Source organism: Corvus cornix, chromosome 2, assembly GCF_000738735.6.
Source record: "Corvus cornix cornix isolate S_Up_H32 chromosome 2, ASM73873v5, whole genome shotgun sequence".
NCBI lineage: Eukaryota > Metazoa > Chordata > Aves > Passeriformes > Corvidae > Corvus > Corvus cornix.
This window is the reverse complement of record NC_046333.1, coordinates 24,782,897-24,904,792: the sequence shown is the minus strand read 5'-3', so window position 1 is coordinate 24,904,792 and position 121,896 is coordinate 24,782,897. Positions and strand designations below refer to the sequence as shown.

At 38.5% G+C, this 121,896-nt stretch overlaps 1 protein-coding gene across 3 annotated transcripts; it reads left to right on the top strand.

The window, feature by feature from the left end:
• Positions 1-433: 433 nt before the first annotated feature.
• On the top strand, positions 434-113,993 carry VPS41 (VPS41 subunit of HOPS complex). 3 transcript variants are annotated; one of them, XM_019285711.2, is made up of 29 exons: positions 434-498; positions 4,245-4,283; positions 21,560-21,667; positions 24,721-24,798; positions 46,912-46,986; positions 52,556-52,618; positions 53,778-53,843; positions 64,337-64,456; positions 68,215-68,361; positions 69,555-69,621; positions 76,004-76,146; positions 78,493-78,622; positions 80,323-80,438; positions 81,859-81,915; positions 84,105-84,166; positions 85,017-85,098; positions 89,993-90,085; positions 90,587-90,714; positions 91,627-91,771; positions 93,029-93,070; positions 93,178-93,228; positions 94,473-94,610; positions 97,471-97,525; positions 98,597-98,737; positions 100,234-100,370; positions 107,394-107,493; positions 108,286-108,330; positions 109,782-109,861; positions 111,437-111,696. In XM_019285711.2, exons 1-29 carry the CDS (start codon positions 478-480, stop codon positions 111,515-111,517), a joined length of 2,610 nt encoding a protein of 869 aa, XP_019141256.1. In that variant the 5' UTR covers positions 434-477; the 3' UTR covers positions 111,518-111,696. The 3 variants fall into 3 exon arrangements, with proteins under 3 accessions (XP_019141256.1, XP_019141255.1, XP_010396921.1); XM_019285710.3 differs by having other exon boundaries at positions 466-507; positions 111,437-113,993; XM_010398619.3 differs by having other exon boundaries at positions 466-507; positions 76,004-76,101; positions 111,437-111,793.
• The last annotated feature ends 7,903 nt before the right edge of the window (positions 113,994-121,896 follow it).

Here is a 121,896-nt window from a genome sequence, read left to right as displayed (position 1 = left end):
TCTAATGGAAACTGGAGCTGTGCTCGACCAGGTGCTGCTCGGATGGATGACAGTAAAAAGGCCTGATCCGGGAGCACTGGCAGTGCTGTGCACAACAGGGGCAGCAGGCAGGCTGCCAGTGGCTCTGGGCTTCAGCTACACCCGAACCCTCGCTAATTAGGGGGAGCTCACCAAGCACTGCAGTGGCTACCTTCAGCCTTATCACAGCTGGGCGTACCATGGAGCTGGGAGATCATGCTGATCTCCCTGAAAGAATCATGGATTTCAGCTTTAAAAAGCATCTCGCAGCTAAGGAGGGTGGAGAGGCAACTTGCGTCTGCCCTCCGTTTTGTACGGCATCGTCACCATACCTCAGCCGGGCTGAGAACGGGAAAAAAAAAAAGGGGGGGGCGGCGAAATCCTTTCCCTCCGAAACTACATTTCCCAGAGTGCCTCGCCGGCTTCCTGCCTCTCACATGACAGCTGCCTGTCCGCGCCATGGCGGAAGCCGAGGAGAAGGTAGAGAGTGTCAGTGCACTGTGGCCGCAGCGCCGAGCAGCGGGGCTTAGAGCGGGACGGCCGAAGCGTGGGGCCGGGCTGGGGGCACATGGGAGTGGAGGGGCGGAGGGACAGTGCCTATGCCAGGGGGACGAGACCGGCAGCCAGCCCTGCGGGGTGCGGGGCCGGCGGCGACAGCCTCGGGACAGCCTTCGGGACAGTCTCGCTGCGCCGGGGCGGAGGAGGGAAGATGGAGGCAGGGGAACCTGGGTCTGGCCGGGAGGGTGGGTTTAGAAGTGCATATGGCACTTCTGTGAAGCCAGGATTAAAGAGCTGGAGGTTCTCTCTACGGAGGGACATAGGAGACATGACCAAGTTCACCTCAACAAGGGGATTTTTTTCTGAGACAAAACTTGAGGAGTTTCTTGCTGTTGTTCCCTAAATCGGATGTTCTCCTATAGCTCCCCGTCCCTAGGTTGCTCCTTCCCAAGAAAAAAAAAATAAAGCAAAAATGCACTTCCTGGCCCTTTCAGGTACTTTCTAAGTGTTTCTTTGCTGAGCCAGCATTTGGACAGACAGCTGAGCTATGCGATCTTTCTCTGTCTTGCATGCCTAGAAGTGGGAGAGTCTTAGAATTACTTCAAGGTAACTGGCAAAAGTTAGAGATTGGCATCTGGTTTCCGCCTTCCCTGCTGACAGAGGTTTGTTGGGAGGGCTTGGCTTCCTTGGGGGAGGCTTTTTTTCCCAGGATTGGTGAGTTTGTAACTGTGGCAGCCTTTGGAAGGATAAAACAAACTCTGACAGCCTGTGTTTTGCTCTCTTTGGACTATGATAGGAGAGTTACCTTACTCATTTCAGTCTGTTTCCTGTGGGCAGCATGCACACCTCTACTGAAAGAGATCTGTGTGTTGTGCATGTGTTTCTTTAAAACTCAAGTTTTGTGGCTTTCACCTTCTGTCAGGTTTAAGTTATGGGCCTAAACATGTACTATATTACATTTGATGTTTGTAAAAGCAAAGGAAGGGAAAACCCCATACCCACCAAACTGGAAAGCCTGCTTAAGAATTTTTTGAGAAGTTATGTTGGATCTGTTAAGTGAAAGATTATAATGGTGAGAGATTACTTCACATTTCTATGGTTTCCTCATCTGTGTTCCCTTCCTGCATTCTTTGGCTACTTAAGCAACAGCATTTGTCAGCTGGCTGAAGTATACTGCTGATTTTCCCCTAAAGTCTGAGACCCAGCAGTGACTGCTATTCCTACACGATTTTGGATTCTGCTTGTCTACAAATCCCTCTTTAGGGATTTCCTTTCCACAGTTACAAGGCTCCTAAAAAGTGGATGTGGAGGATAATCCTCTCAGTTCATGCATTTGGAGGGAAGTGAAAGGAACCTAACAAAACCCAGGGCAATCATAACTACAGTTTACTGTTCCAGTTTGCCTAAGCAAGTGGGAAAACTCAGGCAAAAAGCTTTTCATAGTAAGCTGCTAGCAAAGTGAGTTATTAGGTAACTATCAATTCTGAGCACCTTCAGCTAAGTTCTTGTCAGGGAACAAATACAGTTTCTGTATTGGTTTCCTAAGCCAAGGCTCCCTCTGAATTTTTGCATGTTATTTTCTGCAGTAAAACATAAAGGCCATGAAGCATTTGTGTTTGTATACCATTTGTGAAATTTAGTATCTGGGGTTGCGGTGCCTTGTGAATACAGGGCCAGGGTAGATGTCGTAAATAAAAATAGATTGATATTTTCTTAGTTCACATGGCCTGATTATTGGAATCAACTTCTGGCATGCCTTAATTTTGTATGTCAGTAGGGATGCCTTTGCACATGGAGCTCAGTTAAGTGGCTCAGGTGGGTGTGAGGACTGGCTGCTGTCTCAGTAAGTGAGCTGTTAACTCCACCCTGCACGTGTGTCTGTCTGTCTGCATAGTGTTAGATAGTGAGCTCATCCTGAAAGTAACTTCCTGTTCTAGACAGCCAAAGATATTGGACCATGAGGGGCAGATGTAGGTGGTGTAGCTGCACTAGAAAGTCTCATGTATACCAGTGGAAATGTCACTTGCTTTAATTCCTTTGTTTGGGAGAGCTTTTTTTCCAAACTATGTGAATTATATCAAAATATCATAACGGTAGTGCTATTAATTTTGATTTAGTAAGGAGTTGAGTAGGTAGCTTTTGGTATTCAGGAGAGAAAATAAGGTTTTTATTAGGAATTTGATGATACTTTGCATTGGACTTTGTGTGTTGTTCTAGCTCATCCAATCAACTGGCAATATTACACCACAATGTTTTAGTTCTGTTCTTACTTGGTTGTTGTTAAGTAGAGTTTAAGATGCACAAAGATTCTATGTAACAAACTGTAATTTCCTGAAAAGTTACAGCAGCTTGTGATTAGAGACTGGGAGACTGACAGACAAACAGTTGTGCTTGCAAAGTCAAACCTAAACTTCAAAGGATGCCAGGATTTTACTCCATCTTCCCTTGATTCCCATGTACTTTCTACTTGCAGTTTCCCAACTCATGTCACAAGTACAGACTACAATGATAACCCTTCTATGGGATGTGTGTTTTAGAGGTGGGCCTATCTGTAGTGAGTAAAATGGAAGAAACACATGACAGTAATTGTGGTAACACCTTGCACTAAGCTTCCAGTAGCAGGTAGAAGTGCTGCTTTGCTTCTCTCCCATCTGCTGTGATGGTCATTATGGGCATCAATGTGAGCCTCCACTAATGAAAAGGAAGCCTTTGCTTTTGGTGAACAGGTCACAATAAGTGCATTTTATAAAAGCATGGAAAATAAATAAATGTGAGAAAAAATTACACTGGTTGTCAGTGCATTAATTTTTTTTCCTTTTCCATTTTTCTCTAAGCTGTTGGTAAGGGTGTAATTTTTTTTTTTTTTGTCTTCTCTGGTGGAATTCTGTACCTATTTATCTTACTCTTCAAATACTCCATAAGATTTGAAATTCTGGCTTCTCTCTTGCTTGTTCTTTGTTTATATCATATTTTATTGTTAAAATGCTTACATTCACTGCCAGTGTATTAGTTGTAATCCTTTATTGCTATTGATAAAGATAAATACGTTAAGTAAATCTTCGTTTTGCTGACTTCTTTGAGGAGGCATTGCATCAGCAGATTTTCTCAGTGGACAGACGAGAGATGAGCAGGAGTTGACTTACAAAATTTTTTTTGTAGGGTAGAAAGAATCATTATCTTGCCAGAGAGAGATGTTTTAAAGGTACAGTTGTTTGAAAGGCAGGAGAAAGCCACATCTTGTGTTAACATGGGATGAGGAGGAGAAAGTCATTGAATGCTGGATTTCTATGGAAAATGGTTTGAAATTATATAAGTTTAAAATAAGCCTATTAACAGCTAAATAGTTGAATAGTAAAGCTGGTTTGTGGATAACTGGAGAATGCTGTTCTGCCATGGAAGTCAAGATCTGGGCAGTTTCTTTGGAAAATTTGCTACTCCTTCTGGAAGAGGGGAAGCTATCACAGGGACAGATTCTCAGATGATCCAGTCACTCTCTTTTAGGGTAACTGACAACAGTGTCCCTGCTGCTCCTGAGTATCAGTGTGGCACTCAAATGCAAGTGCAAGCACAAATCGGGTATGAATGGCGAAGATTGTCATGAGTCTGAGGTGCTTCTGCTTTGTCTTTCATTTCTTAATAAGGGTTTAAAAGTACTTTTTAAAGGGAAATACTGCTCAGTTGTGTATGTACTTAGTTATTTACTCCTTTGTTTGTTGTGTCCTTTTCAGGAAACCAGGTCTAATGAGGAATCAACAGATGAATCTGAGGTAACCCTTCTTAAAATGTTTCACACTCGAATCTGTGTCAGTGCGGTCAGTGCTAGTTTTTTGTCAATATGGAGTGAAAAATACTACTTCACTGGTTGTTTTTAGAAGTTTGGCCAGTATTATGTAGCAAGGATTGTTAATCTGCGTTTAAATTATTAAAAAGAAGCTGTGAATTGCTATTAGAAGCTTCTTTATATTTAAAAAAGCCCCACAATCACCCCATTATAGTAAAAGGAATTATGTTGAGAGACAAATTCAAGTATATGTGCTTCTGTTTCAATAAAATGAAAATGTGAGTCTAATTATATAAGCAGTAATACTACATTCAAGTAATTACTTTGGTATTTTAATAGCTTCACAGTCTAGACTTAATCATGTCCCATAGACTCTCTGTTCTTGAGATGATGTTTTGTCACTAATCGTCTCCTGTTCTGGAGAGGTCTGCCTACACTGCTGTAGGTGATGGGAAAAGGGGGCTGGGGGTGAAGAGAGGAAGGGAGCTAGAGAGAGTTCAAGAGTTTGTCCCTGAACAGTAATGTACTAACTCCAAACCTGTCATCACTGGAGGAACCATAAAAGATCTGAAAGACCCAATTGACATCAGAGCGGTCTAGGATAGCTACAGGAAGGAAGAAATAGAGGTGTCTGAGCAACTTCAGTTGTGGCCCACCAGCAAGAACAGAGGACACAGAGAAGGTTATTACCTTGAGTGTTTTCACCCATTATGTATCTAAGTCAGAATAGCTCATAGACTTATAAAACTTTAATAGACTTGCTATTAGGAAGATTTTCTGGTTTTTACCTAGGGACAAATCTCCATGCTTGAGATCTGGGTTTAAGGATTAAGCAGACAGAAATCCCAATTTCTGTGACAGTAGATACTGCAGAGACTGTAGTGGTGGATTCTGAAAAAATCTTTTTGCAGTGGAAGGTGGCTTTGCTTCTTGTGAGATAATTGTTTTCTTTCTTCCATTGAGTGATTGTCTTCAGTGGCACTGAACGACAATACTGGTGAGAAGCAGGGGTTTTTTTGGCCCTTTAACATTGCTCTGTGGAACAGCTACCGGGACCAGACTTTTTTTGCCCAGTGTGAAATGCTTTCATTCTGAATAGTGCTTTGTGGTGTGAAGTGCAGATAAACAATCACTGGGCAACGACTCAGTACTTAGTAGAATAGTAATCCTCTCAAGGCTTGACATTCACAGGATAGTGAACACAGATACTTACCTACTGAGGTGATTTTTTTTTTTCTTCAAGCCTATTGCAATGAAAAACTGGCACTTTTAATGGCCTTTCAAGATTTCAGCTGGTAGTAAATCAGTATTTACAGCAGAATTAATCAGGTTGCCAGGTTGGTGGGGGTTTACTGTTTTTTACCTTAAGGAAAAATAGGCATCACGTATCTTTCACAGAATTCAAAGTCCTAAAATTTCAACTAGACTTACGTTAAAGTTGATGTCTGTTTTTAATGTTAATTTCACATGCAGAGAGAAGTGAAAAGGAAATTTATGTATTAAGAATGAAGACGTTTGGTCTAAAGAACAACTGTCATTCTAATGTCTGTGAAAATGCTTTGCATTAGTCGTCTTTGAGTATTAAGTCTAGTCTGTAGTATCTGGATCAGTAAATAGTTAATAGAATTAAACTCATTAGACTATTTCTAATGATTGTTTAGATAAAACCAAAATGGTAAAAGCACAAAGTGTAAATGTTCTGAGTGCTTGCTTATATTAAGTATGGTCAGAACTAAGATCAAACTGATGGCTTCACTCCTAGCTCTTGTGATCATAAAACTGTAATTATTTCTTTTGGGTGGCCTATAGTTTGAATAATCAGGGATGGATTTTATGGTGGTGGTTCTAGAATCAGACTCTTAATTCTTTCAGCCTGTGTTTAGTCATTAAAAAATACTGTATTTATGGCATGGTCTTCATAGACATCTTACCATAGTACTAAAATTTTTTACACATACAATTACTCTTGCAATTAATTAAATTTAAATTCTTCATATGAAATTGAATATTGTTGCCGCGATGCTGGCCAGCTCGTGGGCCGAGAACCAGGCAATAGCCTTGCCTGCCACAGCAGCAGAGGACGGGTGCCGAGCGAGAGTGGGAGTTTAAGCGAGGTCCAAGCAAGGCTCGCTTTAGCCACCGATGAAAAAGGTGCAAGGAGAGACGAAGCAATGAGGGACTCTTCTCAGGGGGACAGGAACTGGGTTTATTGGAGCCCGGAAAAGAAGGGTCGAGAAGCGCAAAGAAAAATCTCTGGCAGGGGGTTTTCTACCCCACTGCTCAGGGTGGAGCAATCATAAAACATCCAATAACAGAACAGACAAGGGGAGTTACATAGGCGGGGATACATACCAATGGGGAGAGAGGTAGGCGGAGAGGGTGAGCACGGGCCAATGACAGAGTGATGTGGAAACCAAGGAAGGGGAGAGCGTGGTCATTGCAAACGTGCAGGGTGTCACATCTTTCCCGCCTTGGCCAATGAACTTTCTTGCCAGACAGCCTGAGGGTGTCTATGTTGTGGCGGGCAGCTATCTTAGGATACCTGGACCTCATGAGAATTAAACCACTGGACCTTTTGTCCAGCGGGGCCTGGGACACCCTGGCAAGAGCCACGGCTCACCACAACATATTGTTACTAATGATTCCAGAGGGCACATGACACATATCCAACTTCGATCACAGATATGTTTTGTATTATGGAGGTATGCAATAATAAAATTTCTGATTTTGTGTAAACTATGCCCCTGTCCGAACTGGATGTCTAAACAAAATATGGATTTTTTTTTTCCCCCTGATGTTTTTACACTTCTGTGCTATTATCTTAGCAAAGAATCAAATATACATTAATTCTGTCTCATGCAGCAACTCTCTTAACTATCATTCCTTTAGCATCTTCTAGCAAATAAAATTCTAATGCTATTTTGCTACCTGCTTGGTTTGTTTTGAACAACAGACTCTTTAACAATTGCCAGGATGCTTATTTGCACAGACTTGGTGGTAGTGCTTAATAGTAGGCCTCAAATGTGGGAGTCTGCAAAAATTGACTGTCTTGAATGTACGTCATCTAAAACCTCATAAGTGTAAGTTTGGTTCCAGTGATGGCTACACAGGAAATTGAGTTCCTAAAGCTGCCCCAGTGTAAAATACTTCTCAGCTGTTGAAGTCAGAATGTGTAAAATGCAAAGGTATCAACTAGCAAAGATGGTGAATTTGTTCAGATGTTAAGCAGACCTTTCTTTCAATACAGAGATAGCTGTAGTTACTTGTAAAATTCGTAGACCTTGTAGCACTTGTAGAAATGTAATAGATCTTTCCTGGTAACTACAGTACAGTTGACATTTTAGTATCATGTTCTTATATATGATTTGGGATATTACAAGCTTTTTCTTTTCCTGTAGACAGGCTGCTATATATTATGCCATGGTATAATGAGGAAGCTGTATATCTAATACTCCTCTAATTCTTTGGAGAAAACCTAATTGTTTCGTGAAGTAATTTTACTGCAGTCTTGAAGCACAAGTATTTTCTTTTTGTATCTTTGGCTTTAGACATTTGGTTTTAGTGTTTGTTGAAGGGTTTTTGTTAGGGTTTTTTAATTGTTTTTCTGGAGTGTATTTGCATGACTTATCCCAAACTTGTCCAATCATCAAATATGCAGCCAGATTTGAGGCTGGATCTGAGCAGGTTGGTTTGGCTGAAAAGTCATAGTACAATGTGGTTTCATTGGCTTATTTAATTTTATTTTATAGCACCTGAAGCTAAATGTTTGGACTGTCACATTTGATGAGATCTAAAAAGTAGATAACAAAATAATCTGACTTTTGGCTGTTTGTCAACTGTGGAGGGAAAAAAAACCTCCATAAATTATGTACAGCCTGAATCTGAATTTATTTTCAAATGATTCTTCCTCCTTGCAATGTGTCTGTTTCTGTAAAATCTTGCTTTTCTCAATTGAGCTGTTTTCTGTCAGACAGGTAGTTATGTTTTGCCAGTTAATTAGCAAGGAATAAAAGGCTTAAATTTTTCTCCTCCTTTCTAATTTACTGCAGGGGTTATGAGCAGATTGTGCTGATCCAGCATGTGACTTTTTTACAGGAAGCACCCTTTCAAGAACAAATGTCCCTGGAATTATAAATGAATGCTATGTCCTAAGAAATAATCCTTGATTATGTAAGGCATGTCACTGATGGTTTGTTGGTTTTTTTTTTTGATGCTGCACTACAGCAGAAATTTTTTGGTTTGCAATTGTTTGCTTGTTAAACTACAAAAGAAAGCCATGTTGGTGCAGATATTAAAGTTCTGCAAAGAGGTATTAGAATAGTATTTTTTTAAAAAAGGTGCATTGATATCTGTATTCCTGCTTTTTTGTTAGAGACATCAATGTGTTAGTCATCATTATTGCACATATTTTCATTCTAGCACTTCTATTTTTATATGTGCCCTTCTTAACTTTTTTTTTCTGTTTTGATCACTGTTACCCTGTGAAAGGGTTTGTTCATTTAGTTTCTTGTTTAGTTATTTAAACACTATATTAATAAATTCTATGAGTTTGTAGACAGAATGGTGTTGTAGAAATTCTGGTTAATCCAGTGCTCAAACTATTTCTGGTGGTTTAGAAATATCCCTCTCTGATGCACTTCCACCACTGAAATTAGTAGTGCTTTGGTTCTTTAAGGTTTTGAAAACTGAGCAGGAACACAGGAAAAATGTAAGCCTTAAAAAGAGGCAACTAAAAAGCCTTGATATTTCCTTTCTCTTTTCAGTGCACTCCAAATTTTAGTCTTGTAGGTTGGGTCTGGATTAGGTCAAAGCAATTAAATCATTTCAAGTAAATAAAGCATCTGGTGAAAAAGGCTCCTTGTCATACTGTGTTTCCATCAAAATGTTCTCTTAACATGGAGTGTGGAGCATAGGGCTGGAAGAGATAAGCTCTTCTGTGGATAGTAACATTTGAAGGGGCATCACCATTGTAAGAAAAATGGATGATTGAAAAGTAGATTTGGCTACTGTACCTTAGTCCGAGTTGCTTTTTTTTTGTCTCCTACCTGACCTTTTCCAAAGTACTTCTTTTAATCATGCCTCTTTTCCTTATTATTGAATAGCTGTACATTAGGTTATTTTTTTTTTTAATGTAAAATGGGAGAAAAATGCTCAAAAAGTGTATTCTGTTTCATGTATCTGGGCAGTCTGAGGAGAGATTGCTTCCCTCTGCAGGGCTTTAAATTAAATTGGCCTTTTGGGGAGAATGGAAGGAAAAGTTACATAAATTCCAAGTACAAAGTTCTCCTTATTGATGAAGAAATGTATCATGCAAATAATTTATCAATTTGAGTCAGTAGGATGAGCATAGTAAATTATTTATTGAAGTTTAAATGGAATCTTTTCATACATTAATTTGAAAAACAAGTTTGCAGTGACTAGTAACTATCATTATAATAAACATCATTAGAGGATTGACTTGCAGGAAAAAATGGATTATTACTATATTCTTTTAGGATGTTCTGATTTTGAGTGAAAATTAGATACTTCATTTAATGAGCTATTAATATTAACCAGAAGTGCCTGTTCTATCTGTATGTTGTGGAATACAGAGAAAGTAAAAATGCTGCTCTGCTTCCTATGTGAATTAAATGCAATTGCAAAGCTACTGTGTTAGCAGAGTATGCAGATGTGGCTTTTGCAAAACACTAAATGTATTTTTCTGCATGGAATAACACTCTTGGCTGCAAAAAGGAAGTAACAGTGAAATTCAGCTCTTCCCCAGTGGTGGGTAGGTGAGCTTCAAAAACTGCTATTCCCAAAACTGCCCTGTCAGCTTTTCATATGCAGTAGATCACAAGGTGGCAACTGGGTTGCTTGAGTAGTGTTCACAGGGGAAACAAATGTTTGCCCAAGTTCCTTACTCAGCAAAAGGACAATAAAAGTAGGAATGTGTAGCTTCATTGAGATTTGAACTGTGTTTGGATTTTTCTGTGCTGGAATTGGATTTGGACGTAGAAGATAAAATAGCCTATCCTGTGCTGCCTCTGTATGGCGCACTTGGTGTGGATGGACTGATCCTATGGTTTTGAACAATGAAGTGGATTTGGAAGTTTCTGGTGCTCTTTGTTATGCACAAAACTACCAGTAAAATAAATTGATGGAAATTGAAATGAAACCAAATTGTATTATATGGACTTTTTACTGCTCTTTTTTAAACACGCCATTTATGAGAATTGCTCATGTGCAGTATGTCATCTCTGTGTTACTTACGCTTCAAAACTTGGCTGGTGCCCAGCTCCTTCAAACCCGTAGGAGTAAATCTTCAATTGGTGTTGTGCAAATATAGTTTAATATTCTGTATGCCACAACAGTTTTGCGAAGAAATAAAATGCTCTGTATTTTGTCTTTCGTCTGTGTGTCATTTCATACTGTAAATGCAGCCCATTTTGAGACATATTCACAGGCAGCCATATAATCTTAATTCCGTGCTTCTGGTGTGTATCTGCATTTTCCCAGGGTATTAAATAAATCCCTGTGGAAAATGCATGGGGAGAACAGAAATTTCTGTTGTGTGAAATTTTACCATCCTAATCCATATTTACCAATTTTACAGCTAGGTACTGGAAAAGCATTGGTGATTTGCCTTATGAACAGTTGTAAAGGAGCAAGATCAGAGGTTATTCACATTTTTCACTGAACTAACATTACAGTATTTTCACCATAGAATTATGGGAAAATATTTTTAGCAGCATAAGTCACAAGCATGCTGTTATAGTTTAGAAATTTCAGTCTTTGTGCTTTTTGTTTTCTTGTGTATCAGTAGTTGCAGAATTGAAATGAATTCTTGTGCAAGTTGGAAACTTTAATGGGTTTCTAGCTTTTATTCACTATTGCTCTACCTGCTTTTGAACCAGTGACTTCAAGATGAAATGCTCTTTGCTATTCTCATTCTTAAACCAGGTTTTTTTTCTGCTTTGTTAAAATTTTTCTGTAGGAACAACTTTTTTATGAAAGTAATGGAGGAAAAGAAGTTTATGCTCTCTCAGTGAGCTTCCAAAGGGTCTGGTAAAGTGCTCAGGATTTAAATTCAACACAGTACATAAAACAACAACGTGCAGTAAAATTGTATTCCAGTTTTGGTATTATCAAGCAGCCTGGTTAAAGGCCTTAGTCTGAGTTTTTCTTGGCATTCTGTTAGTGTTAGAGATTTGATTGCATTGAGAGGAATTGAGTCAGGATCATCACTGAGGTAAGAGCAGAAGTCTGGAAACCATATTTTAGGGATGGAGAAATGGTAATGGTGAAGCTGCACTTTGTAATAATTACACATCCTACTACAGTAATTCTTGTTTGCTCTGTGGCACTTGATTCTTCAGCACAAGTGGGTATATAATCCAGAACAGTGGGGGATGGAGTGCTTTCTTCTGCTTGCTTCTGGATTTTTTTTCTTTTGAAGGAAGGCTGGGTAAGACCTAGAAATGGCCATCAGGGAAGGTGTGTTTGCATCACTTTGGAACACAGAAGTATTTTTAAATAACAAATATGGGGACATCTACTTGAAGAGCTTTAGAAAATGAGTTTGAGGTGCTATATTTTTAAGGACCGAATTAGCTTCTAAATTAGACTTTATATGTTTCTTGATTGTACAGAGTAACAATCTTCTAGAGGTTTTGCAACAATGAAAATGTAAATTTTAAATTTTTATTGTGAATTTCCAGGTATTTTTTCAGAAATGATGATTATTTAAATTATTTCTAAACTATAACCTGGGTTCCAGTTGGTGTGAGAAGAAGCAAGACTTGGGCTAGGTGTTTTTTCTGACTTCCATGTCAGAATGGCAGGCAATGGGTTGTCTTGTGTGCAGTTTCTTTCAAAAGTGGCAGCACCAGAGGCAAACACCAAAGAAGCTTGATGTTACAGTGGAAGAACTTTGAGTAAATAGCTGCCTCCTTTACAATGATAGCATTATGTCCTCACTGCCCACCTCAGTAATTTGCATCTTTTTACAATTCTGACTTCTAAAACTTTCCAAAGACAAACCTTCCTCCTACCCCCATTCTGACCAGGTTTGGTCATTGTCTCAGTGTGAAAGACAGGTGTTTGAAAGGCAGGAGCCTCCCTTGGAATGGAAAATATCATCCCCTCCCCTCTGAATTGTTATAATTTTGAAAGTAAGGGGCTTTTAGGCAAAGATATGAGAAAAAGAATAACAGTTCTTTACTAGTATGTGTATGCATAACAAGGCAAACAAATAGCAACAATGGTAAGTAACAACATCAAACAAGAACAGAAAACCCAATAAACAGTCTCTTCCCACTCTTTAAGCTCTTTCCCCTTTGCTGCAGTCACGGCCACAGCCGGCAGGGGCGCTGGTGGCTCCCGGCCGGGCAGGGCAGGTGCGATGATTCCCCCGCGGCTGCAGGGGGCGCAGGGCACGGGTCTGGCCATCTCTCTCCACGTGGACAAGGGGGGACGGGCTCGGCAAAAGGGGTGGAAACGGGGCTTCCTTTACAAGCCCCAGGGGCACCCGATCCCGGTGCCCTCTCTGGATAGCAAAAGAAGCTGTAGCAGGGATGAGCAAACTCCCGGAGTGGTATATGAGATGTATCAGACACTCGGCAGCTGTAGCTGAAACCGCCGATCTTCCATGCAGGCCAGGGGCTGTGAGTTACAGTGTAGCAAAAACTCAGAGCAGTGGTAAAAAAAATGGCAGGGGCGGGGCAGCGACAGCCCAGCTCCCAGAGAGACGCTCCCTGGGAGGGTGAGAGGGCTGGCGATCCCAGGGTTTTCCCCTGGGACACTCCAACAGAGTCCCTCTTTAAGTGAGGTAGGGTGTTAACAAGGTTCCAGTGCAATGGCTGCTCCCATGAGCAGAACTCCTCTCACCACAGAAGGCAGCAGAAGACAGAACCCTGCACTGGTGGTGAATTCTTGCCACAGCAACTGCAGCCTCCTTCCCGTCTGAATGCCGAGAGAGCAAGGGAGAGCTCAGAGCTGCACCCCGCCCCTTCCCCCAGCCCAATTCTTATGGTATCTCTGCCCTCCACGGGAAACCTCCAGGTAAAAAGCAAGAGTAGCCTGCTGGACCTCCCCTGAGATGTGACCACTTGTCTCTTAAGTATCTGGTCGTTATTGTCTCCTAGCAACACATATGGAGGAAAATTCCGTAAGAGAAAGAAACTAAAGGAGAATTCCTAAACCCCAACAGTCATCATCTTTAAATAAATTTTTCCTAGTGGTGCTGAGGAAGAATAAGACTCTGCTGGTATGCACACTTAATGCAATTAATAGTGGGTCCAATTACTTGAAGTTGCTGTGAAGAACATATTTGCTTTTAGGGTAGAAGGAAACAAACAAATGTCCAGAAATATTCCTGGGTTCCTTCTTATATCAAATAGATAATACACCAATTTAATTTGTAGGGTTCAAAACTTATACCCCTCATCCTTAAAGTACAAGTGATATTCTGATGCCTGCAGTCATAAGGCAATAGTAGGATTTATAAAGACTGACTATTTTGTGACTGTGAAATGGTAATATAACAAGGAAGAGGGGGAGAAGGCAAATTTATCTCATCACAGGTATAACCCAGTTGTTATTGTACTTAAAGTTGTGAGCAGGGTAAGCCATTTAGTAGGTAAAGATTGGGAGTTTTTCTTCATTTTCATGTTCTCAAAAAACAAACAAAAAAACCTATTCATTGTTTTTACCAAATAGTACAGGGCCTTTGACTTGATCTGGGGTGGAAGTCAAAGGGATCTCCCAACTGTGTTGTGACATGATGATGTTACTTCCTTAAATTCATCAACAGATGTTAGCAATTTGTTACAGTTTGCTGCTTAATATTTTCTACTTTAACATTATTAACCCTCCTGCATGTGCTAAGTCCTGTGTTGCTCCCATGTGATATTTTCACTTGCAGTAGGTTTTTTTGCTAGATTTTTTTATTTATTTGCCATATTCCCAAGTATTGCAAATGGGAAGTGTGTTCATTTGCATATGTCAACCCTAAATTAGTAAATAAAATTCCTTTTTCCTTCCATGTATTATAAGAACATCTGTGCTTTTAAGACACGGAAAGAGGTCATGGAAATACAGGATGGTAATTGTCTGCATTGCCAAATCCATTTGCTTAGTCTGTCTAGATCTTTGTCCTCTGAATGTCTCTGAGCTGGTGTGGGTGTGCAGCTGAGGTGGGAGCTGTGGTCTGCCTTTTCCAAGAACCACCTGTAGTGTACTTGGTGAGCTGTTCATGGTGGATTCTGGTGTCTGTGAACGGCTGTTTCATGTCAGGCTATAAGCAGTCATTAAAAACTGTGTCTAGGAAAGGTATGCCATGAGGGTTGCCTGGCTGAAGTGAGCTTCCAACTGAGGACATGGTAGTTTTGAAGAGGAAGAAGATGGGGTTCCTGGCAGGCGCACTGAAAAGTGTTGAAATTGGACTTGGAGTCTAGGCTGAGAGGGCTTGATAAAGTGTTTGAGGGGAGTTGGGGTGAGAGCAAAGGTCCATCTGAGGGTTACAAGGGGATGGAGCAGAGGAGATCTGTAAGAGGGAGGCTAGGAGAAGACTTCTGAGCCTTCAGGACTCTGCAGTCTTAGAAGTGGAGGTTAAGTGTTAAGTGGGAGCCAGGCCCTTTATGTGTTTTGGATAATTGGATTACAGGTGGGATTGACTGGTACTTGGAAGGCAGTCCTTCAATCCTTTAACCTTCATAATATTGTGGCGGGCAGAGTCACTGTTTTCCTTTTCCATTCATGTCCCAAAACTGAGAGTAACCCTGCCAGCAGACCTAGTCCTGCAGAGCTGCAGTAGAGAGTTGCTCTGCCTTCATCTTGCCTTGCTGTCGGAATCAGCAAGGTTGAAGAATTTGCTTGCTCCTAGCTGAGCAAGGGTGTCTAAACTGAAGTCTTATTTCTGGGGTGAACAAACTGTACGGTTTGTCAAGCTTAATTTCTGCCATTAAGTACAAGAAAAGTATGCTAAGTCTCAATGTTTTAGCATACAGCTATTAGAAAATTATTTGGTGTGAAATACAGTAAAGAAGGAAGTGAGAAACAATGCACATAGATATTCCTGGGGTGATACTGAGAATATAGAGGCTTCTGTCTGATTATCTGGATTACCAGATTATCTGAGCCACATTTAGCCTAAATATGACGTGGGTAGAGAAAACTAGAGATGACAGATAAGTGAACCTGCTTATCTGAGGCACTTGGTGTTAGATATTTGCCCTGTAGATTTTGGGGAATGGGATTCAGTAAATGTAAAATCAGGTTCATTTATAAATCAGTATCTCTTTACCTTGAATGAATGGAGATAGTTGGGTGCTACCAAAGGTCTGAGAGCTGAACTGGAAAGATAAAGACCAAAAATAGTCATAATTTCTTTATTGGGCCAAAGGAGGCATTATGACCCATGTGGTACAATTCCCAGGTGTAGAAATGATGTGAGGGTTTAAATAAAAAGTTTTATCTGTATCTTTTGTGGGGTAGTACTTGTCTCCTCTTGGAAATCTTGTGGCAGTTAGCCTTAAGTTTGAAAGGTGCTTGTTGGGATCCCTTGTCCAAAGTAAGGTTTGCACAGCCGTCCTAGGTGCAATCCTGCCCTTCCAAGCAATGCTGGTGATATGAAGGGCTTGCAGAGAGCTGGGGGGTCAGATGATGATGTAAAACCCCACTGATGATGTGCCTTTCATAGCAGTCTGTTTAGAAGTCATCCATTTAGCTTCTCAGCAGGGCACCAGCCACTTGGATAAGTACTCTTTGCTCCCCTGTCAGATAGGGGCTTTATAGATGAAAGATCCTTTCCAGCCAGTCTCACAGGCCCTCAAAACTAAAGCTGAGACAGTCAGTCAACACCCTGATTAAGACATTATTTCCATTAAAAAAATCAAGAGTTGGAGATGGCTATACCTTGGATCAAGTGGAGATGTCAAAACCAAGAAAGGTAATAAATTATGTTGGCAACTCAGTTCTGCTGGGTATTTTGCTGCACTTTGTGCTTCTGCACATATATAAGAGAAATAAGTAACTATCCCTGGAGACTTCATTTTGGGGCTTGAGGTCTTTTTATGTTGGTTTCTTTTTATATTTGTCATTGAATTTCTATAAGAAGTGAAGCTGCCCCCAGCAGAGCACTAAGGAAGGATGTGTTTATTCATTTTTGCATAACTGAAAACATTCTGTGGACCTTTATTTAAACTCAAAAATAATTTGAGTTGGTTTCTTTGGTTCTACTGGAGATCTTCATCTGGTGTGCAAACTAGTAATTCTGGAGCTCTAACTAGTTGGTTTAATTTTTTTGTTCTGTGTGATAGTGATGACTATTTAAATAAATAAAAATTCTGATTTCTTACTAGGGTTTCTAAAGGCCTGACCTGTATTAAATGTCAGGAAGAGTTACTCTCATAAATTGCCAAGTAGTCTCTCCTCACTTTTTTGAAGTAATGTTGTGTTTGCACTTTTTGCAGCAGAATGGGGTTCTTTGGTTTGGTTTTGGTTTGGGTTTTTTTAAATGGGATTTTATAATGTGTCTTAAACATTAAGTACTCAGATAAACAGAGGCAGAGCACTTTGAATGACCCAGTAAGCTAGGGGGTATTGTGATTTAGGAATGGTACTCCCCACTTTAGTGCTCCCACTGAGACTCTACAAACTACCTGCTGCTTGTTTGCTCCCCTCCTCCCCTTCCCCTGCAGTGGGCTGGAGAGGAGAGTAGGAGGTACAAAAGGGAAAGCTCACCGGTTGAGGTAAGAACAATTTACTGAAAACAGCAGTGAGATAAGAAAATTAACAGGAGCTGCCACAGTACTAATAACAAAAGTGTACAAAAGAGAGAGAGTGATTCACATGCAAAAATACTCACAGCACTCTAGCTTGGAACCAGCATTATGAAACCTGTCCTTTGCTCAACCAGAACGAACCCCTTCTCTTCAGGGAAGGGTCCCCTTCCCTCCCCACACCTGGCAATGACATAAGGTAGTGTAGAACAGCCTCTGTGCCCTAGCCATGCCTCTCCTGGCTACTGCAAAAATTAACCCTGTCCTGGCCAGGAGGAAATGAGGTCATTTAACATTTTGCTTATAATGTCTGAAATCAAGGTAAACTTGAAAGAAAGCATGGAAAAAAAGAAAATTAAGTGTAGGGGGTTTATTTGTCTTTTTTTTTTTTCAGATATAGCCCTTTAAGAAGGCCTATGATACTGAGGCCTTGTTGGAGTAGGGTGTGAGTGTGTCTTCTTTGAAATTGCTTCAGTGATGGACCTCAGCTGTCTTTGTATTGGAGTTTAAATGCTTTGCAGGATCAAAACTTGCAGGCATAAACAAGGCTGGAATGGAGTAATTGGAATTCTAGCTGGGACTGGACAGAAGATGTGCAGCAAAGGGGAAGGACACTTGCCTTATAATGTATACAATGTTTATTTCCATAAAGGCTTTGAAAAACTTTGAGGGCAAGCCATGTGTGGGAGGGATGACACTTTGCTGTCAGTGCCTGTAACATAATTAGAGTATCTGCAATCAATAGAGCATGTAGTTCATGTGACAGACAGTCCTGTTGGCAGATCCTCTGCTGCAGGAGCAAATGTGGGCTAATGGAATAACTGGGAACTGCCCACAGGTTCCTTCTGGAAATTTTCTTCAAGAGGACTGATTTCAGATTTATTTTTTTTTCCTACTCATGATTCCTACACAATAGTTCCTGTAGGCAAAGCTAGTAAAGATGGGGCAGAATATCTGAAGAAGGTTGTGAACCTGTGTTCAGAAAGGCCGGTGAGCATCCCTCAAAGTGACACTTGCCTGTTGAGAGTATATTGCACAATTTGTGGCTCTTGTTAGTTTTGTAAATCCATTCCAGAAGAAGAGTTGGTAAGCGAGTAGGTGCTGGGTGTATGAAAAGGAATTTGTTTTCAGTTCAGGTGTGTTCAGCAATGACAACTGGAAGAGCTCTTAGTAGGAACGGGTTTGTGTTAGTCTTAGGGGCTAATTAGAGTATTTCATTCAGTTGGAAATGTGCTTTCAATGGGAAATGTTTATGGATACCTGTTCTTTACAGCATATTTTTAGCGATGTAACTGCCAGCTTTAGCATTAAAAGGCAAGTAGAAAATCAAATGGATTATGAGTTTCAAGTTAGCATTCTTGTTGTGGAAAAATGGTCATTATTTGTTTTACAACATCACAAAGGTATCTTCCTCCTGTCAGCTCTGTGGGTCTACTTCCCTTTCAGAATTTAAGGCTGCTATGTGTAGAGTGCTTTACACATTTTGTGCAGTATTTATTTCTTTTTCTCTCAAAACATTTGTCAAGAATCTCAAAATTCAGTATTGTTGTTTCAGATAGTTTTAGGCATTAAATATTGAAGTAGTATTAAGTGGTGGTACAAAAAGCAGTGTTAACAAAATTTATTTTCAAATTTTTAGAATCCTCTAGGATGGTTTAATTAAAAGTATCATACACTTAGTAAAAATCCATGTAAGTTCAGCAATTGATTTTTTTATTATTATTTCCCTTTAAAAAGGACAGCTGTGAGTTCTCTTGTATAGGGTAAATGTCACTCTGTTTATATCTTAGCTCTGCTGCGAGTCAGGACTTGTACTATTCCTTTAGGTTGTCATAGAAACGCAGCTAACTGACATCTCAACTCAGACTGCTCATGGTTTAATTTGTGGGTTTGCAAGATTATTAAAATTTAACAAAAATTATTGATTTACTTTTATTAACATGGGTTTGTGTTTACTTTAGAAGATCAAACTGCATAAAAGCTTTTCTTGATACAAAAATACCTTTAAAATTTTTAAATTCTGATACTCTAAATAAGAGATCATCAAATGCATTTAATATATCAGAGTCTGAAGCAGTAGAGAAATCTTGAATTTTTGCAAATCACCTTTTTAATTTCGTTTTGTTTACAGTAAAGTGCCCCAACCTCATTTCAATTTACCTTTTAGCTTGACTTTTATTTAACATAGAAGATACCTGTCAAGAAAGCGTGAAATAGGTACATCATCATGCCTAATATTTGGGAGTTTTCATTTTATTTACTTACTTTGAAGCCTGGCAGAACGCTTTGGTGCACTGACTTTTGAAAGTATATATTTTTTATATATTCATGTGCAGAAAAAATTACTTAGTTTTCACTCATAAATAAGACAGGCGAAACTTATTTACAGTAACTTTATCTAATGGTCCACGGATGAATGATTTTATGCAAACTACTCAAGAGATTAGAATTAACTTTTCATGTTGGTTGCACATTGGATGTCCAGACCCCAGCAACATGTGGGATCTTATAAAAACTAGATGACTGGAGTTCAATTTTTACTTTTATGAATTTATTCAATGACTGCCCATGCATTTCAAGTGTAATCTTTGTAAGCAATGTATAAAATGGAGTAATGTATTAATTGGTATAAAATGGACACATACTTTCTTACGCCCTCCTTCCATCACATGTATGCTTTTTACTTTGACTTTACCTCCTCCCTCCACCTCATAGCCATTTATTAAGGATCTGTAGGCATGAGGAATTTGACTGATTTATATACCAACCTGTAATTTGACATTGTCATTCTGTCTAGTAACAACTTTGTTCAGTGTTAGATTTACTGAATAAAATTGTTTCTTGGTGGACATTTTGACACCTCACTTCATACTCCTACGTCATGCGCTGCTGACATCCCTGTATTAATCTAATTTGTATTCTGTCATAAAACTCTCACATAACATTTTAAAACAGACTCTCTTTGCAGCATGTTTCTATAAACATGGGGCTAAATATTGGGTGTTTCCATAGGTATGTATGGCTTTTTTGTGTTTTTTATGAGGTTATATACATGTTACCATATATGATGGTAGCACACATAGTAAATGGCTGTACTATTTAACTTGGGAAAGACTGGCTTTAGTATTCCAAAGGCAATTTAAACAAAATATGTTTTATTAACCGGTTAACATGTCTCTTCCAAATTTATTTTTTGCATCGTTGACTACAAGAAAGTGTTGCACAAATACAGTTCTGCCATAGGCTGACACTGCATTTTTAGAAATTGGAAGGCAGTGGTTGGTGGGAAGTCAAGGCACTCCTTTAAGTAGAGCACTGCACTGGTATATTCTGGTTGCTTCGGAATGAAAGATGTGTTTTATGTGGGAAACATACACAGTGTTGATATATTCATTACAGTCAATAGCGATTGTAGGAGAATATTATTGCAGGTATACTGTTTCCCAGTGAAGACCAAGGGAGATATAAGGGTTTGTGTATGTCTGTGCATATATAAGATTAACTGAGTCTTACTGAAGCCTGTGGAATCTTTCTGGCATTGTACTTCCATAGACCATCTGTTACAGATAGATGCCTGTGACCAAAGAGCTATTTTGCAACTTGGATTTTCTTTTCCTAAGAGATAAACATGTTGGGTCTTCTTTGATCAATAAATTTGCTGCTTGGGGTTTTTTTTAGCTTGGTTTCCTTTTTCTTCACTCTTTGCCCCATGATCTTTCCTTGCATTTAAGTAGTGATTGGGTGATAATACCTAACATACTTGAAAAGAAAGAGAGGAAAGCTTCAGTATTTACCAGAAAAAATCCTAACATGCGAATGGTAAAGGTGATTCATAGGAATATACAGTGTCCAGATCCTTCTCCCAGAAAACATATTTATACTATTTTTTTTTTTTAACCATAAGCCCATTGGTGGGTTTTAGACAATTAACTTATTCCTAGTGGATTCTTCTTATTTCTGTTCACAGCATTTTGCCTCTATCCTTCCTACAGAGGTGCAGCATCTTGTAAAGGTCATGAAGTTTCTTGCAACATGCATGCTTCAGCTTTCAGTTCATTGTGGCTACAGTGGCACACTTTATTTTATCATCATTCATTATCATATCCATCCTTTTTGTATTTTACTTCTAAATTGCAAGTAACTAACTTTATGTAACAAAGTACACATGGACATTTTTTCCTGCTTTTTAGATATCAAATAAGTGCCTCTTACAGCTGAATTGACATGCTGCTGTACAGTCTTTGCACCCAGAACTTTGGAGTAAAAAGAAAAACCAGTAACAAAAAAGCACAGCCCAAACCCCTTCAGATGATTAAACTGTGAAAGTTTGGCTTTTGATTGTAATGGCCGTTGTGAAGAGATCGCAGTGATCCATCTTCGCCTGTTGCTGTGTGATAGTTTTGGGATATCTTTTAACTTGTTTTTATCTTAAATAAACTTCTAAATATTTTTGTTGTTTTTCCTCTCTTGCTCCCTTTTTCTTACACTCCTGAAAATTTAGGAAGATGAGAGTGAAGAAGAGCCTAAGCTCAAGTATGAACGGCTTTCTAATGGAATGACAGAAATTCTCCAGAAGGATGCAGCCAGCTGCATGACAGTGCATGAAAAGGTATTATGTGACTTTGTGGCTGAGATAGCACTTCTGCTTGGTTTTATATATTTATCTGTGCTTATAATGCATCAGCGTATTTCTGTGTAGAAGTGATGCCAAATCTAGAGTTGTAGTGCAAGACAACAGTAACATAAACAAAATTCACCATTAACCTGTATTGAACAATCCACATTTTCTCAGTGATAAAATGAGTAGTTCACATGGTTCAATTAACAGCAGATCTCTCAGAATCAATTCCCTTCTTGTTTGTATCAAACATTTTTTCAGTGAGAAACACATTTTCTCAATGAGGAAATGAGGTGAGAATTCAAGATGCAGTGATTTGTTAGATAAGATGTACTAGAAAGCTACTAGAAAAATGTTCACTCCATTTTAATTATGAACAATATTATGAACTGCAATCAGAATACAGTCCTAACTTTTCTTTATTCAGAAAGAAAGATGGTATATACTGTGCTTATGTGCGCAGCCTGTATCAGTGAAGACCAACTTTATCATGCCAGGAGCTTAGCATATATTCCGCTGTGTTATATATATGTTATATATATGTTAATACAGTGTAGAAGAAAGAAATTACAGGGTTTTTTTGTTTGCTTAGGTTTTTCTTTTGGGTGGTGGTGTACTAAGACTTCCCTGTTCCCTTTCCCTGATTCAGTATGCTAAAAACAAGGAGAGGAAATGCACATGCTAAGGTTTTTGAAGTACCAGAAAATGATAGGGATAGAGTAATAGATATTGCAAACTAAAGAAATTTTAAGAAAAATTATTGTTTTTTTCTTAAAAGGAATAAACTTCATATGTTTCTTTAGTGATTTAAAGAATTGCTTTTGTATTTTATGAGTTTTCTTCTCTTTTATAAGTATTGAAAATCATTTTAAAATACTGAGTCATGCTGAAGAGCACCTGAAAGTATGAGTTAATGATTTGTCAACTATTAGTATGTAAAACATAGTAGCTATTTTCTGAATGTATAATTTTTAGCCAGTAATATCTCCTTAACAGTTACTGTTGAGGGATCTATCTTTATTATTTGTCTATATTTTTAGATTGACTTGTGCTGTGTTTCTTTTCCTCAGAGAACTGTTGCTATGGCTCAAGAGGCTTTTAAGATGAAGCTTGTATTTTAACTGTGTGAATGAAAACAATAAGTCTTTTTAAAATGTTTTTGACAACTTAGAATTACACAGATATTTGGAAAATTGGCAAGCATTTCCTCCTTGTCTATGGCCTGTTTCTGTTACCTTTTAGTCCTGAGTCTCAGGTAAATTTTGAAAGCCAAGAATTTAACACGATTTTTCTATAAGGATGTGCACAGATACAGCTTTTACTATAGTGTCACAAAGCGTGACAATACAGGAAAATTGTTGAAGTATCCCAGCACTTTCAGTTTTCCAGCAAACTAGATACACTATTTATGAGAAAGATCAATATTGTTAGAAGCCAGGTACTGCAGTCTTTTAGGAATAGGTCTCCTACAACAGAGAGCTTAAAAATGAAGCTGGGTTATAGGTTTAGCAAGGGTGTTTCTGTTTCATTCTAGTTGGGCTTTGGGGATTTTTCCCCCTAAATGAACAGGAAAAGCCCTGCTAAATGCTATCTTTAGAAAAATTATACAGTAATATGTAAAATATGACTCTGACTAAAGCAGTTTAACTTTGCTGGGAATCCTGAGATCTGGCTTCTGCGTTCAGACTAATTCCCCCCCAGAATTTTTTTTTTTTTCTTTTTTGCTGCTAAAGCATCATATTTTCACCAGGCTTGCTGTCTGCACTGGATGACTAATCGTCATGGCACCTGGTGCATTCAAGCAGGCCTGTGCAGTGGAATAGTCATACCTAGTTATGTCTGCACACCTGATGTTTTATTAACCAGTATTGATTTTTTTACCCAGGGGACTTTTTTCTTCCTGAAAAAAGGCAACCTTGCAGGAGTGAAAGGCATTGCAGGGAATGAATTTCTAATGAGCCCCTTCTTTCCCTTTCTTGACTCCTTTTAATGTAGCTTCATATTTTAAGTGCCTGAACTGAAATTTCATTTTAAGCAATTCCATTTTGATAAATCCTTTTAAACCTTGACTTTCTGTAAGGTTATTTTTTAAAGATTGTGCTGCCTGACTGACACGCTTAGCAGTGCCTGTAAATTTGAGCATTTCATTATAGGTTGCAATGAAGCATGCTCACATGCAGTGAAATACAGAGAATTGAGTAGCCTAGACTATTTCAGTAATGCTGAAAGTGGGGGGATGGGGGAGGGGGCAAATAAAAGAAATCTCTGTCATAAATCAAGTAGTACTGAAATTCTGCCTTTTCTGTTTAGGTGTAGTTCACATGGTTTGATTAGCAGCAGATCTCTCAGAATCAATTTCCTTCTTGTTTGTATCAAAATAAGTCTGTGATAGTATGGATTTATGTGGAGATTTCTTTATTTTGCTACTATATTTTAGAAAGAAACTCCTGAGATTTCCAAGTAAGTGTATTTGTCTTGGGAGTATTCTATTTAGGAATGTTACTACGTGAAGGAAAGCAAACCCAGGTGTGTGCTTAAATGCACTGTCTGAGACCTTCCTTAATTCAGCTGTATTTTACCAGTGGCTTACAGCTGGCCTTTTGCTGTGTTTGAACACTTTGTTTTTATTTTAATAATGAAGGAGAATTAAAAATAAAACTCAGAGGAAACATTAGGATTGAAACAAAGCTGCAGAAAGGATCTAGGAACTACTTCAGATCTCCGTTGGTTCTTGCTCTCACGCTGCATTTTTAATTTGCTGCCACAGTCCATCAGCTGGTGTGTACAGACTGCAGACGCACCATTAGTTGTCAGTGGATGAGGGTCCTCATGACTCATTCTGACAGCTAACTCACACTATCACAGTAATATGGGCTTGAAGCCCTGTTTTATGCTTTGGGTACAGTTAAAATAGCCTTTCTCTATAGAAAATGGTGGGCTTTTTTCTTTTCCCCAGTGTTACTAATCCTTGAGTTCATTTAGCATTGCTGTACTATTTCTTGTGGTGTCTTTGTGTTTATGTAATCAATCTCTTTCTTTCACAGTTTTTGGCACTGGGAACACATTATGGCAAAGTTTATTTACTTGATGTCCAGGGGAACATCACACAGAAGTTTGATGTTGTAAGTATGACATTATTCAGAACCCATTTACAGTGATGTAAAAATGCTGCGATGTACCAGTAAGTCAGTTAACACTGCAATTACACTAATGCATTCCATAACATAAAAAGCAGTGTATGGTCCTTACAAAAAGAAGTTATGCTGGATGGTTTTGTGGTGAGCACTTCTCAATTTATATATAATAAACGTTTTCATGAAGCAGAAGAGGAAATACATATTTATGATTTCAAGTGGCTATTAAAAATGGAACCCAGAAGCTCGTTACTTCCATAAGGCATGAGCCTGTTCATTAGGTGACTGTTGTCAGTTATTAGTTTGTGCACTATCATCGTATCTAGTTGCCACAAGTAATTGAAAATTGATTGATTACCTTGCTGGCTCAGTTTATCAATTACAAATATATAATGCTAATATTTTATGTAAATGTTTTGAGTTTGAATTATTAAGGGATTGTATTGATTGAAGGAAAAGAAGAAGCCTTTTTCCTTATTGCGCTTCATGGTATCAGAGGAATAAAATGCTAAATTTAAAGCTCTGTTCTAGAGTATTAAATGTTCCTTTTTATTGTGGATATGAGTTCATTCGTTTCAAATTTCCTGTCTTTCTTGGGGAGTGGCAGGAAGAGAATTAGCAATTTTTTTTCTCCTCAGGTTGTCAAAAATTCTTGTAGCCAAGCATTGGTTTTTCATAGCAGTGTAAGCACTAGCTGTAGAAACCATCACAAGATGTGGACATGTTTGCAAAGAGAATATATGTTCTAAAGCTGACACAGCTGCATGGAAGGGATGGAAAGCTTTGTTTATATTTTTTAAAAACGTAGTTACGCATTGTGCGAGGGAGTAGGGGAGTATAAACTTCTAGGCACAGCTTTTGAAGAAATTTTTAGATTTAATTTCAGTCAGACTGGCAATGACTTTACTAAGGATTGATTAAAGTCAAGCTAATTATGTACTTCTATTTCTTTTAATTTTGTACGTGCATCAGCCCTGCAGATGAGAATGCTGACTGCATTTCAAAAGAGGAAAAGCTTTTGGTATCTCCCTTGCAGTTCTGATTACTTTACATGCATGCTGCTCTGTTTGGGGCAGGTCAGATTAAAGTGTACCTGAATTATTCTCTTCCATTGCTGCAGTAGAAAAGAGAGTCAGAGACTCACTCCAGTGAAGTGGAGATTTTGTATTGAGTCTGGCATTAACTGTCGTAAACTTGTATTTGTTCCATTCAGTGTAAGGGGCTTGGAAAATTTTATTTGTAGAACAATCTTCTTCTGTCCACCACCAATGCCTTGTTCTCTCACACTGGTTCCAAGAGATGAAATCCTCCTCTGTAAAGACTTAGGGGACTGCCTAGGTGTAGAGCAAAGAACAATAGGACCTGCTATATGCTAAACTCTATAAAACAAAATCCCTGAATTCTCTTTATACCCACCCTCCCAAATCTGCTGTTATTTCCTTTGCTTTTCTTTACTAAAAAGTCCTACCAGTGCCTGCTGGGAGGTAGTTTCTTATGATGAATTTAGTGTTGGACTATATAATTATTTTCTGCTCAAAGATGTTTACTTTTCCAAACTTAGCATGCTTTGTGCTGTGTCTCCTTATAAAGATGGCAATGATTTTTTTCAAAACTATTGTTTGAGTACAACCTGCTTTTTGAGCTGGAGAATAGGAAAAAGAAATGTTTCTTGGATTCTATTCTTAATGTTTATGTCTCTTTTTGTAATGTACATGTCTCCAGTGCAACAGATTATATCATGGATTAGGTAGAAATGGTGCTTCTTTTTTCTTTTTTTTCCTCTTTTTTTCTAGTTTGAAGAAGAATGATTTTTGTCTAGCACCACTTGTCTTTAAAAGAAAAGTTTTTCAAGGAATGACTAACTGTTGTAGAACAGAACAGGCTGCCTATGTGAGAAGAAAGCAGCTCCATGATGTATATGGCTGCTTAAACTGATAAGTTTTCTAAATTAATATTGTCAGCTGCTGAACCCATAGACAGTTTATTCTGAAATGGGGGCTGTATGTCAAAATATTTTCCTTCTAACCTGAACTTCTCAAGATGTTGGATTTCAGACTAGAGGCATCACTATCCAAACATGCGGTGAGATCTTCCTTCAGTTCTCTCCTACCAGTGCCTCTTTATTGTCTTTCCTGGGAAATTTGCATTAAAGTATTGTCATGTTGTAAATCCCAAATAAAACCTAGCCCTTTCTTGACAAGAAAGGCAATTACTTCCTGAAGTCATACAGGGACAAAGCATTTCGTTTAAATGTGCTGGCACAGACTGTTTTCACGAGTGGTATTTTTTCTGGTTCTTTTTCTCTAATCCAAAAAGAACAAATTCCTTCTCAGAACCTTCTTCATTGGAGGAATGGCATATACAGTTCTATCTTGAAGTTGTTAATAGGGGAAGTATCTGTTGTTACTGAATATTGGAAGTTAGCTTTGTATAGAATTTTTTCTGAGTAAAATAGCAGTATTACCACTGAAATATTTTAATTGTTTGCAGTAAACAGTGTGCCTGGGGAGTGTCTTTTATGTATTTTTTTTTTAAAGGATCTTTTCAGCAGATGTTTTGTGTCTTGTGACATTGCAGAAATTAATGGTAAGAATAGCAATATGATACCCTTTGTACAAATGAAATCAGTTACGTAATTCAAGGAACTGTTTTTCATTTGAGTCTTTATCTCTACTTTTCAGGGGATTGTTTTGGTTTTGGGTATTTTTTAAAGAAAAGTTGGGAAATGAAAAAATTAATTAGTCTTCTATACATCTGTTAAATGTGTAATTATCAAAACCAAACCATACATGGGGAACTTTAAAAGCTAATAGATCTGAAATATTGTTAGTCTGTAAAATAAACCAGAATGAAGCAAGAGCGGGTTTTTTTAACCATTTTTAAAATTCATTTTTATGGTAAGTTCATATTAAATACACTTCAAAAATTCCATTACTGCACTCATAGTCCTCTTGATTTCTGTCTTTCTTTCCTAATTTCAGGAAGCCATGTTCAAAAATATAAATGGGCTTGGAAATTGAAGAAATAAGAGTTTTACTTTTATAATAAATTCTTTATTTTCTATATTGACTCACGTCTGCATTTGAGCCAAATTGTATAAAAAAGATATTGGAGGATTTGCAGCAAAATGAGGAAGAAAATTCACCCAAATTTCAGTATGTGAAAATTCACCAGCATTATTTCCAGAATGGCCAAGTTTTGAATGACAGCATTCCTGTTGAAGACTGAATGCATTTATCATTTTAATTTGAGCTAAAAACAGCTGTAAGAAACACTAAAATATAAAGCTTGGCATCCCTAGAAGTTCTGCTGTTGTAACACACTTTTTTGTTTATTGTTTAAAAAACCTTTTAGGACTGCACTTCATAATGTCCGTAGCAGCAAATCAATGTGGTTATCCTGGATTACAAATACTGTAGTGTCTGCTCTACTTTGACCCATAAATATTCACAGACGCTTCTGTGAAACTCCTGTAAAAAACTAAATTATTTTCAGAATAAAGTCTTGCTCTCATCCAGCTCTTCAAGTATCTGATGCTGAATCCTATGCCAAGTGGACGACTAGTCTTTTTCAGGTTTGCAGCTCCTCTTGTCAGCAGCAGTGGAGATGTGTGCTTTGAAACTGTTGCATACTTTGAAACTGTTGTGAGAGATTTTCTGGTTTGGGGAGAACTGGGACAGGAGGTGGGAAGCTTTGGCCTTTTGTGTTGCTTGGTATCTCAGCAGTCATGCTTGTGCTCTTGTGATCCCTCTCTCCTCTTTGCCTAGCATTTCTGTAGCTCTTGCTAGTGTGGCTTGTCTTTGACAATGTCAGCTGCCTAAGATTAACTGGTATGCATCCTCAATAACATATGTTTGACAAACTGGTGTTCCCTTGTATTAGGGTTCAGTGCATTGAGTGAGATGAAATGTGTCAAATGCACTGAAAATTATTACTAAAATGCAACAAGAAGAGGGAAGAAAAGCCTGCTAATTCCACTGACAAAGGATGATGCAGGACTGATTCACAGCACGTTAATTCCAAATGTCTCTCCATCTTTCTTTCCTTCTTAGACTGTCTACAATTTATTAATATAATTATTGCCTGAACTGACATCCTGTGGATTAAGGATTTGTAGATACGAAGAAAGCTGTACAAACATGTTTAGTTACATAACAAATCAAAAAGCTTTCAAAGGGCAAGAAAACCTGTCCCCATTCTGGTCTCCTAGTAAACATCAAACTTAAAGGAAAAGTGGTAAGAAGTCTTGGATGGTGCCAGTCTGTTAGAAGGGGAAAGACTGCCTATTTTGTAAGTAATGGGGATTTAAAAGTTTAATGCTTTGAAGGTGTTTCAGAGGTGATACATGAGTCTAGAAAATGATGTAAATAGTGTTTTAAGGCTTGTCTTTGTACAAAGAAATTGAAGTCCTTTTAGCATGCAACATTTGTGAGCTATTCGAGACTGCTAGACTTTCAGAAAGAAACCTCCTCACAGCATCTCTTTTTACAATGTATTTCTTTCCTTGCGTCGTGGGATTTTTTTGTGATTGTCTCACATTGTGTAGCACTAACTAATTGTGGGTTTTTTAGTTGGAATGATAGTAATCCAAAATCACTAGGTCATCTCTGCTACCTTGAAAACTTGAAAGGGAGTTCCTTCTGTGGTGGTATTATTGCCCTTGGGTATACTGAAGTTACAGCACTTGCCAAACTCCGGAGCTTGAAGGTCAGTCTGTGGCCTGTTAGTTTTGCTGATAACTCAGCAGGTTGCAAAGAAAATGTCAGAGATTTCAGTTGACTTGACATCTCTTGGCAAGAGTTTAATTGTCAAATAGACAAAACCATTTCTAACAAAGAAACACCTGTTCTTAAGCACTGAGTGCTGTTGCTAGTGATAATGCAAAACTTACTAACTGCTGTGGGAGATTATGCAACACCTTTCAATGGGGAAGGTAACTTTCAGCTTTTCATGATGAAGTTGCTTTGGGTGGAACTTTGCATGAGAATTTGAGACTAAGATGATATAAATGTCACTTACTTTGACAGGCTATTTAAAATTCCCTGTTTATTACTTTTAACTACGTCATTTTAGGTTGTCAGTATCAGACTATGTAAGAAAACTTAGGAAGTGAAGTGAAGCAACAGAATTTAAATATGTGGTAGCTCTGTGTTAGTATTTGCACGGTGTCACTGTGCCTGTTAAATTTGAAGCTGAAATCTTGTGTTTTTTACAAAACCAAGCATGCTACTTTAAGTGATAGTTCCAAAAACTAAAATAAAAATGAAGGTTTTGATAGAAGCAAGTGTCTATGCAAGGGACAGGTTTCCTTCTCCACCCTGGGACCTCCCACCCAAATGGGTGTTGCATTTTTATGTCTTAAATGCTTTATGCTAGCCCCTAGCTCTTTCAAATGAAAAAAAATGGATAAAAGTGTCATTTTTGGGGATTTTTGTTTTAAGACTTCAGTGTCTACGTCCAATTTAATATCATTTCTGCTTCTGTCTTTCCATTTTAATTGCAGATGATTTGGAAATCCAAAGGATTTTACAGTAGTTGTGGGAATAACTCAGATGGCCTTTTGAGTCTGGCTTTTTGATATAAAGGCTTGGAAAGTATGTTTTATATGTTTATTGTGGTACTGTGCTTATTAGGTTGCTTGTGACCTGGAGTGTTTCCAGTGGGAACTATGGAACTGTTGAAGATTAGGAACCATCTTTGGCAGGAATCATGGTGTACCTGTGGTGGCTTGCCTAGACTGGCAGAAATTGTGGTGCCATGACCATTATTCCATAGATATAGAAACATTTCTTGTCTGACAAAACTGAAACAAGAAAAACCCAAACTTTTGTACATATTTTGCACATCATCTTTGTACCATTGTATCTGACTTTCCTTTGAAAGGAGTATTGTTTAAATTTTTAGTTAACCAAAAAGATCAAAGGGATATGGAAGGCATTTGTTATTACTAGAAGTGTTGCTTGGATGAAATGTGGGAGTTCTAAACAATTTTAGAATCACTTATGTTTAATTTTTATAGATCAAAACTGAGGCAAGCGTGACCATTTCATTCAATTATTCTTTCAAGCTTGTAGTTTCAGTAACTGTTGCTTGGTGCAGAATAATGTTAGAAGTGCAGCTGGAAGTATGAGTTCAGCTACAGAAGGTCTTGTATGGTCCAGTCATTTATTTCTTGATTGTTGTTAGCTCATACAAGTCTAATGTGTGCTTGTACTGCAGCAAACAGTACCATGTATGCTGTAGATCTAATTTGTTTCAATTAAAGTATGAAGCTTAAGTACTTTATCAGCTGTTTCTGGGATAGCAATTGTTTCTGCCATCTCTTTTGAACTATTGACTAGCAACTATGTTGCCCATGTACCTTTTTTTAGAAGGATTACAGCCCCATCTTTAGACCAACTGGTCCTTCTACAACTTTATTACCCTTCAAATGCATATTGTTTTCCTCCTTTTTTTTTTTAACATAGAAGCTGTCCTGGGGTGATGTTATAAGGTTTTTGGGGTTTTTTATTCCTTAACCATCTGCTTAAAGATGCCGTGCCTTTAAGATGGACCCGGGGGGTGGGGCCGTGGGACGCGGGGCGCGGGTCGGTTCAATGGCTCGGCCCAACGGCTCGGGGGCTGTGGGGCTTGGCAGGGCTCGGGAGGGAGTGCGCCGGGAGCGCTGTGCTGCTTTTTGGGTTTCTTTTTTTGTTGCCGCTAGCTGGAAAAAGGTTGTGTTGGGTAATTTTTCCCTTCCCTCCCCCTTGCCTCACTGCCTTCCTTCCCTTATCTCTAGTCTGGGGAGCCTGCGGGGTGGCCCCAGCTGGCCCGGGCCCTGAGGAACACCAAACCATTTTGCCTCCTGTGGGGAGGAGGACCGGCACCCGAGAGTCAACAGGGGTTTTTTTTTCATCTGCCCTACTCTGGGCTGCTGCGTGGACCTCTCCTTCCCCTTCCCTTCCCAGAGATTGGGGGAGCCCAGTTGCCAGCCCGTGTGTTTGTTCCTTCTCCAGGCATTTGTTGTATTTTGAGGTTTTTTTCCTGTTCTACTCTGTTTTGTTCTGTGTTAATAAACAGTTCATTTTTCCACGTTCACCTGCTGTTATCAATTTGCCTCATTGGAGGAGGAAAGGGGAGGTCCTTTCCCTTCGGAGGAGACACTCATTCCGGAGCGTTTCCTCCTGAAGTTTTGTCTCCAAAACCGAGACAGAAGCATAGGAAGAAGTCTCCTTTTTTGTTCTGCATCATCAATCACTTTTCTTCAGAGTGGGTATCGTATTGTTTTTCAGTTGCATTTCATGATCAACTCTAAATGTATTACATTTAAGGTACCTTAGCAGCCCTCTTTAATGTCACTGATTTCAGTAGAAATCTGTTACATTACCATTTAATGAGGTAAAGGACTGTGATTGAATACTGTTCCATCACAAGCATCTAGACACAGAAAATAGTTCACTTTCTCTTTACTTGGTAGGGTGCTATCATATTCTGCATGTTTTTTCAAAAAGAATTGAAGCATTGAATATTCTAGGGGGAAGATATTTCAAAAGGCAAGAATGCTAAACATGAAGGACATTAAGGACATTATTACTTGAGTATTTAATACAGCGTTGTTGATCAATGAAAGGGCAAAGTTTAATTTTTTTTCTTTATTCACCAGATCTTGTTGCCTCTTATTTTTGTGGAGGATCAAATAGAGGACCTTACTGTAATCCTGCTAAGTGAATTTACATGTGTCACTTTCAAACAGTTTTGAACAAAATTATTTTTAATACTATTGAGATACATCAAAATCATCAAAACAATTTTTTTTTGTTCTAACTCTTTCACCATCCTGGTCTAGTAACATTTCCTGTTTGAATGTGTATCACATCTCATGACTATTTAGAAAGTGGACCACTGTGCCAAATTGCTCTAGAGTTTTATTGGCACCAATGAAACAGCTAGTTTCAGGTAGCACTGAGTAAGTATTTTCATAGAAGATTGCTAACTCAGATGTGCGTTTTCTAAAACCTAGTAACACTTAAAAGCATAGGGAGGATTTGGAGAGGTTTGATTTGTAAGAAGCTACTATATTGCTGATTTCTAGGGCTGTTTTTCTTTCAAACGGGGTATTATATACCTGGATGGCATTTTTGTCCACAGGGAACGCAGGCACTTATGTGCATATATAGAATAATAGTAGTTTGCCTGTCAGAATTATTAAGAGTTCAGGCATTAATAAAATATTATTTACATCAGAAAATGTTTTCCTAGTTAGAAAGACTGAGTTCTGGAGGACAATGTTTTTTATACTAGTTGACATTAATGATAGAGCTACAGACCTTTGTTTCCATTAACAATAAAAATACAGTACTATTAAAAATACATAATGACATAACAGGGCATATATGATGAACAAAACATGAAGGCAAAACCAAGTAGTTTTTCCCATGGGGGAGGATATTATTGATCAATTTAAAAATTCTAACAAATATTCCTGTCTGAAGGATGAGACTTATTTGTTTTAAAAGACGTGTCAATGTGTACAGCACTTTGTTTATTACACTCATGATGGAATACTAAACATGTACAGTCCAAATTTGACCAGTATCTGGTGTTAATACCCTCAGAGTGGCTGCTGAGAAAACTATCTACTGTCAAGCTGGCCATCTCCACTGGGGTGCTGCTGAAGAAGTTAGTTTCACTCAGTGTCCTCTGACACAGAGGTGGAAGGTTCACCACTGTAATCCTAAACTGGCTGCTAAATGAAGTCTAGTTGTGGCAGGTCTTGGCAGTTTTATGAAAAGGAGCTTTTGAAATGTGAGCAGTGTAAAGATGGAGTGAATGAATCTGTTTGCTTTTTTGATCCACTTTAAATAAAGTTTATTATATGCAATCGAGTCTACACTTCACTGGTACTGAAATAGAGCCTCTTTGTATGTAAATGCATTGAGGAACTTGCACAGGATCAATTCATCTTCATATTTAGCTTTCCCTATCTTACTGTCACAATGAGGGTATGGCATACAATATACTGCTTACAGTAAGTTACCGTGCACTTCATAATACACAGTTTCTACTTGTGTGAGTACTCTCTATCTCCATCTTTTTGGTTTGCATATGTTTTTAGGATCCTGTCAAGAATCAGATACCCACCACTGACTGTTGCTGAGTATCTCTGGTGGACTTGTGAGACTTTCCCAGATGTTTATAATTGCAAATAAAGAAGGTTCCAGAGTTGGTGTCCAAAGAGAATACAGTGCTTTCAGTAATCAGAAAATGTGTTTATTATTGCATATAGCTTTGACTTATGCCAGTCTGTATCAGTGTTGATAACTCAAAGTTTACAAGGGAAAATGACACTCTAGGTAGGTGTTGGCTGAACTTGAACATTGATCACCCAGTGTAATATTTAACTATGCCAGGAATATGATTACTTATGTTGTTCTCAGCCAGGAAATGGAGTTCATTCCCTTATAATACTTCTGCATCTGTCTGATTCCATCAGTGGAGATCTTTTCACTGATTTCAGTAGCCACTGAGTTTGGATCATTGTCTGTAGTGGAGTGGTTGACAAGCTAAAATAACTGGGGAAAGTACTTACTGCAGTTTTTCGTTTATAGAAAAAAGAGAACTATGAAGAAAATAATGGCCATATGTGGAATGTGTGGAGAAACAGGGTTTCTAGGCTCCATGTGGTGATGTCCTCTATCTTTTGTTAGGTCAGAGAGTGGGATGAGCATCATGGCTGATTAGAAAACCTTTCTGGAAATTATATTGGCACAACAGTGCATGAGCCCTGAGCAGAATAGTTAACAGCCCCTTTGCTTCTTTAAAAGTTGTTTGATGGAAGCACCAATAAAATAATCTCTAAAAAGAAAACCTCTCATGACAAGAACTTACACTGTATGACCTGCTTGGCCTTTTTCATTATTAATGTCTCTATGGCTTATGTGGAAAGGTGGCTTATCAAGAAATGGAGTAAAATTTCATACTTTCCACTTCAAGGATGGAATTCTACAAAATTCTATTAAATACATTAATGACAGTGGTGGTGGTATTCTGTTAGAAACAAGCAGTGAAAGTGCCCCTTAAGTTACATCCTCAGAGTTTTAGATGTGCTTTGGGGATTGTTCTTTAAATCCCATTTTAATAATTCAGTAGCCTCTCTTGAATGTTTGTATTTAAAGATGAATTCTCACAAGTTCATTGTGTTTGGCAAACTATTCTGAAAAGAAAGCAGTTAGAGAAATTGGTGAGGTGAACCTCCACATTGCCTGGAATAGTTTTTCTCCCCAAGGGGTGTTGGGTTTTCCAAGGAAGGTATATTTATCACCAGCAGACCTTCCTCAGCCCTTCCCCTATGTACTTCAGCCTTCCCCATGGGTGTGTGATGGGGAATATTGCTTCATATTCTCAGATGGCTTTAATACACAGATACCAACAAAGAAGTAGGGGAAGGCTTAGGAACTTGAGGAACACCTTACAATGAAAACATGAAGAAAAGGAACAAGGCAATCCTGTTACTTCCTTAAGGTGCAGCCTGCAAGCAAAAGGCCAGAAAAACATGTTCTGGCCTAAACCCGAAGTAAATAAAACCCCCTTTCTTCTCCCTATTTTGTCTTATTTTTTTACTGAAGAGGAAAAATACTAAATAAGAAAACTTATATTTCTTTGTTATATAATGATGCCTGTGAAAAACAAAGGCGTAGAATGCAGAGAATAGAAAATAAAATATGAATGTAAGTTTTATAGGACTGAAGGAGGAAAACCCTACAGGCATTTTCAAAGAGAGATTCTTCTTTGGATCCACCAGGAATTAGCTAACAGTTCAATTCTGCTAGGAAGCAGTCTAGGTTTTCAAATATAGATTTGGTTTTGGTAATAGTTCCATCATTCCTAAACAAGCATTCTGATTATCTAGTAACTACTAGAGATTTAGGGAAATCCCGTGTTAATATTTTTTTTTCCTTGGATATTTTTTTTCGTCTTAGTCCCTGCAGTTGACAAACAAGGTTAAGGGATTCACTGATGTGGAAAATACTGAAATCACTGTAGGCTTTTTGTTCTTTCTCACTGTCTTAGACTATATATATGAGAGATTTCTTGTCCTCATATTCCCTTAGTTTTTGACAAGCTTTTGAGATCTTTGTTTTTTGTAGGCAAGGTCTGCCTTCCTGCAGACAAAATAAAAGTTAATGTTGTTATTGTTCTGTGTCCCAGACCTTGTCACTCTCCCGAGTCCTCCCCCCACCCTTTTCTTCTAACCAACATAATCTCCCATTTTTCATTTGGAGAATGACAGATTCGAGAGTGTTATAGGAAATGCAATGGAGCAAGAATTCTCACTTACCAGAATTACTAGTATTGTTCAACTAAACCTCTTTGGCGTGGATATTAGTAAACTTTCAGCAAATGAAACTTTTAAGTGTTGTGAATTCAGCGTATACTATTCGTTGCAGGCAGTGATGAACATCTTTTTCTGTAACTTCTACAGCTGCCTTTTCGATTTAAACCTTTGTGTAATTGTGCTTTGTTTCTCAGCTATGAGTAAACACATAGGTATGTGTATACTTCTGTCTTTTTATAGGTAAATATGATACAGCATCAGAATTCGCGTTTTGAGTTGCTTTTGCTTCTGCTGTATCAATAAAATTCTACAAATATGCAAAATACATGTAAGTCAGTGTGACACTACAGTAATTGGTGCAAGAAAAATGCATGGGTTCAGTTTCTTTTTAAAGATAATTCCTCAATACAAGAGATCTTCGGGTATGAGTGTTTTGAAGTCAAAACAGATGGGACACACAACATGTAATACACTTGTGCTTAGCTATTGCTGAGGATTTGGGGAGCTTTTCAAAGCAAGTTCCTCATCCTACCTAGAGCAAGGCTTGTATTTTGTGAGGATCTTAGCTTAATTATGGCAGTAACTGATGTGGTTTCTGTTTGAAAGTCAGTACTTTACACTTGGATACCTCCACCATGGTGGAAATAATACAAATATAAAAATGGTGGTCCATACTCCAGTAGACTAACATATAAAACCGTGGGTTGATTAATCATTGGAGCTTTACATGCTTGTTTATGTGAATGGCATGCAGATGAAACATGAATAAATGAAAAATAGGCACTTGTAGGAGACAGTTTTTTAATTACAATTCAACTGTGTACATACAATCTGCCTTAGTATGGGGAACAGCTACTTAATCATTATGCAGATCCAGATTGATACTCATGTAGCAGAAAAGATCTTTAGATGTTTGTCTGCTCTGAGTATGGATGTGTGTGTGTATGCACAGTGTTGCATTCCACTGAGGGAAACTGCGAGGAGTTGTTTTAGAAATGGGTGGTCAGGAACGAAATTAAGCCGAACGAGGCAAATGTTGTATCTGAGAACCGTTTATTGGTAACGAAAAAACAAAAAGAAAAAGGAGTTGCGACGGGCGCCCGGACACGCTGTGAGTAGGCTCTCGGATCGGAGGTCCAGGACCCTGGACAGGGTCACGGTCAGGCGGCGGGGTGGGCAGGATCAGCGCGGCAGGGTTGGATGCAGGCAGCCCAGGCAAGGACGCGGGGGGGAAGCGGCAGGGCGGCGGTCAGGGACACAGGGAGGCAGGACAGGCGCGAGGGCGAGCAAGAGCCAGCGAGGGCAGGACAGCCAAAAGGCAGGCTGGGGCCAGGGCAAAGGAGCGAGCAAGCGAACCAGCCAGTGACGGCACAGCGACAAGCAGCAGCAAGTTCCAGGGAACAGTGGCAAGTCCCTCAGCAGGCTGAAGCCAAAGCAAAAAAACAAGTCCCGGCCAAAAGACAAGTCTCCAAAAAGCCGCAAAAAGCCCCCAAAAGCAAAAACCACCATCTCCAAATCCCCCCAGAGCATGTAGTGGAGTTACCTTTTATGCCTTCTGGCTCCTCCCAGAGTCTGGCTGCTGGCAGGAGACCATTGGCGCAGTCCAATGTCCCACTGCATCCATTGGTAGAGACCTTTCGCCATCCGATTGGAGAAGGCCCTCTGGGGAGTTCAGTGTCTGCTGCTGACTGCCTGGCCCATGTGAGGTGTTGCTTGGTGAAGTCCTCTCAGAGACAAGGCTTCTTCTAGCTGCCTCCTGCACGTGGCACATGTGCAACCCCTCCCCCATGTGCTTCTGACAATCAGTGTTGAGACAAATCAAAACTAAATTGGCTCCTCACACACAGATAAATAATAATGCTTAAATTCATTTAGGAAAAGTTTCTGAAAATTCTTGAAAAAGAGTGGATGAAAGCACTGATTAAGGGGGTTTTAGAGTGATGGGAACCTCTTGAAGTAAAATGAGCTTTGCTGTAAGTATGATTGAACACTGCTTTGCTTTTCACACTCCTAATGTGCATGTGGCTTGCCTCGTAACCATGGCTAAAAGGCATGAAGTCACAGACAACTATTAAAACGTTTAGATTCCTAGCTTGTAAATACTGCATTTCTCACAGAATTGGAGTGAAATCCAGTCTTATGTTTCATGTTCATCCACTTCATATCCATTGGGATGCAGCATTTGTGAAAGAATCAATTATCCATTTGTTAGTCTGTGGAGCTTTACAAATTATACATTAGCAGATTGATTTCTCAGGTTCACCATTGGGGGACTGATTGTATAAGGTGGGTTGATGATAAGTGTCAGGAGAGGAGGAGTTGCCACAAAGAACACAATTAAAAGAAGCTTTCTGAGTGGCCGTGAATTTACTCCTAATTGAAGAGCTGACTTAATCCATAGTAAGAGCATTTATTTCAAGCATTTTACATTAGGTGATTGATTATCACATGAAGTACATTTGCTGCTAGATATTTGATTTTTCTTTCCTTTAAATTCAGGATTTTGCAAAACCATGTATTTAGATCTCTATGTGCAAGGTGTCTGCTAGCTTTCTCTCCTGCTCCCTAACCTTCTTTTTCATCCATTAAGGTAACATTTTTTTTGTTCTATAGTGTCAGCTTGACATTATTGATTTTGAACAGTCAAACTTACTTACGTTGTCCAGAATTCCAAACATGTCTCCATCAGAAAGAAAACTGCAGATAATGGAAATTCACTGGAAGGTATTTCTTCCTTCTTTGCTGGTACTTCTACAGTGTGTTAAATTCTGAAGCTGTTCTCAAGTAAATCATTTAAGTGTATTTCCATTCCTAACTAACAGGATCCTCCTTATTGCCCGATTTGAATTATGTTGCTTGAGAAATACAATGTGTATTATTATCATTTATACAGTACTGGAAGTATCATTCTGATCACAAAGTAGCTGTGCGTTTTTACTTGATTGGCCTAATGCTAGGGGTCCTGATTAGGTAAAAAAAAGATTACCCGATATAGTGCTAGTAAAATAAAAAATAGCCTTTTCAACGTTTTATATACAGCTTCCTCTGGTTTTATGACATGAGGTTTAAGATTAGATAATCTCTTAACTGAGTGATATTAACATGGATTATATGTTCTAAATTTTAGATTCTTGTACATTTTAAAGGTTTTTTCAACACCCATTTGAAATACCTTTAAAACAGTCAACTGACCAAACTCCAGTGCATATCATCGTTCCAACTGTATTAAATAATCAGTCCTTCAAATTATGATGAGTTAGTGACTACCTGTGTCTTCTCTAATCTTGAGTGATTCTTTGTCTTCTGTAGACATGTAAAGGTAGATCTTGCAGGAGGGGCATTTATTCCTTTACTGCAAAATCCAAAGCCTGTTTCCTTTTGTCAGGCAAATAAACTTTTCAGTGGGTTAGCTGGAAAAAGCTTTAAAAAAACTACAAGGGAAAAGCAGTTGAAACTCTGTGCCCGATTTTTTAACATTTAATAAAAAAATGAAAAACAAAAGCAGGGTGAGGGGGGTGACCCACAATATTATTCGTGTTCCTCCTTTCTGAAATATCAGAATTATCCACGGGGTATTGATAAGGTATAAATGCAAATTAATTCTGAAATGGTAAGTAGCTTTGCTGACTGGCACAGAAGTGTATTTAAACAGATGATGATTATGAAAAGAATTGGAGCTGATTCTAGAAGAAACACTTTGGTTTAGATAATATATGTACCAATTTTATCTCTGGTCTTTTCTTTCTCATTTCCGGGATAGTTTGAGATCTTAAAGAGTTCTCAAACAGCTTTCCAGTGGAACATACCTCTGGAGTCATAGGCTTGACTGTTATTTAACTCTGAACAAGAAGATTCTGGCATTAGCAGTTCTTCCTGAAACTTCATTTTTAAATGCATGTAATATTCAGCCTGGACTGTTCATGGTCTATCATCACTTTCTGAGCTCCACAGAAAGTTCTGAATTGTAAAGTCAATGAGCAGGCTAATAGTCTAGTTTGTGCTAGTTTGACTTGAGTGCTGAAAAAAATTTACTCTGTGTTTGCTTTGCCTTGTGTATGTTATTTCCTATTGAAACTTAGCAGGAGATTTGTGTAAATGAGCAGGTCTCTTTTAGTTGAATTTAGTTGTTTTCCCTGATTGTCATCTGTGTATGGTGTAGACAAAAAGGAAAAAAGTCATAGGAGAAAGAAAAAGTTAATAGCAACTGATAGAGGTGTTGGGCATGCAGAAAGCTTGTAACAAAGTGCTAGTTATATATGCTGTTATGAAATACTGTATCATCAAATTTCTGTTTAACAATAGAACAAGTTTGGAAGTATTGTGCACAATTTTGAATGTGGGAAAAATGCAAATACACTGACATCATTCTAGAATCTTAGAATCATAGAATGTTAAGTGGTTAGAGTGTAAAGATTACGTAGTCCTAATCCCCCCTGCCATGGGCAGGGGCACCTCCCCCTAGACCAAGTTGCTCAAGGCCTTACTCAGCCTGGCTTTGAACACTGTCAGGGCAAGGACATCCACAACTTCTCTGGACAAACTGTTTAGTGTCTCACCACACTGACAGTATATAATTTCTTCTTAATGTCTAAGCTAAACTTCCCCTTTTTCAATTTGTACTTACTACTCCTTGTCCTATCTTTGCAGTTCCTGATGAAGAAGTCCCTCTCCAGCTCCCCTGTAGGTCCCTTTCACATACTGGAAGTTTGCCATGAGGTCTCCATGCAACCTTCTCTTCTCCAGGCTGAACAGCCTTGGCTTTCTCAGCCTGTGTTCATAGGGAAGGTGCTCCAATTCTCTTACAAACTTCATGGCCCTCCTCTGGACTTGCTCCAACAGTTCCAGGTCTTTCTTATGTTGGGGACACCAGAACTGTGCACAGTACTCCAGGTGGGATCTCATGTGAGCAGAGTAGAGGGGCAGAATCACCTTCTTTGACCTGATGGCCACACTCCTTGTGATGCAGCCCAGGATTTGATTGGCTTTCTGGGCTCTGAGCACACACAGCTGGCTCATGTCGAGTTTTTCATCACTTGTCAACTCCAAGTCTTTCTCCTCAGGGCTGCTCTCAATCACTTCTCTGCCCAACCCATTGGTGTGTCTGGGATTGCCGTGACCCGGATGTAGGACCTTGCGCTTTGCTTTGTTGAACTTCACGAGGTTTGCTTCAGTCCACATCTCAAGCCTGTCAAGGTCCCTCTGGATGCCATTATCTCTTCCCTCCATCTTGCCAATTGCACCACACAGTCTGGTGTCATCAATGAACTTGCTGAGGGTGCAGTTGGTCCCACTGTCCATGTCACCAACAAAGATGTTGAACAGTATCGGCCCCAGTATGGACCCCTGAAGTGTTGCTATGACCCAGCCCACTGTGGGGCTGGGGCAGTGAGATGCCAATCAATCTCAGCCCCTCCCCTGGATCGAGTTTCCCAAAGAGGCAGACTCAGAGGGTGGGTTGAGGGGCGGCTCAGAAGCCTAAGATGCACCCTCCCTGGGCGGCACCTGCGTACAAGCTGCCTCCCCTGGGTCGGGAAAATTCTCGGTTACTCGGTTGTTCATTGGTTCTCTATTATAACCCCGCCTCTCGGTTTCCCTCAGTGGTTCTTGTTAAATTGTATCCTCCCCCTGGCTTATAACTCATTGGTTGTTTTCCCCTTTCACCACGCTTTTCAAATTCCCTATAAAACTGAGGACAAGCCTCGGGGAAGGATCCCATCGCATTCCATCCCTTCAGAGCTTGTTCGGGTTGCGAAACTTCTAACAATAAACCTGTTCCAAGGCAGACCTGAACAGCCTCTCTCTTCCTTTGTCTCTGAGCTAACGTGAGCCGATACCATCAGCTCCTGCCGTATTCCCTCTGCAAAGAAGCCAGCTAGCTAGCTCAGCCAGCAGCCCTTTTCCTGATGCCGAAGTCACTTCTACGATGGGCAGAAGTAGCGCAGCTGGACTCTCTCTGACCTGGGGCACGCCAGAGCTCGTGCAGCGAGCACAGAACTGCATTACTGCAGGACACCGCTCATCACTGGTCTCCACATGGACAATGAGCAGTTGACCAAAACTCTGTGTGTGTGGCTATCCAGTGAGTTCTGTATCCACTGAGTGAGTGGTCCACCCATCAAATCTCTGTCTCTCCAATCTGGAGACAAGGATGTCGTGCAGGAGTGTGAAACACTTTGCATTATGTCCAGGTAGACAATGTCAGTTGCTCTGCCCCTGTCCACCAACACTGTAGCTGTGTCACAGAAGGACACCAGATTTGTCAGGCATGATTGTCCGCTTGTAAAACCATTTTGGCTGTTACCAGCCACCTCTTTGTTAGCCAGGTGCCTTAGCATGCTTTCCAGTAGAATCTGCTCAGTGACCTTGCCTGGCACAGAGGTGAGACTGACTGGTCCGTAGTTCCCTGGGACTTCCACTTTCTCCTTTATAAAACTGGGGTTACATTTCCCTTTTTCTGGTCATCAGAGACTTCACCTGACTGCCATGATTTTTCAAAATGATGGATCGTGGCTCAGCAACTTTGTCTGCCAGCTCCCTCAGGACCCACAGATGAACCTCATTGGGTCCCATGGACTTGTGCACATTCAGGTTCCTTAGATGGTCTCAAATCTGATCCTCTCCTACAGGAGGCTCAGGATCTTTATCCTCACAGTTCCTGGATCTGCCTTTCTCGACTTGGGTGGCATGGCTGAAGCGCTTGCCATTGAAGACAGAGGCACCGAAGTCATTGAGAACCTCAGCCTTCTCTTTGTCCAGGGTAGCCAGGTCTCCCATTTTTTTCAAGATATTATCCTGTTATTCCACATTATCCCTGGTCTTTCTTCTGTGTGCTACATACCTACAGAAGCCCTTCCTGTTATCCTTAGTATCCTGCAGGAGAGGTTTTGCCTTGTGGGCACTGTTAATTATCTGAGTACAATCACACATTTAATCTCCAAAGTATTGCTCTATGGCTTTCAAACCACAGCACAGCAGATAAATTCCATCATCCTGATCCTCGTTTTCAATTTTTATGGGAAGATAGCTTATATAGTCCACTTTGCCTGGTTTCTACACTTCATTTTTTCAGAGTCAAACTTTATCAAAGTCATTTGACAGGAAAATAGGAACAGTGTAGACTGTAGTATTGAGCTGTCAGCTCTTTTGGTGGGTCCTGTTTTGTGTCTTTTTGTCTTGGGTTTTGTTGCAGTAGTGTCTCCAACAAGGCCCATCACACTGGAGTGCTGCCAGATCTGCTGTTGCTGTAATGTCAGCCTGATGGTGGATGTAGGTGCTCAACTAACGAGAGGAACATGACCAGTTGAATGCTGTACCTTAGTGCACGACCTTGTGCCAACACTGGACTATTGAAGACAGATGTTTTGTCTTTGCAATTGAAAAGTAACAAAAGAAGAGAAGAAACTTAGAGAGAAAGTTGTGGCAATGGCAACTTAGATGCAGCCCAGAACAAAAAACCCATGCCACTTCCATGATAAACTCAGTTAAGCTTTCTATACTTGTTCTTTCAGAGGGCCGGAGGTGTTCCTGGTTGTAGAGGGAATGGTGCAGATGTGCTGGCTTTTTCCCCATGCCCACCCCTAGATGGAGGCAAAGTCTTCTCTTGCACCTTGATGAGCAAAACAGAAATTTAGAAAGGCATTTTTCAAGGCAAGGCAGGAATAAAAGGACATGCTGGTTATGAAGCTTCTAGAAAGTCAGACTGCCAACTGATGTATCTTGCCTTACTCAGCATCCTCCAGTCTTAGAATTAGCCAATCTGTGTGTAACATCTGAGAACAGAGCTTTTACAAGGATGTTGGCCACACCATCAGGTTGATGGGCTTGAGTACTCCTCTGCTGATACCCCCCTAAATGTGACAGGCGGAGCACAGCTGTGGAATGTGCACCAGCTGCCTGCATTGCTAGTCATGCACTTGCCTCTGATCTTGAAATGTAGCAACTCAGCATAACCATTCTGTGGCCAACAAAAATACTTCTGGAGCACATAAGTCGAGGAAAACTGGTTTAAATTCCTCCTTGCCAGTGAACTTCTTTGCAAACAACACACAGTTGAAAGACCACTTTGTGATAGGCAGTAATTGCAATATTTCCAGGTGCCATTTTGTGGTGAGACCAAGAATTATGTATTCTGCACACAAGAAAGCAGGAAAGCAAAAGGGCAGTGTAATTTTCCCAGCTCATCAAGCAACTATGGCAGTGCAGTGTTCAGTTGTTCAATCTTTATTATAAAGAAGCTTCTAGAAAATATGATTTGGGCATATATTATTTTCAAGGTGGACGAGAGGAAAGCTTCCTTTCTCTAAGTTAGAATTTGTTGTGTGTGTGAAAGATTATGGGGGGGAAAACTTTCCAAAGAGTGTGAGAACACCTCTGTTTATCTCCTGTAGATAGCCCATGTGGACAGTGTGTTTTAATATGCTTATTATGTACTTTTAATGCAATTCCAACTGCCATAGCATATATAAGGACCTGCGATACTTCAGACACAGTTGTGTAGTATCTAATGTGATCCCACAACTCCAGTGCTCTTCCGGTGACACCTTATTTTTACACAAACATATGATGGATTTCTTTCATCATGCTCAGAAGCACAGGAGTGATCTAATTTGTGGTTTAATCCATTCAATGTTTTATGAGCATAAGAAAAGTTGTTCTTAAAAGTGTGAGAGACTTATCTGTGTGAAGATCCTTCAGTGATTCTTGAAATGAGCTATTTGTTACAGAGGAAATCAGCATCATGATGCATAAGAAGTTTCTTGGTACTTGAATATAATTGGATTGAGTTTTTGTAGTGGGTTGAGTTCGTTCCTGGACGGAAACACCAATTAAGGGTAGTGGTTTTGGTTCAAAATATTCATTACTTACTTATTTTCCTTCTGTGAGATAAGAATTAGGAGAAAGTAAAGCAGGCAAAAACCTTAAACAGTTGCAGTACAATGAAAGAGTTTTATTACTAATAGAATTAAAAGTAAAGAGAAATAACAAGAAATTAAAGCAAACCTCCCCCCCCCCCCCTCCCCCCCCAGCACTTCTCTCCTTTTACGCAACTCGCACAAAGGATAACAGAACATGGGATGTTAGTCAGTGTTGCAGTTCTTGGAAAGTCTCTCTCTTATGCTTAAGGAAAAAAGGGTTTTCTTCAGTTGCACGTGGTTCTCAAACTGCCACCAACAGCAGACCCGCCTGGAAACAATCAACCTGCTGTGGTGTAAAACATCTCTCCCATGAAAAATCTCACAGTTCCTTCACACTGCAAGACATGGGCCATCACATGGGGTTATTAATCTTTTTAAGGATGAGTTATTTTGGCCTGCACACAAAGGCTTTCTTCGCCACAAGTCTCTAAAAGCCTCTCACTGCTTCTATATAGCCTGGCATAGGCACTCTTCACAATCTTCACAGGCCACACGTGAATTCTCCATCCCCCCACGTACTTCAAATGGATTAAAGAGACAAACAGTTTGTGGTATTACAGTTTCTTACCACAGCATGCAAGAAGGTTTTTAAGCTACGTGGGAGAAACACGGCACCGCCCTCTTTTCTCCCGTCGCCATTTTCAGCTTCGTCTCATGTGACTCACTTTCTCTTTCTCTCTGACTCTAAAGCTGCCATGTTGAAGAGTGTTCTTGTTCAGGCTTTATGGTAGAGAAAGCCTCACTCCCTTTACTGGCTTTGTGGTGTCTTCTTCAGTTCAGCACGAAGTGTGCTGGCTGCAGACAGGAGGCTCTGCCGGCTCCCGTTGACTCCGCCGGCTCCGCATGGAGAGGAGAGGGACCCGCCTGTCCCCAGAAGCCGCGCTGGATGGGTTTAGCTGTGAGCAGTCCATGGCTGGTTTTAGCTGCCTGCAGCTCTGGGATAGTCCCCCCCCCAGCAACCCAGAGTCTGTGCCGCGGCGTTGGGAAAGGGGGAAAGGGGCAGTTGCCCCGGCAGGGCCTGGAGGCTCGGAGCCCCCCCACCTTCCAGCAGGCGAGCTAGCACAAAAGGCAATTCCTGCCTTTCCATGCGGTTTAAGTATGTAAATTGTGAGAAGCATCATTAGTCTAAAAGACTGTCCATCAACTCAGGTTCAACCCACTACAGTTTTGTATCCAAGAGGATATGCATCAGGTTATTCAAATTATAAGTTAGTCTGCCGTACCTTAGTTATGAATAGCTGTTTAAGCTAAGTAAACAGTAGCAGATACTGTCTAACTTCATAGGTAAGAAGCAAAAGTATGTTTGGATAGGGAAGGGAAAATTTCTTAAATTGGGGCAGTTTTCAGGCTTTTCTCCGTATTTGTCTAAGAATGAGTAAACCCATGTTGCACTTCAATACCTTCTAATACATCTGAGAATAGTATTAGAGCCAAAAATGAAAGTAAGAGAAGGAATTTGAATAAATAAATAATTACCAGCATAGCCATCAGGCCAAACTAGAAAAGTTTTCAGTTGCCCTGATGCCTGTGTGGTCACCACATTTTATCCAAAGTTTTGATAGTGGGAATTAATAGCTGTGGTATGCAGGCACAGATGCTTAAGGTCTGGGAGCCTGAGACTTCATGAGAGTTCCAGAGCCCTGAGGCAGGTAACTGCAAAAAGTCAAAATTTTGGGGTTAGGCAAAAGGCTGGAAAGAAGGCTGCCTTTTGGCTTTGTCACAGAAATACCCACTCTGTGAGGGCTTTTTGATTCGTGCAACTAAGCATTGCTCAGCCATTAACATGTAAATCTTTCAAAGTGCAAGGAATGTTAAAGCATGTCATTGGTGATGTAACTTTAAAAGTATTTTTTCTTTATTTTCTTTATCTAGAGCCCAGTAAAGATAAATCAGATCAGCCTGGATGAAAGTGGAGAGCACATGGGTGTTTGCTCAGAAGATGGCAAGGTACAACAAATCTATTTATATATTTGCTGAGGTAACAGGTAGTCCTGGTTTTACACTAGAATAATTGCGATAACCTGTGGAGTGTATTCCTGCATTTAGCACCACTACTTTGGCCATACATGTTGAGAACTGAGCTCACCTTTGAATACTCAAAATTAAAGTCAAATATATTTTGCACAAATATGCTGTAGGAAAAGTAATTACAAGAATGTCAATAATGTAACTGCTATTAAGCTGATTAACAGCTGTGACAAGAGGACATGTCAACTTAATCATTACTGCTGTCCCAGTTCTACTTCAGTGACTATTCTGCTGTTCCTGCAAGACAGTAGTTTAATGCCTTTCTGCTATAAATCCACAAAATTGGATTTTGTGGGCTTGATTTCTGTGGGTTGGTGGTTTTCATTTTCACACACTTTATGAATGTTTCTCTTGAATTATAGAATCTTTTGATAAACAATCATAGTTTATCAGAAGAATAAAGTGTCTTACAACAGCCACATTAAATAAATGTAAAATCAATATATGTATAGTTTCCTAAAAAACTGGCACCTACTTCCTTGACTGAGGACATATATCATTTGTGTAGTGTATAACTAACAATTATCAGTGCTTCTCTGGAATGTTGAGCTGTGACATTTAGTGGTTTTGGTGATTGATTTTCCACTTATAAGAATGTCTTTTTGTTTTTTCAGTCAACGACAATATTTTCTAATGTTGGTTTCAATGATAAAATTCTAATGCACAGAGTGTATTTAAGCTTCTTTTTGAATATAATGCCCATATACAAACGCAGTGCATTAAAAATCATTTAAACAATTTCTCAATATCCAACTTACTCAGGAGAGCATTGCTTACACGGTAGACTTGGGGGAGGAGGAGTGTTGGTAATCCTAATGTTGCATTCAGTAGAAGTTCTTTAAATTAAAATACAATTGGATTTTGCAGTAGGAAAAATGGGGAAACAGCCCCTTTAGACTGTATGCATTTGGGTTTTTTCATTCCAAATAGGGTTTTTTTCCCCTCAACAGGCAGGCAGCCAGTTTGTGTATCCAGGCCTTTTAGTTCTGAGAGGTATCTTGATGTCTTGACACAGTAATTGGGATACTAGTGCCTATCAAAGTGGTTGTAGAATTTTACATCCTGTGTGAAACAAAAGAGTATCCTATTTGTCTAAGCAAGATAAGGCAAGGGTCAGTAATTGTGCAGGCTAGTAAAAATGTTGAGCTAGCATTGCTGGTTTAGGTTTTCATATGATTTTGGGGAACAAGCACTTGCTGTTGCTGTAAGGGCTCCTCAGATGTGACTGTGGATTACTGACTCAAAATACCTGTGCTGCAGGGAGACTACAAGCCATATACATTTTTTTGTATACTAATATTAAATATACTTATTTAATTTCAGAAATACTGAAAAATCCATAATACCTACTCTGGTGTGGCTCTGTTTGAAAAGACTTCAATACTTTAAATGGTGACTCTGTCTTCATTTAGTGAAATAGCTATTGTGGGTCCAGTGTGTGACATTACATACTATACAAGGCAGTCAAAAATGTAGTTCCACAGCCACAGGGATGGAGTATCACAAGTACAATATTCAGCATATTTGCATTCATAGAGTCCAGGGACACTGGTGCTTCACCATATTCTACACTTGTGAAAAACTCATCTGGAGAGGGTATTTTAGAAGTTAGACTTTCCACATGATCCAGAAAGGCTCATGTCTCTGAAATAATCCACTCTTAAAACTGATTAAAATACATACTTGTATGTTGTGCTACTGTATCAGAAAATGGCAGATTCCTGGCCAGATAATGTAGCACTTCAAGGTTCTGGTCATAACAAAAGTGTAAATTTACATTCCTTATAGCCCTTTCCTTACTACAGTAGGAGTGTTGATATTGTAAGAAGCTAAAACACTTGTACAAGTAGTTTCAAAGTCTTTATTAGCTTGATCAAATACATGAAAGTGGTGAAATCCTTAAAAAAAAACAAACATGGGAAAAGACCTGTAAAACAGCTTCATTTTCTTAAATCAGTTTTAAATAAAAATGCAGATGTAATGAAGAGGCCTGGGAATTTTGAGTCAGCTGGATTGATGCAAGTATGTTCTACCAATTAATGAAGATATGTTCTCTTTTGCGATAAGCAGAGTGCATTTTCACGTATCAAAGTGGATCCAATATGATAGAGATGGAAACTATTTGGGAAGGCCTTATGATGAGAACCTCCTCCTCACATCCGTTCTGCTGTCTGATGTATTTTAGTTTACTACTTTTTTTTTTTGATTTGATCTAGCCATATGGACTGGGGGGGGAGCACAGAAGCACAGTACAATTCTCTTCACAGTACAGACCCTCTTCTTGACAGTCAACATCCAGACCTAATGTCAAAACCTGTCACATGTATGTCATACATGTCCAACAAATGCCTTGGGAGCCACCGCAGCTCTTCTGTACTGCACATTTGGTTCTTTAAAAACCTTCCTTTCTAATGAACTCAGCTACAGCTGATCACCACTGGCATGGAAAGGAGCAGAAATCATAACCAACACCAGCCCTCTAGTTTAGCTGCTGGGTATTGAAATGTCAGGGTGTAAAAGAATTTTGGTGCTCAAATAAATAGAACAGGAAGCAGACTTGCATCTTCAGAATTGTGGAGATTTTTAGATTAGGTTTTTGTGTTAGTTTTGTCTGTAGTTAATTGTACATTCTCTTGAAAAACCTGGATTTGACTCCTGATTTTGCTAAAGCTCTCATGTCATTACAAAAGAGCAATGTAATTGGCACCCTTATTCTGGCTTGTAACTTTTTTTATATGAAGAAATATAAATTATATTGAAACCCCATGTGTTTGCGTATTTTAGTGTCATCTCTAATGCCTGTAGCAGCATTAATGTTAAGAATATCCATGGAGTATTACACTGATAATTTTTCAAGAAATGTGACTTGTTTTTCTGCCTTTTGATCACTCAAGGTTGGTTATTTCTTCCACACGTGGAAGTAAAGAAGCAGCTAAGTCTGGATTCACTGGAGTGATGGGTTCTGGATATTTAAAACCAGACAGGACTAGCAACATATAGTGGAATCATAAAATCCTTTTTCCAGCTGCCTAAGAGCATCACGAACAGAGTGGGCATGGAAAGTAGAAATAGATAAATCCAATATAGTTTTGTAATAGCAAAAGAATCACTTTCTTTCTGAAGAATATGAGACATTAAGAAGTAATAACTGTTAGATGATGTCCCTAGAGTAAACATGGTAACATGTATTTTTTGCAGAGTTGTTTTTTCCTCTTAGCTCACTCCATTTTGTTTTCGTACTTGAAAAGAAATATCATATTGCCATATGCAGTGATATATTAGGAAAATGTTGAAGGTACTGTTGCTGATTTTGATTAATTACTTTTAATTTGAGAGGACTGTTTTGTAATTTTTGAGGATTCTGTTTTCGCAGAATTTGCAGTGTTATGTTTTAACCATGTATTTTCTTTTTTTTTCTTTTTCCTTTCTTTTCTCTGTCTTGTTTTCTCTTTCCTGATTCTTATTTTGTGTAGGCTGTTGTATTGAATATGATATGCCAACTGATGGAAACAAAAACCCAGAAAGCAAAATCCTCTAGACATCAGCCCAAAGGTTTTCTAGGCTCACAGCCAGGTCCAATTCAAATACAACCCTTTGGCTGGCTTACATAATCACAGCTTTGTGATACATCTCAGTTTCCAAATATTGATTTTTCTAATCCTTTGGAGCAGTAGCTCAGCTCTACAAAGTGCATGCAGAAGTATTTTTAAAGCCTGTTGTTAGAGGCAGTATATTCACTAATGAGTAATGGACTGAGCTGATAATGCTGCTTAGGAGATGTATCCAGGAGACAAGCTTGAGAGGGAAATGAGGTGGTTTTAGATGTTTTTAACTTCACTGAGGCTGCTGAACTTTGAGCTGCTCTAAGGATGTCCTAGTTCCTTGCTGATGGCTTAGTTCCTCTTGTAGTTTCCGTGCAGTTTAATATTTTTACTCTCTCTTCTTGACTGTCTGCAGGAATTTTGGGGGTTCTTGTCCTCTGAATTGATCTTTTTAGAGCTATTAAATCTCACTTGTTGCGGCCCCTTACTGGTATTTACTGACTTCATTCTTCAGGTCTTTCTCAAAAGGGATTTATATTTTTTTGTTACTAATATTTTTTTATTTTCCCTCCTGAAGGAGTCATGATGAGAAGAAAGAAATAAGGTTAAAGGGTCTTTTAGAACTTAGGAGTCCAATGCTGAACATGCAGAGCAGAGTTACTGAAGGGATTACCTTCTCCAGAAAATTTTCCAGAAAATAATGAGAGCCTGTCTGAGAGCCTTCTTAAGTAGATTTGCTGTCAGATACATTTCCTCACTGATCGCTCCATGGGATGCTCTTCTTTTCTCCCTTCTTCCAGAGGTGTTCATTCCTTCTGGGATGAGTTTTCAACGACTTCTGACAGTGGGTGGAAACGTCTTAAAAACATAATGAAAAAGCAAACCAGTTATTATTCTTTCTGGAAATCATAGTTAGTAAATCAGTTACTAATTCCTGGCCATAAGTCTTCAGCCCCGTTTTATTCCTAAATTCTGCAGGAACTGGGTTGTCAACTGTCTCATCTGAGAATTAGGAAAGGGAATATTGTTTTTTGAATGAAGAGAAATGAGTCCAAAAGAGGGTTGTACTTAAAATAATCATGAGAGACCTTATTCTGTAGTCATATAATATGAGTCTAATAATATTTCATAAACACCTGATATCTCTGTACTTGTTCAGAACTAAAGGCAAGGAAACATTTTAGAAATCTGTTAATTCTCTTGACAGTAGAAACTTTTTTTTTAAATTCAATGTTGACGCTTCTTCAGATGGATTAATTCTGATAGATATTCTGATTGCCTACGGTTGCGACTCCATTGCTGACTGTTAAATGTACTGATACCATATAAATGACATAAATGAGAAGGGAGGATTCTTCAGAGAAAGACATTTCCAGTGATCATGGAATAAAACAAAATAGCACTGTATGTGCTTGGGAGGAGGAGAGGATGCCTAGAAATATATGGGACTTGGATTTCAGGGTGGTTTTGCTTTATTGTCACAAATTTCTTTTCTTCTGTAAACCATGTATTGCTTGGAGGGAAAAGAATCCTACCATTCTTTCTCAGAAAGGAAGAATTTTTAATTTATTTTCTCCTGAATGTTATTCTGTTGTTCTTACCATAGTTAGGTTGCTATCTGTTAAACAGATTTCATCAGCCTAAAGCAAAAGGAACTTACAGTTTTTACTGTGATTGTAACAACAACAAAAAAATATTCACAAAAAATGGTGAGGGAAAATATTCACAAAAGTACTTTTGTACTGCTGCAAATATTAGAGATATGTCACAGTAGAAGACCAAGCTGTATCAAATAGCTCTGAATTGTTAATTGTGTCTTCCTTTAGGAAAAAAGATGTCACTGTTAGTATTCAAATTAATCTTCCAGTTGTTAGGTTTTTACTTTCAGTGTTAATTGTTCAGTGTAAATTAGGTAAATACATTTGGTTTTCAATACACTTTTTCAGGTGCAAGTGTTTGGATTATATTCAGCAGAAGAGTTTCATGAAACATTTGACTGTCCTATTAAAGTAAGTGCTTGTTTTAATCTTTAGTAATCGTGGTGGTGGTGTCTTTAATAACAGAAAGGTCACATTCAATCTAAATGAGAAAGAGGAATACCACTTCCTTACAATGTTATTTAAGTCACTAGAAAATAGTTTTCTATCTCAATATAAAAGCTTTTGATCTGGTTAGGTGGAAAGAAAGCCAACCTTGGTTTTGTAAAAAAATATTATTGACTTTTTCAAATACAAAAGGGACAGTTAAAGAGAAATTGTCCTGTTTCAGGCATTACCCATCCCAATATATTTCTTTGTAGATTTGTGATACAAATTCTGAGGGTTCTGCTAAATGTGAGGTCAATATTTTGGAACCAGTTCATATCCATTAAACCTGCCTCAAAATAAGGCAATGGGCAGTGATATTGATGTATCCTATCTGAAGGGAAAACTTGAGTTTAACTCGGCTTTAGAGAAGTTTGTCTGCCTGGCTGTTGAAAAAAGGACCTCTAGTAGGTCTATGGGAAAATCTAGTACTTTTTAACAAGAAACATTTCTTGCAGGAGAAAAGGTGATGCGTGTAAATGTTTGCGTTTTGCTACTTGGTGTCTTCAATGTTGCAGCTGCTCTTTAGAGCGGGGGGGGGGGGGGGGGGGGGGGGGGAGGGGGGGTAAAGGAATGAGATCATTAACATTTCACGCATGCCAGATGCGACTCGCTTGCCTCCTAGTGCCTTCACTGCTCGTACAGCTGGATCTCCACACTTGACATGTAACACATAAGGCAAAGAGACTGTGTAAGATACTACACAGTGTTGTCCTCTGACAGGGCTGAGGTATGTGTGCAGGCAGGCCCAGACCAGATTTAATTGGGGTAACTCTTGCTCACAACAGTCCTGTTCTGTTTGGTCCTAATTCTGCTGCCTGCTATACAGAAAAGTAGCTATTCAGTGTAACATGGCCCTCAATGTCACGCTTGTCATACAGCATATAATACGAAGAATTTTCTTCTCTTCTAGGAAAAACAAACAGTTGTCTGAAACAACTAGGCTTTACTTCAGAGAAAGAACTCAGCTGTAATACTTGATAATTGACAAAGGGTTATGTAGTGTAAAAAGTGATGTGGTGCTTAATGTAAACTCTTATTTAAGCCACAATCTTCTCTTTCCCCCTTCCCCCACCATCCCCAGATTGTTGCTGTTCATCCTCATTTTGTAAGATCCCACTTCAAGCAATTTGTAACAGGAGGAAAAAAGGTAAGCAGTCATAATGAACTTTGGCTACCTTTAAATAGCCTTTTGAAATAGCTCAGAAGGCTTTTAATACCTAGAACAAAGACTTCTGCTTTTTCCTTCTCTTTGAGCATTGTATTCTAAAGCATTGTTAATTAAAAGTGATTTCAGGGGGAGAGAAAGTGCACTTTTTATGTTAAAAACATGTTGCAACAAGTTGAGATTCAGAGTAGAAATACCATTCTGTCTACATAGCCTGAAAAAAAGTCATTTATATTTCCTAGGCCAGATTTTCTCTGTTTTAATTTGTTGAAGTGGGAGCAGAAGTTAGACCTTAATACTGATCTTTTACAAAGCATGTTGATCTTGGGTTACCTGTGGGTGATTTTTTGGGGTGGGGTTTTGTTTGTTTGTTGGGAGTTTTATTTTAAGGAAATAAACCCAAGTATCTTCATCGACTCTTGTCCATGGTGAACAGTTTTGTTGGTTTTTTTTCAAATGAACTAAGCGGAGTTCTTGGTATAGTAGAGCTCACCCCATTCTAAGCACTTATATCTCTATACAGATAGGTAGTCTTCTATTTGGATCAGTTGGTGTTTTAAATGTGCATTAAGTGTCTTATTAGTGTAGGATACAATTCTGGCTTCCAAATTGCAGCTGTTTCCAGGTCCTACAAGTACCTTATATCACATCACATTGCATATTTTCAGTCAAAATATGAAAAGTTTTATTTGGAACAGTTTCTTGAATTCATGGAATTTTCTGTTGCCTTCTGTTACGAATTAAGGATGAACAATCCTCATAGATGCATCAAACTAAATGCCATTGCTCTCTCTTACCAGCATGTAAGAACTACAGACTTCTAGTGCTGAATACATCTTAATTTTCATTAACAGTTCAATATGTTTCAAAGCATAACTGTGCTTTATTTATTTAAGTGGCGTGTGTGCTTGACATCTTTTTCTGTCTGGTAGAAGTTGGTGTTGTCCTTAAAATAATGCACAGTCAGTGTGTCTCTGTGTCAGCCACCAGTTTGTGAAGCTTTTTAGTGCTGATAAAAGGGGCATGAAAAGAGAGAAGCAAGGAATTAATAGAACGGGGCTCCGTCAGGTGGTAAAAGATCTTGCATTCACCTGATGCCAAACAGAAAAAAACATCAGGGAGTTAACACATTCTCTTTGGTTATCTTTGATTACTTGACAGGTTGTTTTATATTCTGTCCTCTGGGGAATGGTATACTCATTCTTAATACATTCGTGCTTTGCTGAGGAACTTTCCTCCTTAGAAAACCTTTAATTGACATCTTAACATAAGGTATTTAGCATTGAAACAAATGTCCCTTGACTTCTGTAATTTGATTTTATTGGTACACAAAACCAACAAATAAAACCTCTAGCCTTGTGGTAGAAACCTTTCCCCTTCTCTCCTTTCCTCCAAGAGGAGCATACGTACTTTTTTTATAAAAACAACAACAAAATGCTTTTTGAAAATTCAGGAAGCTAAATTCCACCTGCTAATATAGCTACTTCTTCTTTTTTTTTTTTTTTTTCCTGAACATTTATACCTCTCCTTAACTATAAAGTCGAAGAGTAGTATGAAGGCAGCAGGCAATGGGGAGCTGAACACAAGAGTGAGGAGAAGCAGGCTGAAGCATACAGCCTCAGGCTGTGGACCTCACCTCTCTCTCCCTGTGTCTGGAGATTGTGCAGTTGGGGGAGCTCCTTCAGGGAGGGGGACAGGTCCTCCTGTGGCTCCTGAGGTCTGTGCACTTTTAGCCTTTGCATGTATACAGTGACTTCATCCCTGATAGCTGGTAGTGGTGGGAGGCATGTTGCCTTTGTCCTCATCCACACCAAAGTAAGGGTAACAGTAAGAGTATCCTCATTTTGGATCAAACGTAAGAGAAAAGCTTTGCTTAAAGCTCTCTCATGCTATGCTCCTTGCCTGAGGTGCATTAAAAAAACATAGTGTATATCATGTGAACTCTTAATCCCAAGGCTTGCTGGGTCTATCTTTGTTTTTGGTTTCTGGGAATAGTGACATAATATATATAAGCATTTTTAAAGTTTAGTGGGGTTTTTTGTTTGCTTCTCCTTTATTTTTTTAGAAAAATATTCTTCATAACAATATAAAATGTGTAAAAAATATACTTTTCCATTCCAAAATCCTCTGCAGGGCATCCTGGAAATGTTCTAGAGACAGAAGGGGGAAAAAAACCCTAGCGACATGCTTCAGGCATGCACAGTGCAGGTCCTCAGTTCCCTACACAGGTGGATGTCTGGAACTTGGGTGAATTGGCTGTGTAATACTGGGGTTTGCTACGTCTTAGAAGCTCAGCCTGACCTAAAGCTGACTTCAGAGCAGTGCTCCCTGGGGTAACTGGGGTAATCATTGTGAATTGTTGTAAGCTTAACTCTACTGTGCATATGTTTATATGGTTGCTTAACTTTGCTTAAGTAGGCATGTAGAGAAGCTTTTCTCTAAAATGTATTATGAACTAATTAACCTATTTAAATTGTTTGCTTACTAGAACACTAGTTTTTAAAAGAAAATAACTTCTATTAAGCTTGAGATAATATCATTGCCTTCTGTTTTGGGTTGGAAAAGCCTATTTCACACATTTTTTTAGTGAATGAATATTATATGTGCCTAGAAATAAGACAGGTACTGTGGAAATTGACACTATTGCAGTGAGAAGCATTAGGTACCGTACTAAAAGAAGGTGCTTCCCTATCCCCCTCCTGATCTCTGCAATTAACCATAGCTCCATTGTGCAGATTTGGCAGATGATAGTAACCCTGAAATGATGATACTGTATATTGTAAATAACAGGGCATTTCTGTCCAAAGCAGACAATAGAGCTTCAAAGCAAGGGAAAAGACAAATACTGTGCTATTGAAGGCCATAACCTTCTACCTTTTAAAAAAGGGTCTAATCTCAAAAAATAACAGGGTAAAAGCCAACTAAATGAGGGTGGTAAAGCTGAAAACAAGGTGTTCTTGATTTAACTGTTAGAGTGCTGGTCTTTCCCAATACATCAACTAAATGAATGTTATTGTGAAGTTCAAGTACCCATTATGTTGTGAGGGTTAAAAAGACAGAACTAACAAAGAAAGAAGACTGAAGATTATTTCAGTTCCAAAGTCAAGGTATCAGTTACTGTGTCTTATGTAACGATAACTTAGGCAAGCAGGACAAGTTGAGATTACTCTCTCGGCAGAGACATCGTCCCTATTAATGTCACTAACTAGACACAAAGGTTTTTGTAGTGAAATTCTTAGGAGAGTGAGTTCTCTGAAATGATTGAATCACTCTGCTGAATGTGTGCTAATGAAGCGGTTTCTTGAGGCTTCTCTGCCTAGCATGGTAGTGGGGACCCAGCACAAATTAAGCAAATGTATTCTGAATTATAGGAGTAGAGTATTGCGTATCATAAAGGATACGGAATATTCAAAAGGAATGGGTCTCCTCATTTGCCTAGGACATATGATTTGTATAATAAGTATTGATTTGCATATCCAATCTGAACCATTTTAAGGGCTAGAGAACCAAAATAAAACTGCAGATTTACCCTGTGACTGTCAACAGTCTCATCTCTATATATCTATCTGTGTCTGTATCTATATAATATATTCATGGGGTTTTTAATACATATATATATGTGTGTGTGTATATATATATATATATATATATAGGAAATATATATATATATTTAAAAACATTTTTTAATATTGTATGTGTTTCTATTGCTGGAGAAGATACATTATAAGAACTGGTTTTTGAATACAGGTGTGTCTGATCATGTTTGTCCCACTTATCCTCCCAGGATTAACATTTAAACATATCAGTGCTGGTGTTTAAACGTAAGACTCTTTTTTTCTTTGTCTTTTATAAAAGCAGGGAGAACTTAGTGTTACCTGGGGCAAATTTCTGATTTTAAAAAGAAAAAAAAAAAACTATTTCAGTGTCAGAATCCTGGCCTGGACCCATGGTACCTTCTACCTGAGATGCAAAACAAGACAGTCTAAATTTCTTTCCACTCCAGATGGAGCAACAACATACACAGAGAAAGGATGATGATTGCAAACGGTGCACAAATGGGAAGAGAAACAGCATTCTTGGGGATCTGTGACTGCTGTTAGGGGTAGTGGAATTTGTATGTTAAAGTCAAGTCTGCCAAGGAGTATCTCAGATTTTTTTTTTAATTGTTGCTTTTTAGTGTCAGCAGATGCACTTTGCGTGGTGAGTAAGTAGATGACCTTACCTCTGAACCCTCTGACATGTACTTCATAATAACTGAACTACTTCAACTAATTATTAAATTGTCAGGATGCTGTTTGCAGCACAGTCCATTTTTAGAAAGCAGATAGTCAGCTGTTTGGCATTATGTTGGGTAGAAGAGTACCAGACAAGAAAGGCAGATTGCTTTGTAAGCTACAAAATGTCAGTCAGTAAATACTCAAAGGTCTGATTTAAGTGAAAAAGGAGTAAATACTATGGCAATTTCTGTCCATGCATTGGATAATTTACCATAAGTAGGAAACAAACTGTAGCAGCAAGCAAACCACAATAATACCGGTCTGCGATGTCCTTGCTGCAATGTATAATGCCCAGATGTATCCCATATTATTGAGCAGATGAGACTTTGATATGTAGTATGTCCTGTTTGCTTAATAAGCATATTTTTTTTGCTTACATTTCTTCTTTGTGGGTATTTGGATATGCACTTCTTCTTTATCACTGAAACAAAAATTCTCCTTGTGCTGTAATAAATTGGTTTGTGTAAAGTGAATGGATCATAGTCCTATGTGCATGTAATCCATAGTTGTGTATTTTGCAAATGTCTGTGTAGAACCCTTTTTTTCATTGCCTGAGGTGGCAAGCAAAGAGGATCTAAGTATATGAAATGTATGTCTCTGCCTGCAAGACTGCAGGATTTGCTTTTCAAGGTGTTAATTCTGTAGCTCTTTGTGAATAGGCAACAGCTGGAATGTGGCAGTTGAGTTATTAAAAGTGAAGCCTAATAAAAGTCCAATGGCATTTGTTTGTATTAAGTATCTCAAAATTTCTAGCTTCTCTGTCCATGAACTACAGCAGTAGCTCCTGTTTCATCTCTCACTGTTGCCATCGCATAACCTCCTGATGCTGCTGTCTGCCTCTGCCTCCTTGCTTGATTTCCCTTGACTGCACTCGCTGCCCTCCTCTCTGTTCACACCCCAGCTGCTTAGACAACATTTTGTGACGAAATCTTGAAAGCTCATCTTCAGCTGAAAGCTTGAGGCTTACATTATTCTCTGCCTTGTTTGAGCTCATCCAGTCCATCGTCTGTTTCAAATAGAAAGTGTAATTTTTTATTGCTGCTATATGTTTTCCTAGGGATGAACTATTAAACAGTAAGTCTTCATGCAGCATGCTGTTCTGTGTTACTCTCTGGTATCTGTTAATCTTGGCTGTGTCGGTAAATACTGGTTTTATGCTGAAAACAATAACTAGCTCTAGTGATCACTTGTAACCATGGAAATAGCATCTTAGGTTTTGTGGTCTTGCCTAGATGAGGTGAAAGTGGTGACAGAGGTGCCAAAACACGGGACAAATGCCACAGGTAGGCTTATCTTCACACTTAGACAAAGAATAGGACAAGGAAATTACTTGTCCCTTAAAAGGGACTTTTTTCCTAATTTTAGTTTTGTGAAATAAAAACTAATCCAACAGTTCTGCAGTAAGGAAGTGAGAAGTGGCTCTTCAGTTACAAATTGCAGTTTAAGCCTTTTTTTCTTCACTTCACTAAAACTTCTTCAAATCTTTACATAGAAGGCGTGTCTTGGTTTGAAAGACAGGTGTCTGCTAAGGAAGGCAGAAGCCTCCCTTGGAATGGAAAATATTACCCCCTTCCCTCCAAATTATTATAATTTTGAAATTAAGGGGCTTTCAGGCAAATATATGGGAAAAGGAATAACTGTTCTTTACTAGTATGTATAACAAGACAAACAACAACTATGGCAGCAACAACAAACGAAACCAGAAACCCAGTACCAGCCTTCTCTCGGCGGTCAGGCCCTTTCCCCTTTGCTGCAGTCACGGCCACAGCCGGCAGGGGCGCTGGTGGCTCCCGGCCGGGCAGGGCAGGTGCGATGATTCCCCCGCGGCTGCAGGGGGCGCTGTGGCGCGAGCTCAGCCACCTCTCCACACGGGTAATGGCGGCTCGGGTGGCTAGAGGGAGGGAAAAGAGGCTTCCTTTAGGAAGTCACAAGGGAAGCTGATCCTCGTGCCCCCTCTGGACAGCAAAAGGAGCTGTAGCAGGAACCTCAGAGTAGCAAGCTGGGAAGGCAGGGATGAGCAAAGTCTCAGAGTGGTAGACGAGATATATCAGACACTCGGCAGCTGTGGCAGGAGCCGCGGGGTGTCCCGGCTGGCAGGGGGTGCATGGCTATAGTGTGGCAAAAAACCCGGAGCAGTGGCAGAGAAACGTCAGGGCTGGGCAGCGGCAGCCCGGCTCCCAAACACAGCCAGGAGAGGCTCCCTTGGAGGGGAGGGGGCTCGGGGATCCCAGGGTTTCCCCTGAGGCACCTGAGCAGATGGTGAAGGGTCCTTTGTTTGGTGAGGTCGGGTGTTGATAAGGTCCCAGTTCAGTGGCTGCTGTCACGAGCAAAGGCTCACCCTACAGCCCAAGCAGGACCAGGCTGGGCTCTGGCGATGGCAGCGAATTCCCTCCCCCAAGCGGCAGTTCCCACCGTCCTCCTCAGAAGCCAAGAGGCAAGAAAAGTAATAGCTGCCCCAGCCCTCTTTTCCCCAGCCCAGTTCTCAAGTATCTCTGCCCCTCAGAGAGAAACCCTCAGATAACAGAAGTGGAGCCAGATGCCCTCCTCCCGTGAGTTTGGCAACTTCTTCTGTCTCTTAAGTACCTGGTCGTTATAGTTCCGTAGCACCAAAATGGGCGGAAATTCCTTAAGGGAAAGAAAAACAAAAGGGAAAACCCTAACCTCCAACAAGGCTATGTTGAAACAAAGTAGTGATGCTAGGCATCGGTAAAAGTGTGTTTCCTTTGAAATTTCTGTGAGAACAGACATCTTTTATTTCAGTATATTGAAGCTAGTAATTGGTAGTGAGAATACATTAAATTGAATTACTTCACCATGTTGATACTACCAAAGCTGCAATCATTCACCTCTTTGTTCAGAGGATTGGGAATTCCTGTACATAGTATAAGACCGGGATTATGTGTAATTAGTGTTAATGCTAATTGCATGACAGGCTGCATTAAATCCAAGCACTCTATTCTCTTTAGCAGATGCACTCTAAAACAGAGTTTTGAGCTATTTTAGGTGGAGACTAATCTCCTGTTAGTGAAAGATATGAAGAGATGTATTCACTAATCCAAGAGATTGGTGAGAGAATTTAGAACCAAAAAGTGTCCTGCTCCATCCTCTTGTCTCATACATTTCCGTGTGTCATTTTTCTTAATGATCTGGTGGACAATCATAAGCAGTTAAGAAGACTCGCAAAATAATTAGTGAGCTAGCAGAAGATTGCGATGTACTATGAAGTAGTGTGGGTGGGGACCTTGAAGTTAAAGGTTATTTTATTTTAGCTGTATTATCAAATTGCGTGCATGCAAGATACACTGGAAGTGTGTTCTAAGCACAACTGTATTGTATGTAACAAAGGACTAGAAAGTTTTATGAGCCAAATGAAAAATGGGGAAAACAAACTCTATTGCAGAGAAGGCAAGAAAGTGGGATTTTGGCTGCTGTTGAAATATAAGTACTGTGAATGCTGACTACCATAGTACAGGATTTATGGCAATTAAAGTCCTAAAATATTTTTCCCCTACCAAAAAGAGAGGGAGGTGGTAGGAAGAACCCCTCCAGAAACTGTGGATTTCTTCTTACATGTCTTCTTTTGACGTTTTAAATTACTTTCTGGTGTGATAAACATTTCAATGTGGAGATGAAGACTAAGAAAGAAATTAGTCTGCTTATTTTGAGAGAGATGCCTTCAGTAGACTACCATTCCAAAACACGTAGGAAAGTTCTGGGTTCACAAATTCAATTTCCAGGTGTCATTGCTCTAAGAAATAATAAATAAATCACAGTATATATATATCAATAGCACACAGGTAATTGCACTGAAGATAAATTAGTTAAGCATGTTTTGAGAATAAATATATTATTTTTTTGAAGCCACAGTGTGGAGTGGCCTTTGGCCTCAGTGTTGGACCTATTTCAGCTGCTGATCTGAAACAGGGAATTCAGGGTATTACAGTGATTCAGATTCATTTTACATCCTTATTATAGGCAATATCAGCCTGTTGTCTTCTACTGCCTTGGTCTGAAAATTTAGTTGTGTTCTTAGAGTTGAGCACAGACTGAAGGATTTTTCAAATTATCTTCTGTCTTCACCAGTTCTTTCTCAGATCACTTACTTTTCCTTGCAGTTTGTTACTCAAGAGTCATGAAAAGGCATGATGTTCACAAACCATGAATAACAAAAAAGATGCAAAGTGTCATACCAGGTTTGCTCTGGATCTTGAGTATAATAAATTAATTTAAATCATGGTTCAGTCACAAGCAGAAAAAATTCCAAGTACAATTAATATAATTGACATCAGCCAGGTTTAACCTTTCATATCATCCACATCAGGTTTTGCGTCTTTGTCCAGTAAGTCACAATGCAAATACCATTTATTTTGCTGCTGTCTTTATTGGATGGCACTGAAAGAAGCATCCAAGCAGCAGTTTTTCTTCTGTCCAGCTTCTCTTTAGGGGTTAGTAAACTAGGAAAAAAGTAATTTTCAAATCTGGATTAGCATAGCACTTAGTTTTTAATGACATCTTTAGCATCTGAGTGGAGATTATTGATTTGCGCTGAGGGCTGCTCCTGTGCTTAACATCTACCTACCAGTCTTCTAATGGAAATCCCTCCATATGGCACTGCCTTATGAGCATAGATGTTAGCCTGTTTTCAGTGGCTTGCCCTCGTAGCTGTAAAAATAACATGTTCTGTGAGAGTTACTCAGTAGCTTTTTCATATGTGGGAAGAAAAATCTATACTGTCTAAAAGGTGTGCCTTCATGTGACCTATGTAAAGGACGCAAAATCACTTTGCTTGTGTTTGATGTCTGCAGCGCACTTCACACAAAAACTTCTCAATAGACTACCCTACCTGGTGCTTGCTTTAAACTCTTGGAGAAAATACTTGTCTTCTGGTGCCATCTGCTGGCTTTAGTAGGAGAGAGAGGCAGTCTGATAATTGCCGTTAAAATCTCGTATTTTGCTAAAAGATCTAGTTTTAAAGAACTAGTGTCCTAACATTTGGCGTATTTATCCAAATACAAGTGGCGGGAAACCATATATAAAAAAGTGAGTACAGTTGGATCTTAGACAGGAAATATTAGCAACAAGAGTACTCCATTTGGGTTTTAGCGTGGTAGAAATCTTTGCAGGCATCTATTTCACACCTTCCAGTGTGAGGTGTGAGCTCAGGTCCAGGTTGTGCATATGTCCATATGTGGGTGTACTCATGCGAAAGTTAGCAGGGCTGATACCTTCGAGTGTGGGCTCTGTAGATGCTTCGGCTCCTGACTTAGGTATCCCCTCCAAGTGCTGCACTTCGCATCTCTCAGAGTGATTCCATGTAATCCTATTAAATAACTTTCTGAGGCATACAGAATCAGAATACTCTGATTTGGAAGGGACCCACAAGGATCATCAAGTCCAGCTCTTAAGTGAATGGCCCATAAATGGATTGAACCTGCGACCTTGGTGTTATTAGCACCATGCTCCAACCAACCAGTTGGACTGTCTTTCTGTGCAGACTTTCTGCATGTAGATGGGTTTTTCTTTGCTGCTGAAAAGCATCTTATAACAACTCTTATGTATTTAGATATTCTAAAATACCTTCCTTAGTTGCAGAACCTGGGATTACCAATGACACAAGTTTTACAATCAGCAGCATTTGTGGTACAGTGCAGTTTGCAGATGTGGGACTAAAACACAACATCTCTAGACCCCTATGGAAGGCTGTGTAGTTCTGCATGGAGCCAAGAAAAAGGTCACAGGCTTGGGTATCTTTGATAATTTTCTTTGACTACCTAGTTTTTTTGGCGGTAAGCAGCCTATGACGAGATTGTTGGATCTCGAGATCGTGAGGTGACCTGGTTTCTTTACCAATTTTCTGAAGTGTTGTCACTAGTGCTGTAGGCTTAGGTTCTGAAATACCTTAATTTCTTTATCTTTAAAAGGTAAATAATTATAATTACTATTCTTTGGAGAAACTTGATGAAAGGCTTTCCTCTTAATATTATTGAAACTTAACTGGAATTCTGTAATATACAAGATGCTTGATGTACATATACTATATCAAAATGTTTGATTGTATTTGCTTTTGTTTTGTGATAGGTGTGTATTTTTCATTGCCCTTAAATGCAAACAGAGTATGGAATAATGAAGAAAAAATAATTCCCATGTTTGCATACTGCACTGTGTCACAGAAATATTTATTGTTGCACTTCTTCATAGTTGCTGTTATATGAAAGAGGGTGGATGAATAGATGGAAGCCTTCAGTTTTACATGAAGGAGAAGGAAATATAAGAAATGTAAAATGGAGAGGACACTTAATTGCTTGGGCTAATAATATGGTAAGTATTTTTCACCTCCATTACATGAACAAAAATATCTCTGTGTTGCACTGATTATTGAAATTTTTCAATGCTAATTGCCAAAATATTCAATTGAAAAACTGTGCATTTGTAGAATTGGGTACAAAAGGCATTGAAGGATGGTGGTTTATATGTCATTTCTTGGTAGAAATTTCTTCCATTGTTTCGTGCTGGTTAGTCAGAGTTCTCCAATATGATTGCCACTTCTGAAGAAATTAGGAAAGTAGCTCTACATACCACTGTGGTGGTCACTACTGCACACTATTGCTAATTAGAATTTTGATTAGTGCAATTTATTGAAGCAAACCAAGGAAGGAATGCCAATGTAATTCTTCTTTATATAAATAATAAAGTATCTCCACTCCCTGCCACCCCCTGAAAAAAAGTAAACTGTCTGGATTTTGTAATTTGTACTGAAATGACATTATTACATGCACTTTCAATGTTGCAGATTATAAAAAAATATAGTAATAATTTCTCATTTTGTTAGGCCACTAGAAAAAGTTAGACTTAGGAGAAAATAGGCCCCTTTTTGTGCTAAGTGTAATTTTATAGGAAACCATTGCGTTCATTCTGAGTGTTGCATTTCACCTATCACTGTATATCTAATTGACGGCTCTATGTTTTGAGCAGTGAGGGATATGTTTTTAAGTGTGTATCATGTCTAAATTCCAAAATATTTTTTAAAATACGGTGAAAGTACTTCTACTTCTGAAACACTAGCTTTTTTTTTCTTCTATTGTTTTTCCATCCTAAAGGGAAGCATTTATTAAAATATTTTAAAGCCATTGTTCTTTTCTATCTTTCAAAACCAGTTTGATGTGAAATTGTTAGAGGTGGACCTTTGTTTATTTGCTTCCCTTTAATAACTCTCTTAGAATGGAAGCTTCATGGAGGGCTTGATTGATATAACATTAGGTTTTTTGAAGGTTTTGTTCCTTTCAGAGCCATACAATTAAATACATATTCTAGGTATATGCGGGGGATGGATAGGATGAGAGCTATCCCTAGAGATGATGTGCCAATCAGAACACAGAATACTAATAAAACATTGAGAGCCATCTGTCAGAGACAAAAAGCCATGGTCAGGGCCTATCTTTCAAAGAAAAATGAAATTACCTCCTCCAAAAGATTAATATATTTGGTTATTGCCCTTTCCCTTCCCCTTTAACTTTTTAAACTCCGTTCTCTAGCAAGGTTTTGTGTTACACTTCTTTTTTTCAAAATCAGAGAAAGTCTTTATAGCCTTGCTTCTTACTGTGTGTGCTTGGTTACCTAGTTTTTATATTTAGTCAAGGTCTAATTCTGCTTTCCAGATGCATAGGTAACCCATATTTGCTGCTATGCCCTCTTCTTCCTGCATGGCTAATAGCACAAGTTTTACAAACTGAGACATCTGAGGACCAAATCCTTAGAGGCATTTGGCTGCTGGACTCCCATTTGGACAGGTTTTAGCTCCTTCATGATAGGAAGTTGACTGTGGAAGTCCTTTCAGTTCATAGCGCAAATGCCATACCTGTTAGAGGAGAAGCCACTGCCCAAGCATTCTCACGCCATTCAAGGAGTCACATACACACCACCCCAGGCTTTAACTGCAAGGACTGGAGTCCTTTTACTGTGGGCAGCTCCAAAGAGCTGACAGGTGCCCCTTTTGACTCCTTGCTCACTACTTGTGCACCTGCTCATGGGCAGAGCAAATTACATAGCAACAACTAAAACATCAGTGAGTCATCAACACTATTCTTACAGTAAATCCATAACTCAGCACTGTACCAGCTACTAAGAAGAAAAATTAATAATTAATTGCCAGCCAAAATCATATCTAGGTGTAAGTTCACAGTTTACAGCCTAAGACTTCAAAAAAATTCAGCTACTCACGCTAAGCAAGTAAACCTAAGCAAAGAGCATACTATATCACATGATATAACTCTAAATATCTTACTCTTATGTAAAACTTACTATATTAAACAACTGTCTCTCAACACTTACAGCCAAAGAGGATCCTTGGTTTGAAAGCCACTTTAAACATGAGCTGGTCTATCCCATATAAGATTTGCTGCCATGTAGAAAAACAGAAGGTGTGATACGGGTCACTGAAAATCATCCTTGAAGACAAAGTAGTAAGATTTATAAAAAGCAACTTTATTAAAATGCAATTCAAGCAAGATTAAAAATTTTGTCAGAAGAGCTTAGAAAACACAAAGCATAAGAACCTTGTTTACGTTACCTAGAGATCTGGGCTCTGTATGTTGCAGATGCTATGTGTGAGTTGTTGTTTGGTTTTTTGTTTTTGAAACCTTGATGTCTGCTAGCTGATGAGATGCCAGTAGAAGTGTGTTCCATGCTCACAGTTCTTCAGTGACAAAAATCACTGAAAAAAAACCCTTTCACCCACCCTCATACCACTTACTGTTCCTTGTGATTTGAAAAAAAAAAAGGCAAAACCTGGCTTAGACTGTGCCCCACCCATGACTTTTAAACAGTTGTGTCAGTGTATTTGTACAGCTGGGAACATAGAAACTCACAGTATAGGAAACAGAAATAGGCAGGGGAATCTTCTAAATCAGTTTTGCCACTAGGAAAATCCTGTTGCAGTAGGGATTTCTGCAACATGCATCAGACAGCGAGGCCCGTGGAAAGAAATAGGGACCGATTCTTGATAGAAGTTTCAGAGATCTTTATTCTCCAGCCACATGGCTGTGGGACTGCCGAAGAACTGAGCAGTCATGGGGCAACCAGGGTCCTTCCTGGACAGGGGAACACAAAATAACCAATGGGGAACAGGATTAGGGTACATGTGACGAGGGAGCAGGGAGACCCCGTAGGCTGTGCCTCTACTCCAGGGTCCCCTCCCCCCAGACTCCACGCCGGGGGGGGAGGAACCCCAACAAAATCCTGACATGGCATGGCATCATGGATTCTGACCTTTCAAGGTCTTCTCCATCCCCTTTTCTGTGATTTGAAGACTCACTCTCTAAGCTCTGTGAGCAGAAAAGAAGTCCCTACTAAAATGTTTTATTTTAGAGACTTTTGTTTTAAATTACCAAGAACAAGTCATTATTTAACATGAAATTAATTTCCATTCTGCTATTGGAAAGGTTATAGCTTACCTTGTCTAAATGACGTGAAAAAGATCTAATTATTGGTTCTTTTTTTCCTCCGTCTCTCAAATGACTTTAATCTTCCTGGTTTTTAACTTTTTGTTCTGTTAGTTTAGGAGATTTCCTGAGAAGGGAGTAAAAAAATCACAGCATACAAAAGCAAGCATTGTTTAAATATGCTTGCTTTTCTGTTTTAATATAAGTAGAAATGCATATCTTGAGATTGAATTTATTTATCTTAATGAGCTGTTGCTTTTCTTTTTCCAAGGTGGAAATTTCTGTGTCTCTACTGGGGCTGTTGTGAAAAAGCTGGGATTCTTTTTATTTCTCCAGGAGTAGCACCAGCCTAATAAGCCAAACTGGTTCATGACTAGAATTGCTAGTCTGTCACTCATTTACTTATTATGTCTTTTTATTTGGCATGTGAATTTAAAATATCTAAATTACTCTGATCCCTTTACTCCTTTTGTCACCTCCTAGATTAGGTGGGTTTTTGTATCAACAGTTTTTTTCTGTTGGCACACTCAGCTCTGCTCTGAAATTTATGCCATAAACTGCTCTGACCTCCTTAGCGTACAAAATGGTGAGCAGGAGTTTGTCATACTGAATAAAGTTCTCTTGTTTTTAAACTTTCAGGGCGTGAAGATACTTGACATGATCTCCAAGCAAAGAATTACCAATGTGCCTCGAGATGACATAAGCCTTCGCCCAGATATGTATCCCTGCAGCCTTTGCTGGAAGGATAATTTAACGCTGATTATTGGCTGGGGAAATTCAGTAAAGGTGCAATTATACCTGTCTTTGTAATAAATGCTTGCTGTTATCACAGACAAACAGAGGATTGTTTCTGAAAAGTAAAGACAATCAAAAAAAATAGAATTTGGTTTGAATAGTGTTCAGAACTCTTGCTGCTGTAGAAATGTCATTGGACTGACCCTCATGAGGAGGAGGAGTGATAGGCACCCAGCGGTCACATAGGTCTCTGTGTGAGAGCATGCAGTGAATGTAATCCTCAGGGACATTTCACTCCTGTGTGCCTTGGAGGGATTTCGTCTTCTGAAAGCTTTTAGTGTGTTGTTGAATTCATTTCTTTTGATTAACATTAAGGAAGAACAACTTACCATGAGATATTGTCGGAGGGGATTGCTTTGGGGGCTGAGGAGGTTGCAGCTGCTAAAACAGCTGCATGATTTTGGTCAACCATGGGGGAAAAAAAATGGGTGGGTAGGAGGACAGACTGCTTAGGGTTTTCTTATCTTTCAGCAGGAAACTCGCATTTCAAACTTGTGTGGTGCAGACTGATTATAATTTGCTCAGACCAGCACCTGACATGTGTTTGTTACAAGCCTGTTAGCTGTTTTCAAATAACAGACTGCTGCATCACTGCACAGTGGGAAATTAAAAGTGCCTGATAGGAATAGATGGAAAGGGAGGATAAAGTGAGGTAGGTGACGTGTAAAAAGCTTTTGGAGCATTAGGCTTAGTTTTATAAATGAGGAGGTTTGTCCTAAGTTTGGCATCTGTCTTCCCCCTTCTATTTGCATGTACTTCACAACAGTTGGTTATTTGCATTTATTTATATGTATATACTCCTCTCCTATAACTGGGAGTACCAAATAGCAAACTTACTGAATAAGAATCCGGTACCTTGAAAGGTAATGAGATGCAAAGTGTGAGAATACACCAAGACCAAGTTCATATATAAATGCTTCTATGAAGAAACCATAGTGGGCAGGTATTTTCACATTTCTCTTACGTGGTCCTCTTCCAGCATATTTATAAGGCTGTGAACTACAGCCACAACTTTCCTGTGTGCTTTTCTTTAGTGATGCATCAATACTGTTTCACAACTTGTGTTTTTCAAAATAAAGGAATCCATGTCCGAGAATTCCCAGAAATCCCTTTTCTTACTGATGCGAAGTATCGTTTTAGGAATTCCAGTTTCTTCATTGTAACGATACAAATCTCTGTTTCAGATTTGCTCAGTAAAAGAACGGCATGCCAGTGAAATGCGTGACCTTCCAAACCGCTATGTGGAAATAGGTATGGTTTTGTGAATGCACTCCTTTTCAAAAAGCTTTGAATGACTGGTTTTACATTCTAGCCATAACAAATCTGTTACACTTCGGAGACGACATGCAGTTGTAACATAAGTGTCTCCTCATTTTTAATTGCTGAGGTTGTCATAATGCCCTCTTGCATAGGTGTGAGGGTTTTTGTATAGAGAGCCTTAAGTTCTGGGATCATCTAAAATCAGAGATACTTGTGTGAACAATGGATGCCTTAACTTTCCCTACATACAGATTCCTTTAGAGAACTTGGGTTTTCATCTTGGTTAAATGATTTACTACTACAGTGTAGTAGTAAAGAGAAAATAGATGCTACTTTATTTGATTATATGTTGTTTGACTACACTACTTATAACGTTTTTCCCTTTTTTTTCCCCTTAAAATCTCTGGTATAGTGCTAGGAAATTGATTTTATTTATTTTTGTTTCCTTTCTTGGCTTCTGAATTTTATATTTTCATTTGCTTTCTTATTTTTCTATCTCATGTGATGTGAATAAATTTTTATTATTGCTAATTATTGGAAAAGCTCATGACAAAATGTGTGTATTAAGTAAAGTGGAATTCAAAGAAAATTTGGAAGGGAAGTGGGGATGTAAACAAAAAGTCACAACTGTCCCCAGAAGCATGTGCTGAGGAAAGGAAGTATCTAGGAGCTGGTAGTGCTGGGAAGATAAGCAGGCCCTCTGACTCTGCAGACCAGAGTGGGCAACAGTTTGTAAGCTTTGGTGCTCCCTTGACTGTAATAACATGAGACTGTAGATAGAGTGTTCAAGCAACATCCTGAATCATGTCCGTTTGGAATGGTGCATGGCATAGGTGTATATATGCTCTGGTTTGTGATTTCAGGAAAGGACTGTTCTAAAATAGCTTCTGAAAATCAGCTAGGAGACTTAAACTCTGCAGGGACTCTGGATACTGAGAGATTGGTGGGGTGCCTGAAAATAACTAAATGGGTTTGGTCACATACTGGCAAGTGTACAGGGGCAACTTCTACTTCAGCTATAATATGTTTATATGGATGGTGCTAGTCTTACGTGACTGTTTATTGGAACTTGATTAAAAAAAAAATGAAAAGCTGTCATCGGGCTATTTAGGTGCAGACATGAAGGATAAAGATTTTTGTGGATTTAACTTTTTCGTCGTAAAATTTCTGGCCTGTAGTTTTCTCTGTATTCTAGAGGACCGGTATTTTATCTCACTTAGCCTGTTAATGATGTGCTTGAGATTTTATTTTCTGGTTTCAGGTCAAAGCACTGAAATTGCACTGCCAAATGCTGTCCACAGTACTCATTAGAACTTGGGAGGATTGGGAGGGAAAAGAGAGAGACATTGTTTGTTCAAATGTCAGTATAAATTAAAATTGTCTTTCATATAGTCACATAGAAGGTCTTCTTGACAGCAGTGTGTCATGCCATAACATCTATTTCAATTTTATTTCAACTTTACTTTTCAAAGGCATAGCTGGAAGGTCTGATTTTATATCAGACCTGCAACCAGTATAGTTTTTTTGCAAGACCACTAATACCCAAAGTGGATGCTTATACTTGCATAAAGAATTTATACAAGGCAAGAATATCATCCTTCAATGCAAGGATAACTGAGTATCCTTCAGATATTTTGAGTCATAAGATCTTGTCAACAGACTTACTTAACACAGAGTTACTTTTGTCATGCTTAGAGGTATGGGGATTTTGATTTTTTTCTTCCTGCTTTTACAATTTTTTACCTGGAAAGAAAACCAGAAGTGGAGCAGGAAGCTTCATAGTTGCTTCTCTGGTCATCATGGTAATACATACAGAGTCTATGATAAAACAGTGTTTTCTCATGTGTCAACAGTTTCAGGTTTATGCTGGTTTAGAGCCATTCTGAGGGCCCCTAAATTCCATGGTGGTGTCATAGATAACTGTGACGGCATTAGTAGATAATAAATGTTTCTTCAGTACTTTGCAGTCCAGTGAATAAGGAAACAGTATTTCCTGCATTGCAAGTTAGGTGCATAGGATCCTGTTTAACAACGTATCTCCTCATCTTCTGTTTCTGTCTTAAGAACTAGCTATACTTACTCCAAGGTGGAAAATAATTACAGTACCTACTGTGATGCTAAACCCAAAATGTGCGAGAGTTACACCACAGAACTGTTCTAGCTGTTTTATCTTAAAGAAGATAATGCTGTGATTACCTGTAAGAGAAAATAGATTAATTATACAGGTCTCCTGCACTGAGATCCATGTGACATTGCTGATTTTATTTACATCTTTCAGTATATTAGTGGTGCTTTTCTTCAGTAACCTTGCTGTTGTTTCTGCTACAGTTCATTGCCTCTGTGAGTCTTCATTCAGTGTCAAAGATAAACTCCAGTGAGTGTTTCTATTTAGGTTTAAACATATGTTAGCTGAGCAGATCCTATCAGTTTAGCTCTGTCAGCTACTGCTGTGAAGTAGTGTATTGATTAGAAAGTATTGGTATTGAATTACAGGCTTAACGTGGACTAAATGCCATTGTGATCCTTTTTAAAGAGTGCTTGACCTCTGTGCTCACTTCTGAAGCATGTACAAAAGCTGTAATGCTGCACAGCTTCTGGTCTGAACAGGAAACCCTTCCTCAACTGGAACCCATGAGAAGGCTGGTTGCTAAATAACTAATAACTAATTTTCAGTTAATATAATGCCTTTTGAAAGGAAAATAAGTCGTTTAGTCTTCCTTGCCCTTGTCAGGATTTTACGTACTTTTATGGAGAAGTACTTTATATCTGCCTCATAATGATAGCAGAAAATAGAGATTAACACCAGAAATATGTAAAAGACTTCAAGTTGATTAGAGAATTTCTATTCAATTTATTTTTGCCCAGATTTTATCTGAGGAATCTCAGGTTAATTCCAGGTACCAGCCAAGCAGCAATGTCTCTTGAATACTTGTCTCCCTTTGCATTCTACCAAATTTCCCACAGAGCAGATTTCTGGTTTTAAAATTACATGTTTTAAGGCTATGTTTGTAACAACACACCTGTATGTTTTATGAGGGAATAGCTTCACACCTGCATGGCAAGTGAGAATCATGCATCGAGATTGCACATTTCAATCTGAAAACATCGGAATATTTATTTTCTTGTTTGTAAACTGAGATTAATGGGAAATGTACCAACATATGTCTCTTTATATACACAGACTGTAAAGCTTAATTGATGAGTGTGATGATCAGGAAATGTACTTCATAAGGTGATTTATGCAAACACTTCATTGAACCAAGTCTGCTATACTCTGAGAAGCCAAAAAAGGTTAAGAAAAAACCCAAACCTAGTTATATAATTGATTCTACTTAGACTTTTGTTCATCTGTTTTGCCAAAAACCAAACCTATCCTTTATAAATTTCTTCATAAAATGAGTCAAAATTCTTCAAGATTTTGACTTCTTTGTTATCAAACCTCAGAATTTCTAAGCCCCAAAGTCCTTCAAGACTGAGTATTTTCCCTGTTGGTTAACAAAATTTTCTCGGTTCAATGGAAAAAAAGAGTTTTTCAGAAAATCAGCTTTGATGCTTAAGTGATACTTACGTGGGACTTTTTCTTGTCCTCTAGTTGGAACTGAATTCACATGCTGTCAGAAAAGAAAAAAAAGTTATATTTTTGTATCAAGTGCAACTCCATGCATAAGATAATAGCTAATCAAAGCATGCCATTTTGTATTGTTTTGGTTTGGATAAATTACCTAGCACACTAAAAACATCTGCAAAATTTGTATTCATTGTTATAGGCCACAGTGCAGCTTACCCTTAAGTGTTCTCAAGATGGTATCTCCACCACCAATGCTTTTAGTTGAAACATTGTGCCCATTGAAATCAAAGGTAAAACCTTCTGACTGTAACCAAAATATTACTCTCTAAAATCTGCTGTGGTAAAGCAGGGGCTGCTTTTAGAGGTTTGACTAAACAAAATAGACTCCTTTTAGTTTCAGTGTGTCGCATATGTGTGGATCTTTAAATCCCAGAGAACGTGGTTTTATACAGTTTAGGTAAATAATGTAGCATATGTTGTTTCATTTCTGTAGTTTGGTGTATTTCATACATTTCATTTAATGAGCAGCAAAAGAGGTTTACAGGTTTCTTCATTTTGCTTCCTGGTAATTTGTTTGACAGCTGTACATAGATGCTGAACATGGAGTAGGTCCACTGTCAGCATATCTTCTATCTTCTCTTATGACAGGCATAAACATGTATGACACGTGGCCATACCTCAGTCATTTCCGTTTACTTCAATACTACATTTGTTTTAATTATTTTGGATCCTTTTCAAATTAACAGCATATCTGCACTGCCTTTATTTTGGATTTTTTTTCCTCCTTGATCACAACACAGTGTCCAGAGAGTAAGTCAAATTAACCTATTATTGTTCTGTGCAGCTATAACTTCCATCTTCTTTTTTTGGTAAGACTTTTTTGATTACAGCGTCAAAGGTTTTTATCAGGTCAAGAAGCACTGTCTACGCCAGTTTTTCTTTGTTCAGGGCTGTAGCAGCAGAGCTAGAGCATTGTGTTTCAACAACGCCTCTTGAGAAGGATGAGCTGAGAGAAAGCTGAAAGTGAAACCAAGGAAACTAAACTCTATTCAAAAATAAAACTTGAAGTGGTGATTTTTGTGTGTTTATTTTTGATTCACAGATCAATACTTCTGCTTGGTCTTAAATACACCATTACATTGGGCATTGCAAGCATGTTCACTGGCAAAGGGACTGAAGTTCTAGTATAAGACAAAGAAACACACGTGGATTTTAAAGCTGTCTCTATAATCATTATAAGGGATTAATGATAATTCACCATGCTGTTTTCTGCTTCAAATACAAACCACAGTATTTTACATGCCTTTGAGAGCCTTCTCTTGGCCCTCCTATAAAGCTGAATTTGAAGTTTCTTTGATAGTATTATGGATTTCACTTTGTTTTTTCTTTTCCATGTTTTTCCTCTTGCCTTCCATATTATTTTAAAATGCCAAATACTAAATTGTAAACTGAGAATAAGATACGTAGTTGGTTTTGAACTGGTTTTTTTTAAATCATCACTGAGAGCAACGTGTGACACAGTCAAAGTAATCTCATCGGTGTTGTAGGCTAGAACAAGATAATTACGTACGTGGTTACAAATGTGAGCCTATTCTCTGTGAATGGATTGAATGCTCTACCCTTGTGTTGTAGTGTGGTCCCTCAGTGATGCCAAAGTGTTAGCAGTCATTAAAAGAAAAGCAGTACTTGCTTATTCGTTGAGAGACAGATGTCAGACATGTACTCTGTTTCATTGTATTTTTTCTCCCTTTGTGAGAGGACAGTTATTTCTCCCGTTCCTTCTTATTATCTTAGTTAAAGAAAATTAGCTTTATTTTTAATGTCTTTATGCTGTATTTTCTGTTTGCCTTGCTAAAATAATTAGTAACTTCCAGTAGATAGATAGATATATATTAGTAATGTAATACGCTAAACAGTAAGGAAGGAAACATGTTATTTCCTACTTATGCTTAGATTCTCCTAAAACTATGGAAGAAAATAATGAAGTATCTGATGTTTTTTTTAAAGCTTATAGTTACAAGGCTTTCTAATGTAAATACTTTGATAATTCCTGGTTTGGGCCCCATGAGAGAGGAGCTCTCAAAAAAGGGGTGCCTTGTAAATCCAGCCAAAGAAAAATAAATAGCTGTTTCTGTGGTAGAGGTCTCATTTAGTAAGTCATTTTGTAAATACAGTTCAGCACTCTGTTTTTTCTTCTCTTTCTTGAATAATCCTCATACAGCTATCTCGATTTCAAGACCAATTTTAGAAAATTATGTTTTCAGTTTTATGAACAAGAAAAGATACTATGAACTGTGTTTTCTTTGTAATGAGTATATCTGTAAATTATTCTGTGATGTTTAAAGTGATGATCAATAAATAATGATCTTTGTGTTTTCATATATCATACCAATAGATGTAGCAGGTGCGATTCTCTTATGGCCACATGAACTTGCTGGGAATATGCAAACCAATGAAGTTGTACTAGTTATTGCCTGTTTTATTGAGTTTGATTTTGGTTTTGCTTCCTTTTCCAATGTGATTACTGAAAATCAGACTGAGCCTTCATTTAAAATATTTAATCTCTAGCATATCCTGGAGCACAAACATTTCTTTTTGCAAGCTTTAATGTAATTGAATCTGTTAAATGTAGATTTTCATCTGATCCAACTGGGAAATCTGTGGGTTTGTTATATGTATTGAGTCTTCAACTCTCGGAAGTGCTGCTGTATGCTGTTGATTGTCACTGAAAATCAGTGAGTTTTTCTTAATAGTAGTTCAGACACATTCATTTTTTTAAGTCTGTTTTTCTTTCCTGTATTTCAGTTTTCCAATTTGACACTGAATTCTACATCAGTGGACTTGCACCTATCTGTGACCAGCTTGTTATACTTTCATACGTAAAGGAGATCTCCGAAAAAACGGTAGATTTTTTATCTCAGAGTTTCTTCACAACATTAATTTGCCCTGTGAGTTGGGCCTTAAACTAGTCATGCAAATTATCTGATTATCTGAGAAAAAATTTGTAGTCTGCTGGTAGTGAACAGTTCTTGAAACGTCTCTGATCTATAAAACAAGGTTAGTGGAGGTGATGTTGAAGACTAATGTGCTTACATTTCAGAAATCATGTTTGGGTTCCTTTTTTTCTTGCAGAACACAGAGAAGGTCTCTAGCTAGCCCTTCTTGCTTCTTTTTCCTTCCTTTCTTCTCCCCTGCCCCTTTTTATCTCCTTTTCTCTCTTTCTTCCTGATGTTTCTGCACCAGAAGAAATGAAGAATCTTGTTTAGCCATAAGAGGAGCTTGCTGACACTGCATCTCAAAGGAAATGAGAGTAGTGAAGTTGATCAAGTCAAGCAATAAGAGTTACTGCAGGGTGAAATGAATGATTGTGAGCGAGTGGCATCATTGTCTCCCTTCTAAGATCTGTAGTTGTGTACACCCAGATCCATGCGTGGATAGGTAGAAATTAGAGTTCATGTCAGTCGTTTTCACTGTGTGCGGATAAGTGCTGTGTCTGTCTCCAACATTGATTTCATATTGCCAAATAAAAGGCAAGGCAGTGGAGGAAATCCTTGAAGCTGTGGTGTGAGAATGGCAGATGCTCTTGATCATCTCTTTGATAAGCATGTCTTCGTTAGACAACCATCACCATAGTAACCTTAAGAAACTGGGTGCACAAGTTGCTAGGCAATGAAATGCTGTAGGTTCAAACAAATGCTCGAGCCTTCTGAAATCAATGGGGTTAGCTTCTAGTTCTACGTCAGGATGTCAGATTATTATTTATTTATTTATATTAAGGACAAAAATAATGTCACAGCAGTGTTTCCCAAAAGAGTCAGTGCAGTAGTCCTCTAGTGTGGGAGAGTTGGTGAAAAAAAAAGGAAAGCCGGCATATGGGATAAGAAGGGGGAGGAAAAGATGGATTGAAATGCAAGGGAGCAAGGAAATTGGGAAGACACTGTTAATGAAAAAGGAGCTAGTATAAAGGAGGTAGTGACTGCTAAAGGTTAAAGTCATTTTAATTGCTTTAGGAAAGAAAGATGAAAAGGGAATTTCAGGTGATATAATGGTAATTGAACATAGGAAAAAGTTTTTTTCATGTATTTGCTTTTAATTAGCTTTTTAAACAAACTCCAAATTTTGTACTTCACTAACTTCTCAGTTCTCTGAGAAGTAGCTGTAGAAGGAACAGAAGTATGATTGTCTCTGATGGTGCATCTTTGTCCTGTTGTGATGGGAACTCCTTAGTGTCTTGGCTCACTTGTCTTGATAGTGTGGAGCCCAAACTGCCTGAGCTTGCAGCAGAATTGTTGCTCGCTAGAAATGTCCTTTGGTTACAAGGAACACTGGTCTTCCTACACTTGATTTCACAGCTTGCAAATGACAGCTTCCTACTTATTACAAATTGGATCTCAGTTGAACTTGCTTTGAAAGTTTTTTTTGTTTTGGGGTTTTTTTTCATGGAACAGTTAAATTGAGAAAAGACGCAAGTGGTGCTACTTCCAAATGGGTAGGTTAGAGCTGTTTAAATTCACTTTCTGTATGTCCTTGCTCTTTCATTCGGTATTTTGCTATAATTCACAGCCTGAAGTAGAAAATATAGGATTGTCTTGGTCCTTGACTTAATTAAAAATGCAGCTAGTTGAAGACAGCAGTTTCCTTTGGACAGAAGGTGAAAATCCATGATGTCATCTTACCATAACTACCCACATTGCACTTGAAAGTTCATTTACTCTAAGTTCCTCAGAACAGCAAAGGTTTTGTATTATTCTCAGATTAATTTTTCCCTGCTGCTGCTGTCTGCTTAAAATCAAACGCCAGTTTAAAAAAAACAAAAACAAATTCATCTTGATACCAGAATATCATTGACTCAGAGCTCTGTCCTTCAGGGCATGAGCCCAACGGGGTATGGGTTCTAAATTGTTCTGTTGCTTGTTGAATGAAGCAACTGATAATCATCTGTGATAGCCCTGAAAACTTCTGTGACCAAGAGCAGAAAAGTAGTGAGAAAACTCAGGGATAGGATTAGACCTATGTCTTGTCTGTACCTCCTTCTCCACACTGATCTCTTCAACAGAAGCAATCCAAGAGTAACTTGGATTACTTGGAGTAACTTTCATTTGCGTTCCAGATGCAATTACTCTGTGGAGCACAGCTTTGCAACTTGTATGATTTGCAGCTGAGTACCCAGTGCAAAGTACTGGATCTTTGTGAATGTTTGCAGCTGTTGAATTTCAGCCTTGTTTGTAGATGACCACCAGTTGGTATTGCTAAGGTAAATAATGTAGGAAGCAACTAAGATGTTGTTTTCTTAGGAAGTGGAGTGTTGTGCAAGGCCTAGACTCGATATTGTACAACCCCTACCTGAGTCCTGTGAAGAAATCTCTTCTGATGCACTAACAGTACGAGGATTTCAGGAAAACGAATGTCGTGATTATCATCTAGGTAGGTATTCTCAATATTGTTTTGTTTTGTTTTCATACCTTGCTTAAAAAATACTTAATTTGGGAGCACTTAGCCTCCTTTTTCATTTTTATGTCCTTTTTTTGTCATCTCCTTGAATAGCTGTAACTGCTTATGACACCAAAGTGTAGCGTGGAAATCAACAAGAACTGGTCACATGAAAGAAAACAAATTTGTGTATTTAAACATCATGATTTTTAATGCCATCTCTTAGGTCAGACATACTGGAGAAGGCAGAAGTATATATCTCATGTAATGTCCATTATTGTGGAAGGCAATATCTTTGATGGAGATTTATTCAACATGTGATCCACAGGAGCTTTTTACACAAAGGGCTTCAGGAATAACGAAATGAGTGGCACAATGTTTGGAAAAGCTGCTTTAGAGGGAAAGGTTGAATAAGTGTCATTTCAACAGTAAGATGCACCTGGGTCAGCTTAAAAGGGGCACACTGATATTTAGCTTCCCTGTACTGACAAAGCTGCCAGTTATATAACAGACATCAAAACTGATAAAATTGAGTGAATAGGAACTGGATTTTGGCAAGTTCCACCTAGAAGATAGGTTTAATTATGTAACAGGAAGGGACATTAACCCCCGGCACAACATACGCCATCTTTTAGTTTTCTGATCTATATGTTGCAGTTCAGAAAAATGCGTGGCAAAGCTGATGCAGAATTCCTTGGTGAAAATTATGTAGCCTGTGTTATACAGAAGCATTTCTTCTGGCTTTTAAAATCCATGAATCTGAATTTTAAGCATCTCCTCTGGCAGCATGCTTCAAATCATAGGCTTGGCAAACCTCTCTGTGTACATATATGCCCTTAAGCCACTAGAAATATAGTGTATCTCCTCCTGACCTCAAAAACACCTGTGCTGCTATCAATAGAATTGGGGTTTCATTATACATCTTCCAAAGCAGAACATTTATGTCCACAGCTGTACTTTTATGCTTTATGAATATTCTAATTTACCTGACTAGTCTAAATGTTTTGTATGGCTTTAAGACAAGCATTATTTTGTGAATTGCTTATCACTTCAGGAGTGTATTTGTATGCGTTTATAGAAACTGATCTGGACAGTGAGTGGTTTTCTCTTCTGTACTTACAAAGTATTGGTGTTTCTTCATGGTTCTGTCCAAATGGTAACTATTCAGAACAGTCATCTTCTGCATTTGATTTTACCTTTTAGTACTTTTTCTTTGAGTTTACTCAAAAATAAAGGCTTATGGTATAAGAAAATACATTATACATACAGCCTTAACTTGCAGCATTGCAAATGCATTGCTGTAATGATGTGCTGTATCCCCAGGGGTTATGGCATCTATCATTTATGCTTTTGATGGCCTTGACCTTGATGGGAAGGATAAGTTTATTGCAGGCTGTGTAGTGTAATAGTCCTCTAAAAGTATAATAATGGGTTCTAAACCATCATAAAGTTTACACATAGTGGATGAATCAGAATTTGCAATAAGCTGTAGTGATTTTTTGAAAGATATTTTGCCATTTAAACCAGTTTTAATTTATTGGAGAATACAGCTGCCAAACAAGTGTGTCCTGCAGGAGTAGCCTTGCTGTCTTCCTTGCATTTCCTCTTTTTAAATTCCCCTCGAGGGTGTACTAAAAAGCAGAACTTTACTTAAAGAAAATATAATAATAGTAAAACTGTGTATGCATTTGCAGAGTATTCGGAAGGTGAATCACTTTTTTATATCATCAGCCCAAGAGATGTGGTTGTGGCTAAAGAGCGGGACCAAGATGACCACATTGACTGGCTTCTTGAAAAGAAGAAATACGAAGTAATTTTTACATCATTCTTTCCTTCAGACTTTCCTTGTTTGGAAATTGGAGTAGGATGATGGATTTTGCTAGGTCATTTGGATTGGACAGTTTCTGTTTCTACAGTCATTGACTAAATGCTTGTAAAGGGTGGGAGTTAACTATGCATCCCTCCATCTCTTACAGAGTTAGTCTTACTACTGAAACAACTAATCAGAATTTCACCCAAGTGAGGTAGCTGAATTAGATGTTGAAAATACTGCTCTCATCATCAGTTATGAAATGTATTAGGTGACACTGAAAATTATTAAAGCTGGGTTTTGGCTTTAGAACAGTAGAAGAGTTAATTAATGAGCTGTGCTTCGAAAAGTAAAATACTATGGGCTCGAACTGTAGCTGCGCATGCTGAAAGTAGTGTTGCTCACAATAAAGCTGATCCAATATTAAAAGACAAGGGTATACAGCTCTCTTGGAAAAAAACAACATTTGGTTGCATAAATGTTGGTGTGTTTAAGTATGTATATCTAAAAACCTAAAATAATAATAATAAATTCTTACATACCATATCAACATGCACACAGTGGTCTGAATGCTAATGTCCTACGTTTATTGACTTAGAACATTGGTTACGATGCATAAAGTTAACTTGCAAATTCTTATTTATGTGTTGTTGTGTGCCCATTGTAAGAAAAAAAAAGAAGTGGAAAAGCCATTCAGCATGTATTGCTTTTGCTAATATAATCATGATATTTCTCATGCAGATTTGTTTAAATCCATGTGGATGCTTTTGCATTTGAATAGCAAACTTGTACGATGAGTGCAGTTTTGCAATATATGTAAATCACGGCACTTGGTCTTTGAAGACTCCAGTAATTTGCAAGTGACAGCTCTGTGTGTGCCTTTATGAAAGCCGTTCAAGTTAGTAGATAGGCGTGTTATGATGTATCTTAAAGGTTTCATTTTTATTTGTAAAAGCACCAGCTTTTTTTTCTGTACATTTGAAAATGGTAGAACAGCAAATGACACTTAAATATAAATCATTCTGACTGGAGAAGACATTTGGGCTGGGGAACTGGAAGTTAGCCTCCCCCCATTCACCCCCTTTCCTGTTAATTTTTTTCACGGGTTTTGGTAGTGAAGTGGTCTCATTTGAAAATGATCAAATCTGATTGCATTGTGTGTTTTGTTGTAATCTTGTGATTTGATCTTAATACAATAATGTAGAGTGAACCCAGATGGAAACAAAAGTAGTTTTCTCTTTGCTTGACTGCTTTTGTTTGGGTATGAATTCAAAGCTGTTCATCCAACCATGGCATTAAAAATTCTAGTGCTTCAAACACCCTACTCTGAAAAACAGTTGATTTATACAATTCTAGAGCTTTCTGTATTGAAAGTTCGTGTATTTGACTAGTATCTCTGTTCTCTCCTTTTTGAATATAGGAAGCTTTGATGGCAGCTGAGATCAGTCAGAAAACGATAAAAAAGCACAAGATTTTGGTAAGACTCAAAACTTCTATTCAAAACAAAATATCTTCTTTCTTTTAGAATGCTGTAAGAAGCAACAAATAAATTCCCTGTTTTTTATAACACCAGGCAATAACTGCTAGGCATACTCCAACTAGCATCTGATTTTTCTTGGTTTCAGCTGCAGAACAGGAGTGTTAGTCTGTGAAACATGAAAGGATCTGCATTTTATGAAGGTGCTGTTGTCACTGATAGGAAGATAATTCCATTTCTCTGATTGCTGATAGGGGTTTTTGTTTGCTTTTACTTTTGTATTAAATTTACTGTTGTTTGAAGTAACACACACAATACAACAGTACTGCACTATTAGAGATTTCAGGCAGCAGTGACAAATTTCTCCTTAACTTATACCCTGTACATGTGACAGGGTTTTGTAAAGAGTTTAAGAGATGCTCCTTTTCTCACGTATAGTCATTTCCCATGTTTATAGTTCCTTTCACAGAGCAACAAAGGGTATCAGTGTTTAAAACAAAAGGGGGAATGATGTAATAGACACAAAAGCATCACTGATTTTAGCTTTTGTTTGTTTGCTTTTGTCTGAATTCACTAATACTGCTGCTGCTTTAAATTGAAATTTGTACAAAGTGTTCAAAGATGTGTTTAATTTCTTTGGCCAGATTACTGATGTAATAAGCACGCTGTATATCAGTATGTCTTAAAAAACTTTTATTCTTGTGTAGTCCAGAAGTTGAATCAGGATTTAAATGGCATACCTATCACAGAGTTTGCACTTAACAAAGCTGCTCTGTGACCCTTGCAAAAGATATAAAGAATTGTTAAAGGAGGTCCTGGAGGAAAGAAAGAAAACAAACCCAAACAAACAGAAAACAAACTAAATCCAAAAAACCCCACAGCTTTTCTTGTGGTTTGCAGAAATTTGCTCTGCAATAAATGATTAAATTCAGTGAAATACAAGCGTTTTTGAGAGTTTGGTCTCTAAAGCAAAAGCCAACAGAATGTGTTGAGGAAACAAAATGTTGACACCAATCCTTAAGTGCAGGATTAGTGGTACACTGATTTAAAACGACTCATGCTCTCACTACCTAGTGACACCACACTCAGGATACCTGACAAGTCTGGTAGCCTTGGGGGTTTATCAGATGGCAGTAATTATCACTGCTGCTCTGCACCTCTTTGAGCAGAGCACAGACATCCTAAACAACCAGATCTACATCCTTTCCTTATACATCTCTGCTCACTGGGAAGCTGGTCCACAGGAGAATGAAGATTTCTCTCAGTCTCTTTCTTGAGAACGATGAAGTTGAAAATACGAAGGCAGTTCCTATAGTGTAATGAAATCCTAAAATCTTACGTATGTGCATTTTTTTTTCTAACTTTGTCGTAGATTGACCAGTTGAAGTTGTTGCATACCCCTGTTCGTATTCTACTAGGATCAGTACTGTCCTTCATATTGATCAAAAAAATGTTGTGCCTCAGAAGATGCCAATGTTTATTTTTTGTAAGAAACAAGGACTTCTTTTTCATTGTACAGCTTTGTTTTTTCTATTTTCCTCTTTTTTCTTTCTAGAAACAATGTGCTTTTTTTAGTGATGCGATTCTTAAGTTATGCAGTGAGTACATTGGGTTGTGTCAAAATGGACGTGAGTGTTGAGATTACAGCAGGAGGCTCATGCCAAGATTTTAATATATATTAAATGCCTACGAGAAACTTTTTACAACTGACTTGTTGAGAAGGGAAATTTAGTATGTAATAACAACTAATAATCTTGCTAAATTCTCAGTAATTCCTGCACTTTATTGAGCAGCACTAGGATTTATATTCTCAACCAACTTTTTACCCTCCTCTGCAAACTTTGTGTTGACAAAGAACATCTTATACAATGACTGATGGTTTTCTTCTTGAACTAATTCAAGCACTGCAAGATCAGCTATGCATTTCAAAAAATCCTTAATAATTAGGGGTGGTAGACCTCTCAGCATCAGTGAGGTTATGAGAAATATTTAAAAGAGCCCTGTGAGCAGTCTATGGAAGTATTTTGTGTTGACTGTTCTATGGGCCCTACTTGTAAAGGAGAATCAGGAGATACACTCAGAGCCTTGATTTTCCAGCTGTGTGCACCGCTGTTATGGTAGTTCTTGCAGTAGTCAAGTAGTTCACTTCCAAACTTTTTTAACTAACTCTCTATTTTTATTCCCTCTAGGACATTGGCTTAGCCTATATAAATCACCTAGTGGAGAAAGGAGAGTATGACCTGGCTGCTCGGTAACCTAGTATTAAAGATCTTCTTTGCTGGCTGAAGTGTGTCTGTGTGTGGGGAAAAAGCAAAAACAAATTATTGTTTCTGAAGTATTTACAGATGTTGTTTTTCTGTGTGTTCTGGAGTTTCTGAAGTTTCAAAACATAGAGATGTATTGCAGTGCTGTATATGTTTTGCCTGTAGTGACCTAAAAGTTAATGTAAACTTTAACTGGAATTGAGACATATATTTTGAAGGTAAGTCTTGACTTTTCAAAGTCACACTAGATTTTCAAAACTAAGGTTTTCTTTGGATTTTGATAAACTAAATTTATTAGTGTGTCATTGCATGTAAGACCATTAGAAAATAATTTGGGTTTGCATGGGTATAAACAAAAATGTCAAGTATGAGAATCTAAAGTAAGGATCAGAAATTACCCAAGGTTTTTGTTTTCATGTATGTGCAAGAGTAAGCATATCTTTTTAACTGTTCAGTTTTTCTCAGCTGAGATTTAAAAACTTCACTCATAAAGCTGATGGAGAGGGTGGCATCTCTGCCCATGGTGTATAGGTTTTAAGTAGATGATGTTTACACTCCCTTCAAATCCAAACCATTCTATGATCCTGTGAAAGCTAATATGGCCCTAATCACTAAGGCCAAATACATAATAAGCAGTTAGTCCTCTTGGATGCAACACAATTTTAGGGCTTGAATGGAGGAGAACCTGGCATACTCAAAGTGATGATTACCAAAATAAGTCACTCTTGCAAGTGTCATGATAAGGAGAATAAGAAAGGAATCCTTATAGTAATGCTGTCACATTTGTATGACTTTCTGTACCTACTTTTGTTCTCATCTCTTTCATTTTCCTTCCAGAAAGTGCCAGAAAATCCTTGGCAAAAACACAGAACTCTGGGAATTTGAAGTTTACAAGTTCAAAGAAATAGGTCAGCTTAAAGTAAGTTAATTTCTGTGTCTGCACTCAAGTAACTTGTATGCTGTACTGACTGTTTTGACCAAGTATCTAAAGCATCACATTTAATAGCCCTGTTCTGGTATTTCTGCCCCAGATTTCTGTTTCTAGACAGTTGTCCAATTGATGTGTATAGTCTTAAAACAAGATTGGAGACATAGTGCTATGTATTTTACTTGTTGGCAGTTTCCATGTAAAAGACCCACCCCCGAGGCTTTTACTTGCAAAGATGCTCACAGTTAAATACATCTTTCCCATTTACTTTTCATTCATTTCCAGTATGTCCTAAAAATCCTACCCTAAATCTTAAGGAAAATAGACTCTGTGGGTGCCAGTCATTCTGGCAAATCCAGGTCCCTTGCAACTTTAAGTGTCAAAGAATTGCAAAGCAACAGTGAAGACCTATGCTATGTGCTAGAAATGGTGGTAAGAAAGAGGAGCAGTCTGCACTGTCTTGTGTTTTCCCTAGTCACAAGCCAGCTACTGCAACAGTACACATTTAATGTGAGATTCTCAGTTAATAAATTGCCCAGGACATAAAGCCATAGTACTGTCACTGCTAAACCAATTGAAAACATTATGCACACTTCCTTTGGTAACATATGTACATATACTTCTGAATTTTATGTCTTCCTATTCAAACTCAATGAGCCAAAAAGGAGATATTATTAAGATCTCACAGCATGCAGTCCCTTGCTGGTTTTGAGCTATTTAATTCTGTTCAAAGACCAAAAGTGTTTCAGCATTAAGAACTGCAGAAATGTCTGACTTCTGTTTTAGAGCCATTCCAGTGCAAAAACAGCCTTGCCTTTAGTATGACTTCTTTGTGGTTTGGTGCATTCTTTACTACTTTGGAAGATGAAAACCTATGTTTCTGTTTCTTTATTTCAGTCCAATAAAGGACCTGAATGCAGGTACAGGTGAATTTTTGATACTCTGCTTCTTAGTCCTTTGGGGTTCATTTTGGTTTTTGGCTGCAAATGTCTGGAAAGGATATTTGTCTTGTCTCCACTTATGTCATCCAGCAGACAGTAAAATATAAAAATATTTGCAGGTTTGTTGCAAAAGCATCTCTACTCAATTACTGCCTTTCTAAACAGTTAGCTGTTTTCAGGTCTTAAAATATCTTTTTTCTTCTTAGAGCCTAGGCCCAGGAATTCTCAGAAAAACATGAGATGCAGTCCATTCCATTATTCAGCTTCAAGTTGCAGTTCTAGAAAATGCCCACCTTATTTCAGTATTTCAGTCGCATATAGCTTTTCCCAGATTTCTGAAGATGTCTGAGTATCATAAAGGATGAACTAAATTAAGCCAGATCTAACTGAAAGGGTCCTTGTAATGCTTGGGATCACTTATGGGGAATTTTTACCTACTTATGTGATTTGCAGATACTAAACACCGTATTGTAACTGGCCTGTAATGGCTTTAAGCCCTGATGAGGAGACTATTTGAGATGTGGAAACAGAGTTTATTTCAAAAGAGAATTTTCTTGGAAGAATTTGCGCTGTATGTAAGTTGTTGCCTGAAATCTGATGTTTCGAATCTAGCGTGATTTGCCAATAACTAAGGTGACAGTAAACTAAAGGCTTAAAATTTCCTTCCTGCACAGAGGAATTAGTGATATCCCAGTGTCAAAGTCTGTGGGGTGAGTGTTTTGTTTGCATGTGATTTTAGTGGGTTTTTGAGTGTTCCGTACTAAGTGGTCCTGTTTGGCTACCAAAGGTTGCATTTTGATATCTTGATGTCTCTCATGTCTTCAGTGAATGTCATCTAGCAAACCTCATTGTGGAAGTTTCAAGATTCTAGAGCCTTGCAGTGATCTGTTCCTCTCCTCCTCCAGCAGTGGTGGCTTGAGGGAGTTACATGCTTGTGCTCAAGCACTTCAGTATAAAATCTAATGTCTCAGCTCAAACAGCTGAGGAAGGTGGATGGATTCAAAGGAAGGTTTCAAACTGTGTGAGTGCTGGCTGTTGTGGCATGAGGGATACGTTCCATTCTGTTTGCTGGGATAGCAGTGACTTTCAGCAGTGGTGCAGGATGATCAGCTGGCAGCAGCAGTGCATTAACCAAAACGTAGGCTGGAAGACATTTGAAAGACTTCACCTGACTTTGTGGTGGGCATAGCAGAGAGCAGCACTAGCCTGACAGGCTCTTTCATCTCTTAGATATCCTTTGAGAAACAAGTAATTGTTGTTCTGGCTTATTGGTGAAATGGTTTAGTCTATCTCATGTCAACTTTTATATGGGCTTTCTTGTGTATACCTCATCCTAACATTTATTGATGAAAGTCTGAAAGCAGTTTCTTTTCCCTTGAAAAGAAACAAGGGAAGAAAATATTTTTGTGTATAGTATCCTTTTTTTATTTAAAGTTACTTTAACTGCATGGTTCAATAATTGGTACAAAGGCAGTCTGATTCAGAAGCCTTTTTGTCGGACCTTGCTCCCTAACTGCAGCTTAAGCATAAAACAGGAAGAGTTTGTAACCTCCAGCATGGGTCTTAGTTCACCTTTGTGCCAAGGCTTAAAAATAACTAAATAACTTGTATGCTTCTTACGTGCTTCTTGTATGCTTAGTCTTTGCTGAGCATGGTGGTCAAACTGCAAGAGGTGGCCATGTTTTTTCTTCAAAGCAATGGGACATGGGGCAGGAGAAATTTCCTTCACAAAGCAGCCTGGCTCACACACAACAAGGCAACGGCACCTCTCCACAGCTCACTGTGTGGCCAAACTGCAGCCAAGAGTTGTAACAGTCTGTTGGGGGAGGTTGTTCATTTAGAAGGTAACAGGAAGGTAGAAAGTGGGAGTGAAAACTGCCATTGGAGATTGTCTTCTGCCTTTGAGTCTCCAGCTAATGTCCAGTTTGCTTTCTCTATGGTCTGAAGAGACTTTTTATGAAGGGATCAGGAATATGATTCCCCAGAGCAGCCGGCAAGACTATGCCCTGAGTTAACTGATAAATTCTGTGACAGCTGGTGGGAGCTGATGTTGGCAGCACTACATTTCAAAAACTGGCCAAGCCTAAACAGCACAGGGAGAGGAGAGGTCTAAAATGTAGTGAGATGTTTTTTCTCCTGCTTTGTTCAAGCAACTTCAGTAATAAAATGCTATTGTACCATGTGACAGTAGTGGGGAACAGGCAACATCTCTGAGCATTTGGAGGAATTTCATTGGTGCTGGTCCCTCAGCTACAAACCCTACAATCCCGACACGGCTGGTAGCAGTAGGATTTATTTTGGTGAGTGGAAATAATCTTGGCCTCTAGTTGCGTGGAATAGTAGTGCTAATTAGATGCTGTGCTGAAATTCTAGAGTATGAGCTGATTTATTCCGGCAACTTCTCATCTTCTGCCTGCTGGAATGCAATTCCTTAACACCTTCTATAAAGTAACAGATCACGTCTTCACCCTTTCAATGGAGAGATATACTTTCAAATTAATTTTCAATTGGGTATGTAAAAATAGCCCTTCATAGAATGTGGTGACCCCAAAGTAAGTCATAATGCACAATTACACATATAATGTGCTTGCCATGGTCAGGTTCTGGCAGTGGGGGTGCTACAGGAGTGGCTTCTGTGAGAAGCTGCCAGAAGCTTCCCCAATGTCCATCAGAGCCAATGTCAGCCAGCTCCAGGATGGACCCACTGCCGGCCAAGGCCAAGCCAATCAGGAATGATAGGAACACCTCTGTGATAACAGATCTAAAAAGAAAGAAAAAAGGTTACTGCAAAGTTGTAATTGCAACCAGAGAAGAACGGAGTGAGAATATGAGAGAGGAAGAACTCTGCAGACACCAAGGTCAGTGGAGAAGGAGGAGGAGGTGCTCTAGGCACCAGAGCTGAGATTCCCCTGCAGTCCATGGTGAAGACCATGGTGAAGCAGCTGTGCCCCTGCAGCCCATGGAGGACAAAGGGGATGCAGAGATCCCTCTGCAGCCCATGTAGGAGCCCACACCTGAGCAGGCTGTGCCTGAAGGACTGCATCCCATGGAAGAGTGACCCACGTTGAAGCAGTTTGTGGAGAACTGTTGCCCATGGGATGGACTCAGTTAAAGAAGTTCATGGAGAACTATCTCCTAGTGGGAGGAAGCCCACTCTGAAGAAGGGCAAGGACCCCTCTTCCTGAGCAGCAGGAGAAGCAACGTGTGAACTGACCATAGTCTCCATTCCTTGTCTCCCTGTGTTTCTGGGGTGAAGGAGGTAGAGCCCAAGAAGGAGGAATGGATGGGGGAAGGTGTTTTTGAGATTTATTTTACTTGTTATTATCCTGCTCTGATTTGGTTAGTAATAAATTCAGTTACTATTGCAAATGAGAGTCTGTTTTGCTGTGATGGTATTTGGTGAGTGATCCCTCCTGGATCTTTTCTTAACCTACGAACCCTTCGTTATATTTTTTCTCCTCTGTCCAGTTGTGGAGGGAAGTGAGACAGTGGCTTTTTTGGGTGCCTGGTGTCCATCCACTACAACACATTTTTCAGCTAATGAATCCTTATACCTTTTTACGAGGCCAAGACTTAACAAAATGGATTTTGAAATGGATGGATGGATTTAGAGGGGTCTTATATGGGTTTTGTTTTCTAAATGACTACTGGTTTCTTAAGGACAATGGCTGATTCTCCCATTCTAATTAGTATTTTGCCACCTGTCTCTCAAATGAAAGTTCTTTCAAATGATTTATACAATTCCAATGTGTATAATCCTAAAGTAAATCATTTCAGGGTGCTGCTTACAAGTATGAGTTTATAAGGCTTCCAGGTGATGACCAGGGGCCATGTTTTGCTTATAGCTTTATTCTTTTGTTTCACAACAATTTTTTTTTCTATCAGTATACCAGGATGTTACATGTCATTCCCTGTCTGACACTTTGTTCTCTTTGTTCCAATAGGCAATTAGTCGTTACTTGCCAAGACGAGATCCAGTTTTGAAACCTCTGATCTACGAAATGGTCCTGCATGAATTTTTGGAAAGTGACTATGAGGTACTGCAGCCTGATGTGTTCACATCAATGTGTCCAATAGTTATTGCCAGCCAAATATCCTTAGCAATGTAGAATTCTGACAGCAAATTCTCAGATGTATTCAAGCAGATTATCAGTGGACAGTTCCACAATAATGAAAATATTTAATAGTTGAATATTAATTTTAAGAGAATAAATAGAATGTTCTTCAGAGCATGAAATACTGTGAGATTGATTATTTATTAGACTGTTACTTTTAGTTTGTTTAATGTAGCATAAGTGGTTGAGGTGATGCACAAAGCCTACAGCACCTGAAAGAGACTCAGCTTCATGAATCTTAATAACGTTGCCCTAAGAAGGAAAAATCTGTGTTCTGCACTGTACATGTCTGTGGGCACATGAAAGTTCCTTAAAGGTTAAGCACAGCAGGTGTCATCTCAGAGGCTTAGCTGAAGCTTTGATGTTTTGAAATGCTCCTTAGGCTATTCTTTCTATTTCTGTTACAATCTCTTACATTTTTAGGGGTTTGCAACCCTAATAAAAGAGTGGCCTGGAGATCTGTACAACAACACAATCATAGTTCAAGCTGTAGTGGATCACCTGAAGAAAGATCCACAGAACAGGACTTTGCTACAAACACTTGCAGAATTGTGAGTACAGTTTTCATTTCCTGTTACAAAAAGTGCACTTAAAATAGGGTGCTGTAGTTTATCCATATTTGCTTAGCTCTCTTAACAGAAATCTTCTTTGCTGTAGTCTACAGAGTATTGGCTTTCTTTCCTCTCCACTCTGTTGATTGCACACCTTAGCAATTCTTTACCCTTCTTTGTAAAGTTCACATTGAGTATGAAAGCAAATTGTTAAGCATGAGATTGGATTTTCTACTCCTCTTTCCAAAGTAAATAGCTAGCATTCCTCTTCATGCTGTCAGAGGAAACCTCTTCTGTGAAGTGTGCATTTCAGAATTACCCACGGGAAAATAAAATGGTGAGGGGTTTTGCCCACTATTTAAGTAGTAGTACATTTAGGTTTACTGCATGGCTGGAAATAAGTGATTGGAAAATGTGCCAAAACTGATCTGGTTCTAGGTCACTTTGTACAGGGATAAAGCTCTTTGATTTTCTCAGCCTGATCACTGTGTTATTTTCATACTGCTTCTTTGAAGAAAGAAGAATTGCTGTCTATTACTATGTTACAATCTGCCCCAAAGTTTTAAAAGAACAATGTTTTTTAGCTCTGAAGAGTGTTCCAATCGGTTTCCAAGAATTGAAAGGCTAGCATTTTGTGTGTCTTCCCCGTGAGCTGAAAATGAAAAATAAAAATGCAGAAAACCACAGGTCAGAACACAAATGAAGGCCAATATAAATGGAGGTGAAATTAATGTTGCCTGATGTTTATTTCCCTTTAACAAAAATGAATCACAGCTCTATTTAGATATTTATAAAATCAAGTAGTATCCTAAAATGTTTCACATACTAGAGTATGTTTATATTTTCTCTCATAGGTGATTTTTCTACACTTAGGTATGTAACATTACATGTATTATAATCTGTTTTTATCAGGTATACTTACGATCAGCGCTATGGCAGAGCCCTAGAAATCTACCTAACTCTGAGGCACAAAGATGTCTTCCAGTTGATCCATAAGCACAATCTCTTCAGTTCTATCAGAGACAAAATTGTTCTGCTCATGGATTTTGATTCAGAGGTGATCTTAATGATTTTATATTCACTTTCCACTACATATATTTTAACAGATTAAAAATAAATGAGCTAGTGTTGAGGCAGAGAGTGTGTTTGCTGCTTCTGGATACATTCTGAGATAAGAAAGATTGTTTGCCTAGACTGCAAAGTAATTGACCCAAGGATTATTTTTTTCCTTTGTATTTCCTTTCCGTTTCCATTTGTCACTCTCAGTGACAAAAGTGCTAGATTCGAGATCATTGTTGTGATTCTCCAGTCACAACATTAAATATCATTTCACACAGAGTATCATTTGACCATGTTATTCTTTCCGTATATTGAATCAACTAGTAGTATTAATAAGTCAAAGAAAGGAGATAATGAATTTATTTAGGCATATATTAAATGTACTTGCCATTTTCCTTTCACCACAGTCAATTAATCTGCTACTGAAAGTTTGCAAGGTTATTAACCTAAGTTCCAAAAATCAGGAAGTATTTATTCCGTGCTGAATTCTGTCTTCTTTCTTTCCAGCTGGCTATAAAACCCAAGCAAATGAGTTTTGATATGATCACTGGGAAGATAACCAAGTAGATCTGCTCTTTTTTCAGTGCAATAGTTGTTTAAGCACTGGAGCTAAAATATGGAGCCATCTCTACTGTATGTGATGATCTTCAGTATGCCCATTCTAAACTACATGGAGAAAAAAAGTATAATTTTTTTTAATCCCACAGAATAAATCATATCAGGAATCTGTGTTATTTTTTGAAAGTGAAGTAAAATTTTGCTCTTGAAAGAGGAAGCAGAACCTGAATCCTGGTGGCCTCTTGGCTTACATGCTCTTGTCTTCCTGATTAAAGGTATTGCTGTGCAGGTAGTTTGGAGGAATCCAGTTGTAAGGCAGGTTGAACTGTGTGTTTCTTGCATAGCCATCACCCTGCAGTTCCCTTTTGAAATGGAAAAATAGTATTTCTACCTCATTTGGCAGTGGCTTTTTGTGACTGACGATGATTCAGTGGGCATACTTCACCTGCAGTGTATGTGCACAGCATTTATTGCTATTAGTGAGGAAACTTAGGAGAAATACTCTGGAAGAATACTGTAATGCTGTACTTTCAGGGTATGCTGATGTTATGTAAATTGCTCTCTGAATTTCTGTTGCTGAAAAGAGTAGGTCTGCAATATCCATCTGACACCCATCAGTGGATAAGCATAATACTATATAGAGTGTGAGAAAATGTGTGTACCTGTTCCCTACTTGATTTCTCTTTCTCTGTTGTAGAAAGCGGTAGACATGCTTTTGGATAATGAAGATAAAATTTCTGTGAGTATAAAAAATTCATGGCATGGCAGTTCAATGCTAGCTTGTATTACCTGTCCTTCTTTCAGTCTTGTAAATGGGATGTTTATCACAGGTTTGTTTTCTTTCAGATTGACAGAGTTGTCGAAGAATTAGAAAACAGGCCTGAGTTACAGCACGTGGTAAGTATTCCTATATTCTGCTGATTTCAAGTTGAGCTGAATAAACTCTTTGCTGGAAATCTCTTTTATGGTGTGTTTATCCTGTCAAAGTGCACCTGAACTCAAATGTCATAAGTCATCAGAGCCAATGTAGCTACTTCTGCCAATTTGCCCTTTAGCATGGCCATAGAATCTTTACAGTAGTTAAATGATCTTAAAATGTGTACCTGTGAGAATTTGATAACATACTGCGTCCTTATTAACATATTCCTCCTTACTGCATTGTAGGCACTTGTCTTTTCTGGTCAATAACTTCTTGCTATTATTCCTCCTTTTTCCCTACCCAAAATTGGGGTTGGTTGGTGGGTGCAGCTCTAAAATATGTTTTGCTGATCCATAGAGAAAGTGAATTGCTTGTCTTTCTGGAGCTGTAACTTCTATACACTGTTGGATTGTTCTTGTTTGTGCAAAATTACAGTATCACTGTAAGGCTGTGGCTCCACACTGCTATTCCAAAAACCCCTCATTGGTTTGAACATGCTGTCAGTGGAGTATATAATGTGTGACTGTGGGCTTGGGCTGTATTAGGGAGGGAAGTTTAACTTGGTGCTCATTACAGATAGGGCTCAGGTATTCATCTGGGGGAGAGGTGATTTATGGGTTAGAGATCTGATTATGGGGAGCAGATCTATGAAAAGTGCAGTCCACAGCCCAAGAGCTTTGCAAAGGCAAGAGACAGAGTGACAGTTTACAGAAGGGATGCATACAGAGGAAGGCAGTGAAAATGGTGAATGGTCTAGAGGGGAAGCCATGCAAAGAGCAGCTGAGGTCACTTGGCTTGTTCAGCCTGGAGGAGACTGAGCGGAGTCCTCATAGCTATTTACATCTTCCTCACAAGGGAAGAGTCAGAGCAGGCACTGATCTCTTCTCTGGTGACCAGCGACAGGACCCAAGGAAACATCATGAAGCTGTGTCAGGGGCGGTTTGGGTTAGATATTAGGAAAAGCTTTGCCCACTATAGTGGCTGGCCACTGGAACAGGCTCCCACTCCAGGGGAGTGGTCACAGTGTCAAGCCTGTCAGAGTTCAAGAAGTATTTGGACAATGCTGTCAGGCACATGGTGTGATTCCTGGGGCTGTCCTCTGCAGGGCCAGGAGCTGGAATTTGATTATCTATGTGGTTCCCTTCCAATTCAGGAGTTTCTATTATTCCATTAATAATATTGAATAAGTGGGTTTGAATTCTGACTCTTTTTTGATTCCTAGTATTTGCACAAGCTTTTCAAAAGAGACCACCATAAAGGCCAACGATATCATGAGAAACAGATCAGCCTTTATGCTGAATATGATCGACCAAACTTACTACCATTTCTCAGAGACAGCACACACTGCCCACTGGAGAAGGTAAGCCCCAAAAATCTAAGCACGGGTCCTTGATTTTTATGTCTGGTCTGCAGCTTGTAGTCTTGTGAATTTCTAGCTGTGTCTGGTACTGCCCTCTACTGCCAATATGAGGGATCCTTTGAGTTTGTGACCATCGCCTGCAGTTTGGTTTGCGGAGCTGATGACAGCTGAGACTTTCCTCTCTCAGCTCACAGGGCAGGAATTGACACGTATTTTTTATGCAGAAGTTCTGAATTCACACTTGGTGAGTAGCTACAGCATATCTACTCATCAGTGCTTAGCCTGACTGAACAATAGGTTATGGTTACAAGAAATTGACAAGCATTTTGCCAAATCTCGGAGCTGTCAGTGTTAGATCTTGAAAAATCAGTAGCTGTAACTGTAGTTTTTCTATCTTTTTATTCTAAGGTCATAAGTTTCTCTTGAATAATATATACAATATAAGTCACTGAACTAACAGGGCTAAAAGTATTTTGTCTTTGTACTCTGGCTAATACGCTTTGGGTTTTACAGAGTACCAGGTTTCCACCTTCTAATATATATTTTTTTTTTCTATTTTCCTTCCTTACTCTTTCTTGTTAAATTACAAAATGCATAAAGGTAAGGCCAATATTGAGTTGTTTCCCCTGCTTGAATTATTGTGAAACAAATGGAAATTCTAAGTTTTCCCATTTAGATGGGTCAGTATTTTATTATTTTTATTTATTGCTGTTAATGGCTGAGCAGAGCAGACCTTGTGAAAGGATGCTCATCCATATGCAGCTATAATGATGACACAGTGGAGTAGTTTTCAGGTGTAATATTGAATATTGTATTTTACATGGTTAACATTCCAAAGAAAAGCAGTACTGTTCCTGGTAGCTCTCTTGTTTTGCATTTTTTTTGTCTACTGGAAAATACTTTCTTAGGATTGGAGAATTAGGATTTGTTGAAACCATTACTTGAAACGAGATTGACTAGTTTAGGCAGTGAGACTGAGAGGTTTCCAGCCAGAAACTTTCATCTACAGTATTGACTTACTTGTTTTTAACTTTCTGATTCTTAGTTTCTCCTTATGTATTATTCATGTGATCATGGTTTTATGTATAAAACCTTACCAGCATTATTTTTTAATCTTGAGGCAAATTAGTTTTAGTTATTGCACATCCATCCTCCTATCTTTAGTGATGGGTGGTGCAGAAAATGCTGTGTGAAACTGATGCTCATTGCTGGCACTGCTTTGCTGAAGATATGGGCTATGAGTGAGAACAGGTCAGAGACTCATCAGCTTCTGGAAGGTGTGGTGCAGTAATCACCAAAGTCAAGACAGAAGGATGTTAGAAAAAATGTGTCATTCTAACCTTAATGTTAAAATGTTAACTTCTTTCAGTAAGAAGCTAAGAGAGAGAGGAAAAGATACTACTAATAATTCTGTAATTATACTTTTTACCATGCATGTCATATAGTAATGCTTCTTGTGACATATAGATCTTTGTTCTAAGAAAATGAAAAGGGGACTAAGAATTTCCCAGTTACCAATATTTTCAGTTCCTGTTAAGCAAGTTCCAACACAGTGTATAAATTGCAGAAAGCAATTTCTGTCTGAAAAAATCCACTCATTATTGCTCTAATGAAATTATAAACTCATCAAGAAGAAATAATTTGTGCTGTCTAGAAGTAAGCCACTTTTATTCAAGTGCAGTTTAGAGAACGTTTTAAAAATAAGCTGGAAGAGAAGCAGGAATGTTTCCTGTTTCCCTCTAGAGGGAGCATGACAGTCAGGAAATGTGCAGCATCTAGAACTACTGAATACCTGGTGCTTTGTAGTTTGCCTTGTAAGTGGAGAGGAAGAAGAAGGCTGTCAGCTGTGTATATAACTTATCAGTATTATTCATACCTTTATTCACCTGAAGTATCTGGTTGGTAATTGACTTACCCCCAGCCCAAAATTCATTGTTCATATCTCTAATCTTCATAGTAACCCATCTGAAATTACGAGAATTGGAAGGAAAAGTTAATTCTTACCTACATCTTTGTTTGTAGTTGTACTTCATGTATTTAAAGTTTTGATTTCTGAGTGTGAAAGTCTTTATTGGTGAACAGTTGTCTTTACAGGAATGCTATGAATCTTGAGTTTGTTTTCTGTTTCCAAACTGGAAACAGACATGGCATCGTTCATGGCATACCAGCCCTGCCGATTTCCTTTTACTTCTAACTTGTTGGTCATCAGTTTGATAGTTTTGGTAATTGTGCTGGTTTCCAACTACACACAGATTCTGTAGCTGCTAATGATACTTAGCCCTCAGGTCTTTAAACCAAATTTACAAGAAATGCTTCCTTCATATTCTTTCATATTTATTATTTTTGCATTGTCTTCTTGGTACAAAATTCAGAGGGCACTCTCTCTCCTGAAACCATTTTGGTTACCCTGAGGAGATCTTCAGCCTTGTGTTGTTAATGAATGTCAAGCAGACTTCCATCACTAGGGACCACATAAGTCCACCCACAGGAAGCAAGTCTTGACAGCAGATAACCTTAATGTTTTTTATTAACCAACTTTTGGAGGCAGAATAAAGAAGTTGCCAGTAGAATTAAAGGCAGAGATTGACATAGTCCAGACTGAAATACCTGTCTGTCCCCAGATTTATTCAGTTTCAGAGAAGAATTTTTAAAAGAGTCTTGGAAGTCATGGAGTTTCTCTTCTTAATTAAGGCCAGAGGACCTGACAATGCCTATTACGGGAGCTGTGTTCCTGTCAAAATGAATAATGTAACTTTGTGGAAAAATCTCTTTAAGCCACTTGCAGCATTTGTGATCAATAAAATTTCATGTTACATGGTTTCCTGTATTCTCTTCTCTCCTCTCTTCCCTTAAATTCAAGGCTCTTGAGATCTGCCAGCAGAGGAACTTTGTAGAAGAGACAGTCTACCTTCTGAGTAAGTAACTCAGAATAAGTAACTGTGATAAATTACACCACTTTTAAACTTTTAATAAAGTTTATGATGTTAAAATGTATTGTCTAGTATCGTTTTACATGCTTTCACAGAGACAAAGTTGGTATGCAGTCAGTGCAACCAAATAACATGATTTAGAAAATAAAACAAAGCACTGGATGGATATGATGTCTTAACTTTATATATTTTGTTACTGTGTTTCTTACTTGGTGTTCTTCTGGGGCTCTGAAAGTGTTGCAGAGGCTATGGGGAACACCTTGGGCGGGGAGGTATTTTTGATACAATCTCCAGGAGAAGAGTAATACTGTTGGTTTTGACAAGAGAGGAGAAATTAAACAATGTTTTCCTCTGAGTACATCTCAGCAGCTTAGTATTATCTTTTGCTAAGGTGAAAGATTTGTTTATATTGCTTTCTATCTTTTTTCCCCTTGAAATTAATTGTAAATTAACTCCTTCAGCAGACTAAGAATTCTATCTCTGAATGAGAGGCATCGGAAGACTTATATGTATGTTTATGTATTAGTCATGAACAGAATAGTAAGCATTTTTTAAACAATCTCTGGTTTAGTAAGAAGATATTTTGTGGACCATTCCACTGGAGAGTAGGATTTACAAATGAATTTATTTAAAAGAATAGTTCATAATTTCTCCTACGTCCACCTGTTTCCTCTTATTTTTCATGAGTGTAGGCTGCACTATACTTAAGGCAAATTAAGAGGGCCCATGTGGGCCCTTGAAGCTGGTATTTCATGTTATAGTTTATGTCCATACACATACACACACTCCCCCTCATGTTAGGTGTTGCTGCAGTTCAGAACCCCACAAATGACCCAACACATCCTTGAGAAAGCCTCCATGTCCCAGTCCAGCAAACTGCTCCAAGCATTTGTTCAGATTATACTGATTTGCATTCCTACATCTGAATAGACTAGATTTGGTCTTAGTTGAATTAGTTTGAGTCAACTTCACACTTACAAAATTCTTACTGAAGGAGCACTGAACACTGATAAGCAATTAGCATTTATAATCTCTTTTACTTGTTTTTCCTTCCAGGCAGAATGGGTAATAGCCGCAGTGCCTTGAAGATGATAATGGAAGAATTGCAAGATGTAGATAAAGCTATTGAATTTGCCAAGGAACAAGATGATGGAGAACTTTGGGAAGATCTTATTTTATATTCTATTGACAAACCACGTAAGTAGGATAGTTTCTGGAAGCCTTGCATGTGTGGAATGCTGTTGCAATTAAAGGACTGAATTATTCACATGTATGTTAGAGAAGGCGTTTATGTATGGTCAGGGAGGTGGTCTGGCTTGTGAAGCACAACATAGCTGTCCTACTGTCCATAAAACTTGCAGCAAGGCAGCATGAGGGTGTGCTACACAATGAGTACTTGGAGGCTTAACATTGAATAAGCTCTGCATAGTTATGCCCTTAATGACAAATCAAGGGGACAGTAGTGCTTTTAATCTAGCAGAATGAGACTTTATTTTTAGACAGCCTCAAAACACAGTCTGCAAGCATGATGAGAATGTTGCGTACTGTGTTACTACAACTTCTTCCCTTCGAGATTCTGAAAATGAAGAGCCCACACCTTTCTTCCCCTCAGCAAAACAACTAATTTATTTTGTTTCTGGATTATAAAGGTAAGATTGGTAATAATGAGTGCATTTTGCTTTTCATCCATTATATTAACAGCTACTCCAAGTTAAAAGGATAGACTCAGAAACATAAGCATCAGTGTTGTCAAGGAGGCAGGTTCAAAGAAGTTCAAATGACTAAGAAAATAGAGAATTTTCCTAACTATCTACTCCATTAGTTTTTGCAACCTCTTCTAGGGCTTTAAATCAAGACTTTAAAGTCTCTCTTGGCACCTCTTTTCTGGGGGATTGAAAGTCTTGTTGAATTAGTGTGAGAATATATATCTTTTCATCCCTTGGCTGCTAATTTTGACAGGAAGAAGTTACCAGATCTGTTAAGCCTTGAGAAGAATGGCATTCTCAAATTACCCATACTTGAATGCATCACTAGAAGTGATGCTACAATCAGTGACATCTTTAGAGCAAAAGGGATTCAAAACGTACAGAATTCTCTCAGTTCCTATATGTTACAGTTTCTGCCTATATGCAGAGCAACTCTAGTGATATTCCTCAGTTGTGGGGGTTAAAGAAAAAACACAGCCTTGAGTCATCATTCTAGTGTGTTTTTTTAGCCAGATGCTCTTCAAAAAGCAAAAGACTTCTATCATGTCACTCTCACCAGTGTTTAGAAACACATTGAAATCAGGTTAGGTGCGTGAAAATTTGTTTTTAAACCCTGGAACTGGGAATGGAATTCCCACAAAAGGTAGTTAATTTTCTCACTCTGTTTGCTTGAATGCTCTTTTTATTGAATCAAAATGCATTATTTGCTTGTAAGCTTGGGCTGGAGACTCAGTTACCACTTTGCTGAATATGCTGGAAGTTCTGTAAATTGCCAAACTGTATCTTCCTCTCTTTCCCAAAGGCTTGTATTCAAGTAAACACAGCTGCGAGAAACATACAAAGACTCTTAAAGAGACCTAGTGTTTTCACTTAGTAGAGAACTGTCAAGGAATAAGCCAAAGCCTGCAGCTTGTCACCAAAGTAGCCTTTAATCAGGTATTTTGCCAGATTATTTTTCTTAATTTCTTTGCCTCTTGGTTTTCACAGCTTTTATTACTGGTTTGTTGAACAATATTGGAACCCATGTTGATCCTATTCTTTTGATCCACCGCATTAAGGAAGGCATGGAGATTCCTAATTTGAGAGACTCACTAGTGAAAATTCTTCAGGACTACAACTTGCAGGTAGATGTTGCATTCTTCATGTGATACTAATTTTCAGAGAGACAGCAAAACCTCTTTGTCACTGAACAGCACAAGAAATGGCTATCATGATTTGTTCAGTCATCAGTCATGGACACTGTGGGCCAGTACAAAGCTGTGACAGAAACAGTGGAAATTTGCCAAGATCTCTTGATGGCTTCTAGCCCTTCTAAATGTCTTTCATACTGTCATAAGCCTGGTGGGTAAGTAGAAATGGAAGCATCTTGAGTGATTTTACACTGCCCAACTGTCCAGTATTGGAAAGTTTCATGATGATTACTTTTCATTCTCTCACATGAATGCAGAGGCACAATGGAGGCAGAATGCAACATGCCCTCACTGAAACATTCACCAGGTGTTAGAGCTATATGTTAAGTGTCATACTAACTGAAGGAAGATGAACTTCTAAAATTAAATTAATGTCAATGGTGCAGAATCAGTTGGTTAGAGCCCAGTGCTAATAATGCCAAGGTTGTGGTTTCAATCCCTGTATTATGGACCATTCACTTAAGAGTTGGACTCAATGCTCCTTCCAACTCAGAATATTCTATGCATGTGTTGCTGTTTATGCATAAAAAAAAAGGACTGTTCACTGGATTATGGGAGTTCTTATCCCCGATAATTATACAGATATGTGCAGTTCCCTACATGGTTGGTTCTGAGACATGTTTGTAAGAACTTACAAGAAGCATACCCTTCAGTGTTCCCTGAAAGTAGCCAGTAGGGTGTATTGCATTGCATATTTTAAATCTCCCTGCTACAAAAGGAGTCCCAAACCTGAATTCTCTGTCATGCTGTTCTGCATCTCTCTACTGAAAGAAAGCTACAGAGGAGTTTGAATGCCTCCAGTATGACTATGCAGAATCCAAGAAAACATAGCTCAGTAGGCAGCTGAAACTTCAATTTTCTGAGCCTCAAACATTTGTTCCACATCTGCTATTAGTCTTTCAACATTTTGAGCAAATAGATGGGCTTGATGATTGCATTAAGGTCACGGCTGGTGTCTTGCCAGGCCAGTAAAAGCCCGTATCTCTCTTCAGGGCAGTGTTTAAGCCTTTCTAAGGCTTTTCCATTATTTTATTTTTATATGAACTTCAGATTATAACCTTGTCTATTTCAAAGGAGCATTTTACATTTCTTCATCTCTCAATTCTTGTTATATGCAAGGAACCTCCCCAGATAAATAGATACATGTTTGCATATAATGCATGTTGTAACATTACTTCCAGGTTTTGACTTCATTGGGTGCTAGTGTCCTTCCAAAATGATGCTAGCTAAATACCATGCTGCATTTCAACAGTTGCATGTTAATCTTGCTGCTGTCAGTACCACCATTGATCTTCCTGTTCCTGCATTCTCATGAAATCAAAATGTAGTATTTGTTGTGTTTGCAGGCAGACTGAGAAAGTGCTGTAAGCATAGCTTTACACATATACAAAATATATTGTGTGGCTTCAGACAAGGCTGATGACATCACTTGGTCATATTTTGGGGATGAATGTATAATTTTTTTCTTCAAATACCTTTTAACAGAATTACTTTTGAATTAAAAGGGTGTATTTAACCTTGAGAATGACACCTAAAATGATTTGCTGTTAGCATTGAAATAATTAATGGATTTCAAATTAATTGATTGTAAAGTAGAATTGGATAGCTCTAGGGCTAAAGTTTAGATTTCATAGGGATAGTAGAAATTAAGGAAGCTTAATGTAATTTGTGCTTGGCTTGCTTGTATGATAGAAAAAAGTATAGCCAAATAAAAGGCAATACTTCATTAGAGAAATGTAAGTTATAGTTTAAAATAAGTATTCTTTAAGTGTTACTGGCAATGTAAAGTGCACTGTTTATGAACAGATGGTATATCTACATTGAAATTTAGGGGTCTTATTGCTGGTCTTGCACACTCGCCTAAGTAGCCAATTGGCAAGCTCAGATTTTATAAAGGGACTGTTTCTGCATTCGGCATGTGCTCCAGGACATGGCTGGGACTTCAGGTGAATGTCTAAGCAGCCTCTCCTTGCTGAGGGCAGTTCTGCCTTAGTGGAACTGTTATTGCTGCCTCATTAGCTGTTTTAAAACGAGTCTTTGGTGTGTTTGTATAATGCCTGGTCATACCTCTACACGTTGTGTAGGTTCATGCTGAGAAGTCAGTGGCCTTCACTCTGGCCTGGCACAACTCTGTCTTTTGGTAGAAACCTCCTGATACGTAGCATGAAACCTACCAGACATTTTGAACTCATTCAGAAATACAGATTTCATTGGCTAGGATTTTCTATAACTTCATCTTTTTGGATCTTGAGATCTGTACGCATGTAAGTTTCATTGTTCTCATTTTCAAAGGCAAAAAGAATCTTGTGCTAAGATCCATGGAGGAGCACAGGCGAAAAGAGAACCTGCTCCTTGACTTGCAAGTCACTGCCTAACACAAAAACTGTGGTGGTCTTTTCATAATGTTGGCTTCCCAAACAATGTTACCACTGTGCCATTATATTGTTTAATTAATGGGTTCCTTTTGCAAGCCCTGATAAGACTGTTTTATGCCTATGTAAGCATGCAAATGCAAATTTCCTATTATGCTCTTGATTTTTCATACCAGTAAACTGTACTTAGGTGTGATTTGAAATATGGAGGAGTAGGAGTTAGAAGCAGGGCCTTTGACAGACTTTGTCTTTTTGAAAACCACTCTTTCCATCCCAGCAAAACCAAGTAAATCAAACTGAGTGGCTGCCAAAGTATGTGTGACTCACAGCATGCATTAGAGAATCCAACAAGAAAGTCTACTAATGCAAATTTGATTGTAATTTTTTTTTTTTAATACGGACTCTTCCTTGAATAATTTTTATTAACATTGGCAGACTGCAGACTGATTGCATCACTTTAACAAATTGCCACCCACTAGATGAACTGCTGCAACTGTTCTATATGCTACTATAAGCTCACCTCAGCTGTGTGGTTAACGTTTAAAATCTGATCACTATCAACCAACCAAGCATAGCACTAAAGCAGAATTAAATATTCTTTTGGGCAAAAACAAAACATAGATCATGTACAATTTTTTTCTTAGATTACTATTTCAAGTAAGCGCTACTAATTTGCTTTTTTCTCTGACATTACAGCTCTGCTTTACAAGTAGGGAACTATTAACCTGCCTTCCAGAATACCCATTTTTATTTTCCAACTTCAGGAAATGTAATTCTGCCATGAACTTAAAACTGAGCACACTCCTAACTATTCCCCTAAGCAGGGAAATATTTAAGTGCTCATTTAAGTGGTTTTCTGAATTGGGATTAAAACTTGAAGTGATTTTTTTTGGTTTTTTCACCCCTGAGGATGATTTATTTCGGTTTTTTCTCTTTGTCATCATTTGAGTTAATGTATTAAAGCCATAGTACATAATCAAGTGACACTGTTTGACTGTAGTGATAAAAGTTTATTTACTGCTGAAATAATACTGTTTTTAGTGTTTATACACAGTAACATTCACAAACAACAAAGTTATGAAGACATAGACAATGAGAACAAAATTATAGTTCTCTGAATTTTAATAGGAGCGTTTATCAAAGAAGTGTAGTCTGAAGCTTTTTTATTGCTTTTGAAATCTACGTTGCTACCATAAATTTATAGATAAATTAGACATGTTGGCTTAAAGAGAAACCTGCTTACTTATTAGAAATTACACATTCCTAGTGCTTTTTGTATTTAAGTGCAATTAAATCACCGTTCTCCAGGTTTCTAAAGCATTGTATCACACATTTCACAAAGAAGACTGGGAGAAAAATCCCCTTATTTGTAGACTTGTGAGTTAATTATAAGCCTGCTAAGCTTTCCAAATGTATAAAATAGGTGTCTTTTCAGCTTTGGTTTGTATCTGAATGAAATGTAGCAAATTATTGTGGTATTGGAAGACGCTTAAATACCTCTTTGTTTTATAAAGAAATGCTTCATTTTTCACCCTATGTCATTTGTAAGAATAAAACTTTGAAAGATGTTGGTATTCTAAGTCTACTTTTTCCCTAGCTTTAAAATACGGAAGCAATTTGTTTAGATATAGTACTATAGATTTTGTGGATTAGGCATTTTAGTCAAATGTTGACTTACTAGTTTGCACTTTGCTTGAACCTGCAGTAACTCTGATGGGTAAGAGACATTGATCCATTCACAGACTCCACATATATCCATTCATAATAGAGTTTATGAACTAGCAGAACCCAGGGATAATCCAATGAATGCTGCTTGAAATAGCACCTGGAAAAATTGTTAGGTTATGGTCCTGAATGTAACTAAAAATGCTGTTCAGACACCTTGGAGGCACTAGGGGGCAGGTGGCAGCTTGCACAGGGGGACAAGGCTGTAAAGATTAAAAATAATGTGCTTTTAATTGTGGTAGTGATGCTGTTTGAAAGAATTTTGGTGAGTGGCCTTGAGAAAGTTGGACTTGTTTGAGGGTTAAGCTGAATCAAGGCCTGAATTTACTCCCAGAGCTTTGAATATACCCTTTCAAATTAACTGCATACTGCAGTGCTTTTCTTTAATGTTAGGCATTTGTAAATCAAGACTGTTTTAATTAAATAGAAGGGTTTATGCCTAATATCTTCCCTAATAAAGCCAGAAAACAAACTATTTTTTGCAATAGCTGTTTTGGTTTTAGCAGTTTTCATTAATTTCATGAAAGGCATTATTTTTGCACAAAACTTCTTTCTGTAGGTGCATGATGCTGTCCTGCTTGTGCTCACAATTATATGCTTTTAAAGGATAAGTAAAATTCAGTTTCATTCTCAATTCTGTTTCTTCTTGGAAAGTGGTTTCATTATAGATTTATGCCCAATGTCAGTTTTAACTAGTTCAACTTAATCTTAGTCCACAGTTACCTACTTCTCCTCCCTTTTAATGAAGCTCCCTCTCTCTTGACTCCAAATTCCTTCTCCTTTGCTTTCTGTAACTCTTAAATTATCCATCTTTGAGGTTTTCAGTTTCTACAGAAGTGTTGAGATATATTACCTTGAGAATTGACATTTTACATTATGCATTGTGATTTTTCCTTTTATAATAATAGCTACCTAGTGTATTCCATTTCTAGCAAAATAAGGTCTGACAGTCATTAAATGTGGTATGGAAAGATCTTAGTGTTGTTTAAATAATGGCAGAAAGTGCATATTTCTTAAAAGATACATTTTATCAGGTGTTTCTGTTACTCCTGGGTTTTCAGGCATCAAACAGTATTGAGGTTTTCCAGTGATCTAGTGATGTCTTTTGTTTCCCTCTTCATTTTTCTTTTTTAATGAAATTTTCCTATTGGCACACTGTATTTTAATTAGAAAAGGCTAAGACACACTTCCATCTTCCCACTGTATCTTTGTTCTGCTCCTTTCATTTAACATGGTTGAAGCACCAAGGTTGTCAGAGTTCTAGAAACATTTGGACAGTGTTCACAGGCACATGGTGTGATTCTTGGCGCTCTTCTCTGCAGGGCCAGGAGTTAGACTTGATGATCCTTGTGGGTCCCTTCCAGATCAGGATATTCTATGACTCTATGCTTGTTTTACTCCTTTTACTTCAGCATGGGGGGGGTTTCATCTGTCTTTCTGAAACAGTCTCATTCAGTTGTCCTTGCTAAAAGTTTCTTGGGTTTTTTTCAAACCTTGCAACATTTTTCTTTATTTAGAACAAAATTTTACATTCTTTGTTGCCTTTGGATAAAGTTAGCAGGGGAAAGACATAGCCAGATTGTTCCTGAGATTATCAACAGATAAAAATGATTAATTTTCTAAGTGTTTGTCTCGTAGATCTGCATTCAGTTGCTGGTGCTCTGAAATGTTTTATAGCTCAATGTCTCTAACACTGGAAAACTGTCATTCACCTATTGATATGCCCAATTTTAAATGCTCATAATGTTACTCAATGTTAATTTTTTCAATGTACTTCAGATTTGTGGTCTTACCTGCATGTCATTCTTAGTAGTGTGGCCTTATTACTGCACAGTGTGTATGTAAAAAGGTAGAGTTTTGGACCGTGTCCACGTGGCTATAAAATCTATTATTGTATTTCTTCTTAGGTATTTGCATTCGCTGTATCTTGCACTATCTTAGAATGCTCAATATTTCCTGTAATACAAATGATCAGAAGAAAGGAAGGAACATTGCTTCTTTATACCTCTCTTTTAGTAGGGTTGGTCACATTATAATTGACTGTGAGTATCTTTGGAAAGCACTTTTCAAAGGAATTGTTGTCTTGGAAAACAAATTTCCAAACATCAGTCTGGGAGGAGAAAGAAAAAAATTCCAAAATACTTACTTGGGTTTGTCATATTTCCAAACTTGCTTCATTAAGTACTGTGAAATAAGGCTCTGTATAATTTCTATGCCCTTGCTTCTTCTGTGTTTCAAAACAGTTTCAGGCAATGACAAGTCATTCTAATGAAAAATACCAAATAAGTCAAAAGGAAGCTGAGACTTCTGCTAAAGAGGAATGAACTAGGGACCTTTGATTAGTTGCATGGACATTTAATACTGCTTATTAAATGACACCTCAGCAGGATATATGTTGGAACAAAATATATTTTGAATTGCTCAGTTTACGAAGGTTTTATGATTATCAAATATCTTTTCTGAAGAAGACAGGAAAGATATACATAGAAGTTGTTTTGAAATGGTTTGGAAATTAATTCTGAGGGCACTGTAAAAATTCCTCGCTGTTGTAATTTATTAACACCATCTCATAGAAAGATGTTCATAATTTATGATAACAGTATCTTTGTAAAGGATTTTATTTCCTGACATTTTTTCTTGTTGTGTGGGGTTTTGGTTTTTTTTATTGTGGACTTTTCATTTAGGTAGAGGTGATGGCAACAATAGGTTCCTCCTTTGCCTCCTTTGTAATACCTTGAAAAGTCTTAAACATTCCTTGCACTCACTGTGGCAGCAGAGAAACACAGTGGTGATTTGTCAAGATAGTTGATATGCCCATCTGTTCAACAACCACTGTCTTTTATGTTCTTTGCACCAACAGATCTTGCTGCGGGAAGGTTGCAAAAAGATACTCGTTGCTGATTCTCTTTCTTTATTGAAGAAAATGCATCGAACTCAGATGAAGGGTGTCCTAGTGGATGGTGGGTACAGAGGAAACATGATGACTTTCAAGGTTTAAGCCTATAGCTTGGTTTATTTACCCCCTGACTGTCTGCTTTGGAAGCTGCCCAAAAGCCTGAGGTTTTTTACCTTATCTGTGGAGTGTGGTAGGATACTAGATGCTTTTCCCCTTTGCAAAGGAATTACTTGTATCTCAAAAACTACAAGACCCAGCATGCAGCTGTTTCTCTTGATCAATATCTGCAAAGCCAGTAATGTATTGTGTCCTGCAGTTTGTCTGTAAAGGCGAAAATGTTGTTTGGTGCTAACATGGACAGTCAGACGATAATAATCTGCAACCAAAGCAAAAGATACAAGGTGGTTGTCAGAAACAGTTGAAAATATTTTGCAAGGTGCTAATGATGCATGTGAGCAGCGCTGTAATTCTCACTAGCTGAGTGTTAATAGCAAGAGACAAAAGCTGACAGGACAGAGTACCAGAGCTTCTGCTCCAAAATACTGCAGTTAACAGCCACCCATCCCATGCTCCTTTTTTTCAGTTTGCCTTTTGTCTCTACAGCACTGATCCTAAGCAGCCTTAGTCCTGCACCTCTGCCATCATCAGATCTAAATATTTATCATGTTGTTGTTAGAAATGCTACTTCAATATTGCTCTTCAATTTTTAATAGATTCTGTTAGGCATCTTAAGTAAATGCTTTAAGACCAAGCTCCATTTCTGTAATGGCAGTATGTTCATGGCTGCTTTATAAAAAAGTAAACATGGAGTTCGTTAACAAAGCTGTTCTTAGTTTTCTTTTGTTTTGTTTTTCAGAGGAGAATTTCTGTGAATCATGTCTGTCTCCAATACTTCCTTCAGGTAGGATGCTTTTCTAGGAAAAAAAAGAGGTTGTAAATTTTTTTAATTAGTATTTTAAGAGGAGCTACAGTTTGCATTTATTCATAAAAATGTGTAATCTCCCTTGGTGATCACTGTATAAATTTCAATCTCCTATGCAAAGCTTGCTTTTGAATTGTGACATGGAAGTGGAGTCTAATTGGACATTTTTTGTTGCAGTAAACCCAGATACTCTTTTTTTATTCACCTCTTTTTATTCACTTATTCCTTATTTTCTGTTTTGAATACATGGAATTCAAGGCAACTTTTAATTCCATCAACATACGTATTCTCAAAGATTATTAGAACCACAAAACTAAGCTGCTGCCACCAAATCTTGTCCTTCTCTGTTCGATGATTTAGACTGAACTCGAAGATTATAAAATTTTATGGAATGTACTTTTTGTCTGAATGGTGGAGAGTTCTTGGCTTCAGTCATGGCTGCCATGTTTGAAACATCTTAAAACCGACTAGCTTTAAAACACCTTCTAAAGTTAGTTTTGAAACTAGAAATTCAGGATGTTATTTTGGAGATGTATGTGCTGCAAGGCAACTATAGTCCAGAAATACCAATATAGCTGTTGGGTGTCTTAAAAAGAAGTAATTTTACTAAGAGAATATCTGTCGTGGCATGTTCAAACAAGAATATATAAGACAAAGCATATGTACAGACATTTGTTTGTTTTCTAAATGTTAATAACCCGATAGAATTAGTTACAGTTTATCTGGTTTCTACTATTTTTCACTTAAATAAATAAATAAAAACAACTATACTGGGATCATGTGCAGCAACATACAGAACAGGAAAACCTGGCAGAGTTGAACATGCTAGTGCTTTGAGGTATGTGTGTTGAGGAAAAAAAGAGCCAAAGTAGAATGTGAATGATGTTCATGAATAAGGTGGTTATTCTTTAGATATGTGGATGTTGTATTTAGAGTTCTAATTTGGCTAAATATTCATGTGGGAATGAAAACCCACATCATGCACCTAGGCAGCCTGGTGCCAAATTTCAGGATCATGCCATGCAGTGCAGGCACTAGAACTGCTCAGTATTCTGGTTCTCTTCACACTAGTGCAAGAATTTTTCTGCTAACTTTTCTTCAAAGCAGCTGAATTATTTGGTGGTAGTTTACTGTTCTCCCTGCCCAAATTTAGCATGTGGCATTTATTGACATGAAAAATTCCTGGTGGAAGGGTATACAGCATTTAAGCCACAGAATAAAATTGTTTTGTAACTCCATCACTGGTATACATTACCTGAAACCATCACTCTTCATGGTTTCTGTGAATGAGCCAGAATAATTTGGAAACGATTTTGAGAGATGTTACTCGAAGTTTCTCTGTGTATAATAGAATGTGGGCATATATTGCTGTAGCCACTAAATCATTTGTTTCATTGCCCTGTTGAATGAATTTCTTTTCTGTTTCCCAGATGCATCCAAGTCCTTCAATGTGGTAGTGTTCCACTGCAGACACATGTTTCACAAAGAGTGCCTACCTGTACCTAACACAGTAAGAAATCAGCTTAATATGTCTGACACCTTTGCTGGAGATAAAGTGATACATTATTTTCTTTTGTCCTTAGCTGTGGGGAAGGACATGGGTCTATGAGGAATTATATGATTACAGTAATAACTTGAGATGATACCACATAGTAGTATGTGACTAAGGAAAGGGAATTCAAGGACACGGCCACTAAAGTTCATCCAATGTGGAAAGAAATCACTGCTGTTCGAACAGTATTTTATCACTTTCTGCAACCTGAATATGTAATCCAGCTCTGAGACATACAGGGAACACAGTCTGTCTAATTTTTTAATTAATTCTTTTCCATTCCAGCTTTTACTTTAATTAAACATACTCAAAGACAAGAATAAAGGTATTTTCTCAAGTGAACCATATTAAATGATTCTGACCTGGAAGACAAAAATCAGTCAGTTCAGAGTGAATGTTTAAATATCTTTGTAATCATCCTTATGCTCAAAACATGTTTTTCTTTATAAGTTTTTGGGAGGGTTGGTTGGTTTTTTCAATTAACACAAAGCAAAAAATAACTTCTAGATATAACAGGATTTAAATTTAGGAACGAAATCATTCAAATGGTAACAAAATCACATAGAAAATTAAGTTTTTAAGATTCTGTATCTGTCTCTGAAAATTTATATGTAGTGAAAAAATAGCTTTAGTGAATCACTTCTTCTGTAAGTAAACAAAGTGCTTGCAGCCATATGGTACAGCATGTATACTTAAATATGTTATGAAAAGCTTAATGTATTAGATCATCTGTATGAGAAAGCCCAACTAGTAAATATTTCTTCAATATTTATCCCAAATTTTATTGTGAGAAATAATTTAAAATTTATCTAGCATTCTCAGTTTTCTGGGGTCGGTGACTGGTTAGGTGGGATTTTTAAATGTTACATTGATATTTTATGATATCTATTCATAGACAGTATGTATGAATACATGGGTGTCTGCATGTGAAAGAGCCAAATTTCCCCTGTTGTATTGTATTTTGTGACCTTAGGTGATCAGTCATGTTACTGATATTTGGTTATTGGTGACATACTGAAAGGAAAATAGTGCATGCACAAAACACACAGAGCTAAACACAGAGCAACAATAAATACATATTTGATGTCAAATGACAGTATTTGGGCCCTGATCTCAATTGTCAGAAATCTGTGGAGCACTGTCCAAAGACAGAGCTGTGACTAAGGCATCCAGTGGTTATTGGAGCTGACCAAGTGACTTTACTCTCGTCTCTATATATTAAGATAATCAGTGATGCTTTTTACTGTGTACTTTTCATTTTTGGTGTGGAGGAAATTTGACCTTACTCTCCTGGCAGGTGGTGGTAATGCCCTTGGAGTGAGTGGCGAGTTGTACCCTCTGGCTCCAAAACAGCCTGCCTTACTATGTTTTTTTATATTGTCTTCCCTCACCTGTCCATGACTATGTTGACAGGGAACAGCCTGACTGTGAGCAGTAATTTTGAGAAGGGCATTAGCACTTTTCATTCATCTTCACACATTCTGATGTGACTACATTTCTCTGAGAGTTTCCTGTTTTCTTTTTTTGATTTAGGTATCTTCTGTCCAGTTCTGCAATATATGTAGTGCCAAACACCGGGGGCCAGGAAGTGCAATCCTGGAGATGAAGAAATAGCAGTTACCTAGTTCTCCATGTCAGTCAGTGACACCAGATCTGTTAGGACCATGCAGAGCCACTGTATTTTTCCATTAGACATCATTTCTGTATGTAATTTTGATTGTGATTTAAAAGTGGTTCCTGTAATTTATCCTGTTTATTGAATATTTTGGGGAAAGAGAAAATGTGAAAACCTTTCTCTGGTAAGTCTTTGTTATGCAATTCATGTCATGGTTCCTTTGCTCAGCTTGTTACTTCATACTGGAACAGAAAAAAAATAAAATGGGAAGAAAAAACCCATACAATTTAGAGATTTGTGTTTGCTATCAGTTAATGTGCTTTACAGTTTGGATCCACATCAGACTTATGGTTAGATATTGTAAAGAAAAATGTATTGCCGTGAATTCAGCTCACCAGACTACTTCAGTCCTGATTTAGTCTATTAGGAACCTGTTTACCTTGAGACCCATAGGAGTCTGACTCCTTTCAGTGGAATTGCTTCAGAACTTGAAGTTGTCTGTGTGCCAGCTCATATCTTCAGTTAACAAATTTGTTAACCACGAATTCCATACATTGGCAATTTGCCTTGGTTACACATTCATAGTTCATTAGAAACTGATTAATTTCTCAATTCATATTCACAATGCAATAGTTTAAAGTGAGCTTTTCTCATGTTCAACTCATCCAGAAACTATATTTTTAAATGTCAGCAGTAGGTCTTTATGCTTATTTTATGTGTGATTGAAGTGTATGATTTCATTTAAGCGCAAGGGAAAAGTGTATCTGACCTTTCAAAGGTAAGATCTCTAGAAGTTTCTTTTGGCCTTAGAAAATTAACAGCTAAGTCAATCGGATGTTAACAAGACCATACTTTTCATTTGAACTGCATTCTGTTTTGTTGATCCAAAGGAAGTGATCTTTCAGAATGTCTTCACAGTAATGTAATCTGTTTATAATATATGCTGACTAAATTCAATATAAGCGTCTTTTCCTTAAGAAAAGTAAATCAGAACTCCCCAGTTATCTTTCTGCTTTTTAATAACTTGGGTTTGAAAATAAAAATATATTGTTTTGCCATCAAATTGTACAGTTTAAACAAGTTAACATACTAAGTTCTAAAACAATGGTATAGGGATACTGCGGTCTATCTGTAAAACTGGAAAATACAGTACCTCTAATAAAGTACCTTCTTCTGTACTTTATTCCCATGTAAGTACACTTTAAAATAATTTTTACTGTGGAAACTTGGATTTCTGGTTTATGTATACTCATAATACTATTTTTAAATCCTCTGGGCAATTGGTCTTGCAATCTGAATAATGATTTTTTGTTGTCCACTGTGCAGATCTGTATAATACTGGAATAAAATTGTATGTGTTTAGAAATGCTAGGATTTACTCTGCATGATTACATAGGCAAAACAATCATTAAAAGAATAGATCTCTTAAAAGCATAGTAATCTGTTGTGTTAATACAGACAGCTGAGGAAAAAATTTTAAATGGTGCAAATTATTAATGAACATGGAGTAGGTGGCATAACGTAAGGATAGGAGGTTTGTAGTGCTGAGCATAGTCTGCACACATCAAGCTTCACTCATAAGAATTAGTGACGGGCTTTGCAGCTGTTCGTTTTCAGCAGGTAGTACACATTCTCAGGTATATTGTTCGTTTATCCATTCTTCACTATACTGATCAGGAAAGCCGCTTAGATTCCTAGTAAATTAAATGCTGCAGTGAGCTCAAGGGTTGTTTCACCATGATGTTTAAGTTATTGCATGCCATGCCTGTAAAAGTTTAAAAACTTTTTTAAACCCCCGTTCTTCAGTAGCTTTAAGCAGCTTTTCTATATTATATCCTGAGAATGCAATAAGCTGTCAGCTTACAGGAGGAAAAACTCAAATTGCTTCTATACATGTATATGGCAAAGTGTCCTGTAGCTTAGAGTTATGTGATAATTTCAAGAAGGTGTATTTTTTACTTCAGCTTGGCCTTAAATTCCCTAAAGCATTTGAGCATTCTGTGACTCAGTTTGCTAGTCTGCCATCATCAGCAATACTGCATTATACCCTGGCATATTCTTTGCATTATGCAAGTAATTTTAAATCACTCAATGAAAATCTAATCAAAATCTTCTCTAAATCCAAAGCTTCTTTCATTTGGGCTTCAGGGAATACCCTTTTCATGTTCCTGAAGTCCAAATTTGCTTGTTAAGATTCAGCAAGAAATGTACAGACCTGACTTTGATTCACTCTTCTTCTTAAGAAGCCTTTACACCATAGAAAACAACTGATGTTAGAGTCTAAAATATTCAGCTACCCAAGAGCTTTTCTTCTGAAGAATAATTTTGCCCAAGAAATAACTGTAAAGTTGCAGAGCCTTTCAGAAAAGTAGAGTAGCACTTAATCAGTTTCACCAGCACTTACTTCAGATGTCAAAGTTCTCGTACTTCTAAGGTAAACTTAAAATAAACTTAAAAGCTATTTTTTCTCTGATACATCCTGTTCTGTGTGAGTTCTTGACCAATGAAGCCAACTGAAAGGATTTGTGATGGATCAAGTAAGTACATACTGGTTTGTCATACCAAAAGACAGAAAACTATTTTGGTTTGTAGCAGGACATCTCACCCCCACAAGAACTTATCTCATTAACCTGTCAGATAACTCAAACAAGACAAGCTGTCTTGTAGTGAGTTATTTTGGTGCCATGGGGTTAACACTGGTCTGGAATCTCCCAGCTGCCAATAAACATCTCGCTGTTGAAGTGAGATCTGGCCCGGTAAGTTGTCTGACTGACAGACACTCACAAACTACGAAAACCTCACCAAACTTTAACAAAGCAGAAATCTTCTATACATTTTCCTGAAAATGTATGGGAGCTTTTCTCATGAGTAGGGATGCCTGCTTTGCAGTTACTCTCCAGGGCTTAAATAAAGGAATCTGTGTACATTATCGTCATTTCAGTGGTAAGTTACATTCGACTCCTAATCAATACTATTTCTTTTGCAAGCTTAACTATAGATACCTTGATATAGTGCAGTGTTATATGCTATGCTGTAATCTACTAGTAGTTCTTTACTTTTATACTGTGTAGTAAGTAATTCTGAGTAAGATGTTTCATCTGTTATCTCTTGTCTGTTTAATAAAAAATTCATTTTTATACATAGACCTGATCTGCCATCCTTATAACTTGCGGGCCAAAGTGATTTTTTAAATTTAAACTGTTGACAAAATCTGAGGCTAAGGCAGGGCTTGTTTGAAGCTCCCACTCATCCTGTGACAGGCTAAAAGTGAGTCTTTGGATGATTTTTCTCATCTCTCCTTGTTTCATTATTTTAAACCTTTAATGCTATGTGATAGGCTTGGTGAAAATATTGGGATACACTGAAGATTTTGGGGGGCCCAAGAGATGGGAAGCTAGAGGTGCCTGCTGAGCATGAGGCTATTTAGTCCTGCTGAGAGCTCAGGTAAAGTGGACAGCGTCAGGATAAAGGTTGACTTCTGCAAAAGGAGAGGTTAATTGTTCTACTGGATCAGCAATACATTCAATCAGCTGTATGTGGTGCTTGGGCAAGAGTCTGCTGCCCACCCTGACATGATTCAGTGGGTCAGTTAATCCTTCAAGACATTCTATATACAAAGATATGTTCTCTATAGCTGCACTACAGGAAACCTTGAACACATTGGGTATTACATGTTGGAACATGAATAAGCTCAGTGTCTGACACTGGTCTTGTGTTACAGAGCAAGAGCAAAAACAAAATTAGTTGCTTGCTTCCCTGTTTTTGGATCCGTATCATATTCCATATGGTATCATATTCCATGGATCCATATCAAAATACGATATTTTGGATCCATATCATATTTGGAATAACTGTTTTCATGGACAGTTACTGCCAAGGATTTGTCAAGCACTACTGGAAAGCAACTAACAAGAAATAGCAAGTTGTCTGTTACGTTTCAAAATGTGTTTTTAGTAAAAGACTATGCTGCAACATGTTTTTCTACATTTTGGCTGATAATTGGGTAGACACTTTCAATATTCTGTATAGAATGCACAGGTTGGTCTAGCAAGTTTTCATTGTAGGGAATTTAATCACTTTCCATCTTAGGCTTAATGTTTATTCAGCTGGAATCTTCTAAGCAGGCACAGTTTTACTCTTTGCTATTGAATACACTACCACAGTGGTTTTCTGCTTGCTGAGTAGAGTCCTGACTGTAGTTCAAGGGAACTGGAAATAATCTCTTAAATAAAAAGTCATGGTGGATTTCCTGCTTCTGAAATATTGTGATTTAGCATTCAAGTATTGTTTGTCTTTCGTCACCTTGGAAATACAGTGTCATCTCTGCAGGCTGGTTGCACTGGTCCCTGCCTATCTTACTTGATAGCAGTTTGGAAAACTACTTGCAGGAAAATTCTTACCTAATGCTGAACAAAGGGAATTATCTGAATGAGAAAAATCTCTCTGAGAAGCCAGTTTTCCCTCTCCATTGTACAATTCTGGCCTCTTATTCAGGCAGTGTAAGTTTTACCCTTGTTTATAAATGCTAGACATAACATCAGGGTCTCTTCCTCTCTAGAAAGCTTCCCCCTTGAGTGCATCTTTGCCAAATACTTGCTATAAATCAACTGCTGTACTTTCAAAACAATTTAAACAAGACTTGTAAGAAAAGAAGTACCTCATTTAGAGAATGACTCTTTAATTATATACTTTTGGGACTGTCTTCCTATTCTATTGGGCCGTGAAAGATTAATTTACTTTTGGCATTAGAAATATCCCAAGATGATGGTTTTTTCTGTTCTTCAAGACAATGTGTGCTTTCTTTTAATGTAATCAAATATTAAATTATGCAGAAGACAGGACATCTGAAGTGTCTGAGGCATCAAATGTAGAAGAGTGTGTGAGAAGTTCTAAGAGAAGCCAATGAGTCATAGTGGGAATGACCTAAATTTAGCCTTAAAAGCCTTCCATAAATGGGAATCATAATAAGCTTTTGCAATGCAGCAGATCTTAGGGGTTCTGGTATGTTCTGACTGCAACATTCACCCAGGAGTCTGTCATCTGAATGGACAAGGCTGCCAGTGGCATCTGCTCCTGGATTGTGCTTAGGACCAGTCATGATGCAGGAGTCAGAAATGTGCTGAGTGGAGGCTGATACCCCTCCAGCCTGAAGGAGCTGCCAGAGGTGGAGGTGTAGTAGTATACTTAAGGGCTAGGAAGTGGCCAGAGCTGCAGAGGGCAATTAATTGTTGATAGGGTTTTTCTCCCCTTGCTTTTAGTCAGATCCCAGTAGGATTTAAGTCCAGGTAGGTTGACAAGGTAATGATATCTTGGTGTCTGATAGCTGTGACATTTAGAAAGATGTCAGCTGGATGACATGTTCCAAACAGTGTTCATAGGATACAGATTTATCTGTTTCTGGTGAGAGTGATGGATGGGAGCCACAATAAATAAGTTGTGGATTTTTAAAATATCTGTTTTAAGTGGAATGTTCTTAAAAATGAGTAATTGTCTCACATTTTATCATTTTGTGTTTACAATGAAGTAGTAGCATTGGAAGGTGCAGATGACAATAGTGTTTTTATTGTGTAGAACCCATTCAGTAGCAGCTATTTTCGCACATGCTGGCACAAGAATGACTGAAGCACTTTTCAGTGTCCAACTCTAGTGTGTCTCTATTGAGTCTTCATCTGGAATTTCTTCAAAATCGTGAAGACCTTTAGTTAAGCAAACCCAAAGCTGGGAAGCATTTTCCCTGTGTTTCCCTGAACATTTGAGCCAAGAATACATTTCTGGCATAACTTAGTTCTATGCTATGCAGACTTTCATTCTCTCTGCAGTATCAAAAAACTTCCCAGTGACATGCTAAGGGAAGTATGTTCCTTTACATTGTTTCATAATCATTCTTTCTCTCTTTTCTCCTTCTACCCTTCTCCGCTCACCACTCCCCTCTGAATATGTGCAGTGGAGTGAGTGCCTTTTTTTGAATTGTGTAGTGATTTTCAGTCATTATCTGCAAACACACTGTGCTGTTTATGTGTTAAAGTATGTACTTTGTATATCCTGTGGGATATACAGGTCTTTGTTCATCCTTAGTTCCTGGGGGAGTTCATTGCCTGGTGTCAAGTTACGGAAAACATTTTCCTTCAGAGGCAAACTTTCCAGGACAACATTTTCAGTGGTGCCAAGAGAATCATTGAGATAGGAAGGGACCTTTCAAGATCATCTAATCCAGTTCCCCTGCTCCAGGTTGGTCCATCACCTTCCCAGGGATTGATTGAGTCTAACAAGCCTGTGGTTTTCCAGATCCTACTTGCTCTCTAAAGCTGATGATATGGTTAAAATGAGAACTAGAGCCTTGAAGAGTGAGATTTACTTTTTTCCACTCTTCAGAAACCTCTTCTGATTGACATGGTCTTTCAGAGATAATCAAGAACATTTTTTTCATGCTCTAGGCTTTGTGCCTGTCTCGGTTTTGAAAGACAGGTGTCTGCTAAGGAAGGCAGAGGCCCCCCTTGAAGTGGCAGATATAACCCCTTTTCCCTCCAAGTTATTATATTTTGAAATCAAGGGCCTTTAGGCAAAGATGTGGGAAATACGAATAACAGTTCTTTACTCTCTCTCTCTATATATATGTATATAACCAGTCAAACAAAACAACAATAACTATGGCAGTAACAGCAAACAATCACAAACCCAGTCCCAGCCTTCTCGGCTGTCGGGCCCTTTCCCCTCGGGTGCAGTTCCGCTCGCAGCCGGCAGGGGCGCTGGCGGCTCCCGGTGAGCAGGGCAGGTGCGATGGTTCCCCCGCGGCTGCAGGGGGCGCTCCGGAGCGAGCTCGGGAAACCCGTGGCTCTGGTGCCCTGGGATCCCGGGAAGGATGGAACAAAGGCTTCACAAACCCCTGGGCAGCTGATCCCGGGCTCTCAGGAACAGCAGGCTGGAACGGCATCTAGAACGGCAGGCTGGAGCGGCAGGGACGAACGCAAATCCCGGGTGGCAGGCGAGATGTATCCAGATGGGAAAACCCCACGGAGGCCCAGGCAGGCAGGGCGATCAGGGCTACAGCGTAGCGAAAGCTCGAAGCAGCAGCGGGACAGGGCAGCCACAGCCCGGTCTCCAGCAGGGCAGGGAAAGCGGCTTTTGGGGTCCCGGCGTTGTTTCCAGCAGGAAGAAAGAACGGCCAAAAAGAAAGAAGCAGCAGCTCCCTTCTCTGCAGCTTCTCTCTCCTGACGCTCAGAGCGAACTGACCCCACACCCAGGTGTAGACAAAGGAGTAGCCAGGCCCGCCCCACCCCCCTTTTTGTCTTTCTTAAGTACAGCTATTTGTCCCCTAGCAACATGCATATGGGAGAAAATTCCTTTAACTGAAAAAAAACTAAGACTAAACTGAAACCCCAACAGTGCCATATAAAATACCTATGGGTTTTTTATAATGTTGCAGTCTAGTCCAGAGATGAAGCCAATATAAACTACTTTTGGGCTAAATCATGTTCCCCAGGCAAAGTGCAGATATTCCTAAATGCTTGGCTTGCGCAGAATGTGTTATTCACAGAAACAGCACTGACTTCCTTAGCAGTGGTGAAAATGCAACTGCACTTGAGCATGTTTCTAGCACACAAATTTTCCTTTTTGCTTTCTTTCAAAGGTAACTGTTCTCTTGTCTTGCTTGCCCACATAAGCAACTGCCCTTGCAGCTCTCCTCTGTTACCCCATTGTCTATACCAAGAGTATGTCAAGCTGCTTTAAAGCTGTTAATCTTGCATCAACAAAACAAGCAGATGTAATACATTTTCATTACTGATAATGAAGGATGAAGCTGGACACTTACTTGTCTCTAAGTACCAAGGAAGAATGAATGAAAATACATTGCATGTGTTAGGAAGAGGAAAACATGGCAAGCCTTTTTTGGGGAAGGGTGGGATAAATTTTATTTCTTAGCAGAATCAGTATAGAGGATTTCATTTGCATGAAAATATTTTTTTTCAATTTTTGTAAATCATTCAGGCTTGTGATGCCTGTGCTAGATGTCAGATATGATGGGCTCAAGTCAGTCATCAGCACATACAAAATCATCTGCAGCGATTCTATAGCTTAGTGAAAGTTCTGCTTTTATAGGGTGTGTTGTATTTCCTGCCTGTTCCCCTGGGTTTACTTTTCATGATAGAACTCACTGTTAACAGCCTGAAGAGCAAGTAGCCTGGACGTGCATCTTCTCCAGGCTCAATACCCACCTGCATCTATGCACGTAGACAGCTCAGCAATCAGAGGCTCTAAGGTTGCAAACTGATGTCGGGAGGACCAATGATAGCTGAAGTCTGTGCTGGAGCTTTGGAAACATGAGCCAGTTTTTGTTCCTGCTGAAACTGATGAAAAATTTGCCTTGACTTAAATGAGAACAGCATTTGACCCTCCTTAGATAGTAGACTGCGTTATGAAAAAACACTGTCGAATCAAACAGATCAGGAATTTTTCCTTCTGGGGTATGAGATAGCCTGTAGCTGCTTAAATTCAAGTAGTACAACATTACTTTAGTAGTGGGACTTGTTGGTCATCTATAGGATTCGTATCTGAAGAGGTTTATGACTTTAATTTATCATTCTAGGAAACAGTAAAAACCCTTTTGATTAGTAATGTATACTTCCAAAACAGTATTAAAGCAAACTTATAAAGGCATTTAAAGACATTGTACTTTGTGTTGCTACTGTGAAATATGGGTGTATTGATAGTTGCTGTTTTTAATTTCTTCTTCCCTTATGCTGCATTGAAGTGTTATACTAGGAAGGCTCATGCCATTGGATCTAGAATGAATAGCAAGTGTTGCACAATGAGATTAGGTAAAGAAATTAAATGATCAGGATTTCCTAAAGTTTTTTCTACATACTGAATCCTTCATCTATCCCTGTGTAGCTCACCCCAAACAATTCTTTTGTTACTGCAACCAGCCTTTATGCTGAATTGAATCAAACCGTGTTACTCAATTCATTTACTATTCATTCAGTTACTATCTTGCAATTCATAAAGTGGCAGACGATGAAATGATTTTGTTTATTTTGTTGGGGATGAATCCCAGCAAATGAAATCCAAAACTGGTCACTAATTTCTGGTGTGATTCATTCTTATCATTTGCTTCTGGCATACTGCAAAATTCTGTATATCTTTGGGGGGGAAAGAAAACCCAAACCTAAATGAAAAATAACATTCCTATTTCACTTTTTGTCCATTGTGATGATGGCGGTATTATCTCAAGAGTATTCATAGTAACTTGCCAGGACATGATCATATCAGAAATAACCTAAAAGGAGTTTGAAGCACTGAACACTTAGATCTAACGCTTCTGAATATTGCCAGTAGCTGAAGCATGTAAATTAGAAAGGCAGAGTCCCAAAAGATACTTGAGAAAACAGTGTGATAAAAAGGGATTCTGTGATTATAAGGAGGTGTGTTCCACCTAAGCTGGTATGGAATTAAGTTTCTGGCACTGAAATAAGTTAAGGGTGTTTTAAACCAAAAACTAACAAGGAACTTTGTTAGTCTTTACCCAGAAGACTCGAAGGGTAAAGCTGCAAAAACTCGGGAAAGCAAAAAGACAGATTTCGATAAATTTCATACAGGGAACATTAAAAAACAAACAAACAAATAAAAACTAAAATCTGTAATTTGATAACATAAGATTTGGAGTAAAATGTACTGTGTTCATAGAAGTGCTGTTTGGAAGGGATTTCTGAAGGTCATCTAGTTCAGGCTTGAGGCTTTGCTGAGAAGGAGGTATCACTAAGACACCATGTTACCAACATTAAAATTATGTAGAAATATCAGAGAAAAAAACCTTGTGAGCAAAAGGCAGGCACAGTTTAGGGAAAATTGGAATCAAATAAATAAATGAATACTATCAAAAGGTAACAAAGAATCAGTAATGACCTCAACATTATGCCTGAATATGAAGCATAATAATAGGGATATACTGTGAGACGACCCATGTGGTAGCAGAGAGTGCAAGGAGTCATGGACAGAAAGAGCAGTAACACTGTCAGACTTCAGACATGCCTGTGTAAATCACAATGGAGCATCATAAGAAAACCCCAGTTTCAGTGCTACAAAACACTATCCCTCAAAGCACCTCATCAAGGAGCACAAAAGGAGGAGGAGTCCTTGACTTTTGCCCTGGGAGCTGCACAGAACCCGAATGCTACAACTGAAGGGCACTTAGTAAGAGAGTCCTTTATGTGATCAAATTTAATGTCCTTGTAGGATGTAGAAGTGTCCTGGCTAACCCAAAATATTATTGTATTCCATATCTATCTGTGCCAAAAATGGTTACTGGCTCTTTGAGGGCCAGCGGCGCGGCTGGAACCAGAACTGCAGAATTGCGGGGCAATTCAGGAGATGCTGATGTCGG

Coding starts and splice junctions, on each gene's coding strand:
- VPS41 (XM_019285710.3), top strand. CDS start 478: ATGGCGGAAGCCGAGGAGAAGGTAGAGAGT. Junction 24,799..46,911: donor TCACACAGAAGTTTGATGTT/GTAAGTATGACA, acceptor TTCTTTATCTAG/AGCCCAGTAAAGATAAATCA. Junction 109,862..111,436: donor GCCTACCTGTACCTAACACA/GTAAGAAATCAG, acceptor TTTTTGATTTAG/GTATCTTCTGTCCAGTTCTG.